The sequence below is a fragment of the Hyaloscypha bicolor genome (assembly GCF_002865645.1).
Source record: "Hyaloscypha bicolor E unplaced genomic scaffold K444scaffold_56, whole genome shotgun sequence".
Taxonomy (NCBI): Eukaryota; Fungi; Ascomycota; class Leotiomycetes; order Helotiales; family Hyaloscyphaceae; genus Hyaloscypha; species Hyaloscypha bicolor.
The window spans coordinates 309,086-426,192 of record NW_020194558.1 but is presented as its reverse complement, the minus strand read 5'-3'; the positions used below and the strand labels follow the sequence as shown (position 1 = coordinate 426,192).

The window sequence follows — 117,107 nt, the reverse complement described above, 5'->3', positions numbered from 1 at the left end:
TAAAATAATAAAAAATTATAATTTTATTTCTAGAAATTGTTTTATAAGCTAAATAAGCTTTATTATTAATTTATTAATAATATATAATACTATAATATAAATATAAAATATTACTTATATAAAATTAATAAAATTATTATTATTTTATAAAAGAAATTACAAATTATAGTATTAATATATAATTCCTAAATCTATTAAGCCTAAAGAGATCTAGTTTACTAATTAAATTACTTATAGAATATAAGAATATATAATTATATTTTATATTATATAATTATAGATATAATTCTTAAAGAAATAATTATATTAATACTAGAAACTTTCTAAAAAACGCGAAAAATAATACTTTTCTTTAATCCGGTCTAGTATTAGATTTCCTAAATACTTTATATATTTATATTATTTCTAAGATTTTAATTATATATTAAAGGCTATAGCCTTTTATATATAATTTTCTTTCTTATAATATTTTCTTATCTTATATATTTATTTCCCGTTCTATTTATATTTAATTTATTTCTCTATATCTAATTATATAGTATTTATATTAATTAGGTATTTAAAAACATTTATTAGTTTTAATTTTATTATAAAATTAATAGAATTCGATTTTCTCTTAATTTATTTAACTTCTATAATCTCTTATTATTTATATATCTAATAAAGATATATTATATTAATTATTAAATACTTTTCTCGAATAGTTTTTAATTTAATAAAGTATTTATATAATAATTTTAAATTTATATAAATTACTAGTAATAGTTTTATTTCTAGTATTCTATTAATAATAGATTTAACTAAAATGATTATATTAAAGCTATAAGCTATATTATAGAATTCCGAAACTAGAAAACTTCTAGTAATTCTCTTATATTTAATAGAGAACTAGTAAATAATATTAGTATATCTAATTCTATTTACTAAAACTAGAATATATCCGATTTAGAAAAAGAAATCTCTATTATTTATAAAAATAATTAAATATAAGAACTCTTTTACTAGTTTTATAAATCTTAATTCTTTAATAATATTTTTAATTTACTATTAAATATATTTATTAAATATCTTTATATTAGTTTCCGAAAGTTTAATAACTTAAATAATAATTAATAAATTATATAAAGCTTCTAATTAATAGACTAATATAATATATACTTTTCTAGTATATTAAGTAATATATTAGTTTTTAATAAAAAGATTTTAATAAATAATACTTCTATTATTTATAATAGTAATATTTTTTATAGAAATAATTCGGAGGTTTTTATACTAGTATTTTTATATAAGAGTAATTCTAGTAGTATTTATATAAATAATATCTCTATTAAATTTGAGATTATAATTAAAAGTAAAGTATTTATATTTCTTAGCCAAATACTTAGTTTTTTAAAGCTTTATTTACTTTGTTTTTATAAAATTATTAGTTCTAATAAATAAGATATTATTAGTTTAAAAGCTAATAATTCCGAAGAATTATTTATTATAGAAAAGGCAGGAGTTATAAGTTAACTATTTTATAGAAAGCTTATTAATATAATAGAAATAGTAAGTTTTAAACTAGTAATTTCTAGCTTCTAATATATTATATAGTAGTTTTATAATTTTTAGAATAGAATTATTCTTTAAATTTAGCTTTTTAGTAAACTTATAAAATAAGATTATTAATTAAATATAAGCTTATAAAATATTATATAAATATAACTTTATAGTATTTATTATTATAATAATAATATTAAAAATAATTCTCTAGCTAATATATTAAATAATAAGTAATTATATTAATATTATATATTTCTTATTATTATTATAAGCTTAAATAACTAGTTTTAACTTTTTAAATTCTCTTTTTATATTTTTATTCTTAATCTTATTAATAAACTAAAAGTTAAAAATATATATTTCTTTTAATATTTGAAACTTGAAAATAACTTTAAATATATTTTTTTCTAGAAAACTAGTAATTTCAATATAGCAAGAGTTCTTATATAAGTTATTATCTTATAAGAATACTATAAAATCCGAATTCTTATAAGAATATCTTTTATTATACTTTAGTAAAATAGCAGGAATAATAAAAGAAATTATATTTATATTACTTTTAGCTTTATTATAGAATTCGAAAATAGCTTTAGGTTCGCGGCTATTAATAATAATTTTAATATCTTTTATATAAAAGGGCTTTATAAAAATTAAATAGAAAATAGTATTATTATATAATAAAGCTAGTATATAATTCTTTCTATTAATAGCTACTAGCTTATATAGCCTATTTCAATTATTAGATTAATTAATATTTCTTTTATATTATATAAAAATATCCGAATTTAAAAGAAATTTATAAATATTAATAATTTAATATTTAGTTTAAAGCTTCTAAATTTCTATTATTGCCTTTTTAAATACTACTAATTATTATAATATAATTAATAATAGAATATTATATTCGATTATTTGAAATAAAATACTATAAACTAAAAGAATTAAAATAATACTATTAGATTTAATAGAATTATTAATAGCCTTAAAAGCTATTTGAAATATAATATCTTTATTAATTTTATTAATTTTAGCTATAATAATATTTTATAATTCTAATAGAATTATAAGTATTTATAGAAATAATTTTAACTTTAATTTCTATAGTATTTATAAATTAAATAAACTTTTTATTAGTAAACTACTTTCTGGTATTTATTAGAATCTAATTAGAAGAATCTAAATAAGTATTAAGTTAATACTATTTTAAGATATTTCAAATATATAATATACTAATATTTTAAAGCTATTAGCCGGCTTAATATTAAATACTTTTATTAATAATATAAAATATGAATTTATTAGAAATATAGAAAATATTAATAATAATAAAATAATTAAAGCTAATATTATTTCTTAGATTAAACTTGAATTATTCTAGTAATTATTCGAATTTCTAATATTATTTATAGTATTTTATAAAATATTTAAAGGCTTTTATATTAATATTATAGCTTACTTATTCTAATATATTTCGAAGTTTACTAATAAATAAATAACCAAAATAGAAATATAGATATTATAATTCGACTTTTATAAAAAAGCAGAAATTATAAATAAAGAATTCGAAAATAAAGCTTTATAATATAGTATTTTAAAACAGAAAAAAATATCTAAAATATTATATTATAAATATAAAGCATTTAGTAAAAATATTAAAATTATTAGTAAAATTATTAAAATAGATTCCTAGCTTATTTATATTAGCTAAACTAAATAAAAATAAAGTCTTTATAAATATAATATAGAATTATATTTACCTAATTAGTATTTTTACTATTATAAATCTAATAAAGAATATAAATCCGATATTAAACTAAATATTAATTTGATTTTTAATAGTTTTATTAAATTAAATACTATTATTAGTATATTATAAAGCTTGGAATTAGTTAAAACTAGTAATTAAGAATCTAGAAGTTCTAGTATTAATTATAATTCTATAAAAGTAATAAGTATTATATTTTAATATACTATTAATTATAAATATCTAGATATCTTTTATTTATTTAATAGATTCTAAAATATAATTTTTATTTATTATTTAATATATAAAGAAAAGAGAAATAAAATTATCTATAAAGATATTAATTATAAGAATAATAGAAATAGAAATAATAGAAGTAGCTAAAAAGCTTTTAATAGAAATAAAATAGAAATCTAAATAATATTTCTTTCTTTTATTTATTTCTACTAATAAAGCTTTAAAAACATTATTTACTAATTTGTTTTTATTCTTTTTATTATTCTTTTCTTTTTTAAATTTAGTAATATATTATATATAAGTATTATTAAAGTCTTTATTAAAGTTATAAGTATTTCGAGATTTAAATTAGTAAATATTTCTATTCTTAAATCGAGTTTTTTTAGTTTTTTATTTCTCTAATATATATTTCTATAAATAGTATTCGGGTTTCTTATATATAAAATACGATTTCAGAAATAATTATTATAATTATAAGACTTGAAATAGTTATTATAGGTTCCGAAATTATAATTAAATCCGTATTAATAATTTCTAAATAAATAAGAGCTTAAAGAATTTTAAAAATAGTATTATTAATTAGTAAAATAGGTTTTAGTATTAATTTATTATTTCTTTTTATAAGTAATAATAGATAATTAGAACTTATTAATAAGCTAGCCAAATTTATTAGAAAGATTCGAAATTATATATTAGTATACTAGTAAGCTTTAATAAAAAGTAATAATTTCATTATATAGAAATTCGGTATTTTATAAAATAAAAGTAAAGTTATATTATAATTTATTTAAATTATTAATTAGTATTTAAATAAGCTTAAATATTGTTTTTTTTAGAGTTCTTTATTATTATAATTACTAAAATAATAGTATTTTATTTATCTAAATTTTAATAATAGAAACCGAGATTTTTAAAAAAGCTATAAATATTTATATAAGGCTTTTTATATATATAACTCGAAAGCTAGTTATTATAAAAATAGTCTTATATTAGTTCTTTTAATATAATAGGAAAAGCTCTTATTAATACTTTTTCTAGAAGCTTTATATATTAGTAAATATTAAGGAAAATAATAAATTTATAATTAAAACTATTATTAGTTCTATTATATTTTTATATTTCGAAATATATTTTTATTATTTTTCTAATAAGCTTTCTAGTAATAATAGTAGATATTAATTAATAGAAATTCGGATTTAGTAATAATACTAGTAATAATAAAAATAAAAATACCAAATAGCCTTATTTTAAAAGAAATAAATAAATAGTTTAATTTCTTAATTAAAAGTATCTAGTTTTATCTAGAATAAAATAAACTAATATAATAAGTTCCTAAAAAAGATTTATTCTAATTAGATTATTATTAATAATATTAGCTTTATTTTATATGCTTTTTATCTTTTTTTAGATAAGATTAATAAATAATTATATAATAGTAAAGTTTTTATAATTTTATTTAATATAAATATTATTATATTAAAACTAGATTTAAAGATTTTATATAAGTATATAGTTAATTAGACTATATATTATAGTATTAAAGTTTTTGAAATTATTCTAGAATAAATTCTATAGATTATTATTACTTTTTTTATATAAGATATATTAATATATTTTAGTAATTAAATATTTCTAAAAATTAGTCTTTATTATAATTACTAGATTAATACTATTCTCTTATTAGTATTTATACTAAACCGAGTTTAGGTTTTTTCTAATATATATATATAATTTATAATAAAAGGAATTCAAAGATAAAGTAGTTTATAATAGGTTTATAGAAAGAATTTAATAATAAAAATATTTAAATATTTAGATATCTGATTTAAATACTAGATTTAAATATTTAATTAAAATACTAGATATCTAATTCAAATACCTAATTAAGATACTAGATATCTGATTTAAATATTAGATATCTCAGATATCTAGAAATATTAAGAATATTAAACTAAATATTTCATTTTTAAATATTTCATTTTTAAATATTTCATTTTTAAATATTTCATTTTTAAATATTTTATTTTTAAATATTTCATTTATAATAAGAAATTTAGAAAATAAAATATTATAATTCCGGGAATATATAAAGTTTAAAAAACTCGATTTAATAGAAAAATTAAAGTTATAGTTAAAGAGCTTTAAGAATATATATAGAATATATATTTCGGAAAAAGAATTCTATAAATACGAGTATTATATAAATAAAAAGAATAGTTTCTAAAAAAAAAATAGTCTTAAAACTAAAAGAAGTTAGTTTTAAAAAATAATAGAAATTAAATAAATATATAATCAAATAACTAACTATTTATTAATTAGTAAAAGCTAGATATCTTTTTTATAGACTATTAAATACTTTTATAAAATTAATAAATAGTTTCTCTTTTTAATATAGAATAAACTAGATTTGTTTTAGGCTACTAAATACTTTTAGAACTAATCTAAAATTTTCTCTAATTTATATATATAAACTAATTAGTATTAATTTACTAGTAATATATAATATTATTATATAAATATAAAATATTATTTATATAAGATTAATAAAGTTATTATTATTTTAAAATAGGAATTATAAATTATAATATTAATATATAATTCCTAAATCTATTAAGCCTAAAGAAATCTAGTTTATTAGTTAAATTACTTATAAAATATAATATTATATAATTATATTTTATATCTTATATTTTATTATTTATATCTTATATTTCATATCTCGTAATTATATATATAATTCCTAAAGAAATAGTTATATTAATATTTATATTAATAAAAGTATAATTATTAGCTCTAGTATTAATAAGGGAAAAAGATTTAATTCTTAATTTATTTATATTAATAATATAGAATATTATAAGAATATTTTCTTTTATTAGATAAATTAATTTAATTTTTATTAAATTTATATTATAAATTCCTAAAATAAAAACTTTTTTAAGAAATACTTGTTTTCTAGTTTTATATTAAAATTAAAGCTTAAATTCTTCGAATATTTTACTAGAATAGAAACTAGATATTTTAATAAAATAGAAATTGAATCTAATTTAATTCTAGAAAAAGCTATTTTAGTTTTCTTATTATATCTAATTAGATAATACTTAATATAATAGCCAAATTTATTATAGTAATAATATTTAATAATTAAAAAAATCTTTAGTTTTTATAAAATATTACTTATATTTATAAAAAGATATATATTTAATAAAAGTAATTAATATAAGTTTCTTGGGTTTTTTTTAAAAAAATGTATTTTTTAGAAATATAAAAAAATATAATATTAAAAATAAACTTAACTAAAATAGCTTTTATTTTCTTATATTTTTTAGTTTTCTTATATATAGCCTTAATCTATTAATTATTAGTAATATATATATATATGTATAAATTCCTTAAGCTTTAATAAAAACTTTTTATTTAATTTATATTTAATATCTTAAAAATTAATATTATCTTTTATAAATAGTTATATAAAAAAAAGAATAAAACTTCTAAAATATTTAACTAAAATATATTTAAAACTTACTAAAATTATAAGAAATATTTTATATTTTATTAGAATTAAAATATAGCTTTTTTAGGTAAAAGTATAATTCTAAGAGCTAATAATATTAATTTAAATTATTTTCATTTATATAAAAGTTAATTAGGGCAAGAGTATTATTTATAAATTTATTAGAAATATAAATAATTTTGAAATTCTTTAAAAAAAAGATTAATATTTCTTTATAGTTTATTCTTAATTTAAATTAGCTAATTATTAAAAATAGTACGATTTCTAATAAAGAGAATTAAATCTAAAAACTTAATAACTTTAATATTTCTAAAAGAAATATAAAATATAGGGAATTCAAAATAGAAATAAATAGAAAATTTTTTAGAATTCTTTAAAAGAGATTTGAAATAGCTAGAATTATAGAAATAATAAAAGCAAATAAAATAGAAATAGCTAAAGCTATTATAAGCTAATTTATTATAGCTATATAATATTTAATATTATTCTCGAGTTTAATATTATAGAATTTAATATTTTTAAAAAGGCCTTAATATTTTTATAATTTATTTTATATAAAATAGCTTTTTTAAGATTTTCCCGATAATTAGTAATAATTAAATTAATATCTAAGAATAAATAATTAGTTTTCTTGGCCTATTTATATAACTCTTTAATAATAATAAGCTAATTAATATATAAAAGCTTTTTTTTTAATAAATTTATCTAAAAAAAACTTCTAGAAATATTAGTAAAGTATTTAATTCGAGAAAAGTTACTTATAAAATAATCTAAATTAATATTATTTCGCATTATATAATATTTTAAGAAATTAATTTATTATACTTCTTCTTTATTATATTTTTTCTAATAGTTTTATTACTAGTATATATATAGGATTTATAAAATTATAAAATAGAATTTAAAAGTAATAATTAGATTATTAGCCTATAAGTATTTATTATTCTAGAACTTAATTAAAAAATAGTATTTATTTAAGGTTTTTTAATTTTCGGGTTTTTAAAAAAGTTTTTAATATATTATTAGTATATATTTATAAAAATATAAAAATATGATTTTTTTAAGAATTCTAAAGCTTTTTATATTTATTATTCTAAAATTTATTATTTGTAATTCTAAGGTTTTATTATTTTAATAATATTTATATTTCTAATAATATTAAATTAGTTTATTTAAAATTCTCTATAAGATTAAAGAAAATAAGCTTTAAATACTATTATAAATATAATATTTAGGACTTGAAAAGTAAAATAAAAAGTCTTTTATAAAAATAATTTAAAGCTAAAAAAAAGAAAACTAGAATATAAAAGGTTATAAAAAAATATATATATCTTATAATATATTAGTCCTAAAAGAATTTAGTTTTCTAAATATCTCTAGTATATTTCAAATATATTTCTCTAATAAAGTAATTATATTATATATATCTAGAATATATTTAGTATTTAGTTAGATATTTCAGATATTAGATATTTGGGAATTATAATTATATATTAAAACTTATATTAAATCTTTTATATTTCTATAAATTTAATATATATTAGTAATATAATTAAAAATTAATAATATAATTATTTTTTTAGAATACTAATTTTCGGAATTTTAATAAAAATTAAAGAAAAATATTTTATAGTTTATATAGAATTTATATTATAATTAATAAATAAAATTCTCTAATTTTTATATTATATATATATAATAAAAAATAATAGAAATATTATATATTTTATCTTATTAGTAATTCTTTTAAAATACTATTATTTTAAGAAATTAATTAATTATATACTAATTATATACTTATTTATATATATAATAATTATTTCCTTTTTATTAGTTTTAATCTAATTATATTACTAAAGCTATTATTATAAAATAAAGAGAAATCGAATAATAGTCTAATAAAATCAAGCTTTCTAGCTAGCTATTCTATTTATATATTATTAAATTTACTAATTTACTTCTTTTTATATTTAGAAGAAACTAGCCTAAAATCTATTTTATTTATATAAAAGAGCTTTATTCTATAATTAATTTTCTTCTATTTCTTTTATTTTTTTATTAACTTTTAGTAATAAGCCTTAAAACTAGTTTTATTATAATTAATAAATAATAGTTCTTTTTTATAATTAAAAAGCTTTCCTAAATTATATAAAGCTTTTTTCCTATAAATATGCCTTTTATATAAGAGCTTACTAGTAATATACTTTATAATATATATATTAATTTCTCTAATTTAATAATTTAAATAGATATTATTATCTATTTTATTTATAATAAAAAAAAACTTTCTATAATAAGTAATTTAATATATAATTAAGTTCTTAGAAATAATTCTATACTTTTATATATGCTTTTTATTATCTTTATTTAGTTTATTATATTATTCCTAAAATATTATTTTTTCTTTTATAAACTCTCTTTCTATAATTAGCCCTATTCTAAATAGCTTAGATTTAGTTAACTTTTAATATATTTTCTAGAATTTCTCGAAATTAAATATAAGAATATATTTCTTATTATTTTTTATAAGAATAAAATAATTATTAAGATATTAATTTATATATATATTATATATTATATAATTTATAAATATAAAAAGATTCTAGAAAGGTTTTAATATTAGAAGAATTTAGAAAAGTAAAATCTCGATTTATTTATTTATTATAAAATTAGCCTATATTATTATATAAATTTATAGCTAATTAATAAATCTTCTTTTAATTAAAATTAAGCTAGTTTCTTATATATATACTATATGGTTTTATATTCTAAAAGGCCTGCTTTAATAAAAGTACTAATAATTATTTTATATTTAAATATTCTTTTCTATATTATCTAGTATATTATTAAAAAATCGAGCTTAATATAAATAATATTACTATATTAGATTTTATTATAAATACTAATTTAATACTAGTACTTAAAGAATTAAAAGAGGCTAATATTAAATAGTTAAAAGAAATATATATTATATAGTAATAGTTAAAAAAAATTAATTTTATAGAACTTATTTAAAATATAAAAGCTATAATTATTTATTAGTATAGCTATTTCTTTAGAAGTCACGTATATAGTTACGGGATACGAGATACGGGATATGGTTATATAACTTTGTATTCTATTAGTAACTTGACTAGTAGACTAGATCTCTTTAGACTTAGTAGATTTAGGAATTGTATATTAATATTATAATACTATAATTTTTACTTCTAAATAATAATAACTTTACTAACTATATATAAATAGTATTTTACGACTTATATAATAGTACTATATATTACTAGTAAACCGATACTAATTAGTTAGTACTTATAGATTAGAGGAAGACCTAGCTAGTTAGAAAAGCATTCGATAGCCTAAAACAAGTAGTTTATTCCTAGTTAAAAGAGGGAATTACTATTAACTCCGGAAAAGTATTCGGTAGCCTAAGAAAAAGATACTTGCTCTTACTAATTAATAAGCAATTAGCTATTTGACTATTTATTTATCTATTTAATTTCTATTATTTTTTAAAACTAATTTCTTTTGGCCCTAAGATTACCTTCTTAGAAACTATCTTTTCTACTTATATAATACCTATATCTACGGGATTTTCTCTCCGGAATATATACCTTATATATACCCTTGAAGCTCTTTAACTACTACTTTAATTTTACTATTAAATCGAGTTCTTTAAGCTTTAGACTCTCCCGGAATTATAATATTTCATTTCCTAAATTTCTTATTATAGATAAAATATTTAAGAGTAAAATATTTATTTTAATATCTTACTAGGTATCTGGTATCTAAACCAGGTATCTGATATCTTAACTAGGTATCTGAACTGGGTATCTGGTATCTGAATCAGGTATCTGAATCAGGTATCTAGATATCTTTACTACTGAACCCTTTCTATAAACCTATTACGAACTACCTTACTTTTAAATACCTCTTACTATAAACCATATATATATACTGGGGAGAAACTGAACTTGGTTTAGTATAGATAATAAAAAGAAGAAGAAGCTAATTAAGAAATAAGAGAATGGGATTAATACTAATAATATTATAAAGGCAGATTTTCGGGAATATCTAAATATTAAGCTATATTAGTATATCTTATATAGAACTTTTAATAAAAACCTATAGGATTTATTTAAGAATAACTTTAAGGACTTTAGTAATATAATCTTTGGTTAATATAGCTATACTAAACTATAAATTCTTTGAAAATACCTTTAGTATAATAGTATCTATATTAAATAGAATCATATATACCTTATTATAATATAGTTCCTATTTGATATTATTTAGGAGGAAATAATATATATTTGGTATAAAGCTAATATTATTAAAGATAGCCTAATTAGAATGGGTTTTTTAAAAGAATCTATTATATTGGTTTATCTTATTCTAAAGAGAACTAGACGGAAGGGAACCAAGTATTCTCGGTTAATTAGTTAGTCGAATTAAGGTATTTATTTATCTTTTTTAAATTAAGGCTATTTATTACTTTTATCTTTATTATTACTATTAGATTTATTATATCTAAAGAATACCTAGTTAATTCCTACTATTATTACTAGGAAGCTTGTAGGGAAAGTAGTAAAGATATATACCGAAATATAGAAATATAATAGAATTAATAGAGTTTTGACTAAAAACTCGTTATTTTCCTAGATATTTATTAATATATAAAGCTTTTCCTATTATATTAAAGGAACTAGTATAAGACTACTTCTATAATAACTAGCTCTCTTAATATATATATAAAGAAGCCTATATAAATATTTATAGTTTCTTTAAAGGCCCCGGTTATTATTATTAAAATTTAGATAAATGAAATATTATTACCTTAGTAATTATAATAGTAAAAGACTCTAAAAAGATAATATTCGAGCTTATTTAAATACTAATTAATAACCTGTATAAATTATAATATGGCTTTACTTCTGCCTTATAAACTATTAAATTCCTATATAATAAGATTATTACTTTTTATTAAGGCTTACTAGTATACTAATATATAGTCTCGAATTCTCCTAATAATCTCGACTAGCTTATTAATAAGCTCTAATTATTTATTACTACTTATAAAAAGAAATAATAGATTAATATCTAGATTCTTTTTACTAATTAAAAATATTATTCTTAAAATCTTTTAAATTACTATTTGTCCGGAAATTATTAATATAGACCTAGCCATAACTTTGGAACTTATAATAATTACTTTAAGCCCCGTAATTATAATAATTATATTCCGAAATTATATTTTATATATAAAAGACCCGAATACTGCTTATAGAAATATATATTAGAGGAATAAGAGGCTAAGAAGGCTCGATTTAAGGGTAGAAACCTTTACTAATTTAGATTCCGAAATACCTTTAATTTTGATAAATGCTTTAATAGTACTTATATATAGTATATTGCCGAATTTGAAAGAGAAAAGGATAACGAGAATAGTAAGAATAAACTAGTAGGTAATGTTTTTAAAGCCTTACTAGTAGAAATAGATAAAAGAAAGAAATATTACTCTAATTCCTACTTTATTTCTATTAAGGGCTTCCTAGCCGCTCCTATAGCTCCCGCTTTTACTATTCTTATAACTAATACTTTTATAAATAACCTTATATCTCTTTTCCTTATATACTAGATAATAGGCGAAAATCATACCTTAAAGCCTATTAAATAGATAGAAGATATTTAGATATTTATAGTTAATAATATATTAAGATATAATACTTATTATTTTTATAAAGTTATAATTAATACCGGAGCTTTTAGATTCTCAATTACTAGTTCTAACTAATTCCAAGCTTTATAGCAAACTAATAATAGTATTAAACTTAATAAAACTACTAAAGGTCAAATTAATATCTAGTTTAATATCGGATCTATATTCTCTATTAGATCTATAATAGTAAGAATACTAATTTCGGATATATTTATAATTAATAATATATTAAGATATAATACTTACTATTTTTATAGAGTTATAATTAATACCAGAGCCTCTAGATTCTTAACTACTAGTTTTGACTAATTTCAAGCTTTATAGTAGACTAATAATAGTATTAAACTTAATAAAACTACTAAAGATTAAATTAATATCTAGTTTAGTATCGGATTTATATCTTTTATTAGATCTATAATAGTAAGAATACTAATTAGGCAAATATAATTCTATATTATACTTATAAAGACTCTATTCCTATTTAGCTTAGCTAATATAGATAAGCTAGAGGTCTATTTTAATAATCTTACTAATTATCTTATTACTTTTAATAGATGTTTTATATTTGTAGTATAATATTTTAGATATTTTTTCTTACTTTAAAATACTATTCTATAAAGCTTTATTTCCGAATTCTTTACTTATAACTCTTGCTTTTTTATAGAAGTCGAATTATAATATTTATATTACTATTTTAATTATTTATTTATTAGTAAGCTCCGAAATATACTAGAATAAGCAGGCTATAATATTAATATAGAAGCCCTTAAATATCTTATAAAGTACTATAAGTAATACTAGAAATTTGGATAATTACCGGAATAATTCAAGTTTAATTTAAGAAATAATATTAGCTTTAATTACTTTATTATTATTAATATTTTCTATATTTCTGGTAAGCTTATATTCTATATTATTAATAAAGGCACTTGATATTAAGCCGGCTAATAGCTTCTAAATATTAGTATATTATATATTTGAAATACCCTAAAGTAATATTAGATTAATATCTATTTAGGTTCTCCTAATTAGATTATAATAGATACCGGAAAGTAGTTTACTAGTAAGAAGTTTATTTAGCTTGTAAATACTATAGGAACTAAGGTCAAAATTATTTCTATAAAAGCTTATAATTTTATTAGGATTATAAAATACTATTATAGCCCGATTTAATATACTTATCTTATTATTATAGCTAAAATTAATAGAATTAATAAGGATATTATATTTTAAATAGCTTTTAAGGCCATTAATAATTTTACTAGACCTAATAGTATTATCCTAATTCTCTTGGTTTATAGTACTTTACCTTAAATAACTAAATATAATACCTTATTACTAACTATATTATAGTAATTAGTAGTACTTAAGAAGGTAATAGTAGAAATTTAGAAGCTTTGAGCTAGATACCAGATTATAAATGCCCTAAATACCCGAAATAATCCTAGTATTACTAATATTTATAAACTTCTCTTAAATTCGGATATTCTTATATAATATAAAGGAAATACTAGTTAACCTAGTAATTAGAATGAATTATATAAGTTAGTAGCTATTAATAAAGAGAACTATATACTAGCTCTATTATATAATAATACTATTTTCTATTTAATCTCTATAAAGCCCTTTTATATAGGGGATATTAAGGTTATTACTAATAGCCCCGAACTTGAACCTATTTCCGAACTTTATAGTAATATTAAAAGTAATACAAGTATAATTTCTTTTACTATTTCTGCTATTTTACTAAAGTATAGTAGAGGATATTCTTATAAGAACTCGGATATTATAGTATTTCTATAGGATAATGACTTATATAAGGACTTCTATTAAGTTAAAGTTACTAGTTTCCTAGAAAAGAGTATATTTAAGGTTATTTCTAGATCTTAGATACTAAAAGAGATATATATTTTTAATTTCCGGTTTGTTAATAAGATTAAGAATAAGAGTATAAAGAGAGAGTTTAAGAAGTTAAGACTAGTTATCTAAGCTTATAATAATAATAAGAAATATATAGTATTAATATAATTACTTATTATTTAATATATTAGCCAGAGAATTATCCTTAGTATTACTACTATAATAATAGATATTATAGAACTATATTTATATAATATCTCGCAAGCTTATATTTAATTAATAACCCTACTTAACTATAATTTTTATATTAACCTATCTCGAGAGCTTATTAGAAAGCTAAATCTAAATAATAATTTGGTTCTAAAAGTTATAAAACTATTATATAGTATACTAGAAGCCGGGAACTACTAGTTTAAGACTTATTATTCCTATTATATTAATGAGCTTTTTATGAAATAGTTAACTTATAATTCTTGCTTTTTTTATAGTAAATAATTCTTCGGAATTATTAGTCTTTAAACTAATAATATTCTATTTATCGGAACTAATAATTTTATAAAAGTAGAATAATTAAAGCTCTATAAGGCTAAGTTCTTGGCTAAGAAGTATAAATGCCTTACTATTAACTATAATCTCAAGTTTAATAGAGGTATTATTTATATAGATATTACTGGAATTACCCTTATATAGGAATACTAGTATAAAAATCTCCGAACTATTTCTATAAAGAATACTACTATTATAAGTAATAGGGATACTATTTATTAAGATCTCTTTATTAATAACTAATATATTATCTAATATACTAGAGAAGTATATATTATATTAATCTATTAACTAGAAGCTTTATATAATCTATTAATTACTACTTAAGCTATTAAATTCTCGGAAACTAATATAAAGATACTTAATAAGTATATTTAATAATAAATTGAGAATATTACTAGAGGACTGAGATTTATAAAGCTAGTAAAAAAGTTCTTATATTTAATTATTTTTACGAATGCTTTATTTATAAATAATAGAGATCTCTTCTCCCAAATCGGATATATTCTAGTTCTAGTAAATAGAACTGGATATACTAATATTATTTACTAGTTCTCTACTAAATACAAGAAAGTTATTAGAAGTATCTTAGCTTTAGAACTTTATAGTATGGCTTACGGTTTTGATATAGGCGCTTTAGTTAAATCTATAATTAATAAAGTACTAGAAATAGAACTACTATTAGTAGTTTATACGGATTCGAAGTTATTATATAAATGTCTTATTAAATTAGGAACTACTTATAAAAAGTATTTAATAATTAATATAATATGCTTCTACTAGGTATATAAATAACGAGAGATTATAGAAATCAAATAAATTAAGGGAGAATCGAATCCTGCCGATTTTATAATAAAATTAAAGCTAATAAATGCCCTCAAGTACCTAATTAATATAAATACTATATAATTAGATATAGAGAAATGAGTCAAATACGGATAGAATAGAAAATGGATATATAGAATGAGAGGATATTATAGGAGTAGAAGTTATATATAAAAGGTTGTGGTCTTTAATATATAACTAAAACCCTTAGAAGCAATATGGATATATAAAACGTTTGGGAATCTGGTACTAGGCCGGATTAGAGAATTTGTATATAATTAGAAAGAGATATTGTTTTTTGTGTTTTTTAGAGAGTTTCTAGTATTAGTATAGCTATTTCTTTAGGAGTTATATATATAGTTATAGGATACGGGATACGGGATATAGTTATATAACCTTGCGTCCTATTAGTAACTCGACTAGTAAACTAGACCCTTTTAGGCTTAGTAGATTTAGGGATCATATATTAATATTATAATATTATAATTCTTACTTCTAAATAATAATAATTTTACTAACTATATATAAATAGTATTCTATAACTTATATAATAGTACTATATATTACTAGTAAACCAATACTATTAAATATTAATATTTTCTACTTGCCTTATATATATTTATATATCTAATTATAGAAATACTTAATATATTTCAGGCTAAAAATATTATTTATATATTTAGTTAAGTTTATAGTAAATATTATTTTAGTATTAAGATTATTATTAAAGTATTTCTCTAATAAAATCTCTTCTTTTAAAATTAGAAATAATATAATTACTTTATTATTAGTAAATATAGTTTTAATTATAATAAGTAATTTTCGATTATCTAGATCTATTAAATAAATAGCTTTTATATTAAGATATATAATAATAATCTTTCTATTTAAAATACTAATATAAAAGCTAGTTTTATTTATATTTTATATATTTTTAAAGCAAATTTTATATTTCTCTAATATTTTATAATATTCCTAAAAATGCTTTTTTAGATTCTTATTTTAATATATTACTTTTTACTTTTATACTAGTATTTTTATATAAAGAGTTTTAAATTATAATTTATTTTATTTAAACTATTATTATATCCAGAAGTAATTCATTTAATAAATAAATATATTCTTTTCAAGAATCTTATTAGCTACTATCTAAACTGTTTTAAGATTAGTTCTATAGCCTAAATAAACTAGGAAATTAATAAACTACTTTAGGCTCTTTTCCTAATTAGAAATAAGTATTTTATTAAGGCTTCCTTTAGTATTTTATAATAATTAGCTAGTAAAACGCGCTTTCTAAAGATATAATAGAACTCTAAATTAATATATAATTATAGATTTTTTTAATATATGAGTTCCTGGTATAGAAATTAAAGGCCTGGGCTATTCTTTTTTCTTTTTCTGAATTAAATTTGGCTATAATATTAATATTTAATTAATTAAAATTAATATAATAATAATAAAAATAACTATATTATTAATTTTTAATTATATTATTAATATATACTAAACTCGCAGGAATATAGAAGCTTTAGTATAAGTTTTAATATATAATTAATAGATATTTAAATAATTATAAAGAAAATAATTTTTTATAAAAAAATAGTTTTTATAAATTAATTAAATAATTAATTATTTAATAGTTAATAAAAAGTAATATCTTTTCTTTTTATAAAATTAAATTATAAATGAAAATAATAATTATTTCTTTTTTTAATAATATTAAATACTTTTTCTTTTTTTTATAAAACTAAATTATAAATAAAAATAATTAATAGTTATTTTCTTTTTAATATAAAATAATAGCTTTATTTCTAAGAAATTAAATTTTAAATAAATATAGTTTATTTTTTATTATTATTTAATTTATATATATAAATTAATTAGTATTAATTTATTAAAAATATATAATATTATTATATAATTATAAAATATAATTTATATAAATTAATAAAGTAATTAATATTTCGAAATAAGAATTATAATATTATAATATTAATATATAATTCTTAAATTTACTAAGCTTAATAAGAACTAGCTACTAATTAAGTTATTTATAAAATATAAAATTATAAAATTATATTCTATATTTTATATTCTATTATTTATATTTCATTTTTTAAATTTTATAATTATATATATAATTTCTAAAGAAATAGTTATATTAATAATTAATTGTATTTATAAATATTATTTTATAATTTATTTATTTTAAGTACTTATTATTAGTTTACTAGTAATATATAGTATTATTATATAGTCGTAAAATACTATTTATATAAGGTTAGTAAAGTTATTATTATTTAGAAGTAAGAATTATAGTATTATAGTATTAATATGTAATCCCTAAATCTGCTAAGCCTAAAGGGAACTAGTCTACCGGTCAAGTCGCGCCTGTAATATAAGCTTATATAACTAGTTATATAACCAGGAATTCGTAATATAGCTATTCTAATACTTATATATTATTTTATTATTATATATTTTATATTAATACTTTTATTAATATTTGGCTTTTATATATTAAATATATTTTTTCTTTAAATTTATTTTAATATAATATTAAATTAAAATTAAATAATTAAAAATTATTAATTATATAACTTATATTTAATATTAAAAAAGTTTTATTTTTAAATTTTTTAAATTTTTTTTAAAAAAAATTATAATAGAAATATAAAATAAAAAGTAATATATAAAAAAATAATAAGCTTTTATAAAGTGAAATTATAATATATAAATAAAATATAAAATTAGAAACTAGAAATTTATTTATTTTTAAGAATAAAAAAGAAAAAATATTATTATAAAATAATATTATAATAGTAATAAAGAACTTGAATTGAACTAAAGGCTATTTGCCAGGCTAAATGGAAGCACTAGCTATATACTAAGTCACGTGCAGTGGCATTACGTGACTGGTGCCACGTAACAAAAGAGGAGTAATATAAGCGGACTGCCAAATATCCGAAGGTTACACGACAGAACCACGTGACCAGGGGGAAATCCCCACCATACTTTTATTGAGGCTTATTTCAATTATCTAGCCTAATATATTAGGTTCACTCATTTCTTAAACCCAAAAGCCAACGAAGAATACGTAACCCTCCAACTCCTCTTCCCTCTCAATCTCAACCAAAACCCAAGTATAAATCCCGGCTTTAATCGAACCAGAAATCCCACAAACAACCTAATTCAACGGGTTCGTGCACTTTCTCACCCACAACGCCGGGGAGGGGATGGGAACGCGCCATGCCTTCGAAAAGAGCAGTATCCACGCCACGCCGGCTCGTTCCCCGCCATTCCATCCAAGTTCCTTCGTTCGAAATTTCTTCCAGTCCACGACTCGGTTCCTAGGCTCGTTCGATTCGATTTAAACCACTCTAGGACGAAGAAGTAACAACACCCCCAATCGTGAACACCCCAACCCACCACTAACCTTCTCCCCTTCCTTGGAACCCAAGCCCCCTCCCCCCCCTTCTTAAGTCCTAAAGCGAGGTGCTGCGCTGTGCGATAAATACCCCGAGCACGACAGCTCTCCCTACTCACCCCGGTGAGGTGAGAGGACAAGTTCCAACCCCCGTCACTTTAGAAGATAGAGAACCGCGAGCGACGAACTCACAGTATGATAACCCTGATGACCATCTCACATCCCACGCACAAGAAACTAGTAATCTCGAATTAGGTGATTTCATTCTCTACTCTATTTTACACCCCGCCTCTCATCTCCTCCCCTCCCTTCCCCTCCCGCAACCCCAACCCCTCCTCCAACAACAACAACAACAGTAGACGAGCAAAAAAAAAACCCCCCCCGGCTGAAAATTCAGCGCAAGCCGCCAACTCCCCCGCTCAATTCTCAAAGCGCAAAACACACCGGATATCATCCTTCTTGCATCAAACCCTCGCGGCACATTTGAAAAGCAAAAACCCCCCACGCAGCAGGAAAAAAGGGTGTGTAAGAGCAACATAGAATTCAAGAAACCGACAAAAAAACGCCAAAGGGGTATGCAAATGCCGCCATTCCCATGCTTCCCAGTCCGCCCCAGTTCGATGCAGCCTTTTTCCATGTTGTTTCGTAATTACGATTCGAGAAAGCGTCTTTCCTTTCTTTCTGTCCTGAAATATGATGAGGGTAACCCTTCCTTCATCGTCGACAGCCCTGTCCCCAAACTCGATCTGAATCCCGATCCCTTCTCGATCCCAAACCCATCACATCAGTCCGAGCAATGACACCGCTTTAATCTCCCCTTGGCCTGCGTTCGCTCAGGCAGGCAAATCCAACCCCTAGAATCGATTTCCGCCGTCCTGTCACGGCCGTTATCGATTGCAAAAAGCAAGTCCCGCAAAAAGCAACCAACTCGTACAATCCACCCAACCGTTGGGCAAAAAGCAAGCAAGGATGCATCACCCCCCCTTGTCGTCCGGGATCGGATCCCGGAATCCTCGCCTGATCCCTTCGAAAAAGCAAGTAAAACTACAAGTCATTTTTGGCAACAACCTGCATATGCCGCCTCATCGCTCAACTGTTCGGTACCGTGGCTCTGGTATCCTTCTTCCATGTTGTTTGAGGTTTTGATCTAGAGGTGCACGGCTGTGGCGTGGGGGGCTTTTTGTCTCTCGTTTCGATCCGGCTGAACTTCATGAAGTGAGACTTGCTCGGATTTGGAACGTTTTGCCTCGGCCGGCGCATCCATCTCGGTATCCCCTTTGACCTTCCCTATTCATCTCATCTCGTCTCCATCCTGACCCCCACCCATCTTGCAAAATATTGCGTCTCCCGGCAGAGAGCTCGGCTTCAGACCCTTCCAATCTTCAACATTTCCGACCCTTGCAGACCGTTCTCCGTCCTCGCACTCGTGGCTTTTTCATGTCCGTCGGGTCTTTTGCTTTCTGGCGATTTTTGCACCCATCCTGCACTCCACGGTCATGCTGATGAACAGTGCGGTGCCCTCGCTTCTTTCGCCACTCTGCTTGTTCGCAACGTTCGCAACGTTACACAAACCTACGCCCTAGCCACGTCCCGTTTCCATCCCGAAATTGCGGTCCACCAGTAGTCTCCTTCCCGGGACGATCCCTCCCAACCGGCATCGTCGAATTCTCGCCTCGGTCCGTGTGGCGCAGCACAGGCCTAATGCCAGGGTTTATCAAAGCATAAAGATTCCTGTCCGATTCAGCGCTTCCCGCGACCATGCCGCATAAAATGCAACTCCACCACCAAAACTCAAATCCTTCTTGCTCTCCCCTGCATCCCGTCGATAAATTCTAAAATTGGCAACAGTTGGATATCTGAAAATCTTGATTCCGGGGAAGTACCCGGACCAGCCGCCACGTACGGGGGAACCCCTTTGTATCGCATCGCATCGTCTAAGCAGAAAAGGCGAGGTACCGTAATGAGGAGGGAGCTTGCATGCGCGCTTAGGGGTGCATACGCAGCGCTGCAAGCATAGCCCCGTTAGCAAGCGATGCGCGCACAATGCGGTTAGGGAAGGTGAACCATTCTGTGGCGATTCTGGTTATTGCTGTCCTGAACCTGATTTTTGTCGCCCCTCTGAGACGCATCGATCTCCGTCTGGGTAAAGTCCTTTCCTGTGCCGGAATGAGATGGCCCACCAGGACCAGGACAAAACGAGGATGTCCACCGTAAAAATAGGTCAGAGGTGCCCCGATTCGGAACCGCCTGAATGCCGTTTGGATGTCGTGCAGGAACGCTGGGGCGTTTTGGGGTGCTCCTTGGTTTCATGCTTCAGCCGGACGACGTGCGATCCAGATGTGCCTATTTAGAAAAGTCGGTGGCGTCAGTCAAGGTAAATAAAAATAAACTTTTGAAAGACCTCGACGTCATCGAGGCAGAATTTTTGCATCTGCGAGGAAGACTGCAAAATGATAGGCGGAAGAACTTACATATTGCAGTAGGTGTGAAATTTCTTGGAGCAAATGTCCCGTTTTGCCTCTGCGACTAGGCGGTCCACGTCCTCTTTCGTCCAGTTGCTCATCCTCGTCATTGGGCCCAGGGTGAAGGCTTCCAGTCCTTGAGTAAGACCGAGATTATACCATCTTCCGATGTCTTTGAGATGAGGGTCATTTGGCCATGGATTCAGAGGCACTTTGATGACCTGCTCCTGAATCTCCACGAATCCCGTCCGTTCGAGCATTGCTTTCGTCTCCGTGTTGTATGCTATGGGGCGGTATGCCCGGGCCGTGGCCTCTATGAGGTATTGAGCCCAGCCAACTAGCGGAGAATTTACAGGAAGAGTATTGTCATCGCAGCGGGGGATGATATCGATTTCGACGTGCTCGAGCCATCCAAATCCAGGCTTGAGATGTCTAGGGAATGTCAGATTTGTAGAACTCCACGGAACAATTCACGCACCTGAAAATCTGCTGGTATATCCCTGGCCAGCTCTGTATGCTGCCGTTCAGCATTCGCATGTGTATCAAATCCCAAGAATCCAGCTCCATGCCGTGCCAGGGTGATTCGATATCTCGTTGTTGGAAGGTAATGTTGGGCGGGATTCTGCAAGATGTGTCAGATTTTGAAGATATTGCTGGAAACAGAGAACATACTGTCTTGGTTGAATCAAGGAGAGATCCACTCCCCAAACTTCTGCATTTTGATGCCAATATTTGCTACAACAAACCATCAGCATGCTGTTTCACTCTCTGTTCACTCTGCCACATCGAGGTGCATTTTGCTGCTTACTCCGCCATGTCAATCGCCCAAATTCCTGTGCCGGTTCCTAGATCTAATATTCGTGGCCCGCGGTCGTAATTCGGTATGAAGGGCGTCGAATGCAGAGCTCCTCGTCTCGCAACAGAAAAGAACTTGTGATAGATATCCATGCGATCCATCTCTTGCTGCGAAGAACCTCAAGGTTAGCCCAGCCCCTTCTGCTCGCAGCAAGACCATAAATTACCTCGTCCGTTGGGAACATGTATTTTCCTTTTCTAAATCCGCCATATTGCCTTCCGTTCTCCTCATAGTTCCCCAGGATCGCTGGTGTCATCGGCGCAGCCACTGGAGGTGGCGGGGCAGCGGGAGGCATTCTGGAAACAGCAGCGCACGGTCAGCATTGAAGACTCAATTAGAAGGCAATGACGAAATTGAAGCCTCCGCGAACCAAGTCGCGGGGAGAATGTCTGCGGGGACAAGACGGAGGAATGTGACAATGTCTTGCCGTGGAATGCAAGGAGAAGTGGGATGCGGCAGCCCGCCCCCTCTGCGAAAAGAATACTTGGAGCACGTACCCATTGTTCGCCATTGTCACCACCATCGAGCCAATTTTGTGTCTAATTTCTTGTCGCAAAAGCAGGATCTGGTCGCTAGAAACGTATCATAGGTCAGATATGGTTTGCCGATGTCGCTGCAGGTCAGAAGATTTGATTTTGCGTGTGCTGGGGCGTGGGACAACGGGTGTTGGGCTGTGAAGGAGGTATTATGTATGAGATGGCAGTGTACGTTTCTGTGCGAAATCGAGGAATTGAAGGATGGTTTTCTCGTAGGCCCTACTAACTGACGGCAGCCCTCTAGGCTCAGAATGGCGTTTTGACAGGAGGAACCAGCGCGTTCCACGCTTTCGAATCGCTGGTCCTGAGACGGCGAAAGGCACTGACTGACTGACGGCACCGTAGCACCAACTCGGTCCAGTGCTGGCGGCGGGAGGCTCGAGTTCTGGGAGCACCCGGGGCAGGAATTCTAGTAGCGGACTTCGCTGGCGTGACGTGGAGTTTATCAATGGGCTCTGAGAGTTTCTGATGGTGCTGGAGCCAAGTACGGTAGCTCGGCTGCTAGAGTTTTGGGACGACTCCCGGGCAGGGCGCTCCAAGGGAGTCCGGGGGGGCGTCTGAGGGAAGGCTGAAGAGGCAATGCAAGTCTGCGGTGTGCAACGCAGCAACGCCAACCAGATGTTGGTTGGCTTTGGCTTGGGGTTCGGCCGATTCGAGAGCTGGAGAGAGACCCGCGAAACATGCAAAAATGCAAATAATGCGGCGCGACGCGGGTAAAGGCGAGATCTGTTTCGAGGCCAGCGGGGATGGGGGCCAAATCTTATATCTCTGTATCAGGGGCCAGGCCGTGCAGGTTCTGGCTGCTGACTGCTGTTGCGAAGTTGTTCTGGCGCCTGCGGTGTCTGTTCGGCACACCACACCTCACCTCACCTCACCAGGGCTCCAGATACCGGGGATGCAGCGCCTTCTCGTGAAACCTCTCCCCCAGATTTTGTCCGATGTGGGATGATACTGCGTGCAAAATCCCAGTCTTGGCTTGCCAAACCTGTCCTGTCTGACGGGGTAATCACAAACACCGATTGCCAATCGCAACCCCCGTGTTTCGCGCCCAAACGAAAACCTGTGGGTAGGCTGGAGGTCGTGGCTGTGAAGAATGGGGGGGGGGGGGGGGGGGGGGGGGGGGGGGGGGGGGGGGGGGGGGGGGGGGGGGGGGGGGGGGGGGGGGGGGGGGTCTGGTCTGGTCTGAGGCAGGTGCAGGTGCAGGAGGGCGAGCGAGCGAGAGAAGAGAGGGGAGAGAGAAAAGAGCCGAGCAGCAGACACACGAGGTTTTATTCAAGGTACGAGAAGGCCGACGCAAGGTGAGAAAGGCGAGTGAGAGAGGAGGGGGGGTTGTGTGAAAAACTGGGGCCCGGGATGGGAGCACGATCGAGTTCCCAGTTCCCAGTTCCAGTAGCAGTACTGTACTAGTAACAGTAGCAGTACTGGGAGATCAGGACAGGATAGGACGGAAATCGTGGAAGGACAAGGGACGTGGATGGCCAGGACTGGGTGGGCGTTCGTGAGAGGTGCGAGGGCGTCGGTGTTTGGTGGAGGGGAGATCCTTCTCACGGCGAGACAGACTTCGGTCAGGAACAGAGGGGCAGCAGGAGCAGAGAGACAGACGGCAAGCAGGAGCAGAGCAAGGCGGCATCCAAAGCAACAATGAGAACGAGCACGATGACTTCCCTAGTAGAAACTGCGTGAAGGGCAGCGCCACCCCTCCAGATTGCCCTCCCCCGTGTCCACCGCGGCAAAGTCCTCCCTCAGCAGCACGTACAATACAAGTACTGTCTGTACGCCTCAAACCTCACTCCTTCACGCCTCGCACTTCACGCCTCACGCCTCACATTTTCCAACAAACTCGCCCCTCCCGCCAGCAAATAGCAGACGGGCCCAAGACTCTGGTTGGCACACCGTCCAAGACACTGCCGCTGACCCGCCCTGCAACTTCCTGCCTGCTCGTCACTCCTCCGTCCTCAGTCTTGGCCCTTGTAGCCCTCTGGTGTTCGGAAGATTGTATCACAGGGATCCCGAGTGGGTGGGCGGCAGGGGCAGCAGGGGCAGCCCCCCCCGCTCCACAGAAGCATCCCAGCCTCCCAGGCCCAACCCGGGCCCACCACCATTTGCTGGGCCCCAAGCCTCCTCCGCGGTGGGACCACGGGCGGTCGAGGTGCTGGGATGACCCCTCGGCCTGGTTGGAAGTGTGAGTGGACCGTGGGACGAGAGACAAAGAAAGGCACGGGCGAGCCAGTGAGTGGTGCGCGCGAGCAGCTGGTGCAGCATTACTGACTGACGCCTGCTATAGCCGCGCAAGGGAAATTATCTTCAACAGCTACTTCGGCCTTTCTCCTCATTGACAATTTAAAGGGGCATACATAGGGCAGGAGACGAGACGGCCCCGGCCCCGGCCAAGTGTTTCTCCATCCGTCCAGAGGAGAGCGAGGTCTCAGTTGGGAGGCGAAGGGGAAGGGGAAGGGGAAGGGGAAGGGGAAAGGGGGGTGAAGGGCAAGGCGTGCAAGGCAAAGAAGACACTTGCGGTGATGGAGACGATCAGCAATGCGGAGCGGACCTCTTATTCGTACTGTACATCCTCTGCTAACACAACATCCCCCCCATCCTATCACTCAAGGCCGTGTCGGCGGTACAGCCTCCCATGCAGTTAATATATTCCTCCTCACGCAGACACTCAGTCGCATCGGCGATACGGCTCCCAGCCTCCCACACCAACCGCATCGTCGAATGACCTCCCCTCCTCCAGCTGCAGCACAGCACCATCTCCACTTCTCGCCTCGCTGCTGTACAACACACCATATCCTCCTTGTCGGATTGCCCGGAAGCAGCAAGTGGCCTCCCCTCTGCACCACCTTGCCGATTCTCCAGAGTCTCTCAATCACGCATGGCTGCCTGTCTCACCTGCACCACTCACTGGCCGCCACCTTGCTCATCAGCGCGCGTTTCGACAGACTGCTGGATCCGCCAGTCTGGGTCGCTCCACCACTAGGTAAGACGCTTTCCCAAAGCCGGGTCGGATCTCAAGCCTGTTATTCGGTGGAGCTGCCCGCTCTGCATCAAGATCCCAGGCATCATCCCTCCTGAGTTTAGATTTTGTCCTTCCTGTTCAAGCTACTGACTGCGACTTCATGCTAAAGAGAACTCCTTTACACTTTTAGTCTTTTACGGAATGCCTCGAGAGGAAGCCACTCGGGAGTCAGGACGTCTGAGTCATGGGGGAACTGTCAGCCCGGGGTTCGATTTCGAGTTTCGATTGCGGATGCTGCGGGGACTTACCGTCACTGGCGTGCCCGAATTCTTACCCTCCTTTCCAGGAATTCGGGACAGCTGAACAACAAAATTTTCAATCCTACCCCCTCAAACCCTCCTAGGCATCAACGCTTTTGAGTTTTGGTTATTTGGCGTTGCGTCACTTGCGTTCCCTGCACACCCTCAGCCCGCAAATCCCAGCAACCTGCCACGCACACTCCACGAGCTCAATGCACCTCACACCTTCATCCAATCGCAGACCACACCACAACACCACTACCTCTCTGTGCGTTTGTGTGAACTCTGGTAACGGTAACCTCTAACTGGAATTCATTCGGTCCCTTTGCTTCGCCGTAAGAGTGCAGCACCTGACTAAACAGCTGACATATCAGGTCGTTCAGCCCGGTTTTCTCCTATCCCATCACAAGCAATGCAAGAGCAATATGGGATCACCGTTCCGAAGGCTATCTGCACTTCACTCCTCGACGTTACATCGCCCCCTCCCAAAATAATATACCTAACCTTCCAGCAATCTAACTTTACTTTAGAGCACTTTGCACATGTCGAACCAACAAAAGGCCGCATTCCAAGAATCGTCCAACCTGCAAGCCCAACACGAGTCAACTTGCGTTATTGGGCCGCCAACCACCACTGCTGTCACCAACATAACCTACACCATTCAAGCTCGGCAAGCCATTGATGGGAAAGACTGGCTCGTCTGTCTGGTGAACATATCGGAGGAGGAAGAAAACGCCTCGGAAGGAACGGTCTCATCACACCGACGACTACAGCGCATGTCTCATCTCCTCCGAGCGCGCGCGAGTTTCCTAGAACGATAGACATTGCTCTATGGTCCAATCTCCACGAGCCCGCCGCCGAGCCCGAAGCAGGAATTCCCAACGGCGAGTTGTGGGAAGGAGCCGTGCGTGCGGCGTTACACCAATGCACCGTGTGTTGGCTCCCTCCAATTCGATCCCCGGACCCGACGGAGCGGTACCGTAAGAAAAGAAAGGAAAAGGAGAGCCTAAAGCGATGCCGCCTACGGAGATTTGAGAAAGGTAGGGCCTTTTTTCCTTTTTCGAAGATCGGTCAAAGCCTCACTTCGCAAGCAGCTCGCAAGCCTGTGCGGTGTTGGTAATTAGACCGAAGTCAGGTACCGGTTTGTGAAGCGTGGAGGGGCGGCAGTGGTTGGGCTTGGAGGCTGCCCAAGGGAGATGCTGGCACGGGCGAATTCACATTTCTTTTCTTCCGCTAACCATCCCGCTGGGAATTTCTTCAGAGGCGGTGTAACAGCCCAGTCCGTACTGGAACTTGTAGAAGCCATTCCGAACAGATCCAAGCGTCCTTCCTTCGCCAGTCCCGTGATCTCTCTCCTCGCAAGAAAAAAAATTATTATCAGACCCGCCTCGCCCTAGCCGCTGAATTTGTCCCGTCCCCATAAAATAACACGCATCGCAGCCAGGGTGCGGCATTCGTCAGAAGCGGCCGTGCCAGCCTTGTCACGCTGCAGTTCTTTCTGTACGGAGGTACGGCTTTATTTAGGGGCGCGAGTCCAGTCCAGCTCGCAGGCAACATCCCTCGAGCCCTTGCTCGCCGCACCGCCCAGCCGACCCCTGCCCCTCACACCCCACCACGGCTTCCCGACACTCTGGAACGGCTGGCCTCGTTTCCAGGGGCTGGGTATCGTCGGCTCCCGCCTACTGTACTGTACTGTACAGTAGCGTCGCTGGGAATCCGGCCAATCACGCGAGCTGGTTGGAGAACGCTGCCACGACGACCACGGGTGCGAGCGAGGTCGGGGTTGCGTGTCTGAATAACACGGACGAGGAAATGGAGAGGAAGTGGGTGGGAAGGGATGTTTGGGGGATGCGGTGAAGAGAGGGACTACTGTAGGAGACGGGCTGGGAGGGATAGGGATGAGCGGTGACAAATGGACCATGCCTCGTGATACAGTATGCTATCTCCGGCTACCTTTTTGAGTTTTGGCTGTGCGAGGGAGGGGGGGGGGAGGGATCGGCGCTCCTAAACCGCGCCGTGGGTTCCGCACTCTGGGATTGATTGTCTGTCGCGTTGAGGTGCATTCATCGCATCTCGTGAGTCTTTCTTTCACCTTACAGTTTGGTTTTAGTCGGGCTTCGGTCCGACCATCCAGTTCGTTTGCTGTTGTGGATTAAAGGGGGTTTCACACTACACTCTGAGTTGAAGGGATAATCTCTGTCTGCGCAAGAAATTTTGCGAGTGCCGAGAGGTCCATCATATTTATGACGACCGCGACGTTATCTATCTTTGTTAGGGTTTGACGGCATGTCAAGTCGGCACTCAGTTTTCTACGGCTAATGCGGAGGTCCTCCTCCTGACTTACGATTCCATCTCAAATCTTTCGATGTTCCCAGCGAGTGCCGCGAGACGAGAGTCCCACAACAAAGCACAGATCTCCATCGATAGTTCGAGCGAACACAAGTTTCTCTCTATTTGATCGTCCGTCTTCAGTTCCGATACAATGGATCTGGGACTTTCTCCCTTAACACAAGCTCAAAAGTCAAGTCTGGCAAGTCACCGATCATGAATGCCGAGAACTAGAACTCCGGGCAAGAAATTTGCTCTTCTCATTTAGTTCGTGATTGAGGGATACAAACTGTCGATCAGATGCTTTTATATTCGGCAACCTACAGAGCCGATCTAGATCAAGTATTACCAGATCTATAGTATCACGAAGGACAGGAGTCACGATGCTACATCCCAGGGTTCTGGTCGCCGGGCTCGGGGTTAGGTAGGTTGCTGTGACGAAACACGAGGATTGAAAAATGGATCATGCTGTGTTTGTGTTTGTGTTTGTGGGAGGGAGCCGAGGATGTGGATTTGGGAATGAGGTCGTGGACTCTACAGGGAGACAGATGTACAAATTCGTGTGACGGGTTGTGTCATTGTGTTATTAAAGTTGTGTTTGGAAAGGTACAACATCTAACAGGACTCTAGATATAGTACTGTCAAAGCAGTTGGAGGACCTTCAGGGCCTGGATTGGCAGAACCTAGTGTCATTGTCATGCTCCTTCACATCAAAAAAGAAGTATCACGTGATAGCATTAGACCTATTAAAACGGGGCGCTTTAGGCGATTTCAACACCCTAACCTAACAGGGAGAACAGTCGCTCTTATTAACTTCTCATAATATCCACTTCATTCCCTTCAAACTATCGCCACCTCTCCGTCTGCCAAAGAAGCGGTCAAACTCAACCCTCCGTCAGCCATCGGAGCACCCCTGAAGCAGGCAACCCTCCCCCTCCAAACTCCCAATCTCACGGACAATTCTCAGCTCCGACCCATCCACGTACATAATCGCGTTCCATCTTCTTACCCCTACCCAATCCACAGACCTGGGTCGTCCGAGGTCACTCGTCCACTACTCAATGAATCCTGATTCGACCTGACATCACATGCACACTTCCCCTCACCTGCCTGCATCCCCAGCAGCCCTTGCCCGTCCACACAACCCCTCGTCCTCTCATGCAGCACATAACGCTCTGCGCCCGCCACTTCACCAATCTCTCCACTTGCCAGAAGGGGCGGTGTTCTAGAAGCGACAAGGAGGTCTGTGCAGAGAGGGGGAGGGGCAATTGCAGCTCCCCTCTCTGTCCATTCGCGCACTCGCAATCCAGCACAGCGAATCAGAGCACGAATCAGAGGCGATGGGAGCCATTACTCGCATTGTGCACCCCAGGGCTCAAGCGTGTGGCTGTCCTGTCGTTCGACGCCCGTGGATTTGATTCGAGCCGGGGATCCGAGGGAGTGGCTCGATGCTCGACCCCCTCTTCCTCTCAACGTTCCTCGGTCAAGGTTCACACGTACACACCGCATCTCAAGCGTCGAGATAGCCGATAGGTACTCGTTTGATGTGAATGCTTGCATAGCATAGCATAGCATCGCAGCTGGAGACGAAAAGGGGTCTGGGACCGGAACAGTCTGTCACATTCACAAATTGAGTGTTGCTGGTTTGCATGTGCCGAACAATAATGCGCTGAAGAATTGATTAATGAACCAGAGGAGGGAAGCTTGCACAGCTCTCCACCTTCAGCGGGCCACGCGAACATGCCCTTCCGTACCGAGACACCCGGCCCGAAGCGGACGCAGTCAGAATTAAGCTCTTTCTTTCGAAATTTTTCCAACGTCCCGGGGAACGCAAAAGCGTCAGCAAGAAGAACAGCCGTCATCCCCAACCCTCCCTCACACGAAGTACCGGTTTGGGGAAGCATCTTTCCGGTACTTGGAAGCATGGCCAGGGGGGTTGCGTCGTGACTTGTCATATTTGTGAATTTGAGCAAACCGAGTGGGATTCTATTCGGCCCGCGTGCGCGTGCTTGCTTGGGAACGACAGCTGGGATATGAGAGAATGCTCCGAATGGACGGCCAGCTGCATCGTGGAATGTGCCAGCTCGCATTTGGCCCCCAGCTCCCCTCTTCCTTCCCGAATCCAGTTTCAAAGATCAACCAGCACATTGTTTCCTTCCTTGCACTAATGCCTTTCCAAGACCTCTCTTGCTTCAGAATGCCTCTCAATTTTCTGCGGGTTTTTATTGCGATTTTCTATTAGGGTACTGTGGTTGTCGTTTGATTGCCTTTCTTTCCTCCAGCAGCCCCGTGGGATAACACGAGGCCGAGCCCCTCACCACTCACTCTCCCTGCAATCCTCAACCTTGGAGCCGGACTCTCCGAGAGCATGGCCTGGGTTCCCAATCTCCGCTCAACCACCCCATCCACCCTCACTTTAATTCCTCTCTTGTGTAACCCCCACGCGCCACTTGAACAATCAACCGATTTTTATCTTCTCAAAATCATGCCCTAGTTACAGACGTTTTCATTACCCCGCTCTCCGCCTGGAGCCTTCGATGCGGAGGTACTGCCGTCCGTAGTTCCATCTCTTCATGCGCCCCTTTCTTGCTCAATATCATTTGGCTTGAAGTTCAAAAGCGCATCTTACGAGAATCCTTCCCCTTTAATCATCATCGCTCAGGGGGATGCCCATAAGCCAAATTCCAGTTCGGAGGCTCGGTCTCGTTTTCGGCGCTGCTACGCCACTTTGAAGGATGCATTTTGCGATAAAAAAATCCTGTACTCTCCCCTCCCCTTCCTAAATAAAACGTAGCGCGGGGAAGAGGAATGGCAAAGCCGCTCATCGCGGACAGAACCCTGATACTGCATCTATCCCAGCTCGAGCCTGTCTGCTTAAGATGTCACCTCGGGGAATACAAAGACAGAGTTCAGCCCCTTGAATCAGATTAGAAAGTAAAGTGAGCGGAAACCTTTCTCACTCGCCAATTTACGACCTCCTATTCCCCCTCCTTCTTTCTAGGGGTGGCATACGTAAGGATGTCGAGTGATCAATATTATTAAACTAAATGTATTGCCCTTTTAATTAATATGTGTTATATTATGTAGGTCCGTGGCATATTCTCACTAAATGGATAAACCCGAAATTTAAGTAAAGAAATGAATTAAAATCTATATATACGTCGAGGTTTTTTTGCATAAGTCGAGTTATTCTTTTTAACATATCCTTAAATTTGCATTACACCTCATATAAAGTTGGTTTAAATATAAAAAAACAGTATGTTTTAGTTTTACGTAACTTTTTTCAATTTTGGCCATCCCTATATCTTTCTTTCTCATCAAGTAGATTTGGTATCACAGAAAGATCTTTCTAGGATATGGCATTTGCACATCCCGCATTCTCATAGCTGGAAAAAACGACGTTGGACGGGGAATGAGTTGTTTCCGTTCCAAGATATTTCCATCATAATTACAATGGCACGCATGAGGACTTGCAGTCGGGCATAACACGCGACCTATCCAATAAAGAAAGCATCTTCAGGAATCGCCCCTCACCACTTGTTATCGTTGCCTCACACACTCTCTCTCTCCTTCTCTCGAGAATTATTCTATAACAACCCAGGATGGAAAGCACCAGGACCAGAGCATCGGGACCCGCTATTATCACATCACCTCGCTCCACTATCCGTCTCATATCTATGTGTCGAGCGAGCCAAGTACCAGTACTTCACCATCGGTCCCCATCAGTTACTCTTTCTTCCCATTAGCCCCCTCAGTCGACTATCACTCCTCTCATTGGCCCCCTCAACTCTCTATCTCCCTCTTCCGCTCCTTCTTTCTAATCCAATCTCCCTCACCATCAACATTTCTTGCCAATCAACCTTAATTTCTTGTTCCTTAGCCAGTATATCAAAAAAGTATTCAAGGTATTCAAGGTATTCAAGGTATTCAAGGTATTCATGAATATTCATGAATATCTTGAATAGAATATAAGTAGCGTAATTCTCAAAAAATTAGAGTACAGTAGAATATATATTCATGAATATTCATGAAAACTAGTGATTACTAGTCAAGTGACGTCACGTAACCATAGAAAATCAAGGTTTACTTAATAATTATTAAATAACTAAGGAGCCTATTAGTAGCTCAAGTTAAACTAAGCTAAGATTTATCTCGCTAAGTACTAAATTTCTATAATAATAAACTAATTATCTTCCTTGGACTCATGTGTTTTAGTTCGCTTACCAAGCCTCGCTGTCACCTAATTGGATGGCGAGGTGGCGCTAGAGCGGGAGCGGGCGGAAGCTTTACCTAATATAGCTAGCTGCTCACGTGCAAACTGCGTATAAAATCACGTGCGTACTACTCAAAGTATTCATGAATATTCATGAATACCTTGATTAGAATATGAATATAATATGAGTAGCGGGTAAATTTTAATAAAGAGAATAGAGTAGTGGCCACTACTCTATTCTATTCTATTCATTTGACCACACTGTCCTTAGCCGCTTTCTGTTCATATCTCAGTCCCGCCTTGTCCTATCACTGTATCATATCAGCCCGAGCGAGGGAAGTTGCGAGGATGTTCAAGTACCGATGTCCTCCCATTTCTTGATCCTGATGTCCGCCACATCCATGTACAGTCCGAGTGCAGGAGATAGTTCTATCTCTCCGAGAGAAAGGGAAGGGAAGGGAAGGAGCCTCCGTGCACTTTTCGTTTCGAGTTGAAAGGAATGGAATAGACCTATCGGGTTTGCCCCGTCGGGTATGTGGGAAGAGCGAGGATGATGGGGAGAAGGCGGGACGGGCCGGATGTAAATTAAATTGTGGGGCGTGGTATCGACGTCTTTGATCGACTGCGCCGTGCTCCAACCGAGGATGGAGGCAGCTAGGGGCTGTGAACGAGTGAGCTTGTTTAGATGTGACATACGGATGTAGCGTCAAGTGAAGCCTCTGAAATGAAGCAAAAGTCAAGTGGTATGCTGCATGTGTGTGTGTTAGTGCTACTTTATCCATATTATTGTCATCACTCTTCTGGTATCAGAATTGGGTCTTGTTGCCACGATACCCAACACCTCCCGTAAGTTGACACCCCTGAGCCAAATGGAAGAGAGATATCTCCCATTGGCATCAGCAGGGCGTTCAATAAGAGCGATTCGCTATCTCGATTCCAGGGCAAGCGTGTATTTCCTCATGAAAATGGTTTTGTTGGTATCTGCTACTGGTCTTTGGTATCACAGAGGGGTTGGCAGGAATCAAAAGCAGGCAATTCCATGGGTTTGTTGCTTGTGTGTACAGTGGAACTTTTTAGAAGGAACGAAAAACTGGGAACACTCGGGGTTATGTTACGAAATGGGAAATTGTGAGTCTTAGTTGCACCTTCACACACAGAGACAACAATTCTAGCATACCATTGGGGAAGGCGTACGAATCCAAGATGGCTGGGAAATTACCAGAGCAGAATTATTCTTCCACCTTCACCGAGATATAGTCATGCCCTGCTTAGATCCTTGAAAGACCAACTCATAGAGATCAGCTTCTTCTTGTGTATTGCGAGCAGTGTGATGCTCAATGACGTTTTTGTGTTCGTACTCGGTCGTCGAGTTCACTATCAATCACCTTCTGTTGTCAAATTTGGTCGGTGAACAGCGTAACGGAGAAGTACTAAAAGGGGGCATCATGAGTCGCCGTGACCACTCTGTTTCATCGTGATTCAGACGCAGGCGCTCTTGAGGTTTTCGTGCATGAACGTGGATTAACTTGTTACTATTCGAGTAATGCTGTGTCATACATAGTGGACAGATGTATAGTAATTACCCTTTCCTTGGTCAAGGGTAACTTGCAAGATGACGCGGGCTAACCGGCCTCGGCGAAGGTCCGGGGCTCGGAGAAAGGCTCACGTTATTCCTCGCAACCTCCAACTTTACCGCCCTCATTGACACGTCCGCATTCCCACCATCGAGCCGAAGTCCCACAAAACCCCTGTGTTCTCCCTTCTGGAAACGGGATGCAAAAACTCTGCTCTTGGATGAGCTGGTGATTAGGAGCTTCATATGGACCAAGTGGCCACAGCCAACTGCGACGTGGAGAAGTTCGGAAATCAGTGCGTCTGACTCTTCTCTCCGCGTGTTGCCTTCGAACCATGTGACTGCGTCGATTACGCAAAACAGGATTGTCGCTTGTAATTGAGCAATGAGGGGCTCAAAGAGTGCGAGAGTCGCGTTGTAATTGCCTTGGTCTAGCGCTGCCCTCCACTCTGCGTCTAGGAACGTAAAGTCAAAGTCTTGGAGGCAGAGGAGCTGGCCGATGAGAACTCTGGCGATGCCTCTTCCGCCGCTCACAGGGTCCTGGGGATTGTTGTGTAAGCCACAAAAGAAGTGGATGGCAGCTACATGCGAATGACCAGATAGGTCATCTAGCAAGACGGTGCAGGCAAGGCTCATTGGTGAGCAACGCAACATCTCCTGGCCGTCTAGTACTCCTTCGACAAAGATGGCATCGGATGCCGCGGTGGATAAGAATTCTCGGACTCGACCGTTCCTGAACATCCTCAAAACATGTGCTGGCGCGTGACTCAGACCTTGACCAGTCCGGAGCATGCTTTCTTTTTCTTCGGTACATGTGGTGATGCAGCGGTCTGGATCGACGTTGATGATCTTCCAAAGGAACCATTTCATGGCAAGTCCGGATGGCGCCTCTGATGGTGTCAGACTGCGCACATGCTGGAGGCCAAGTTGGAAGTTCTCCACTCGCAGACGGGTCATCTGGGACGTCCGCTCTTCGGCTTCTCGTTGCCCTACATGTCTCAACTTCTTGATCTCGTGTTGGACAAGCATAACTTACACTCAGCGTTTGATAGCACACCGCGCAGCATTTCTCGAATATTCAGCAGGATATCACCCTGAGTTTCCACAGTGTCATTAACTCTGCGCATTTGGAGGTCCATTCGACGTCCGTGATCCTGTATGTCTTTGGCAGCGTGGCGAATTTCAATAGTCGCAGTTGCCGTTTCTGCAATCTTGGTCATAGTCAGGGCTTCAACTCGCTTGTTGAACTGCTTTTGCTTTTGATCGTAATGCAAACATCGTTCATCCACACTCGCTGGTCGGTCCCCGCCGAACCCATACTTGAACTTTGCCACTGAACATTGTTAGCACTCTATCAGGATTAGATTATTCAAACTTGCATGGGGATTCATGAACCAATGAGTTGATACAAGCTTCGATCATCCTCAACATGGCCACATATAGGGCTTCAGCTTTATTGCGCAGCTCTTTGTCTTCGCAATAGTGCCTTAAACTCTGTGCCGAGTCGGCGACCACGTCAAGGAAGTTCCTCAAAGATTGCCATATTCGTTCTCGCTGAACACTCCGTCGAGCCGTTGCCTGATCACGTTAATACTGGTAGCAAGCTCTTATTGCTTTGGGGCTTACGCGGAGCAGCAGATTTACACCCCCGGACATAAGGGCAAAGCTACTGTCTCTTGGAAGGAGACCAGCCCACGCGTGCAATGCAGAACTGTGATCGCCAAATGTGCGGCTCAGTCTGCGAGCAGGGTGGCTTCCCAGCCGTTCATAGCGTTTTTCAGCCTCGTCGACCAACGCCGTCAATTCTTCCCAACTGTGGCACTCTATAATGCTACTCGCGACTGAGGACTCTCTTCCTTCTGCTTCTAGGATTTTACGGTACTCTCGCATCGCTAGGGCGAAGTCGGTTCTGGGACACTGTCAATATTCATGCTTCGCATTGTCACTTCAACCTTACTCGGCAGAATTGGCATCCTCCTGTGTAGCGTGTTGCTTCTCGTCTGTATCCATAGGTTGATGGAAGTCTTGGTCCACGTTTGACATGAAATGATCCACCCAGTGCCCATGGTTCGGCACTCGTTGCGAGTTTGTCACGTCCACCATCGTGCCTATGGCATCTATGAACGAGGGGCGAAGAAGTTTGTGGAAAAGAATGGTGCCTGTCGTAAAGGACCGCGCTCAACACTTCATCACAGCGCAGATCTTGCTTAACGGTGTTAACAAAATCAAGCAACGCATATATAATGACACTATTGAGGGCCCTTGGCTAGGAGATGTAGAAGAGTGGAGGCAAGTTCCTTGAATGGCGGCTTTGAGGGGCCGGGTCGCCGGCGTGGTCTCTGCCCCGATCCCCGAGCCACGTTAGCGGGGTTGGCATGCCATGGTAAGCAGCCAAAATTCCAATAACAGGCAGAAATGTAAGACGAACGGTTGGGGGATTGGGCGTATCTGCACCTCGCTATGGCGATCATCGAATAGCTGGGCTATAGTGAGGCGGACGGAGTGGTGGGACCAACCAATCATGGGAAGGAGCTGCAAAGTCCTGATTAGTCAACCACCGCGCTGAAGGGCCGGGCCGCCCACTCGCCTGAAAGACGACCAATACCTTCCTCCTACTCCCAATTTCGTCCAACGTTGGAATCCTTCCTTCCCGATGGCTTACAGTTAGTTTGACAATGGGGTGGCAGCGGCCACAGCAGTCGGGCGTTTCACCCCCCCCCTTCTCGTGCGGGGAACCGCGGACGGGGAGGTTCGCATCACAACCATTGGGTCTGCACCGGTTGCCTCGTGAGTTGCCTTTTCGTGATGGCTGCAACCAACAAGACGAGGCTGCGGATAGAAAACTGGTGCTGTTATTGCAGCATACGGCGTCCCTGGAATCCACGGACGGTGCGTCTCCCATAAAACCACAAGTTACCGCTGCAGACATCTTTGCTACGGGGCCTAGCTTCTCTCATTTCAACCTGCCCGGAGCAGCTACACACTCGGCTACAGGACTACCTTTGTTGTCTACTTGCAACTAGCAGTCATCATGTCGACTAGTAGCAAACGGACGTCCCCTTCGACCCTGGACGACGACCCGAGCCTAAAAGCTGAGACCTCGCGGTCGGCGAAGCAGGCCAAGCTAGAAACGTCACTGGACGTCCACGAGACCCGATTCGCCCAAGAGGATGAAGATACAAATCTACACGCAGAGACAGACCATCTAAATCGTCGTGGTAGTCTCGCTACGTCGAGTGGCGATGCCGATTTTGCTACCGTCCTCCATTTCATGAAGGCGAAGATCATAGATCTCGAGGCGAAACTTTCGCAAATGCAGGGTCAAGCCACTGCTGCTGGCGAATCTGCTCCCGCTTCCTTCCTCAACGGAGATGGAAACCAATTCGACAACGCAACGGGAGAGGAGTTTCGCCAGCCAGCCCCAGAAGAAGCCAAACGCAAGCCAGCGATAGCTATGCTCAATCGAGTCCAGTGGGTCCCATTCAAGAACGCCTACCCGGATGAAGTCCCCTACGCGATTGAAGTATTGATGGTATTGAAAACTACCCCTCAGTGATATTCAATCACCTGACAGACCAAGGCTGACACTTGTCAGGGACCGGCGAAGTTCTACTGGCAGCGACGTGCCGAAGAACGCGAGATGAAGGATCGCATAGAAGAGGCAAAAATATATGACGCCGCCATCAAACATCAGGAGGTGGTAAGGGATAAGCAGAAAGAGGTAGCAAAAGCGAAAGTGAAAGTTGCAAACGGCAACGCCGCTGAACCGAGTCGAAAGGAGATGCCGGAGCGTATTCGCATCAACTCCCAGCCTGTCCTCGCCATCCTTGCAGACATCGCCAGCGAAAAATGGACCAGTGGACCCAAGGTCATGCTGCGACCCTACAAATTTCTCGTTGCCTACGAAGACGAGATTCGGGAACGGTTCGAATTTCTTACGAAACTATGGGCAAAACGTCCGAAGCCGGAAGATGTTACCATGTCCGCGAGTGCCGTAACCACGTATGAACCGGAAACCCTCGAAGACGACCTTGGCCTCTATGAGGGCAGCTTATACCAGGGCCGACAGTCGGACACGTCGTCTCTCCTGAGTCAAGAGCGGCGTGCACAACGTAGAGTGGATCTGACAACTACGTATGATGCGTTTCAAGACCTTGCATGTCTCATTGAATTCATGGACGACGATCTTATGCCCGTCCAAAGACGATACGTCTTCCCCGGCACGTATCCCAAGATCCATTTCCGCGATTTGTGGTACCTGTATCAGCCAGGCGAGTGGGTGACATTGGACGAGCGGAGAGGCAGGCGATTCAGTTCGGATGCCGGCCCCGAGGATGACAAACCGTCAAGTCAACCCGGGAATCTTGGTGAGCGTGTGGCCGGGTTTTGGAGGGTGAGAAAGACAGTGGGGGGACGACCGAGGCTCAGCCCGCCGAATAAGGATGAGCGCAATCGGGCTCCTGCGAGTGAGGTCACTCCACTGACCGTCCGTTGCTACCGCATTGATTATGACGGCGATGGCTTTGGGCCCATCTGGGTTGACTTTGACTTTCAGCCATGGGAGGGCGAAAAGTTGATCGAGCAACTGGAGATCGTCCCAGTTCGACTGTTGAAGAAAGCGAGAGAGAAGCGCGATCTTTATATCAAGCGTGGCAAGCAATTCATGGAATTGACCGTCCCACAGCACAGGATTCATTCAGGGCCTCTGCTTGACTTTCACCCATCTGGCCGTCTGTTCGAGCACGTCACTCCCGGACAGCGCGACGTGTACGGCTCTGTGATTGTCGACTTCAAGGAAACAGCACGCACGAATCCCAAGATGGTGATGAAGTTGGGATTCGAATCCAGCATCGGTCTTTGGGATCTAGATCTTTGTTTGACAGAAGATTATCCACTCTATGTATGGGAGGACAGAAAGGGGGGAAGATGGAAAGAGGCCATGGACGAAATATACGACGATTCACATATCGATGAGCATTTGAAGCACAAGCAGATTCGGCTGGACCCATTCCTGTCTCGATATGAAAATCTAAGGCAAGGCGAGACCGTCGATGGGAGCGAGTTTGAGAACGATGAATATTGTTTGTTGCCCAACAGAGTGTGCGCATACATCCTTCAACGTCGTCGATTCGCTATACTCAAACTGAACTGTCTACGCCCTCAAGGACCGGACGCTCACAACTGGGATGACTTGTTCCTTACTCGGGACAACAAAGAAACAGTCAAGGCGCAAACCATGTCTCATTTTCGCAACAAGCGTCTGCGGGCCGCTCATCCAGAGATCCAATTCGACCTCAACCAGGAGAAAGGCCTCGGGCTGATCATTCTGCTCCACGGCGTGCCAGGTGTAGGTATGTTAACCGCTTTGAAACTTCATCAAGCCCACAACCATATCTTGCATCGCTGACCTATCGCAGGTAAGACCTCCACAGCAGAATGTGTTGCTCAATTGCTGGGCAAACCCCTTTTCCCCATAACATGTGGAGACCTTGGAACGAGCGCAGAACAGGTCGAAACGCAACTGTACGAAATCTTCGGCAAAGCCGAGAAGTGGGACTGCGTCCTGCTGCTTGATGAAGCAGATGTTTTCCTTGCCTCACGCGGAAAGAACGATCTAAAGCGGAATGCAGTCGTATCAGGTAACTTAACCCTTCCCTTCGCCAGTCACAAAGTGTACCGTGCTCAAATGCCCTTTAGTGTTCTTGCGCATCCTCGAGCTCTACACTGGCATCCTGTTCCTGACTACAAATCGCATTGGGGTTCTGGATGAAGCTTTCATGTCCAGGATCCACACGCAGCTGTACTATCCACCTCTTGAGCTTGAGCAGTCGATGAAGATCTGGGCCACCAATCTCAGAAAGCTCGGGAAGCGTAAGCGTGGCACATTGCAGATCGATGAAGACCAGATCTTGAAATTCGCAAGGAACCACTTCGCCCAGAACGACGGCAGGGCGACTCGTTGGAACGGACGACAGATCCGCAATGCTTGCCAGGCAGCCGCCGCATTGACCGAGCATGAGGCTTTCGACGGGTGCACGAACGATGGCATCCATACGCCTGACCCTTCTATTATCCAAGAAATTGCGAGACTCGAGGTCCGCCATTTCAGCAAGGTGGATAAAGCGATGAGAGAATTCCACGAATATATGACTAGTGTTTGCGGCGAGGATTTCTCGGGCGGGGCGAAAATGAGGATGGAGAGAGACGACGATTATAAGATGAAAGGGGAGAGAGACGATGATTATGACCCGCGGGACAGGAGGTATCAGGACCACCGCTTTGTTGGCCACGACCCGGCGCCGGCGCCGCGGTCCCCGAAACCTGATACATATGGCCCGGAGGAGGGGTTAGGGTTGTCAAGCTATGGGGGAGGCGGAGGATATGGAGGCCCGCCGAGAGGTGGAGGGGGAGTGTTTAGTCCGCACGATCGCGATCAGCGTTCGAGGCCGCGGTTTGGATCTGGAACATTCCCACGGGAACAGGACCGGGACCGGGACCGGCAGTATTTTCCATGACGAGAGCAGGATTGCGGAGCGCTGGTAGTTAATGTTGCAACAATTAGGCAGGCGAAAAAAGGCGTAACGGGGCCAAGAATGTGTGAACAATAAGGATGTATCTGATTTTTATTTGGATTCAGTTTTGAGGGTGCCCGCGACGCTGTGGCATTTCTTTACTTCTGTCGTTTGTGGAGTTTGAGTTGAAAATTTCTTACCGAGGACTTGTTGAAGGAATAAAAAGTGTATTTTGCGCTGCGTCGTGTATTACACAAAGACTTTGGGGGCAGTGTCATCTCTATCCTGCGACCTTCCCCTGCCTCTTCCCTCACTCAGGGACTTCCCTTCCTCCAATGGAGGCGTAGCTATCCGAGTATCGATTCGTTGAAAAAATCGGGTAAAGCCCCCCCTCTCTCTGAGAGGTTGAAGCCGAGCCTCATTTACCAGCATCCTATGCACAAGGACAAAATTGTCCACTAACAGGCTTTTGGATCTCAGCACCACACTCTTGACAGGCTTTCGAAACCGCAATACTGGGATAAGATCCCGTCTCTCTAACGATATATTGGGACACTCTCTCCACACGAAGGAACGTACAGCCGTGCCTAATCACAAAAGACCCAGATAATGGTGGGATGCTTCATGATCGCTTCCAAGGCAAGTATCCATCATCGGAAGCTCTTTAGAGACACAAGGCTGCCACGAAGTCGGACTTACGTCTGCCTCTACGATGAGGTGATTTTGCTTCCCTCGTAGCTGGTAAATCAATATCTCCCCAAACTTGAGGCACTATCTCCATCTACCTCGGCTTTTGCACGAGAGCTAACCTCTTGTTTCTCTATTAGCTCAGGCAGCTTCTATATGAACTCAAGCAACGCCACGATATATACCCCAGCGGACGGGGCACAATACACAAGTTGTTCGACTACAACAGGCTCGGTCATTGTAGGATTAGCAGCAGCAGGTTGAATCAGCATTGGTGGCTCTTCGGTGATTGCAAGCAATTTAATTGTTGCAAATGCGACGGCCTTGACCAGTTTTTCGTCCTCCACCATTGGCACGATCGCGGGGACCTTCACACTCGACAGCTTGAAAATCCTCTCCGCATTGCAATTCGATGTCCTCGAAAGTCTGAGGAAGATTGTGTGATTACTGATTCAGGTCTGCCAAGCTTAGGCATGGCAACCTTTCCCCACGGGGCAATCAAGGCCTCCCAGATTTCAATCTCGAATATTTTTCTCAACTCTCTGGATGGCTTTGCAGCAGGTGCCACTGCATGTGTGGGAATAAACAATAACCCTCATCTAACTAGTGCCAATTCTCACTGTAGCCAGTGTGTCAAGTTTGATTATCTTAGCTGCGAACGGCCAATCGACTGTGTTTTCGTTCTCAAACTTGATTTAGGTGGCGAATATTACGGTCTAGGATTGCTCTCAGCTAGAGGCAATAAAATCGCGATTTTTAGACGGTGGACAGCTAAAGCGGTGCTTTTCAATGCCCCAAGTCGAAGCTGGACGTTACCCTGGAATTGGGGTGAGGGAGACAAATTTATATGTCCGAGGACTTTCGACACATTGGATTAGAGGAGACTTGGAAAGTACCAAAATACTAAGGGAACATTGAAAAGGGAAGTATTTGATGTGTCAGCTTCACTTGGGATGTTGAAGGTGCAAGATCGGGGAGGGGTGAGGGTGAGTAAGTCTAAAGTAAGATTTGAAAGTGTGTGACGTTCATTAACGCACTAATTGCGCTGCCTGCGGTAGAGTAGAAGATAGAAATTGTACAGCACTTCGTGCACGCTCAGATGATAGCTCCTCTACTCCATACCTCCCATCTCCACATCCTCCTCTCTCTTCTTCCTCTGCCCCAGAAATTTCTCCAACTCACTTCTCAGCTTAATGTTAAACGTCATAGCAACATCAACTTCCACATCCTTCAGTTGCTTGCCAGCCTCCTGCCCCAACATCCTTGCAAGCTTCCTAACATCACGGTTCTCAGCTGACAAATCTTGCTGCCATGCAAACACAAAGTTTAATGCCGCCTCTGCAAACGCCGCGATCTCCTTCATCTCAATTTCCTGCAACTCGAGCTTGAAACATGGGTATGGATCATTGTTGGGGTCGACAGGCTCTGCTGTCTTGCGTGGGAGGAGTGCCTCTAGAATGCCCATGGTAAGACCTCTCTTGAAGAGAACTCCTTGGTCGATGGAGACGTTTCCGATGCGCATCATCCTGTCCAGAACTTTTGCCAAATACTTTGCGTAGAGGCGAGCGAATATCTCGAAAGGGATTTGAAGAAAGCGCATCTTGAGCGTAGCGAATGCTAGACCTCCATCGTTGATGTGTTCGGTTTCGGAGAGCATTGAAGGGTTCTATGTCACGGTCAAATCAGCGAGGCTCAGAGTAGAGAATAGATGGTAACCAACCTCAATGAAGCCAATTTCATGGGGGAGAAGAGAGTATAGCTTTGTTTCCAAGTTAGTTAAAGAATATTCTTCTATGCGATTCGAATTAGTCTAGACACCTACAGCCTGCTTGCGGGAACCACGGAAGAGGTCCATTGCCTTCTCGTCGGTCTCCATCTTCTGCGACAGTCAATTAGTTTTAGGGGAGAGCCATTTTATTCTCGAGATCACCTACAAGAACTTCCTCTAACACAGTGGATGCGAGAGCATGACGAGCCTCCTTCTTCGTCTTATACTCCCGAGCGCCAGTGGTGATGTAGCTGATATCCCACCACTCCTGCATCTGCTTTACTCTGCTGCCATATCGGATTCCGCTTTCGTATCTTGTCTTTACGATAGGATGAGCAGAAGTGACCTCGAATTCTTCGAAGCCTGGGTATGGCATATCGAGGTGGAGGCAGAAGTTGCTGATCTTCTCGAAGACATGGGACATAGAGTCGGCCATCTTGGGATAATAGTAGCTGTGGAAAGTTCTAACGAGTAGAGGTACAATGAGACAAGGACGGAGACTCCGACGGAGGAGGTTGCGAGGTGAGGGGTCGGGCGATGTTGTGGTGATGGTAGTGGTTGGTCGCGTTTCCTTTTTTGAGATTCCAATTTCGTGAAGTAGAGTCACCGCGCCGGAAATTTTGGACTAAAGTCCGGCAAACCAATATTAATTCACTTTATACCAAATTCCCAAAGGGGAAAATACCGAATACTGTCGAGATGGCTTGGATGCTCTACTAAATATTCCCGCAAGTGTTTGAAACATTGACAGGACTTTTATCCGTGCTATGTTCGAGCCATATTTACACTTTCTGATTGCTATATCGGAATTTTGGTCTTCTCAATTTCTAAGCTGTGATGCACAGCCCAGATCACAGCACAGACCCACGTTTCTCTCTCTCGAAGTTGATACCTAGGCCTTGCTGTAGCAGCTGGCTACTTGTAGGTAGGGTTAGATATTCAGAGCGGATGCAATTAAGGAAACGGTTGGTCCTCTATGATAGTTTTATTCTTTCTTCTTGACAACTGTTATCATATAATAAATTTCGCATGTTACACGAGGAAGCTCTGTTTCGAGGTATCCTGGAAGTGCATAGGGGTCCAACCTTTTGTAATAACATTAAAATTCCCTACACTCCGCGTATAGTTGGACTGAAGCTCAATTAAGGTGGAATTTGAACAGTGTGTTGTTGTTTATGAGAGGAAAGGGGTAGCTTCGCTAAGCGAGGCATAAAAACAATTAGCCGAAGTTGTAAACCCCTAGACTATCAACATCAACAGAATCAAAAAAAGATGCAAAAGAGAGAAAGAAAAATCCGAGGCCGACGGCAATGGCTGAAGTATCCTTGAGACGTGGAGAATAGACTTTGAGGTACGGAAAAACGAAATTCAAAAAGAGGGACCACCCCACGAACTTGTATCTTCAGACAATAGCCGAGGGCCCTCGTCGTCGGAACCAAACTTACGTCTGGGAGTTCGCTTGTTGGTGATCTGCACGAAAAATCCTTATTTAATATTATTAAACCCACCGCAAAATTGCAAGCACGTGCCTTGCACCAATTTTGGACTCCATCCTTCAACGACGCCATTCGCACCGTTTTCTCCACACTCTATCGGGCGAATATCTCGACAGCGTCCATTCCACAACTTGATGCCGCCAAGAAAGTCTACGGGAATTACAGACAATACAGAGCAAAGTTTGATCTATTTAGAGACAATTGTTGTGCGATTCTCGGCCAATATCAGACCAAGCACCGGACCAGGGAGGTGAGCACCTTGATCCCTACAGCATCTTCTGTCGGAGCGCATTCTTTAACACCATTTCGTAGCAGCACTGCAGTCCCTGGAATCCAATAGAGATACTAAAGCTAAGTAAGTCACGTTTTGTTTCCATCGACGGGAGTCTGAGGGACTGATTCGTTGAATTGGGATAATTGTACAGCACCACAACCCTAAGCCGCGACCGTCAAAACAATATTGCAAAGTAACGCAGAGTCAAAACAGAATCGCAGGGACCGAGAGGGCGACACAGGGATTTGCTGCAATGGGAAGACATAAGTTGAATAAGGCCTTTTCCTCGGGAATGGCCATCCACGAAACACGCAGCAAAGAGACAAAAGGCGATTTGCATCTCCTCTCTCGTCCAAACCTTGTCCTCGGCCAATCGAATGAACGAAGGAACACACCCGATAAAAGAAGCATGTTCAAGTGATGGAAGACATTTTGATGGCGGGATAGGAAAACAAGGGTTGAGAGAAGCTGGGAAATATCAGGGATCCACGTCATTCCCATCTGTTCCCTTCACGACACCATAAATGCCTTCTCTTGCTTGCTACACAGAAACAAGACCAAATTCGCAACATCTCGCTCTTTCCCAATGGCAAAGCGTCCGTTATCCCTGAATATATTAGTCAGTCGTGGATACTCCCAGCAAACACCCGAACGAAAGAGGGAGACTACCTGTGTTGGGCTATGCTGATATATGATATTTCAGAAGCGTTTTTTTCTCGAAATCAACAACGTCATCTCTAGTGCTGTAGTAATTATATGTGGAGTTCGTTAGACAGGTGGGAGTCTCGACGTGAAAGCTGAATACTGTTTGAGATCACTATATTGCACCCACGCCCTTCTATTTGAATTGCCCGGCCAGGGCTTTTATAACTTCACTCTGAGCATCTGCATGACACTTACCACCTCTCTCATGAGTCCCTTGCCAATGTCCGTCTCTCCAAGAACGTCAATGAGGAAACCAATGTCGTCTCTCAAGCAAGCTCCTTTCGCATACTCAATCACCTCCTCCCTTGATGGAGATGAACCTTTACCGTAATGGAAGAACTGAAAGTGTGAACCATTGCTAAACCTTGTAGTCTTATGCGCGGGGATGTTATCCACACCGAGGACGTTAGCATTGCTGCTCAGCAGCTCGCGAAATATCGCTGCTCCTATTAGTGGCGCGGCTAAGGCGAGGATGGCAACTGCACTCCCCGTTAGCTATGTTCTAATTATATTGCTGAAAATTTCAAAATCTTTGCTGGCGAGGTTGAGGGGGTGGCCGCCGATGTAGTTTATCTTGACTAAATGGTTGGAAGGATTTGTTGGCAATCTACAATGAGGAGAGTACGGAACAGCTTCGTCTGATATACCAGAATAAAATTTGATACGAAAGGTGAGATAGACTTGTCTGTGGAATTATGGCACTCTTTATGCAAAGTGCCCTTCGTACGGAGCGGTAGATAAAGTTTGCGGGCTTACGGAGGCTAGTGAGTAAGGGACGAAGATCACTTCCCCGCCAGTTTAGGTCATTCTTTCCTCCGACCGTCAAGACGCTAAAAGCTGCAAGTCGAGACCCTATACGTTACATTATTGTTGACTTATTCATGCCAGCTTTCTTATAGATATAGAAGTGGCATTGCCGCTCATTAGTATTGAAGAGAACCTTAGACCCTTCCCACTGCTATCGAGTATCTATGAAAAGGCCTTCAAAGTTTGGTCCCACAAGACTACCCAAATAGGGATTCGAAAAAATCATGAACTTCTACCAGTAACGCAGCGGCTGTGCGAGTCCGAGATGCCAGGACTAGCAGCCTGATACAAGTCATCCCTGGCCGAATCCCGTGACGTCCACAGCGGCACTTCGTCGACCAAGAGACGTCTGAAATGACAACAGAAATCAGCTTGACAGCAACCGACAGGATGGCAACAGATCAGATGATCAAAAAGTAGGCGGGCCTTGAGCCTTCTAGTACTAGGATGAAGTTACACGAGCTAATCCGCTTCCATACCCGCAGAGGATAGAGATCGATTCGAACTTTTCGTGTTTTTCGCGAGCATGCCTGGCTTTGAGTGCTCCTTTGATGAGCTTTGATGAAGAATTGCGAGAAGGTTATGGTTTATGTAAATACTTCACCTGAACAGAGAACAACCAGAAGCTTCGGTTGCGTGGAGGATTCTTGGTTGACTGGGGCGTAATACTTGCTTTGGCAGCCTTGTTCCAACGAGTCGGGATCTGATCTTGCATGGTCTGATAGGATATCATTCCTCTTTCTGTTCATTTTGGCTACAGCTTTGGTGTCTCCGATAACGGCCTGTGGACAATAAGCCTTCTCCGTTGCTCCGACTTGGTTGATGCGGTACCTTCTGGCCTGCCGCCTGCGACGTGACCTTTCTTTTGCTCACTCTCGAGGCCAGAAAATTGGAATCGGAGCCCAGAGAGATAGCCGAGAGACTATGATCAAGTGGTGTCACATCAGTACTATTATTTGGTGCGTAGGAATCGAGAAACGATTGAAAGTATTTGTTGATCACATCAGAGCTAGATGCACCTTCTTCAAGGAGGCGGACACGAACATGATTATCACTGTTGCGGAGGACTTGGGAAAGTATTTGGTGAAGAACTTGGAGGTGTTGATTTTTGGGCTGTGAGAGAATTTGTAGAGTGCATGAATAAAGCTAACAGGCAGTGGATCACCGAGAGAAAGAAGGAAAGGGGGGAATGAAGGATTTGGCTTGAGTGTTGGATATGTGAAGTTACGCGAAATTTGTTGAAAGTTGCCAAGCTTACGGGCCTAAGGTAAGGCAACTAGAGGGCTAGGAGACTAGTGAGAGACTAGTGGATTTTGTACTTATTAAGGGGCTTCCCAGCCATCGATAAGCAGTGAATCAAGGCTTCCAGCCACCGCATTCCAACAAAAATCTAAGGGGATGTTGATGCCGGGAGTAAATATTGCTTGGTATAATTTGTATTATACATTGCACGAATCCTCCAGCACGGAACAGGAAGTGACAGGGAATGTGAATTTATCCTAGCTTCCCAACTCCGCCTCAGCTGTCTTCATGTATCAGCTTCAGCCTCGATAGCGCAGCATGTTTATTCTCCGGAGTCGATCTGGTCCACGACATTATGTCCACTGTAGTCTGCCCAATCGCGGCAAGTTTGAGCCATGGTCGAGGGAATCTGTCGATGAGTGATATCTTGAGGGCGTTCCTACGACTGATTAGCTCGTTACGACACTTGATATACTCTTGGAATAACGAACAATTATGTTGATGTACAACCCATCGCTAACATGCCAAGCAACATGGCAATGGAAAGGCCAGACTCCGGGATTATCAGCAACAAACTCTAGGACAATATAACTCGCCCCGCCAGCGGGATCATATGGATTTCCCACATCAAGGAGCTGAGTATCCCGTCTCTGTGGATTCTCATGCCGCGTTACAGTTCCATCCCATTTACCTGTGCCTTGGGCCACCACCCAAAAGTTATGGCCGTGAAGATGCATCGGGTGAGAGAGAGGGTCGATGGTGCGAACGACTAGGCGGATGGACTTGTTTTCTTTGAAGTCGTACACGTTCCATTGGGGATCATCTGGATAAGAGGTATTCCCTTGTTTGGCAAGAAGAAGCAGAGGATGGCTAAGAAGATTTGTCAACTTTGGGGACTCATTACTTCAAAGGAAACTTTGACTGACTCGTAATTTGCCCGGAAAGACTGATTATTCATCATCCATACCATAGCACCCGTCGCATTTGTTCCGAATGATATGTCGATGTCCTGGGTAAAAGCTGGTTCTTTGGGAGGACTCTGGCGGAACAGGGGCTCGGTGAGAGTGATTGCATCATTGGTGCAATTCTTGATTTCATATGATGTTCTCGTAGACTGGGGCGTCAAGGAAGTATCTGCATCCTCATAGTAGATCGCAGCAAGCGCGGTAGGCTGGTTGGTATGGCTGCAGTTCGTGCTGATCTCAGACCGCATCCAAAAGGAATCGCTGGGATTGCCGATTGCTTTGACCAGGATATCCGAGCGCTGTCCAACTCCAAGAGTAACAACGTTGGTGTCATACGGACGGATTGGGACAAAGTCGTTGGCAATAATTGTCAGGGTGTGATTGTCAATGGTGAACTTTTGGAGACCTTCGGCTCCTGCGTTGATCAGTCTCAGGCGGTAAGTCTTTCCTGATGTGAACTTGAACTTCGAAAGACCGGCATTAGGAAAGCAAGTTGCACCATTGAGAGCGAGAGAACAATCAAAGTTCATCTTTCCGTTGATGAGATTGTTATCTGACGGCGTGACCGTCGATTGACCAGTGATATTTTGGACAATTTCGTAGTATGTGGTGTGGAAGTGGTCGCTCTTTGAGAATTAGTACGGCATTGTCCTCCGAAGCTTCAACTCACAAGAATAACGGGACCTAGGTCATAGTCGTACTTAGCATGTGCTGGTCCGTATATAACCATTGGACCCAATAACCCATCAGCATATTGAGCACTGTAATGCGAATGATACCAGCTTGTTCCGTAGACATCAGCCTTGAAGGAATAGGTGAAAGTTCTATTCGGTGCTATAGGGCACTGGGAGACTGTTGAAATTATTAATTGATACGTGCATGTGAGTCCTGAAGTTCAACTGACCGGAAGGTACGCCATCGAACCAAGGTGTCTCTTTTTGAAGCAAACCGTGCCAGTGGAGAGAAGTGCCTTCTTCCCGGTACAATAGGTTATTGTGTACTGTCACCTTTGGAAGAGGTTAAGAAATGTTTATAATCTAAAGCAGATTTACCATACTTGGATAGTGTCTCCCCAATTTGCTTCAATCATCGGCCCAGGGTATTGTCCGTTGATAAGCATCATGCTTCTGTTGACCCCATCAGGTGAAAGGTAGCCGCGAGATATTTCCCAATCATAAGATCTAATGACCCCCGTGTTGGGGGTGTCTCCCCATGGGCTGGATCCTCCAGCAGTTGCTCGACCCCAAGGGTAATCATGAGGTAATGGCTAGATCTGATGAGTCCGTTTTCATTCTAAAAAGGAAAATATAAGTACATTGTTTGTCAGAAATTGTGGGAGCGTAGGAGCATCTAAAGTGCCTAGCAGAGATGGCCCTGTTCGGAGAAGATGTACGTTAGTCGACCTTAAAGTTGTCGTCTATTAGATTTGCTTACCATTTGTCAAAATCTGCGAAAGATTGGCAATAAGGACAGTTGAACTAATAATAGAAGAAATAAAAGCCATTGCGCTGAGCAGTTTTTAGAAACCTGGGGGGGGCAAGAATTCAGATGGAAACATCTAGCAAAACTAATGAAAGATATGGAAATTCTCTTGAGTATTATATTAAATCAGTTGCAATATATTTCTTTGATATGGTCCGCCCCCCCGGTTTTGAGTCGGAAATTACCTCACAGTTGCTCCGAACAGTCAGCAACTTCCTTAAAGCGACAGCCAAGAAGTAGAAAGGTGTCGTATTCGTGAAAATTTCCGGTTTGGGCAGAAATTAGTGAGAGAAGGAAAAGGGGGCAGCATACAAGTCACATGTTGTCAGCACTTGTTCGCGAAATCTTCCCGATGGGGATAGGCGAGGAGGCGAACGTTATGTTGCTCACGGCCGTATCTCCACCACATAGCCAGCCGCATGTTCAGCTCTATATGCCGTCTTCTCGGACATGCTCAGTACGGATTATTCAATCCCCGATTTGTTGGAAGTGCTTTCGGTACACTATGTCTGAGCCCGGGCTGGCTGATTCAGCGTAATTTTATCTTGAAATGCCTATCAGGCGCTGGAAAATCGAGGGGCAAGAAGAGTGAGTCTAAAACCACAGTTTCGGCGATAATTCCTGCGGCGACGGGCCGTCCCAAATTGCTTCGTATGGTGTATGATAAGTAAGATCGTAAGATCAAAGAAGACACCACATCCCGAACCTTCCACACGATTGGCCTTTGTCACATCACATCTAGCAACCTGTGGCGGAGTTAAAAAGTCTCAGCACACTGGAATAGTTCAGCTCCTTGAGCAAATGTAGCGCATGCCATATGAGCCTGGGTTTCGAGAACTCAACATTTCCGTGGTATGGCAGCGAATCTCACAGAATTCCGAACCGGACCATTTTCAATTTCAATCTTGCAATTCTTTCGAAGCGGTACGAGGTCTACCTTGCTCATAGCACAAGTGGAATAGCATCCAGCATCTACAAATTACCTTCCACATCTGCGTAATTGATGTCTCTGACCGGATAGGCACCAAGCGCCAAAGCAAACTCCGCCAGCGTGTCTTTACCACCCCAATACTCTGTGACAATCGCGCGTGTGAGATCCAATCCGTTCAACAAAGCACCACTTGTCCATAATTTTCCGTCCCTAGCCCAGCGCTTCTCGACCCATTTGACTCCAGGAGCAGCCTGGCGGAGACCTTCCAAGAATGGTCGTGGTCCAGTGGCAGTTCTCCCTTCAAGCAAACCTGCTTGCATGGCTGACAAGAATCCTCCGCAAATGGTGATGAAGGCCTCACATTCATTGAAGCTTTTTCTAATGAAATCAAGCTCTGCCTCGTTGAGGGTGTACTTGGAGTCATGTGCGCCCATGAGGACTATGTCCAAAGATGGGCAGGTAGCGAAGCTGTCCTGTTGTCATTAGATTAGTTTTCCATTCTAAAATCTGCAAATAGAATAGGAACCCTTGCCGTTACGTTGATAAGTCCGCCAGCCGTTAGGTGTGCTGGTTCCCCCGTTTCATTGACCCAATGAAATTCAATGTCGAGAGCTTGAGCTCGGAGGTTATCAGGCAACACGGTTTCTGGGAAATTGTGCACAAATTTCGTAGAAATGGCGTTGAAAACATCAATTGGCGCTACATCCAGAATTTCAGTCTCCCTTCCATTTGAATTAGTGGCAAATTTGTTTAAGTGATAGACAGAGCCGAGACTTACGCATTAACAAGTATGACACCAGCCCGAATGGCACGGTGGGGCTTGGAGAGGTTGATTTGATCAGACATGTTGGTTTGAGAGAGGGTAGTAGGGTCGATGAATCTTGCAATACTTATTGTGGACAAACATGCTGCAACTTATACTCTCCCTTCGACAGCATTGGATAATTAGGGGGGCGGGAGAATACTGCGGCCGGCTCTCATCCCACGCGAGCCTCCGGGACGAATACACGTGAAGGAACGCATATACGCTACTTACCATCCGATCTACATCCATCTCAATTAATAACTCCTTCACTAGATCTAAGCCTACAAGAAGTCCAGCCTCATGGATTGAAGCACTCGCTTATCGGCTCGGATATTCGGTGGATATCCGGATACAACGAGCGGAGTGAGCATATCAGCGAAGCATGAGCCGGCCTGAACGAAGTCCGGAATACGGGAGATGAGTTTAAACATTGGGATCCCGGTGGCTGGAAGCGAATACGATAGTAGCGCAGTGATTTGCAAAACAAGGACTTCCCACCATCACACACAGGGGTTGGCACCGGAGGTTGAACAACTGCTAGCAATACACTCTGACATGGTCGATAGTGGATACAAAAGTGCAACCAGATGTGGAGCAGAATTGGGCCATATTGAAGCACACCATAGCATTGATGACGTTAACCTCTCTGCACGCCTACTCTCATATCCGCTAGCCACCTTTACAATACTCTCCAGGGCCATGTGGTAAGTCACCACAGGCAAACTAAGATAGCAACTCTGTCTCCTTTCGGGATTAAGGCCATTTTTCCATGAGTAGGGGGCTGTTCGTTTTGGCTCTGAAGCCATAACCAAGTGTCTGCAACTGTCTCCTTCACCGGCCTGGTATGAAGTCCCCAGCAAAAGCTTTCTCGACATCGTAGCCAAAAATCAAACCATGCTCTGGAACCGGAGGAAGCTAGTAAGGTAGCTCAGTCTACGGCTCGATGCTAGCGTCAAGAATACCTTTCGGTTCCTACCATACCAGTTCAGGATTCCCGCCCCCAAGGATGTTTGCGGTTTCTAGCAGCTCAAAGTAGTTGTGCATGAGGCTTGCCTACAATGTTGTATACCCCTCCTAAGTGCTCTTCAGCTCCGTCAACGATGACCGCAGCGAGGTCCCGTGCATCAATGTATTGTAGTCCATTGTCCTTTGGGCCAGGAGCGAGAGTCTTTCCCCCGCCGTCCCAACCACCAAGGGAGACGGCCAACGATTCCTTCGTATGGGTCAATAATAAGTCCCGGACGAGTAAGCAGAATTGGGACTTTGGAACTTTCTGCTTCCAGCTCCCTTCCACCTTTGTCTGCCCTTATTGGTTGTTAGCCGCGGTAGGGTCGACGACAGGCGGCTCTTCAGTTAGCGTGGGTTGCACTTGACTTCCATAATAGACATGGATAGAAGAGATGTACATGTAGTGGGATATCCAGTGCCGGAACGGCAGTTCGAACTGCAACCTGGTCGGCACTCCACGTATCAAGGGCGCTGTCGAACGTCAAGCCGTCTAACCTTTTATAACCGTCAGAAGCGAGACGGTCGCTAACAATAGCCTTGGCCCCTTCCAGTGTTGTCTGGTGGTACGATTGAAAGTGGTTACCTCGTTACTTCGTGGCCTCGGGCGATGGCTTCCATAGCTGCAGCCCAACCCACGAAGTTCGTGCCGCCGAGAATAAAAATGCGCATCGTGCTTTGTCGACATTATTTGCTTATTAACTATCCAAAAATGAAATGACTTCGAGTGAATTTAAGCATTCCCAAACGCAGCCGCGTGCATGGCCGAAAATGGGGGGTATATTGTACCGGAATGAAGTGTTGAAGGGAACTCTAAGAGGAGTGGCGGGATTTCCGAACCGAGACGAGGCTTCCTATATTAAGAGCATAGAGAAGGAAAAATTTTGCTTGTCAAACCACCACATTTTCTCTATTTCGTAGCTTCAATCTTAATTTCCACAAGCGTAGCCAACAGTCTTCTCCAAACCTCCGTGCTCTCGGGGTCCGCAGTTCCCATCGTAAGTGTTGCCCGATTTCCAAGAAGGATCACCCCAGCCTTAGCCCGCGTCAACGCAACATTCATCCTTCGGAGATCCTTCAGAAAACCAATCTCGTAGTGGACATTACATCGAACAGTTACAAAGACAACGATGTCTGCTTCACGGCCCTGAAAGCCATCAATGCTCGAGACTTCTACGTTAGCAAAGTGTGAGAGTTTCGATTCCAACAGCTCCACTTGACGGCTATAAGGTGTCAATACAGCAATGAGTTGCTGTTCCAGTGTTGCTGTTGCTCGCGGCTGTGATTCAGTGGCAGTAAGTGCGTTGTCTGTTGTGAGCAGTCTGCAAACTTCATGGCAGAGATTAGCCTGCCCTTCGTTGGTTTTGGATTTGCGTCCGAAGTCCTCCGTTGTCGAGCATTCCACAAACACCATCCTTGCCTGGTTCTCACCGCAGGTAGTCTTTTTCGCCTTTCCTAAGTTCATGATAGATGGCCAAGGGAACTTGGATACAGGAAGCTGCCGGCGAGTGATAGGAATGCCAGTACGGAGCTTGCTTTCATAAAACTCATCTGAACTGAACCTGCAAATAGACTCGTGCATGCGGTACTGGGTATCTAACATGACTTTTTGGAGAGTGGGTTCGGGTGAGGAGACCTTTTCGGGATGAATCACGCGTGACTGTTGCTGCCTGTACAGCCTTTCAAAGAGAGAAATATCATATTGCTGAAGGACAGCATGTTGTTGGACGGTGGCACCAAGCTGGACATGGTCACCGACTAGGATTGCTTTCTTACAGCCCTTGACGAGAGGAACAAGAGATGCAGGTTCGGTTTGCTGGGAGGCTTCGTCGATGATAACGGTGTCGAAGGGTTCTGAGCGGAGAAGTCCAAGACCAGCTCCAACGCAGGTTGTAAAGATGAGACGGCACTTCTTGATCTGGTCCCGGGCTTTGTTCATAGCAGAATGAGTAGCATAAATCTCCATGCCAGCCATTGCGTCGCAGGTATACCTCTTTAAATCTTCCGCGACTTTTCGAACCTGAATGCATATTAGAACGGTATATGCGGTGGGATAAGATTAGAACTCACATCGGTCGAGACACGAAGGGCGATCGGTTCCGCAGTGCCGAGCATGCCTCCTGATATTACGTTTGCCAAGTACTTCCTCATGACGTTATCCACAGCGTTGTGAGTTGGCGCCGTTACAAGGATTCGCCCATTTGCAGGAGATGCTTGAAGTTGTTTGATGATCTCCACAATCGTGTACGTCTTGCCAGTACCAGGTGGACCCCACAAACAAGTCAATGGATATGAAAGAGATGCTGCAACGGCTGCATTCTGGCTGGAATTGAGGCTTCCAATGCTAACATGCCTTGTTGGCCAGGAAATAGATCCACTCGAAATGCCGTCTTGCATTCCAAAGATCTGGTCCGAGATGCGGCAGGAATCTTGCTGCGTGGCAAGGGTGTGAACCGCGTCGAACATGGTCTTTGAAGTCACGAAGGAGCCACAGTTTTGAAGTTCCCAGGAACACTTCTCAACATAGGGTGGTATGGGATGAAAGCAGCGGAATTTTACCAAGCCTGGCTGAGATGACTCGACCAATCCATCTATTGAGCATATCCGTGCTGTAACAGAGTTGGTTGGAGGGGTTGCTGTTGTCAAACGCACATGATCCGCAGTCGCCAGCGTTCCCATTGGTGCATCAATCCTAAGTCGGCTCTCAACTACTGCGAAACCCTCCGAGTTACCATGACTAAACTTCAACTCTAGCAGATCTTTTTTTGGGACTTGGGGTTGCGCTGCCTCATCAATGTGATCCAGAGCTATTCCTAGAATACTCCTGACGAAATGTTGTACCAGTTTTGGGTCTCCAGGAAGAACCCGACCACTCTCCGGCTCGAGGCATTCCAGAAGGAGGTCAAGAGCTATGTCTACAGAGCGAACCACCAGAGATATGAGCTCAACCAAACGAGCAAAGTCAGTCATGGACATGTTTTGGATCTGAGACATCACTCTTTTGAAGGGTTCCACCACGAATTCTTGCATCTCGTTCGCGGAGAGGATGTGAGCTTGCAGAATGCTTGATCCTCCTCTCTCCAGCAGATCACATACGTCTCGAGGCAGCGTGGCCCAGTGACCGACCCTGGCAAAGGCCACTGACAAAAAGGGCGCATCTCTGAGGAAGTCTAGCATCCGCTGCACAACGATCGGGCTGCCGGTAGAATCGGACACGCTTTCACCGCTCTGCGGCAGGAGGTGTTTGAAGCATTGCAAAAGTATGCCCCTTTCGCCCCTTTCCAAAAGCCAGCTAAAGACATGGCGATATTGCTCTTCAGACTTCATGGCTTCAAATGTAGAAAAATTCTTCTCTTTCGCGATCTGGACAAGATATTCAGGCTCTTCGGACCAATTCACTTCGCTCAGCTTCGGGACGCTGTATTCTCTTGCATTTCTCTCAAACAGGGGTATTACCTCATTTGTGTCAATGTATTGAAGCCAGAGATCTAAGTTCTGCATCGATCTGACGTCTCTGTTGCTGATGATGTAGATTTCCTAAAAGTTGTGTCAGCAAGCGAGCGACCACCTCATCAGCTTCCATAATTGCTTACAGCACCCAGAATCCCGTTCCTATTGACTCGCCCGATATGTTTCTGCAGGACTTTGCTGAATTTATCCAGAGCAATGCTAGCCCTGCAGTCAAAATTCAGCCCGCTGTCGATTGTGGCCTGTCGCCCTCTTCTCCAGCCACCTGTAGTCTCCTGACTTCGATAGCCACTGTCATCCGAGCCGCCTTTGACGATATATACCCACGAATTTTGCCGCGCTTTTTCAAATAATTGAAAGACATTGCCGTCGCAGTACAGACGATAATCCATCTTAGTCGGGACGGCGAACCGGTGCGTCGTCTCATCCCCTCGAGAGTGTGGAAAAGCAAAGAGACGGACCCGGTCATCAACCTGAGACTCTTGGCCTCGATTAATCTTTTGTGGCACATAGATTGCCAAGGTCAGGCGTTCATCCACACGAACAACGATAAGCTTGCGGTGGAACAGTTCAAGTGTCCTCGCAACTGTGTCGAGGAAAACGGCCAACCGATCTCGAGTGGAATCGTAAATGCATTTCCATCTCAGGCCAGGATAACCGAGCTTAAATGGGCGCAATTCGGCATCTTGGATGAGGTTGGACTGACAGAGAGCATTGAGGATAAGGCTGGGAGCTTCAGCTGATGGTAGCAGTTGGGTCAACGTCCAGATCTTCTCTTCAGCAGTTAGCAGATTAACGTTGAAAAGATGCACAAAATCCATGAGGGCAAAATTGTTCATCTGACACCATCGATATGTCAACTTGATCAGCTCAAACTCAGACATAGCCATGTCGTCACGACTTAGTAGGAGCTCCATTGCATCGAAGTTGTATCCATCGTAGCTGAGAATGCTGTCTTGACGAGCCTGAATGAAAGCTTTTGCGGCCTCATGTAGTGTATCGAGAATAAATGGAGGAACATCTGAAGGAGGCTGATCAGGACTTTCTAGTTGGACCGGAACCTTGATACGATTGCCATCCACGCACATGGAAAACAGGCGGTTGAGCTGCTGGCACTCCTTACTCATGGGGCCTTTCAACCTTGCCCAGTCTAGGAAGAGGTTCTTAACTCGGCCCAGCGAGGCATTTGTATATCTGGCAAAGAACACCAGTCGATCGTCGTCGGTTATTGGATTAAACATGACCGGTTCTTTGGCGCCAGGATATTCTGCCGGTTGTGAGAGCTTGTCTGGTATCAAATCGATATCCCAACAAACGAAAACTATCAATACGAATGTTAATGACTTCAAAGTCCAAGAAGATGATGTCATAACAGAAACTTACAGGTATCACCATCTAAATCGCCGCCCGACATCAAGTCGGCGGCAGGCCTCTTCCCTTGGGTTGGGAAAACAATGCAGTCAACAAGATGCGCCAGCTCATCTCTCGCCACAACCTTGAACTTTTGCAGATCTCCCGGGTGTAGGCATGGGTTTCTCGTGACCAATACCTCACTGCCATGTAGGGCTCGGGGCTGTCCATCACCATCCATCGTAATTTTGAGGGCGCACTCGCCCTCCTTCAGGACTCCCCAAGCATCACAAATCCCGAAGAGCAATCTCGACTTAGGAATCAAGATCCGGCATCTTTGCTCATCCCTCTTATTGAGCATCTTGTCATACTCTGCATTGACGAGTTTGGTTATGGTGGGCTGGACTGACTCGATCGAATCCATCAATACCTTCTCTGCAAGAGGAAGATTGTTCATATAGGTCAGGAAACGGAAACCATTACGGGAATCGTGAGCAGCACTGGCAAGGAATTGCAAATGCTCTGCTTGTTTATGGAGAAGAACGCTTTCTTTGATTCCAAGAGCATGTAGAAGGAGGACTACCTCATCGTTCAAGTGACCAAATCCGTACGGCTAGACCAAGGGTGGCAAGTCAAATCATAAACCGCAATTTTGACAGTAAAGAAGGGGCGTGGGGGAGGAGTCAGAATAATTCTGTAAAATTACCTTCGAGTAGTCAACGATGGAGAAGGAGCAATCACTCCCTCCGCTAAACTTCTTCATTGACTTCCTAAACTTTACCAGAGTTTCGCCTTTCATTGTCGGATCAAGCATAACTACTCCTTTGTACCCTCGATATCTAATTTGGAACACAGAAGGTGTGTAACGAATATTTCTGAATGCGATCTTCACCTTTCGAGCAAGCTCGCAGGCAAGATGGGGGGAGATTAAGCCGCAGCCGTCGGTGAAGATGTAGTCGTTTGTCTCAATATCGGGGATGTCTTGACAGCGATTAGGGTCTATAACGGCGGCCATCTGAGCGACAGAAAATAGAAGCCCAATTCGTTTGGCCTTCTTTGCCACTGTCTTCATCTTGGCGAAATCACCAAGGCTCTCGACCTTTCGTGAAATTTCGGACTTCGGTGTAGCATATAGGAAGCATGTTCTGGATTTCAACTGGCTATTGCTATGGCCATAAAAGTTGTAGTGGACATCGTTCAGCGTGATTCCAGATCGAAGGAGCTTGACAATGTAGTCCGCAGACTCTCGAGCAGCTGCTGGCTGCGTGTCGGAATTGTTCCTGCCATCGGTTGCTGTCTGATTCGGGACTCGCAGACGAAAGTCTGCAAATGAGACGATAACGAAGCGATCAAGAGGATCTGCAGAGATAGCTCGATTTAGGGAGGTTGCCTGCAGTCTGAGCTCGATTTGCTGCTTGATAGCGTTCGATACTACAGCGACGGATTTAATCAACTGTTGGGGATTGATAGTAGATGGGCGAGGGAGGTTTGGAACAAGGTAGGACCAATCGCGGTCCTCAAGCTGGATGGGATTCTGCAGCACATGTCGGAATGCTCTAATATTGGTTTGCGACATGGCGATGTGTGATGATAAAGAGAGGATAGAGGACGGGGGACGGCGGTGATATCTGTGAAGATCCTGTCATGCACGTGACTCAAGGTTACACTGCATCGTCAGCGAGTGGGCCATCCTTTCCTGCTTTTTCTAGTATCGGGTAAACCTCTATTCCGTCGAGCTTGCCTTCCATTCCTGAAAATACCAGCATGCTACGTAGATGCAGTTAATGCGTTACTGAAAGCAAAAAAGATGACTCCGCACAGCAAGCCTCGGAATATCTACATCGTTGGGGCGCAGTGCACGGGCAAGACTACCCTGATCAAAGCTCTCCAAGACCACTTCAAAAACACCGAGGATTTCGGCGGATATCCATTTTCTCGTCCCAAAACCATTACGGAAGTCGCAAGGACTGTTCTGAAACAACACAACTTCACTGCTGACGATATCACGTCCTCGCCTGCTCGCTCTTTGGCCTTACAGCAACTCATTTTACAAGCTCAAGTTGCTACTGAGCGTGATATATCAGCACAAAATGATTGGTTTATCTCTGATCGTTCAGGAGCAGATCCTATTGTTTATGCTCGAAAGTACGTTAATGAAGACGCGGCAAGTGACCTGATTCGGTCAGCTGGGTGGTTGGAGCTACGGGATAGGATGAGAAACTCGGTGGTTGTTGTATGTGAGGCGGGGGCTGACTGGCTGACGGATGATGGTGTGAGATTGATGCCAAAAGATAGGGCAGAGTGGATTAGATTTCATCAGTTATTTTGCAGCTGTCTTGACGATTGGGGTCTGAATTATGAAGTATTGCCGTATGAGGTCAGTAACCTTCATGAGAGGGTCACCTTTGTGCTAGAAAGGTGGGAACAAGCTTATAAAAAGGGTTAATTGGAAGGGGGTGATGTGATTCTGGGGCATTGTTAAGGAGAAGAAGAAATGGCTATACTTTATAAATCTGGGTGGTTTAAAAAGTATGCACACAAACTCACGAAAACGACTCGTACACACTTGCTGTTAAACAATCCAACCATTCTCTTCTCGCAACGGTAAGCCCGCTCGCGATATTAAGAATGCAAAGCCCATTATGAAAAGGTAGCGCCACCAAGAATTATTGAAAACATACGTCTGCTGCCGGCTGGACGAGGGTGGCATGTGATCTTCAACCCAAGAACCAGGGACCTGAAGTCTTCTCTCGGTTCTTGATGGCTTTCCTACCCAAGACCGTATTCTTGAGCGGCTGTGTCGTCGAGCAGCCTGTCTTGCCCACCGCGCCTGCAGTATCTTCATCTTGGAAAGGTAATTTCTGCCGCATTCTTTTGTACCCAAGGTAAGTCCACCTCCAAGGTCTTTATGCACTTCCAAGTAGATAAATGGCCAGTTCAGTTGGAAGTCCCTACTAGACCAGTGGAATAGATCCCCAAACGAGGAAAACTCGGACAATGCTAGGTGGGCCGGACTTTCGGGGCCGTAAAACCACTCCCATCGAATTCGGTGCTGTCTCGGACTTTCCATCTCTTCAAATATTAATCGTCGTGGAATTTCCTCATCCGGCGTGCGCTGAAGCCATGTTGGGTAGACCCGGTGTACAAATCCAGAAGGGTGTAGATATCTCTCTCTCATGACATAGATTTCGACATCAACACCGACGGAAGACAGGAGAGACAACCACGCTTGTGCTACGAGACCGGAGTCAACTTGATACGTGATGCTCATAAGCAGAGTATCAAGTGGTGTGCCCATCTCGGGGACCGAGGGAGATAGAGCTACACCAGCATGGAGCAATTTCCGTAGCGATGAACCCCAACTTTCGGGAGGGGAGCTGATTTTGTCAATAAACGGATTTGCAAAGGTATGTGCAATCGCGTGGATAGCTAGATTCCCGCATTGAAGGATATCATTCTCGAACTCTTCTTGGTTCAAGAGCCACAAATGGCCACTGCTGGTTCCGTAATACCCAGTTAAGAAATTGATTCCGTGGCGGTCCACATCCATTAGATCACTCTGTCCCCGCATCACTAAACTCCTAATCGTGTCGACGAAAGCCTCGGAGTCTGTCAGTCGAGTGCGAAAGTTCATCCACAGTAGTGGGGTTCTGGTTCGTAAATGTTAACTAAATGCATGAACCCTTTTGAGAGAGCTTACCGGCCAAAGACGAACTCAGTCTTGCTCGCATCAAGGCCACATTCCAGGAGGAATCTCACAAGAGTCGCGTTGGTCCCTTGTGCTGCATACTGCTAAACATTTAGCCATCCGTAGTGCTTGATGAGGAAAGCTACCAACATGAAGAAGGGTTCTCCCATTTGGGTCTCTGACAAAAGGGGAAACAGTCCCTTGAGCGAACTGGGACTGGACACTCGAAATATCTCCCCAAAAGCATAGCTCAAAGATTGGGGTATCAAAATCGGCGATCGGATCAATTTGAAGACTTTGTGATATTGAGTAGTATGATTGTTTGACGCAGAAGCTGATGTAGCAGCCAAAGATTAGAGAGGATACAGTGAGTACAGCCTTTTTGATGCTTAATGCATTTTTGCCTACTGTTCTCTGTGCGTCGTGCCTAGTTTCTTTTTGGGTGTAGAGTGCGTCGAATAGACAGCTGCCAAATTGAATCGAACATGATTTTACACTGCGAGAGGTCTTCATGCGTCTTGGGAAACCTCGGGAGGATATTTCGTTGGGGCTGGCAAGGCATGGATGAGACGATATTTTGTGTGGACTCTCAGTCCAATAGAGAAGTGATGGTGGTGGTGCAGCATTCGCCGCCATCTCGAGGCTAGTGAGGCTATTTCCGTAAGCATAAATATATCAGTACATGTACCGCAAGGTGGACATACTTAAGAACCATCAAGTTCATTGTCATCGCTATCGAGAGAAACTGGGTTGCCTGGTCGAGTTGCGATCCATATTTCTCTATCTCCTTCTTTTTGACTACAATCATGAATGACTCCCAATGTCTAGATATTTTTCCTGAACCCCTTGTCTTCTGTTCGGCCGCGTTGACATATACCTAAAGCTAGAATAACTCATCCTTGCAGGCATCCAAGGATGCAAGGAGTGACCGTGGCGCAGGAGGGGCTCCGATCTGTGCTTCCTGGATTTTGCTAACCATTTGGACGTCTTGTAAAATGTCTGCCAGCTGCGACAAAGCTGTGGCGAGCCTTCGTATCTCGCCAGGTGCTCCAGCTACATCTGTGAAGAATGCTCGCAGGTTCTGCGTGGCATTTATTAGCTGTACGGCCAAAGATAAGATAGCAATATAGCTCGAGGTTGCGCTTAGCCCGTCCATATTAGCATTAGCCACTTAGTAGCGGTGTGATTGAGGTCTTCGAATAGAACATAGGACGAAAGTGGATTGAAATCGGCTTCCGCAAGGTTAAGTTACGATGAGAGTCGACTTCCAGGTGAGGGATCATTTTCACACGTCATTTGTGCGAAGCGAATTATGAGACATACTGCAAGGCGCACTCCAAGTGGCATTTTACAACATGCAGCTGCAACCGTAAACCCACACGGTGAGCGAATCGGGACCGCCAGCCTCAGCCATTCACAAGCGAGCACCCGAGACCTGAACATTGAGCAGAACATTAGAGGGAGGTACTTTGATTACAAATAAGTGGGTATAGAATCGCATCCTTAACCAATTGGGTGCCGGTTGAAAATACTACGTGGTGTATCAAGGGAAGCTTTAGCGAGAATGAAAAAGGGGGGGGGCTGCTTTGAAAGTCACGTGCCTGGAGTTTCGAAGCACCCCAGTTCTACCTCTACGTTGTACCACCTACAAACCGAGCGGTCGATTCTCCAGTTTCTCAACATAAAATAGTGATAGCTTGAGGCTATTCAGAACACTCAGCCGCAATTTGGATACCTCAAGAGAGAACACGAGCCACTTTCTCTGATCACCAGTGATGTACACCTCGGAAATAATATATATCACATTCTACTCCTTGCTTTAGATTCTTCAGAATTGTCTGCTGGCCCTGACCAAAGTTGAAGGAGTCGGCTTATTTCCTTCCGATAAATAGTAGTAGAAGCATTTTCTTCAATGTGATAAAGATAAACATTCCGGTTACGCTCACGGAAGACTTGGAAAGTATTTGGTGATAAACTTGGAGCTATTTGAGTCTCGAGCTACGAGGGCTCTGTGGAGTTCATGGGTAAGGGCAATGGGGGCTTGGTCAAATGTCGGCTTCGGGAATGTAAGCTGATTAATTATTTTTTGCGGTATATTCATAGTTAGTTTTAGGGGACCATAATGGAAGAAAAAGAATTCGTAACGAGATGTGAAAAAAGAATGACAACGAGTAGTTTTTATTGTCATTTTGATAATAATTTCCATAGAATACTTGCAAGAGCAGTCAGACACCGAGCAGATATTGAGGAGCGAGTTGAGGATGCTGCACTTGCAAGCTACAAATCTTCCAGCATGTCCAGAAGTGAAAGTGAACACGACCGCACACATGTATAAGAGCCTCCTATTGTCTTTCCATCCTACCTTTGCCAACCAACTCGGAAGAGGAACTTTTATACCCATGCTGATGCTGAAGCAAAGTTTCTCACGTCTCTACATGCCACCTCAACCATCGGCCTGCATATTGGCCTAATGAGGACTGAAGTTGCCGCGGTAAACTATTACCCAATAAGAATTGATATGAACAGTTCTCAACTTCCATCTTCTAACTGACAACAGCTTCCCATTACGCTCTCTTTCGCTGGGCTATAAACGCCTTGCCGGACCATCCCACCTTCCAAGTTGCGATGGAGATGAAGCGCAAGGGAGAGCAGTATCCAAGCTTCCTTCAAAAGTTTGGAAGCTAGCACAAATTCTCCGACTTTGGGAGTTATCGAGCTTTGGGCTTGCGGCACAACATGAGAGTAGCAGCGGGACGCTGAAGAGGGGGATGGGGAATCGAAAGACGGAATGAGAAGGAAGAATGATAGCAGATTGTTGTTGTCATTCTGTGACAGATGACCTGTAAACGTCCAGAGTTGGTATTGAGGAAGGACCTGAAAACAAAAATTGTTGGAGCCTGGATTTCACTTGCAGGGAAAAAGCGTGGGGTTGGTTTGTGAAATTAGAGAAATGGACACTTGTCTTTCCAGATTCCCTGAAATGGGCAAACGGAGCGAATTTGCTGCGTACTCAACCAACTTGCGAGAAGAGCTTTTGTACCCACGTTCCATAATATTTACGCATGTAATTCATAAAGTTCCACCTCATCGACTTTTAAATGCCCAATCAACATCCTTTATCGCGTACAAACACGTCAAGGCAGACTATTATCCAGCAAACTCCTCACCCCCACCAAACCCTGCAACCCCCGCACTCCACCATCATCCTTCAACGTAAACCTCACGTCCTTCACCCCACCACTTGGCAACAGCAAAAACCCAATACTCTCAAAATTTCCCAACACACCAGCTTAGAGATCAAGCCAGACCCACGCTGCAAACGCTTTCTTCGCCTCGACCATAAACACCACTTTCTCTTCATCCCAAGTCATTCTAGCCCGGGATCAGAAATGGTGACGGTGTGTAACTAAGATGTTGCGAAGATGGGTGAATGTGTGAAGTTTGTGTTTCATTGGTGAGGGGGGGAAGACCGGTGGCTGTGATATTCACTTTGAGGAACGGAGGATGCGAGAGGGTAAGGTAGGTCGTTCATGGTGGTTTACAAAACTTTTGCGGTATTCAACGCCCCGGCGGTGAAAGTGACGGCGGGGAGAGGAGAGGAGAGGAGAGTCCCGTTGGAACCATACCATGCGAAGGTCGCCGTCCCCTCCACTTTGCTCCAAAGATCAGAGGTCACATCCGCCGTAAGATCGCCCGTCGTGTCGTTGAGATAGCTCGCGGTGATGATCGGTTGGTAAATATCTTTAGCAACGTAGTGCAGCACTTTCCCCTTCCGTCACACCCAATGCCTGCCCACGTGGGAGCTTTGCCATATGCCCTCGAGCTGCCAATACAGACTCGCCAACTGCCTTTCCGGAAACCCAGATCCTCGACGATAATAAGTGATTTGGGTGCGATAGAAGTCTGCTTGGAAGATCCGCGTTGTCCGACACCAGGATGAGAAGTTCGCTACAGGGTCGGAGTGGTGTGGGATGGGGTAGTACTGTTCTATAGCGAGCGTCATCTCCACCACTCCGGTGGTAGTGGTGAGGAAATTCGAGGTGTTGAGACCGCCGGGCTGGTAATAGTGGTTTCTTAGGACGATGGTGTTGCTGTTGAAATACAGATCAGCGGGGTCTGGAGCTTGTCGCCAGGTTTGAAGAAAGGGCATGTGCTTAACTCGGTACCTTTCCTGCCACTCCTTGAAACCTCTCATTTCCAGGGCTTGTAAGAGTCCATTTTGCTTCGCTGAGGTTGAGAACTTTGGCCGCTGTGGTGGAGGTGAGAAAAGCGGCGGTCGAGAGCGGAAGAGGAGGGGGTTTCATCGTGCATGGGGAGAGCGGGGCAAGTATGAGGTCAGGAGTGCCAGCGGCTCTCGAATGGAGGAGGATATCCTCACCACGGCACCTCTTGGAGGATTTATATCTGTAAAGACTAAATAGAGTTTCTAGACCCGTTGATCTTCCACATCAAATCGACACGGTCTCGGTGTCAAGCTCTCAGGCGCAGGGACGGCGTCATGCAATCTTTCACCGCATGGGGAAGTCTGAGAAGTAGTTTCCATCTCAACGTCGTCCAGTGATACGTTACGTTGAAACCCGAATCAAAGGATGGACGTCAAGTTGTGAGCGAGGAGCCGGATCCCCATTGGAATGGGGTGGATGGATGACGGCTGGGTCCGGCTGAGAGAAGATCTTTGCCGTTATTGGCTGAAATATGCACAATCTAAGCCTCAGATGGAGTTGAAAATGGGATGGTTTGAAGCTTTGAGGGGGAAGTGGGAGGATGTTCCTGGATGCTTGAATTAGTTAGAGGGAAGTTGAATGAGGGACTGATGAAGAGAGAGGTGAGAATTTTGAGGCGAAACTGTGGCTGGTGCAATTCACGTGAGGAATTCATGAAGCTCCTAATATCAGTTTGGTTTTGGTGCGAGGTTCCTTTAAGTTGGACTTGGGCTGGATGGCATGGAGCAGCCGAAGAATCCAGCTCCTGATCGTCCTTCCGTTGTGGCATTTGGTTGGGGGAGCTGCCCTCTCTCGATCCGGCTCAATCCTAAGCAGAGGCCAGGGCAAAGTACCAAGGCCAGATCTTTCTAAGCAGAACAAGTGTAATCCGTCATGATGCTGTTTATTGTTGTGATGTACAGACATACAAAGAAAATTTGTCACAGGATATGTGCAATAAAACGTCAAAATCCCTTGATCCCGGTTCTCTTCACGACCGATTCAAGATCATTCACGTCCTGCCCCTCATCCTTGTCCCCTTTACGACTTCCCACCAATCTATCGTCTTCCAGTTCTATTCCATTCACAGCTCAGTGGTGAGCACCAGTATCGCCTCGGTAACCAATAAGCTTAAATCTGCCAATCATCTCTCCAACGGTAAAGAAACCTAACATCTCAGCACCAACCACAGCTCCGGCGACAATTTGACTTGTATTGAGATTTCGGATCTGGTTGAGGACGCCGGACGGGGTGGCATTGGCTGAGGAAGGGAAGAGGGCGGCTGGGTTTCGTACGCTCTTGACGGCGCGTTGGAAATATGCCTGGAACGTTGAGACGGGTCTATTCTCATGTATCAGTCTCCAACCTTTTATCTGAGTTTCAGGAATCAAACTTACGGAGGAGTCATGCTCTGCCCCTTGAAGACAAGCCTGGAAAGCTCCAGTCCAACCCGCGCATAGTAGATAGTCGGCGGGATTTGTCCTGTAACCGCAGAATCAGCCATTGAGCTCCCAAACTTTCTCCGCGCATTCAAATTGCACTTTTAAACAGGATACTTACGCTCAATAAACGCAATCAACCGTCCAGTCCGTCCTCCAATCTTCCCGAGAGCATTCCCAACACCTTTGGCCGCACCACTGATAGCCGGACCAGCCGCGGAAGTGACCCTCGACAGGCCCTCCGAAGCTTTACTCTTGTACTCGGTTGCTTTTTCGGAAGCTTTCGAGGCGGTATCCCTTGCGGCCTCTGTGGCTTTCGAAGCTGTCGATTCGAATCTTGCAGTGGTTCGTCCGATTGGGAGCTGGGTGGTGCGCCGTAGGACGCGCGACGCGGCGAAGGACATGATTGAGGAGGAATATGCGCCCGAGAGACTCAAGGAAATGCTTCTCGAGGTTCGAGAGGGAGTGGTGGCCGTACAATGGATTGGGAGGGAATCGCGCCAGAAAATTGTAAGGTTTTCGGAAGAAAGAGGAAAAGATGGTTCTTACGTAAGCGAGGTTTGATTGGTTGGGATTTTGGGCTTTCTCTAGCACAGGATTCACTAGGAAGAAGCTTCGTAAAATCAGTGAAAACCACGGTCGGATTCACGGTTATTCTACATGCTATGTTCGCCTCTACAACGCTTCTCCTGTGGAATCTCTCAATCTTCACTCTTTATCTGCACCTTGATCGCCCCAGTCTCTGGATTGGCAGCTGTCTCGAATGCCTTCACTGCATCCTCGAGCTGGAACCGATGGGTCACCAGCTTCTTCATATCGATGATTCCGCTCTGCACAAGTCGGATAGCTCGTGGCCAGGTATTGCAGTATCTATACTGAAATTGTAGGTCGATTTCGCGAACACTTAGTCTCATGAATGGCATGGTCATCTCGTTCTTCCCGACTCCAATGACGAATACCTTCCCTCCGAACTTCACGGCCCAGATTGCAGCAGCTACACTGCTCTCGACCCCAGTACACTCGATTGCGATGGCAGGCTCGATGCCTCCGAATGCAGCTACGATCGACTTTGCGGACTCCTCTGCTGATACTCGCTCGACTTTGAAAGTGGTGACGGATGGGCATAGATTCTTGGCAAATTCCAACCTTCCTTCGTCGATATCGGTGATGACAAGTGGACAGGCTCCAGCAGCCTGGCAGCACAAGAGAGTGATGAGACCAATTGGGCCAGCGCCGCAAATGAGGACTGGATCTCCAAGCCTGACACCAGCTCGTTGCATAGCTGCCAAGGAAACGCTCAATGGCTCCAAACATGCTCCATCTTCGAAAGACATGTCGCCAATCTTATGGCACCAGATAGCAGGGTGGTTGACATATCTGCGAAGGAGACCGGGATAAGGCGGGGTGGAGAGGAACTCGACTTTCTCGCAACCGTTGTATCGTCCCGTGAGGCATGGCTCGCATTCGTTGCAGATGATGTTGGGTTCAATGGCGACTCGATCCCCCACTTTGAGAGTCTCGACAGAAGGGTGGACGGCCAGAATAACACCTGCAGATTCGTGACCGAGGATATGTGTGTCCCTCACAATCATAGGGCCAATGCAGCCTGCATGCCAGAAGTGAACATCGGAACTGATATGAAGTTAGCGAAGCTCTATGAAGACCTCTTGCTACTGACCCGCAGATCCCGGTACTCTTGATCCCAACTGTCACCTCTCCGGGCTTCAGACTGTCGCCCTTCTCAATGTTCTCAACAGACGGCGACGCCTCCGCCACCCACAGGTCGTGCTCCGGGTTCGTGAACACTCCAATATTGGCCTTTGAAGGTTTCTCCATAGCAGCTCTTGGGATTTCTGTTGCAGAAGGAGCCATGGTTGCTTCTGTTCTTATCTCTCTTTCCTGTCCGCAGGGTGAATTGACAACGCACGCTCAACGTGTGGCCGTTGTGTATCGTGTCAACTGACCTGTGTCAACCGTGGGATGCGAATACGGAGTGCAGTGTGCAGCTATTATGGATCATCTGCCGCTCCAATTCCAGGAGCAAAAGCAATCCGGTACCAGACGGGACCATTTATATGAGCTCTAATTACTCTCCACGAATCAAAGTTAATGTATCCCGAAGCTTTTCCACGACTTTTTGTGGTGGGGGTCTTTATGAGTCGGGGCAGCAATCGCCGACGAAGTAGCTGATCCGCCAACATGCGCACCAATGGGGAATCGAAGGGGAAACAGCGCCTCGAACTTTTTCATCGCACATCCAGCCCCACTGGGGTGCTAGAAGTGTTTACACGTGATATAAATTCCCACACTTCTTCGCTGCTTTGTCAGTTGTGTTCACTCGTCCAAAACTGCTGCTGACAAAATTGCGTCATGAGGGGCCTCCCCGATACCGCCCCGCTTTCGACTGAAGTGGGGTTGAGCCAACGGCGAACGCCTCCTCCATCTGGGGGATATACATTTATCCCTTCTCTGCCAAGCTCTATCGGAGTCTCTTTCAAGTGAAAGGGCTCTCTTCTTCATTCTATACCTCAATTGAGTTTTTAATGTTCGCTGCAAACAAGCTTTCTCGAATTCGTTCCCTCCAACAACCGATTAGACACATCACTATGCCTCCCATTCCTCCAACTCCGATCAAGCTCGCCATCCTCGACGACTACCAAAACATGGCCACACCACACTTCGAAAATTTAAAACCCACATTCTCCATCACCGTCTTCGGCGACACTCTCCTCCCTTACAACCACCCTTCCACCCCTCCAGAAGTTAAACGACAACTCGTCGACCGCTTCAAACCCTTCACCGTCATCTCCTCCATGCGCGAACGCACTCCTTTCCCGCGCGATCTCTTAGAGCAACTACCCAACCTCAAACTCCTCCTCACTACGGGAGTCCGAAATGCAGGCATCGACATGGTTGCAGCGAAGGAGCTCGGCATCCACGTGACCGGTGCTCCTGGGAAAGGGCGCTCTACCTCAGCTGCGGCAAAGAAGAAGAGAGGCCCTGATTCAACGACCCAGCATGCGGTCGCTCTTATCCTTGGCATTGCGCGCGGTATTGCGAGCGACGACAAGGGAGTCAAGGAAGGAGGGTGGCAGACGGACCTCGCGACCGGGTTGTCCGGGAAGAATTTCTCTACCCTCGGACTTGGACGGCTTGGGGGCAATGTTGCGAAGATCATGTATCAGAGTTTTGGAATGCGGATCTTGGCTTGGAGCTCGAGTCTTACGCAAGATGCTGCTGACGAAAAGGCGAAGTCGTTGGGATTGCCGGTCGAGGATGAGGATGGGAAAGTCTTCAAGGTTGTTTCGAAAGAGGAGTTGTTTAAAGAGGCAGATGTGTTAAGCGTGCATTACGTGCTTTCCGACCGCTCAAGGGGAGTCGTCGGTGCTGCCGACTTGGCGTTGTTGAAACCGAGCGCGCTGTTCGTTAATACGTCGAGAGGGCCATTAGTGGATAATAACGCACTACTGGAGGTGCTGGAGAAAGGGACCATTAGAGGGGCAGCGGTGGATGTCTTTGAGATTGAGCCGTTGCCCAAAGATTCGTGGTGGAGGAGTGAGAAGTGGGGAACGGAGGGGAGGAGTAAAGTGCTGTTGAGTCCGCATATGGGGTACGTGGAGGGCGAGACGATGGGGGCTTGGTATGAGGAACAGGTTGAGATTGTCGAGCGGTGGCACGAGGGGAAAGAACTTCTGAATGTACTGGCGTAGGGGTTGTAGGCGACGACAAAGATACAATGGAATCTGTTTCAAGCTGTGCTTGCTTGGTGTTTCGCCCTTTAATTGTTGTTTGACTACTTGATGCTTCAGCACTTTTCGAATCCGCAGCTTGCGTTCATTCCTTGCAATCCATTGCCGCTGTTCCCCATTGCCGCGACTACGCCATCTTAATTGCGTTGCATAGTTGGAGATGTCCGTTTTCGTAATACTTTGTACTTATAGAAAAAAGCCTAAAAAGAATTACTATATGTCACGAGCACAAGATCTAGGGCCTGGAAGGCGTGGTTAGACTGTCTCTATTTCGACGATTCAAAGCTAAAGAGAGAAGAGGATCTCGAAGGACTCGGATCTAAATAATCGCGAGCTACGCACGGGCCCACGTGCTAGCTTAAGCTCGGGATCACGTGCAACAATCAGGTAACTATAGATGCCTCTCTCAGATGCCAGATGCCTCTCTAGCTCTAGTCTAACCCCTACTAGTACCATATATCGTAATAACCATAACATTACCCCCCCCTCGAAGTAAGCTCGTCCCCGAGCTTCGAAAGTCCCTATTGAATTTCCAAGTCGCAGGTCACATGTCAAAGGCCAGGGCCTTTTGCACGTGACTTTAAAGGATTTCCGTCCGTATTATACGGTTCCGGTAATATATTATTCTTGGTATAGTCTAACTAATAGGGGAGATTCTAGGGCAATCCTGGCTATTCGGGGTTCTTGTTATGGAAGCTCTAAAGAGCTAGGATACTATTACTTAATAAGGAAACAGGATACTATTCCGGATCTGGGTCCTATTCTTTCTACTAGACTCGGTACTTTAGCTTCCCATAAAGTAGTTTTACTACTTATATCTCTTGAACTTTATACTTTATTTCTCCGTCTTATAGTTCTAATAGTAAAGGCTCCGGATTTGCTTATCCGGGAAAAGGGTTATCTAGGTCTTTATATAACTTCTTTATATAAAATACCGGATATATTCTTATTAATTCCGGAAGCTTAAGCCTAAAGAAATATCTTACTTATTTCAGGATTTCATATAGTTCTTCTATTTAGTAAGCCAGCTTATAGCTCGGATAATTATTTTTCTAGTACTTAGTAGTAATTTATATCTTATTTCTTACTTTAAAATTTACTAGTTAGTAATATTTATTAGCTTAAGTAATATAATATTCTTATACTTATATTATATTCTCCTATATCTTTTACTATAATTTATAGAGCCATATTACTAGGGCTTTTGCCTCTTATTTATTTAATTCTTTTTTCGGAATACCTAATTATACTTAGATTTCCTAGTTAAATAATATCTGCGGTTTATAATTCTTTTCTATAAGAAACGGAAATTGGCCTATAATCTTATAAACTAGAGCTATTTACTAGTAATTAATTATTACTACTTATTTGTCCTAATTATCCTAGTAGTAATTTATATAGGAATATAGCTATTAGTTAAAGTACTAGTTAATAATTTCTATCTAACTATTAGTTTGGGAATAATTAATAGTTAATAACTTGAGCTTTATACTAATATATTTATAGAACTTGTTCTAGAAATCTAATATAAACTAGGGACCTTAATTAGATACTATAGTTTCTAGGATACTAATTTAATAAACTATATAAGTAAAGAATAAAAGTACTAATTCTTTAGCTATTACTATATCTCGAATAGAAATTATAATAGGATACTTATCTAGATAATTAATAAAAATTACTACTATATTATACTTATTTCTATTTTCTAGGTATTTCTTAAAATTTACTAATATATATTACTAGAAATAGTTAGGAACTAGTAATAGATATAAGAGCCCTAGTTTCTTATTTCTAGAAATATGAAATTATTAGTAAATATAGTAATTATTCTTATAGTAATTAATATCTATACCTTAGCCTAGCTAGTAATAGTAGGCCTAAAGAAGCTATTAAAGCTTGGTTTATTCTAGGTATCTTATTAGAAATTATATATATATCTCTTAAATAAGAGTAGTATATAAGAATATTTTAAATATTATTATATTATTAGATATAAATAATTTATTATATTATAAGAAGAGGCCTTCTTATAATATTTAAGTGCCTTTCTTTTTATTTCTTGCCTTATCTTATAGTTTTTCTAGCTTTAGTAATTCTCGGTTCTTATTTAATAACTTATTTACTAACTAGATACTATTATATTAGGTTTTTTCCTGAGCCGGGCTTATTAAGGTCTTAATTAGGACTAACTAGAAATCCTATATAATATTATTATTAATCTTTTATTATAAGAGGAAAATTTGGGTTTAATAGGCTATTATTATCTTATTCTAGATAATTATATTCTTATATTTCTTATTTAAGGCATTCGCTTATTTATTTAACTTATTTACCTAATATATAAACTTAAAATAATAATAAGAAAGATATTTTATCTAGTAAGCTTATCTTATTAAGAGCTTCTTTATAATTATAAAATATTTGAAAGCTCGGTAATTTGAGTAAATTATAAAAAATACTTCTTATAAGCCTTCTAGTTTTACTTATTATTTAGTTAAGAAAAGAATAATAGTAAGTATTTCTTTATTATAGATATTATAGTTCAGTTCTACTAATTATATAGTCTTAGAGAAAAATACTACTGGGTACTAGAGTCTTATCTAGGGATTTTATTATAAGAAAATACCGGTTATAACTCTATTTAATATATTTATTTTAATTATAATAGAGAGATTCGAATTATAGTAATATAGAATTAGTACTAAGAGTATAGCTTACTTTAGCTTAGTAAAACTTTCTTAATACTAATCTATTTATTTAAACGGAACTTCTTTATATATTAGAGCTATTAAAGGCTTTATTATATAATTATATTTCGTAATAAAATACTAATAAAAGTTATAAAAATTTAGAAAGCCTTATATTTCTTTAATTATCTTTAGTAATTACTAGTTCTTAATAATTATTATCTTATCTAGATTTATTTTAATATTTCTAGTAAAGATAATAAAGCCTAGATACTTTATATAAATAATCTTAAACTCTAATTTCTTAATATTTGCTTAGAAGCTAGTATTTTATAATTATTAAAGAATCTTTTATATATAGTCTTTATATTCTAGGGAATTATCTAAGTAAATTAGAATATTATCTAAATAAGCTATATAAAAGATATTAAGGTAATTAAAGAAAATATTATTTATATATCTCTAATATATAATAAGGCTATTAGTTAGGCCTTTCTAAAGAACTTTATATTTATAGGCCCTATATCTTATATAAAATATTATAAGTTCTTCTAATTTTGAATCTATTTAAATCTAATAAAATACTTACTAAATATCTAGCTTTATATAGATCTTAGTTTAAGCTAGCTATATAAAAGTCTTATAAATAAGGAAAAAAGAATAATAATTCTTTTATATTAAGTTATTTAGCTTATAATAATTAATATAAAATTAGAGAGCTTTATTAGCCTTCTTTATAAAAAGAATTAGAAATATAAAAGAGAACTAGCTTGGCTTAATAAAGCCTTATTAGAGGTTCTTTTTAAGGAAATACTTGATTTTCTATAGCTTATAAATTAACTATTAATAAAGCAGGAAATATCCTAGGCTTTCTGGATCTTTAGAATTATTAACCTAAATCTTATAATTATATAATTAATACGGGAATAAGATTTTTTTTAATTTTTTTAAGAAAATATCTATAAAATTCTTAAACTTCTTTAGTAAAACTCTTATTAGCTACTATAGTTCTATTTCTCCTAGCTATTATTTGCCCGAAATAAACTTATTCTCTTATTATAATTCTAGCTCTTTATTAATCTCGAAAAATAATATTATAAAAAAAAAGTTCTTTTTTTTTATAGATTTATCTAGAAAATGACTAGTAAGATACCTATAATATTAATTATAGGCCTTAATTAGCTCTTATGGCTTTTCTTTAAATAATATAGTTTTAATATTCCTGTTTCTAGCTTAAGAGAAATCTTTATATTCCCTAAGACTACTTGTATTTCTCTATAATATTAAGCTTAATTCTTTTATTATATATAGCTTTCTGAGCCCAGGTTAGGAAAAGAATAAAAGAGTTTTCTTTTTATAAACTAAGATCTCTAGAATTTATTTATAGCTATAGCTTTATTTCTTTTATTTATATTTTCTTAATACTAGTTATTTTTTCCAGGTTCTAAGTTCTTATATATAATAGTTAGAACCTTATCCTAATTCTTTTTTCTAGGCTAATTATCTGGCTAGATTAATCTTTTATTCTTATAATTAATTAGGATACTAGTACTTATAAATTATTATTATTCCAAAATCATATTATATTTTCCTAGTTCTATAATTAGTATAGGTACTAGAACTTTTCATTTATTAATTAAAAGTATAAGCTTAATATAATAAGTAATAAATATAGCTTACTTATTATTAAATTCTCTTATATTATAGGATAATACTAATTAAATAGGCTTAATATCTAGAAATTATTTAATTATTCTTATAAACTTGAAATTAATAAAAATATATTTATTTACTTTAGTATTAATAAGAAAAGAAGTCTTAATACCTAATCTATTATTACTAATTATATAAGGAAATATAAATGCTTTATTTCCTAGTAATTAGCTCAAATTAATTTCTGTTATATTTATATAATATAGCCCTAAAAAGGAAACTTCCTTTAGGGATTCTTATTTCCCTGTTTTATATTCTTAGATAGCTTATTTATAGTAAGTATTACTAGCTTAGCTATTAAGACTTGCTTTATATACTTGGTCTTAGGCTCTAGATAGCTTTTAAATATATAACTAAATCTATTATAGTTATAGTATTTAAAATCTAAGAATCCGGGCTTTAGGATAATAGGCTTATCTATTACTAGAGTCTTAGAAGCAGGCTTTATATAAGGGGCGCCTCCTGAATTTGGCTTATTTATATCTTTATTAGCTTTCTTAAATACCTAATTTTTCTTTTTATAATAAGCTCGGATTTATTAGTTATTTATAATATAATATTATATAAACTTTATAGTATAAATAGCCGGGTTATTATAGTATATAGCTATGGCCTCTTAAAGCTTCTAAGTAAGCTTATTATTTAGGTTATTCTTAAGGTTCTATAAATTAATATTTTTATTTATTATATATTTCAGGAATAAAATATAGAATTCTTAAAAAATCTGGCTTTTCTTTATAAATAGCTTCTTAAAGGCTTACCGAGTATTATATTTCTTATTTAAGTTACTATATAGCTTCTCTAGATAGGTATATAATTCTCTAATAGTCTCGTATATATATTAACTATTCTAGTTTAGGTAAGGAGAGATTAGTATAAGAATATAGCTACCTATATAGCTAGAAATATAAATAATCTTAAGGTTCTTTATCTAGTAAGTATTAGAATTACTATAGAGCTTATTCTTAATCTAAACTAACTAATTATTAAATATAATACTATCTTTAGTTATATCTTTAAAAATAGGAAAGTTAGGGAATTTAACTAAATATTTATTTTCTAGAATAGGAGAACTAGTTATTTCTATAGGCTATATAATAAGCTTTTTAATAATAGCTTTATTCTTTTATAGAGCTTGCTTGGTTTCTCTTAGCTAATTATAATAATTCTCGCTATAGGCAAGAATATTATATATCTTTATATAAGGCTCCTAATATAGCAGGGTGCTATATAAGTAGTTAAGGTAAAGAGGTGGAATATAAGATAAAGTATGGAGTGAAGCGTGGAGGTATAATTGATTTCAAGAACTGGTTCTCAGTAATAAACTAATTAATGCCCATTTCCAAAGCTCGTATACCTCTATATATAGAATCTAGTATTCCGCTGGATATACGGAAGTACTAGTCCCAATTTGGGAGTGCGATCCCACATGAGCACTAGCCTAATTAGGCTACTAAATCCAGCTGGATACTTGCTATTAATATATGTATTATACTTTAGAATTAGCTTAATAATTTCCTTATATAAGCCTCTAGGCTTTGAAGTAATTCTTAGAAATCTGCCTTTAATAGGGCAGGTCTCTTTTCTTCCTTGGCTTTCTAAAAGAAAATATCTCTCCTATTATAAGTATTAATAGGATATTTGAACTCTTTAGGAAACTTAATAAGAGACTCTGGTTTATTTTCTGGTAGTATACTAGTAGTATCTTATACTATAGCTCCTTCTAACTTACCTAGTTATTCTAGGACTTGCTTTCTTATAGGTCTTCGTTTAGTAATAAAATTACTAGCCTATTTACTTACCTAGCTAGTTCAGGGCTTTCTTGCCTAGTTATTCTAGGGCTTTCTTTTATTCTAATATTAGTTAACTAGTACAGGAGTAGCTATAATATATTATATTTATACTTATTAAAAACTAATTAGATAGGTATTATTTGAATCCTTTATAGAATTAAGAAATAGGTAAGCTTTAAATTATATTATAAGTATAAGATCTAGGGCCTAGAAAATATAATTAGATTATCTCTATTTTAATAATTTAAAGCTAAAAAAAGAAGAGGATCTTAAAGAAGCCTCGAATCTAAATAATTACAAGCTATATACGGGCCTATATATTAGCTTAAGCTCGGGGTTACATATAATAATTAGGTAATTATAAATGCCTTACTTAGATACTAGATATCTTTCTTAGATACCAGATGCCTCTCTAGCTCTAGTCTAACTTCTACTAGTATTATATATTATAATAATTATTTTATTATTAAATGAATTAATCTTACTTTAAATATCTTTATTATTAGTTATTTTATAAGAAGTATTAAATTAGTTTATTTATAAACTATAATTCTTTAAAATAATAATTTTAATTATAGCTTCTAATATAATTATAATTAAGCTTATAAAAATAATAAAAACTATAGAAATGGTTTTTATTAATTAATTAATAATAGAAATATAAACTAAAAAATAATTTTCGAAGAAATAATTAATAAGCTTTTAAATACTTTATATAATATACTAATTAGAAAGCTTATTAATATAAAGCCGGGCTTATAATTAATATATATAAAGATTATAAAATAAAGAATTAATTAAACTAGCTAAAAAAAAAATTTAATAAAATATAAAGCTTTATAAAATAAATATATAAATCCTAATTAAATAAAGTAATTATATTAGCCCCAAATTAGTATTTCTTATTATAATATATTCTTATTTATAAAGATTTGCTTTTAGTTTCTTAATAAAATCATATATAGGTTTTTTATAATATAAAAAACATAAATTATATTATATAAGTTTAATATATATTTTGAATTAAAGAATTAAAATATATAATATATTAAATGTTTTAATTTAATTAATTTATTATATAACTTTAAAACTTAAGAAATAAAACTAAAACTAAAATAAGATTCGAGCTAACTATTATAATTATTATATATATATTATTTAGTTATAAGGCCTTTTTAAACTTTTTTTCTTTTTTAACTTTTATATTCTAATTCTTAAATATATATTTATAAGAATTTATATATTTAAAACTTTATTTAATTTCTTTTTTTATTATTTAAATATTTAATTTATATTTATTCTAATTTCTTTTAAGCCTTTTAAATTTATTAGCTTTTAAGGCTTTAGGTTATTATATAATATTTAAAAAAGCTCTTTTTTCTTTTCTTTTTTTAACTTAAAATTTAAATAATATAAGCTTTTTTTAAAATCCTTAATTTATATAATAGTAGGAATAAAGTAATGAAACGAGGCTTAAAGATTAATGATTTCTTATATCTTGAGAATTTAAAGCTAAGGAGGAAGGAGTGAGGTGTGGTAGTAGATAAGTAGGTATAGCCAAGACTACTAAAACGCCGAGCTTTAGAAGCGAGCTTGATTTGAACTATAGCTTGAAACCTTAGCTAAAACCAATTCCTTTAGCTAAAACCAATTCCTTTAGCTAAAACCAATTATATAATACTAGCTATTATAATTTATTAAAATATTATAATACTTATAATAATAAAGCTAAAGTAATTAAAACAAATATAAAGATTTTTATTTCTTGTTTTATATAATATAAAACTAAAGTATAAGATATATAATAATAAGCTAATATATAAATAATTAAAATAAATAAGCTATAAAATAATACTTATAAGTATAATTAATTTTAAGAAGTAATTCTAATAAAAAACTAATTAATATCCTTTTCTAAAACTATAAGTATTTTCTAATATATTTCCTAGTATTTAGCCAAGTATATAAAATTCTTTATTTAATTAAGAAATTTAATTTTATATAATTTATATAATTCTAATATAAGTATTATTTAAAATAAAAAACCAGATTTATAATATTTAATATTTATTTATATATTATTATATATATCTATTATATATAGAGAAAAAAAAATAAAAATAAAAATAAAAATAAAAAAAAAATATAAATAAAGAAAAATAAAAAAATAAAATATAATAAAATAAAAATAATAAAAATAATAAAAAGAAAAGAAGTACTAGTTAAAATAACTAAAATACTAATTAAATAAGCAAAAATAGTTAAATAATAACTTATTTCATATAATATTAGCTAGTTCTCTTATTTCTTTATTTAATAAAATATAGTTTATATTAGTAAAAAGGCCTGGCTTAAAATAAAAAGGCAAGAAATAATTAATAAGTTTTTAAATAAAGATATAATTTTATAATCTAAGCTAGGCTTTTTTACTAATATAAATTATATTTTATTAAATAAAGAAATAATACTTATATTCTAAAAGAATTATTTAATAAATATAATAAGATTACCTTAAAACTTATATTATTAATTAAATAGTAATTAGAATAATATTACTTATTAAAATAAGTAAAAATACTAAAAGTATTAATATTATATATTTGCTTTATTTATAAAGCCAAATGTGAGTCTCGAGATTTTAGTAATAAAAAAAAGTAAGTTTTTGACTTTAATTTTACTATATCGACTTAATAGTAAGATTCTAATATATGGTAAAGAGGGGTACGTGGGGACCTAATAATATAATAATAAACTCGAGGGCTCAAGACACGATATGTCGAGAGAATGGAAGAAGCAGAGGAAGAGAAAGCTATATATATGAAGGGATGCATAGCCGATTGCACGTGCACAGTCCATGTGACCGTCTTCTGAATCCCCACTATAATAGTTTACTTGAAGTTTTAATGCTATAATAAATGTGAACAGCAAGAAACTTCCAGATATAAAGGCCTCATATTCCAAATAATCAAACGCCGTCGCATATAACAAATCAAGCCTTCGTTTGCCTTTTTTGGCCTGTCCGTTGTTGCCCATCTCTCCTCTATCCCGGTTTAATGCACTCTCATTAACCGTCCCGGCATTTGAAACAGTGAACCTCGCATATTTGCTGCTGCTGGAATCAGCCCGATTGTGTGTTTCGTTGTGATAAAAGGTGGAGTCGAAGGAACATGAGGCAGTATTAATATGATGATCAAAATAGGGCGGGAGATTCTGGAAGGGATAGGTCGACGAGCAAGCACTTACCATTTGCCTCTAGAGGAGATGTATATGTACGGTCCTCGCAATTCTTTCTTAGGTTATGGGTTTCATTAGATTGGGTTGACATCAGGGGCTGACTTCAAGTTGGAAACTGATAAGTGGCGACTATCTTGCGGTGCCACATGATGTTATAAAATATTTAAGAATTATGTAAGAGATCTGCAGTTATTGAGAATGTAGGGATTGATGGATGTTTTCTCATCTTCGAGAAAGAAAGGCTTGCCGTTTTGTGCTTTTGGATCAACCTTCGCGGCACATCTGAGAGAGAAGAGGGCAGTAACAGTAACTAATAAGCAGGACCTCGGATCACACTTGTTGCCCAATAGTGCCATTCCGGTAGGAAGCCCACACAGCTAGTTTCACACCGAAGACAGGGGATTGACTTCAAAGCACGGTGCATAAACTTCAAGCCGCGTGACTACATGGAATCCAGTCGGGTTTTTCACCGAATTGCCGATATTGGTCAAACCCTTTAGTTCACCCCATCGTACTGATAAAGACGGCGAGATAACGGGTAGATATCTGTTGGGCTGCGGCTGCGGCCAGCTTTGCACTGGATGTGCATTCCTAAGCGAGTAAATCCAGCAAATCAGAGAGCCAGAATCCGGGTTTGAGCCTTCTGATTTGCTGCCATTTTGCGTGCACAATCGATCATGAAGTGTAAACCTAGCCGCGGCCCAGCAGATAGGCTGATCGCGGAGGTGCTGCCTGGCAGAATTCTGATTCTCTTGACTGGGTGTTTTTCACCGAACTAATGCTATTAGGTCCCCTCCGATGTCGCGGAGTAATGGCGCAGTATCGTGGCTGAAGATCTAGCTCACCGGAATCACTCCATTGGATGGATTTTCCAAGATCGGGGCAGGGCTCACAAGGCTCTCCACAAGCTGTGGAACATTCATCAGCAACAAGGGTCCAATGAGGTAGCCTGATGACCAGAAACGGCATAATTACTTATTTGTCAAAGGTTTCCCTTCTCTACATTTTGAAGTCTTCACTCATTTCAACGCAGTCTCTGGCCGCAAGGCTGGCAGCCGGACCGCCCCTGCTATTGTTATAACTCCGCGCTTCTTTCTTCGCCAGTGGTCCATCGAAAATGGCACCAGCCTCTTCCCACGATTCCCACAATGACTTGAACCATTTCGACAACTCCTTCGACGACTTGTTTAATTTCGAAGCAGCCACTGATGGTGGCATTGGCCCCACGGAATGGGCATGTTCCGTCCCTCATGCAGCCAGTTCCTTGGAAACCTCTTTCATACCGAGGACAACACAGGTCGAGGATGTCTCCATGCGCCTAAACGACCATCACCTAACACATTGTGACCAAGGGTATCTCGACGATGGCGACCTTTTGGAAGCCTCAGAGGGAACTTCGTACAATCCTGGGGGCTCCTTCGACTCATGGAGCAACTCTCATATGAATTCAAATCCCCTTGGCGACGACTTCCCAGGCAACTATGACCAGGATTCTTCAGAGCAGCTTCAGAACTATACTTTCAACCCAACCGGCCCTGCTCCGCGCCCCCGCGACAGCAACTTTCCTGGATTTGGGAACGCGATATCTGTTCTTGAGTACAATATTCCCGAAGACTTCTCAATTCGAACTCCACAGACTACTGGCTCTTCCCCCTCCCCAGTTTCTCAAACTCCAGTTCCCTCTCTTGACCGGGAGGCTATTGCTCAGAGACATGTTTTCATTCCCTTGACAGAGGGTCAGGATAGGCCACGACTCATGTCGACTTACCCCAGTATTGCAATAAGAGGCATTTATGCTGTTGGAACCAATAGCAACTCTGCTCAGGAGACGAACTCGCAATATACCAAAGCCCTGTATACCTGCCTCGATCTTCTTGAAGAACCTTCATTACATGTTAGACTAGACTCTCATGGGCCCATCGCCAACGCCGATTTGTACGCCGACCACCCCAACACGACTCCCCCGGTGGAAAATATACCGCTACCTTCAAATCTCGTTGCCACTTCCTGCTTTGACAATGGCCATTCCACTACGAGCCAGCTCCCACAAACTCTGCAAACAGGTTCTGGCTGTTCCGGAATTAGGGGGAAGGGCGTTGGTAGCACCGGACTGACGAACCCGAGCTACTCCAAGCGCCGACAAAATCTGCCAATCCGTCCCGCACCCGAAAAGTCACACCCCAAGGTGAAACACCTTGCCCGTATACAGCATGTCTTCGGACCCGAGGAGGCGATGCCAAGGCGGGGTGATAGGAGCAAGCTTACTAGTAAAGGGAAGAAAAACGCAAAGGAAGTTCGGCAAAATGGTGGCTCATGTGTCGTGTGTATGATGAAAAAGCAGACGGTAATTGATCCGCTAGATTCAAGCAATTACGTCCTTGCTAACTGATCGATAGTGTGACATAAAAGAAATATGCGACTCGTGTCAAGGGATAGCATTGGCAAAGGATCCCCAGCTAGTAGCAAAACACATCTGCATTCGCGGCGGCATACTGGTTTTCCGCCAAAGTTTTATTGGTCTGTGAAGCATACCTAGTCTAATGCATGGCAGGGCTAACGTTTCCCCACTAGACTTTTATGATACGAAGAACAGGCTCGGCTTGTTACTAAGAACACTCCGGGGTCCTTGCCGCACAATTGTGATCGGGGGCCGCGTAACAACCAATGGCACAGAAAGTGTCATTTTCCCGAAAAAAGTACCACTTATTGTCCAGGTACGAGAATACCAGGGTTCCTACCCTAATATGATTTGGTCAGACGGCTCCATGAGGTCGACAGTTGCGTCCTACGCAATTGATGCCAGCACCTTGCCAAGTGCTTCAAATCTTGACCAATGGAAAAGAAATCTCCTTTCTGAATGTTTCGAGCTGCCTGAGCTTCCAAATTTTCGACTGCCCATAATGGACGAGTTCCTTCTTACATATCTGAATACCCAGCCGGTTCTAGCATATGTTAGCTTGTCCTCTCAAAGATTGCAAAGATCGGCGGGCTGACAAAAATACAGCACCACCTCGTGGACTTAACAATTCGTCTAGTGAACCTCAGCACCTGGTTATTCGAAGCCCACCCAGTAACACCCTTTGATAATGTCAATAACCCAAGGTCGCCCGTCTTCAATATCCATGATGACCGAATCCAAAGACGATTGTCTGAGGTTGCACGATCTCAACTCTTGCTAATCGCCGCAAAGGATTTCGAAGCCACAGAACAACAAATCCTCTCTATAATTGACGCCGCAATGAGACCCTTTAGATGCAATTCCCAAGATGCCCTTATTTTGGGAATTTGTCTACGGCGCATCTCACTACTGTATAGATTTTCGTTCAAGCGATTCCCACGCGTCAACAACGGCAGGTTACTACCTTTCTTCGACCATCAGCGCTGAAACTGGCAAGAAACTGGGACTAACTATATTACAGCGAAAGTGATCCGAAAGAGGGAAAAGCCCAAGGCCATGTATGAGGCTCTTGGTACTGCTTACAGCCTCGTATACTGCGGGAATAAAAATCCCTTTTCTATAAAGTGGCGGGCGCAGGACCATGTCGGCGCTTTAGGGAATAACATAGAGTTATTTGATCTCTTTCTTGAGGTTGTCGAAGCTGATAAGCAATATTGTAAGCAAAACCCTTCCGATTTTAGAGGGATGACGGCTAAGCAACATCACCAAAGGCCAAGATAATCGGGATGATGAGGATGACGCGCATTTCAACAAACTCTTCTTGGAGAGGAAAGAAGGAGGTGGTCCACGGAAGTGGAGTTGAGATGGAGAGGGAGGAGTGAATATGTGCCTTTAGAATTCCGATATGTGAAGCGATTCGCGGCGTTATTACTGTAATGTATTAGAGTTTATATTCGAGTACCATTCGCAACGACTTCTATACGATCACTATTTAAACAGTGACAGCCCAAGGACAAAAACTAAATACTAAATACTTACAGCGAGATTTCCTCACTTGACGAGCCGCTCGGAGCCGGGCACGGCACCGGATTTCACTTGTATTACTCGTTACTTTACTCGCAATACTTTAAAAGCGCGATACTTTTTTTTCATATATATTTTTACAAAAGCAAACCTATTTAGAAAATCAAGATGAAAACTTCAAATGCATTGCAATATATTTCCTAGATTTTTTTATCTTTATATATAGCTAATTTATTTAAGAATTAATTATATTAAATTAATTAATTAATCTATTATATAATTAAAATGCCTTATAAATATATCTGACAAGTTTAACTTAGTTTAGATAATATAAGTAAAAGCTTAATAAGTTTAAGAATTTAATATATGTAGCTTAAAGCATTTAAGGTCTATATATATAACTTATTTATTATTATTTATATAACCTTTATTTAATAATTTACTTAGTAGTTATTAAATAATTCTAACTGCTGAATGTATTGGCGTAGGGGTCGCTGGGCAATTGGTCTTGGGGGGTGACTGGTCTACATCACTCGCCCAGGCGGAGACCAGTCACCCAGCAAGGACCAGTTGCAGGTGAGACTAGTCACCCCGAGTAGAGATCTCACCAGATGAGACATCAATCGGATAAGACCACTCGCACACGTAAAGGTCGCCAAGTGAATCCAGCTACAGTACTAGCCAACGGATAATAGACAATTTCTTGGGCCCCACCAAAACAGCTATGTTGCCGATTCTGCGACGAAATACCACAGCGCCAACAACGCGTGCGCTTCCCTAATAAGTAGGCTTTATATTAAACTATATAAGGTTAAATTTTCTTACGATTCCAAGTAAGCTAGAAATAAGAGGCTCTTTTCTAATTAATTCGTGAACTGCAGCAACCTGGATCCAAGTGAGAATTAAGCGAATTTTAGGCACTAGGCCAGAACATCGTGCTTACCCCCTCGTAATTTTACGACCACGCTTTCCTAGGTTTTTTATAATCTATAGGACTAAGGGTAATAATCTAATCAAGGATTGCACTTGGACATTTTAATAGTAAAATAGCCAGAATGTGGTTAGTTGTGAAAGTGTTCCACCCGAGTTTTGGCGTAAAAAAGAGGTTTCGCTTAACATGAGTTGGTGGGGACTGTAAGTAGTAGAGAGTAGTCGTACGCAAAGCCTGAAGAAGACAATGTTAGAATAAGTAGTCCGAGAAGGACTTGCGCCAAAATCGGTGGCTTTGTCTTTCATTTCAGGGATTCTGAATTAGGCACGCGCAATATAGTATAAAAGGCGCATCAAGTTCACCTCATAGGGCATAAGTTCTCGATCTCAGTTATTATTCGTTTTGACTTTGGTCCGTCTCTAGTTATTACTAAGTGTTAGCAGATAAATCATGTCCTCGTCGCCACCGCAATTTTGAGCTAGATATTTCCCAGGCTAGGAGAGGCTGTGTACAGTCGATAGCGAAATCGGCTTCCGCCTTACTTGTCGTACCTCCTATTTAGTACCCTAGGTGGTTCGTGAAAGAGACTCGTTCAAGTATTTTGCATAGTAAATTTGTGTAGGAGGTACCTCTGGCTCTCTGTGCTGGAGTCCAGCGAGGAACGCCCTTTTGAGTAGTAGCCAAGTCGCTTTCGTGGCCAAGTTGCTTTCACGAGCCACCTAGGGTACTAAGCAAGAGGAACGAACGGGTAAACACTTCAAATATTTTGCTGAGCCACAATTCCAGGCGCTTATACATACATTAGCCTGGTTATGGCTAGGTAGGTCGACCGTTTCAGCCACTAGCCTGCACAATTAACAAGGAACCTCAGAGAGACGAATACTTTAGAAGGTATGTGTTGCTTTCTCCCATAATAGAGCGTAGGGATATAGACATTATAAGTCACTAAGGGTAATCTTTACAGAGAACACCCCTCTTTATAAAGTGATGTCTGGTAGCAAAAAAACTGGGTTACAAATTGGTATTCTATTACAGTATCCAGATTTCGCCGGGCTTTCAGCTAAGGTAATTCCTTTAGCCATTTTTTCATTTCCTAAAAGGAACAGAATTTGATAAAGTAATAAATGTAATCTGACCAGATATATCTCGGAAGACAAAAACATTCCCTTGAAAAGCTAACAGCTTCCTATAATTGGGAGGGAGCCAAAGGAGGTCCTCTCCGCCTTGAGTTATCCAATTTCCCCTTCGAAATGGGGTTTGTAGGGGTGGAGGAGCAGGTGCAAATATACCAGCCGAGTCAGATTGGACATATGATAATGCTCTATAATACCGATCGAAGAGGTATACACCTTCGCTGGAGGTAAAAAGCTCAACAAGCGGATCGAACTGTAGGGTCTGAAGAGCTACCCCAGTTACTGCATTCCAAAACCGCAACGTGCCGTCCGTAAATGCTGACGCCATTATATTGCCATCTGGTGAGAAGGCCATGGCCTTGACATAGCCTGTACTGTCCTCAAACGTCTGCAAGGACGCCCCCGTCGCCGTATCCCAGAGCTCGATCCCGCGTTCGCGTGCCGCCACTACCACCTTGCTGTCCGGCGAGAAGGACACGGAGCAGATGAAATCTGGATCGGACGGCGTTTGCGAGACCAGCGTTTGCGAGGCCGCCCCCGTCGTTGCATCCCAGAGCCGGACCACGTAGGCCTCCGCCGATGCCACCATCTTGCTATCCGGAGAGAAAGCAACGTTATAGACCGAGTCCGTATGGTCCTTAAATGTATGCAAGGCTGCACCCGTCGCTGCATCCCAAAGCCGGACCGTTCTGTCATCTGATGCCGACGCTATTATCTTGCCGTCCGGCGAGAACGTCACGGCCCTGACAGAGCTTGTGTGGCCCTCAAGTGTCTGCAGAGCTACGCCCGTCGCCGCATCCCAGAGCCGGATTGTAAAGTCGGCTGATCCTGACGTCACCAACTTACCGTCTGGCGAGAAAGCCAAGGCACTAACAAAATTGTCCTTGGGGTGCCAAGTCTCGCACGTCGCTACGTTCCAAAGCTGGACCCCACCGAATCGTAATGTGGACGCTACTCTCTTGCCATCTGGCGAGAAGGCCACGGCGCTGACCGGGTCTCTTCTCTCGAGGGTCTGCAGCGTCGCTCCTGTGGCTGTGTCCCACAACCTGACCGTCTTATTTAGCGATGGAAACGCCACTATCTTACTGTCTGGAGAGAAGGCCAGCGTTGACCTTCTAATGCCTGTAAAGCCTCTACAGCCTCTATAGCCTTTAAGGGTCTGCAAAATTGCGCCCGTCGCAACGTCCCAGAGCCGGACCGTGCCGCCCTCGTCGCTCTCTTCATTGCCCCCTACTGCCGATGCCACTATTTTACCGTCCGGCGAGAAGGCTTCGACATCACCAAAGCCTCTGCCTATAAGGATCTTAAAGGTTTGTAATATTGCGCCCGTCGCTGTGTCCCAAAGCTGGACCGTGCCGCCCTCGTCGCCCTCTTCGTCGCCCTCTGGCGCCAATACCGCTAGTTTACCGTCCGGCGAGAAGGCTACGGCCCTGACTGAGCCTTTAATCTCAAGCGTCTGTAGCGCCGCTCCCGTGGCCGCGTTCCACAACCTGACCGTCGCCTCCGATGCCGACGCCAGCTGTTTGCCGTCCGGAGAGAAGGCGACGAACTTGACATTGCCCGAATGGCCCTCAAGTGTCTGTAGTAAGGAACCCCAATTCTTTTGTACATCGGGTAATCTTTGGACCCAGCAAGGCATCTGACCTTTAAACTGCTTCCTTACTCGACTATTTGCCGGTGCAAAAATGAGCGCACTACAGTATATCTGGAGAGGAGCCTGCTCGATTCCGACCAGGCTGTATAGTACAAATCGCTTTATATCATGAATAAACGCGTATAAACTGGGGCAATCCATCCTCTGAACGATAGATTAGTTGCATATCTTGTGATATACTCGAGTAGGCTTACTAGAGCGATGGAGTCCAAGGAAGTAATCGCGAGAATCCCTTCAGAAATATTCCCCATCCAGCACAGCGCCTCAAGCCAGTGAAGGACATGAACCTGGAGGAACTGATGGACGTGGTCGTTATCGTGGAGCTGAGCACCACTATTTTGAAGATGTTGAATCCAGTAGAGACATGCGTAACTGACCTCCGGAGGAAGACACTGCTCTATTTGACATTTCTCAATACTAGTAACACGTGTACCAGGGAGAGTAACACCGCATATATCTCTTTTGAGAGAAGTCGACATTAGTTGAATACAGTGAATAGCCAGTGTCTGATGTGCTGGTTTTTCGTTTACCCAAAAGTTTAAATCTCTGCATCTGTTCTTGTTGAGCAGAAAGTCGCGGAATGAAGGATGATGTAGATGGAGCGGGCGGTGGTTATTCGGAATATCTAGAATGGCATGGAGATCCTTTAGTAACCGGTCCACCCTCTGTTTCGAGGTCGCGAGTAGCCTACTCAAAGAGTTAACCGGAAGGGGAGAGAGTAAGGTTACGACACTTCCAAGGATGTTTCTTAGCATACTGCAAAACCTTTCTTTGTCTTGCTGGCTAAAGTTTGCTTGAATGGAACTCTGCAAAACAGTGATATAGATCTCGTTAAGGTGTTCTTCTGGTGTCGCAGCATCGGAGGCACCCTTAAGAAGCGCGAGTAGTCTTTCATCGGCAAATAGCCCTTTGCGAATAAACCGGCAGGCAGTTGCCGCCCAGATAAACAGGCCACTTGCATTTTGGACTAGAGTCTTGATGGCTTCTGCACCTGGCCAGCCAGCGTCCAGAGAATCTTCCTCACTAATGAGCCTAAGGTTGTACTCTAGGAAAACTGTTATGTCGTGGTCGACAATGGACTGCAATATATTGTGGAGAACGAAGTCGTGGTGCTCGGTCTCAGACATTTGATAGAAGCCGTGTCGGATTGGAATTTCAGGCCTGCTTGTCATAAACATTCGCAGCCTCACCCTCTTTAGAGATCGAGCCTCGGCTAACAGTTGCAGAATTATTCGGATATTGCCACCATCGTCACATTCGTCAAGCGCATCGATTACCAGAATATACGAGGTACGGCAGCTATTACCGTCAAGCTTCGAAAGCGGGCCGAGGACGAGCAGCTGCCACTGGTCGCGGAGAGAGCGGTTTGCAATGTCGCTATACTCTGTCACGGCGTCGGATATGCACCGACGTAAAGTGGGTATATTTTTTGCAAGCTGTGCGGCGATGCTTGTGACGAACTTCCCTGCATGACTAACGTCTCCACCACCTCGGGAGAAGAAGAAGCTGGCCCCGAGAGTTTTTTGGTCAGAGTATCTACGGGCAATCGTACAGGCAATCGTGGACTTTCCCGTTCCAGCTAGGCCATTCAGCCAGAAGATACACCGCTCATCTCCTCCATCGGCCCAGATATATATATCCCGAAGAAGCTCGAGGCGGGTATTAGGGAGGCAAGAGGGCGAATGCTGCTTCGCATAGGAATTGAATGGCGCCTCAATAGCGTAAGGAAGACGATCGAGTTCTGAGTTACCGGTTAGCGCTAGCCTTGATTACTATGCTAGATATTAAACGGAAGTCGGATGCTTACCTTTTGAAGGTTTATCGATCTCCTCCTGGAGCCGGGTTAAAGCATTATCCTCCCCTTCGCCATAGATAAGCGGTATATGGACATCGAATATACCTAGTAGCGAGTATGCCTTATCTTCTTTACGCATAGTCTGGCGATTTTTCCCCCATTGTAATCGCTCATCAACTCCGAACTGTGATAGAGGGGCTCCTTGAAGCGCTGAAACAGCAATTCCAGTTATCTCGTGAACTTGTCGCTCAAGAGTTCTCTTATCGCCAAGTCGCTTGCCTTCTTGGGAGAAGAATTCAACCGAACTTGGGGCAATAAGCTCTTGAAGGGTCCAACCCCGTGTAAACCATCTGCTTGCCAGAAAAGCCGGTTCCCAAGTAAACTCGGAGAGTTGACTACTTGCTTTCCGCTTAGTTATTGAGACATCTGATAAATAAACGTAGCATTTAGCTGCATTGCGGTACCAGCGAAACATGGAGTTGATGGCCTCTGCGAGCTCAGTACTGTTCGATTTGTCGATGCAACACGTGTCTACCAAAAAGTATTGCAAGCCGTCGCGTTTGGCCTGTTGTCCGCAGAACCGGATCTTGCCATAGCCAGCCTTGCTCTTCCCAGTGCCATCTATCATGTCTTTGAAAGTGACCTCCTCTGTATCCACTCCCCATGTGTGCGAAAGTATGGCGTACCGGGAAACGTGGTCGCCGAAGTCATTCGTTAGGCTGAACTCGCCATTGTTGTTGCATTCTAGAAAACGCATTATTCGAACCGGATTTGCGAGAATTTCAGGAAAGGAGTTCTCAGTGAATACTTGTCGCTGAGTTGGCACGCATGCGAAGTTATTTGTTGAGTTGGGAGTTGGGGTTCGGTTCAGGCCGCACTCATCGACTCAGCTGAACGACAGCCTCGCCAGCCTCGTCTTGTCCAAGGGCTCGCTTGCGAGAAAACCCAAGCGATCCGAGCCATCAACTAGCATCAAGTATCCTGACCCACTTCTCAACAAAGTGGCAATTCGCTCGATACGCGATGTTATGAGATTATTCACCTCTGCGAATTCTTTTCGAAGTATTTCGTGATCACAATGGTTCCACGCCATCCCTCACTATCGTTGCTTTCACCTTTTGCGTGCCACCTCCCCTGGCAATGTGCCACCTCGGTCGAGACACGAGATCCTCGACATCTATCCCGCTGACTTCTACCAAAGCCCGTCCAAGATACATATCCATCTCCGAACCTACAATGACTCCAAGGCCCATGGAATGAGCCTGGGAACAGCGCTGTCAAAGTTCGCAAAGCCCGGCAAACTTCTCTTGCCCATTCCGCAATCCAAGATACACAAAATCAACGACGCCCAGCAATATCATTTCAAACGAATCGACACCGGGTCCTTTATTTATCATATCAATCCGTGGGGGAACAACGTCACAAACGTTCGATTTGTTTCCGAATCGGGATAACGCTCTCATTTTCGAAGAGTATGTAGCGGAAATATGGCTGCTATTGCTAAAACGGATACGGGTTGAGCTACGAATACACAGGGAAGGACCGAAGGATACCAAGAGGTTTGAGAAGATGCTCAGAAGAAACATACACCTTAGCCCTGATGTTATTCTTGCTGCTATGCCGAAGCTGTCTAGCAGCAGCATCGATCCGTACACGAATCACGAAAAGGTTTCTTGGGTTATGAATGGTGCAGTCCAGCAGCCGATAGGTCTCCATATGGTCAAGCCGTTCAGCAAGATTAGGGGATTCCACAAACAAATGGGAGAGGTCTTGAGAGCGGTGATGGAGCTTGAAGGCAATGTTCTGCACGGTACAGAACGGGAGCATGCCGGGATACCGTCTGAGCTTGAGGGTGATGAAGTGCAGTGCAAGGAACAGGACCAAGCAGGTATGCCGCCCGAAGGGGGGAGCACACCACATCCCACCACACCCTCCCTCAATCCTTTCACCGGAAGAGCAAGAGCTGAAAGGCTACAAGGAACTGGAAGAGTTGACTAGCATAAGACCGCCTCCTTGATAGGATAATTAAAACATCTACGCGCCATCTGGAGCTGCATGGTGAGGAGCGGCACCCTGAATACTCCAATGCTGGAATACCACGAGATGTTGGATCCTGGATTCAGCAAACAAGCGGAAGGAAGCTAGGGGGGATCATCTCCGAGAGCTGGTAGCTTGCCTTACTTGAAATATGTCAGGCTTCTCCCCCAAATTTGAGGAATTAAAAAAGAGCTCTCCGCACTATCCTCTAACAGTTTTTAGTGATTTTGCTGTGGTGCTTCCGTTGTTGCTGTTGCAGTTTGTTGCTTGCCTCGATTTCTTTTGTGGCTTTGATGAATCGCACGTTGAATCTATGACAACTCTACCCATCGGCCCCCCTGTTGGTTGTGCGGAGGAAATTCACCCTTGAGAATGAAATTTCTTTGAAAGCGCTTCGTCATCCCCTTTTTGCAACCCCTTAACCTGCAGAGAACATGATGGGCTCGTAAACCTCTTGTGAGAAGTGTCCAGCCATGAAAATCTTCCACAACTTTGTGTTCATTGTTGGCAAATCGCGGTTCTAGAACCCACTATCTCCTCCCCTTTCCCTTAAATCTAATGGTACTTAAGAGCGCTGCCCCAACCCTCCAAAATGAAAACTTGCTGCACCGAGGATGAGCACGTTCAATTCCATCACAACTGCCATGGCATTCCAGATTGGAACCGGAGTGTACATGCAGGCAGCCCTTGATGAGGCAAGTGTGGTTGCTTCCCCAACTTGCAACCTGCTAACGACTGGTAGAGCCTACCAGACCCTAGTGACAAAGACAAGACCGTTGTCCACCAATTCAGCGAGATAAGACCTCCTCTCTTGACCGAATTGATACACGTATGAAATCCTGAGATCCGCTCGATGCCCCGAGACTCTTTGGTTATCAGCGCGAAGAGCCGCCTTTAGCTACTTCGGATTCCGTCCTGTTCGATCACGAACCAAGGAGCAACTGGCTAAGTCGGGCTTACGCCCAGGCACGAGATATTACTTGAACAGTATTTTGACAAGTTAGAAGGCGACGTTCACATTGTGGCACACAACGACAAGCGTGAGACCCTTGCAAGTCACATTGTTAAAGCCGAGAGCACCGCTTTGCTAGCGCAAGAAATTCTTCTCGATGTCATCGGATGGTTTTTCTTCACAGTTCAGTAATGGATACATGGGTTGGCGGTAGGTGAGGCCGCGAAGAAGATCAAGGCAAAGTTCCTGACTGGTCAGGTTGTGGTAAGTCGCGTTGAGGATTTGCTGGGATGACCTTACTGACTTGAATTTCGACAGGCTCGAGTAGAACGCACAGCGGTGATCAACAAATTCGATGACGAGGAAAGGAGTGAGACCTGGAGAAGAGAGGCGTTCTATGGTCTCAGATTACTGCAAACGGGTGAGTAAGTAGCCAAGATGGGCAAGATGTGCAGACAAAACATGCTTGAGGGCTGGCTTTCATCGGTTACCCAAGAGGCTGTGGCGGGTATGTTTCTGGGGGCTGCTGATACTACGAACTTCGCAAAGTCCAAAGAGCCGGATATCAAGTGGTTGGAAGAGGATCTGAGCGTCTCGACATATCTCGCACGGACCATTGCAATTCTTCCCGGTTTCGTCGAAGCCTCCTATTAGACCTTCCTGGCTGCTCTCAAGAGAGAAAATTCTTTGACAGGTCTCCAGGTTGACATCGAAGATAAGGTGGTGGCAGAACTGGTTCGTTGTCTTGAAACTTGTTGCAGTTGAGAATGCCTGCTAACTCCTGTACAGCTTCGGTCACGCACAACTACCTTGAAATCTACCAAGACAAGGGAATTCCGCTTGCCAAAGTATCGGAGAATGGTCCCACTATCACCAATCCCGAGCAGCGCGCCGGACAGTCGTCAAACAGTGTGATGAATGCATTAAGCGGGCTTTCGGGTTTCCAAAAGGTGCGATATCGAGGTGGGTTTATCAGATCCCTCTTCAAAGGCGAGAGGGATGTCTGGGATGGAGCGGCTCCAACTCAAGTAGCAGAAGTAGACCTCAACGATATGTACCAGGCAAGTTAATTTTCCCCTTCTCTTATTTTCTTCACCTCCTGGTTTCCAAGCAGCAATGAAATACACCCCTCAAGATCAAGACGTTCACATCTACATCAAGTCCGTCAAAGAGATGGTTGCTTACTCTCTTGCCAATGACCCAATCGACGACTTCTTCCACAAGGGTTACTTTGCAAGTTCCAGAGATGCGCTTCTCAAGAGTGTTAGAGACCGCACACAAGACTTGGCGGACGATATGCGTATTTGGGGAGCCTACCGGGAGGTCGAGGATAAGGCAAAGAGAGATTTTGCGGCTATGATCGGCAATAGTGGAGGCGATGCAACTTCTGGAGATGGTGCTGCTGGCGAGGTACATAAGTTGCGGAGGCTGTAGAACAGCTTGCTGCAGCCAGTGACAGCGGGGATGTTGGACACTGTTGAGTCCTTCAAGGATTTGGGGGTTGACATCACCCAGCTCAACTGAATACATTTTGTTGTTCCTGCCAAGGGGGCTTCACTCAAGGTCAGCAAGTTATAGCTATTAAGTGCATGCGTCGTCTTTGCCTAGAGAGGGCTGCTTCTCCAGGAATGCCTATGTTACGAGGGTTAACCATACCCTGTTCTCAAACTCGAGGATAAATGATAACATTGTACTGCAGGCCTTGGAACATTGTGAGGCCCAGTGGAAGATTTTGTACCTGGCTCCTTTCTCTTGGATCATGCTTCCCAGCAGCAAAAGCACAGAAGCTTGTAGCATATACAGTGATCGAGTCTCTTTCCTACATGCAGCATGCAATCATCTTTGTTTCTTTCCACCTCTATTCAAGCCTTTGTCTTCAAACAAGGAAAGCGTCCTAGTTCATTATTGTTGGATACGACAAGCCTACCGAAATACCTTCAACACATTATCTCTGGACATCCTGTGTCTCTGGTACAGGCGTGTTATGGCACTGCTCAACTCCTAATTGTGCAGTCTTCACACCCTTCGTCAAGTCATCACCTCCTTCGCTGCCTCAACTTCAATGTCCCAGGCTATGTGCATGAGGAACAGGGACACTTTCCCGTCCGAAAAGAAGCATTGCTCTAATCTGTAGTCTGATCTAAATATACTCCTTGCTGACTCCCATTTGTCCTGTTGGGTCGAAAACCTGACTCTTACGTCAACTTCTAAAGACTCACGCAAAGCCACTTCAAAGAGTTTGTCAAGGTGAACCTCAAAAGGAAACAGATCTCCTGCAGCAAGCTTAATTTGACAGAACGATAAAGAAGTGTCTAGATTATTTCAAATATCCGATTTTTTTTGCTCGATATCTTCTCCTGAGTCTTTGATCGTCGAATAACGGCGATCAAGCATTAGGATGCACCACGTCGGCCTTCTTAACAAGCCGAAACGAACTATCTGGCTCTATCCAGAGCTGTGAGGAATTCAACCCTTTCGGCTTACATTGCCAGAGTTCACTCCATGCTCAGAGCGGACAGCGCTCTGCGCTCAGTGCACCGCAGGCGACATCATCTCGCAGCGAGCTAGATTTGAAAGCTTAACAATTTCCTAAATCTTTCAAACACCAAATTCGCACTCGATATCCTGACAAAGCATCCACCATGGAACGCGCCGAGGACGAACTCGAACGCATCATGTATCGAGGAGCTCCTCCTAGGAAGCGAGTCCGCGAAGCTGTAAGCAGCTCGAGCAGCTCGAGCAGCACAAGCAACACAAGCGATGATGAGAGCGAACCCGGTTTCCTCATCCCAGATGAACCACCACCTCCATCCCCGAAGCCTCTCCTCGCAACGATGTCTTCGGGCAAGCAAGTCGTCGTTCCTCGCCCGAACCTTCCTATCGCCCTCCAAGACGTCATTGAGTTCCTGCACCACTTCAAGATTTTTGTACGCGTCTCTTCCCCCCTTTTCCCACAGATCGCGCTAACAAACCACAACAGAAAGGTCTTATCTCCGGAGATTTTAATAGATCCCAAGGCGCCATGCTTGCCGTTCTCACAAAATGGAACTCGGTTTACAGCATCGCCCAAGATCCTCACATGGAGTCCGCCGAAGCAATAGGAGAGAAAGCCGGTAGCAACCTCGCCCTTCGTTGCATCATCACCAAACAGGAACGCCTCCTCAGACCTCTCTACGACTATTTCAACAATCTCGACCTTCAGGCAGAAAAGAACTTGAGAGACATGACGGCAAAGGACATGGACGAGTATGCCGAGTATGGCCCTATTTCATGGTATCATATGCAGGCTATGCAGCGCCGCTTTGCATGCTCTGCCAAGGACGGCATCGTCCAGATCTCACGAAAGGAGCAAGCAAAGCGCGAGGAGGAAAAGCAGGCCGCGAAGCTTCTGGCAGAGATTGAGGCAACGAAGGCGATCGAGAATCGTGGGGGTATTGTGTTTGGCTCTGGTGGTGGCGCGCGTGGTGGATTTGACTTCAATATGGAGGTTCAAGTGACCGACGAGTTCACCTTCAAGCCATACGAGGGAGGCGATCTGGGGGAGGTTGAATTCGATCTCGATGGTACTCCTTGAATGTTGAGCTCGGAGACGGTACAACGGTCCTTCGATATTCCGATACCAGGTAGTAAGATCACTTCCTACCTCTCTTGCCCTTGCTTGAGAAATACTCTTGTTCTCTTTCATGAATAAAATGAACACGCATCGAGACCCGTTTTCTTTCGCTTTTAATATGTGAATACAGTGAATTCACCTTTTCAATTTTTGCGTCTGATATCACGTCCCATCTTGCTCTTCAAAATTCCTTTATATTTTCTTCAGCCACGCTTATTGCAAATACAGCAAATACAGAATCATAATGCCCAAACGGGTCCACGACGTTGACGAATGGCTTGCGATTATGTACAAGCTGGTAAGATCCCTTTCTCCTTTCCTCTATCTACAGCACGCTCATTATTGCAGGGCTTCATCGACCCCTCGGTCGCACCTCCACACGAATCCACATCCTTCTCCGACGAATATTGTATGGCCGAAATCTTTGCCGCCTGGCTTGGTGAAATACGCAATTCAAGAACTGCAACCGAGAACGGTAAAGAAGTAGGACGGATGATTGCAGAGCGAGCTTTACATAAAGGGATGAAGTTGAGGGATGTTGCAAAATGCGTAACGAAGGCCGGAGAATTCTATTTGGAACTGGTGGATCAGCTTGAGGAGAGGATGGGAGGCGGCGAGGGCTCGGAGGGGAAGGGGAAGAAGGTGACAGAGGATTGGAGTCATGAAATGCAGGTGGCAAGGCTGATGATGACTTTCTTTACAACTGCTTCTTTGGAGGTGGAGAGAATGCATCGAATGGAAAAGAGGAAACAATAAAGTTGCCGAGATTAGAGAAGTTTCTTGGAGGTACAGAGTTGATTCCGCATAGGGGATAAAGGCAGAGCTCACAGGGAGACAAGTCACAACAACCTTTCGCCAAGGAAATCCTCCGTCAAACCTTCACTCCCAAATACAACTACCTAATCCATCAGCTGGTGTTTAGCATAATATGGACATTGTCATGACACCCACTCCTGCCGTAATTGCATAACTATGGATCACTTCAAGAAGGGAGGGTGGGCTTCCACACAGAAGACCACTGCATGTGAGAATGAATTTTTGCTGTGAACCAAGACAAAACTTCGGACGTTTTACTTTGTCTTTTCTGAAGGGCGCTCAGGGATTTTCACTCTTTCCTTGCATTGCAGATCCCTCTTAGCTCCCCCTCAAGTGTGTCTTTTGATCCCCCGAGGTTAAGTCTCAGAACCACGTATAATGAAACGAACTAGGTCAAACCCGGATAATTTTACACACCTCTACTTGCGGGAAAACTTGTCTTTTAGACCATCGCGGCCAGGGGAATGAAACCGAGGGTTATCATTCAGTGGCATTTCTCGTGCAAGATGGTCATGTGTGGACAGTGGGGTCTGAGGTCGAGTATAATCTCGGGACTCAATTAAGAAGAGTAGAAACTCGCTCTCGAGGATTGTGAGGCCACGTACCACGGAATCTAAAATAGGTTCCAGATCACCGATGCACCAGGTTTCAATTTGAATAGTAAGTCGTTCTTTATCGCGAATAAAGTGCAGGTTAGACGGAAAGACTCCCTAAATCAGATGGTGTTAATGTTTTACGTCTTGCGGGGCTGCATTTGATGGCGATCGGCGATATGATAGTGTCCAGTTCTTGCAAGAATGGGTCGTTATTCAAGCTAAGGTTCTTCCTGGTGGTACAGTAGCTCCACCTGTGCATTATTTGTTATGATCTATTGACTCAGAGGTTTTGACTCGTTAGCTTGCTGCAACGGTTCATGTAATCTTACAACCTTCTTGGAGCAACCTTCTTGGACTTGCATTGTTTTATCCGCGTTGGGTAATATCCCAAACATGTGTGTTTTACGACGACCTATTTTTGAATCGAGTCGAGAGTAATCTCAATGGAGTACTAATTTGGATATTTATAAACTCTCATTTCTCGAGTGCTCTCACATCTTCATGTTAGTCGAAAGGACATCTGCATGTCTCCCAACACAATATAGTTAAACCCGTCGAGCAACAGCGAGAATATGCTCCGAAGCCCCAAGGGCACAAGGATCACTAGCAAACGGCAATGCGACCTCCACCCAAGCTTGAAACCCATCCTCACCCAGACAGTTTAAGCCAGTCGCGGACGCAAACCCAAGAAAGCTCTCACACGCCACAAGTCTCTCAACACTTAACTCAAGGATTCCTCGCAAGAGGTCCCGTATTTCTGTCGGATGTGTATGATGTGAGAAGCAGTCTTTTCTCCTATCATATTTCCCATTCTCCAAATACTCATTATAAAACTCAGTTTCGCGAGCAAGCCGCCCGGGATCCCGCCGCGCCACATCTCTCAAGTGGCCGAACCTTGTAATGAACGAGGCGAAGACCATCCCATTCGGTTTCGTCAGAGCAGCGCAAGCAGAGAGCGCAGCAATACGCTCCTCGCGCCCCAGGAGGTGATAAAGCGGTCCGAGTAGCAACACTACGTCAAATTTGTCATCTTGTGAGAAGACTGACTCTCGCAACTTTGATGCATCAGCGCAGATAATTGCTTCAAAGCTTAGTTTGCGGCTTTTGCGTTTTCTGCCGCGAGCTCGAGTTCGCCTTGAGAGATATCACTCAAGGTCACTTTGTGACCCAATTTGGCCAACTCCATGGCTGGCAATAAAAATCAGTGTTTGGATGACGAGGCTATCAAGGGCTGGCTTGTAGTTGGTTTTACCGACCGTACCGCCCCGTGCCTCCACCTATGTCCGCAATTCGAAGAAAGTTGCCTTTCGGCAGTGCGTCTAGAATCGTCCTCATAGTAACCGCAAACTCGAGCTTCCCGTCAACCAGGCGATTATTTTCTATTTCCGCGTTTCTGTTGTAAAAGCCTGCGACAATAGTGGTGTTCGACATGATGAACCCGCCGTTTGAAGTCGAATTTTACAGTGCCTATTAGCGTCGCTCTGGATTCGTCAATAACGCAGTGGTGGAGTGGATAGCTCTATTATATAAGCGTTGATTCCTTTCTGTAAAGCACTATCGGGGTTAAGAGTTTGGCCGCGATCGAACTTATTTATGGCTTTGCGATGAGGTATTTTTCTGCTTCAAAATAGCGCTCATAATTTTGGGATCATCACATCGGAGCAAGAGCCTTAGCGGACCCGAGGATCTGCCGGGCGAGGGCCTTGCTATTCCGCTCGGGGTTACAATACAGTTTACATCAATCGAGATCCGGGTCATCGCAAGATATAAAGCCCCAATAATTACGAGGAAAAGCGAGCACAGGAAGTTAAATGGCCATATAAGTCTACCCCGTTATATACCCTTTTTTATCTGTTATGTTAATGGGGTTATGGATAGTAAGAAGACTAATAGTCATTAGGACCAGGACACAAGTTTGCTTATACTACGGTAAATTCCAAAAATGGACCTTAAAGACTTATCAGGCCATAAGTTGTTCTTTCCATGGGATAGAGGCTCTACGTACCAATGATATGTATACTTACATAAATCTTATAATTTTGGATGTCGAAGATACAGACTTGGGCAAAGATAGAAAGGGAGATTATCTATGGGGTTTAATGGAGAATACCCAACCTAGCTAAATCTAACTGGATGAATACCTTACGATTCTGGCATCGATACCTATCGCTACCGGAAATTAAGGAATTTTTGCCAAGCCTGGTTTTGTGCGGGATCTGGGAATAGTAGCGGTTGTCGAATATCTTTCTCTATATCTGAGATTGCCATATTAACACCAAGAAGGCATTGTTTTTGAGCGTAATCAATGAGAGGCTGAAGAGGGCGAATCGCAGTGGGATGTTGTCTCGGTCGTTGGGTCGTGGCTTGCTGCTTTCAAACATCAACCTCGAAGCGACCCAATTCTGAACGACTATCAAAGCAACATCCTAAGAAGCTTGGTAACACTGTAATTGATGCGCTCCTGGCGAGAGGTCGATGAACAGTGGGAGACGAAGAAGAATGGGGTTCATCGTCATCGAGATACCTTATCTTTGCTATCACGTGCCACTGGTCCTTGCTGAGCCAGCTTCAACTTCGCTTCCAGCCCCTTTTACCCCCTTACCAAGCGAGAATGCTAACTAAGGTCTAAACGGTTAGATAAGCACATGCGCAGCAACTGACTATCCACTTTTTGAGCACCTACTTGAATTTAATAATGCCCTTAGTCAAATCGAGGAATCTTACGTGAGAGACATTTTGCAAACCCTTTTAGCCTGAGATGCGTTAACGGATTTGCTAGTCATGCTGTCCTTCCGAACCTCGACAGTAGCACCATCAAATTGGCTTTCTTCTTGCGATGACTCAGCTCAAGGCAAGTAGTATAGTGAATGCGGGTATACGACTCACAAGGCTCCCAAAATTCTGACTCAAGACACCCTGCAGGCCATCGCTTGTGTAGTACTTAAACACCCGTCTTTGGAACTCTACATCCATAGGAAATTCTAAATTTCTAGTTCTTACAATATGTTAATGTCGACCTCAGTATTTAGGCTCTAGGCCTTTTCCTGGTGCTTTCCTTTGGAAATGTAGCACAAACATCGAAGTATCCCGGACTCGGGAAGTCTTTTACAATAGGGATTGTAAATTTCCAACATTAAACTTGATTCGTTCACCCAAATACTAACGTATATCTTTTAAAGTTGCTTTACGAAGGTTAGGAGCCACTCGAAGTAATAGGCCTCTACGAAATCCTCATAAATATATGCGCCACCCCTATTTAAGTACCAAACATATCCAAACTCCACTAACACAATGATCAAAATTTATCCTACTTCTATAACATAACCCTCGTCCTAATCTCCAATTCCGTCAGCCCAGTCACCACGCAACCTATTATGGCGCCCTACTCGCTACTAGTAGTTCACAACCATATATTGCCACTATTAATAACGGCAACACACGCATATTGCACTGCTCTTAAACTCGATATTCTCCTCGTTTTAAGACGCGTGGGGCTAGATATTCACGCGACAGCGAATAATACTACCCTCGAACAGTTTGTTAAAAGTCGTTATCACGAGCTATAGTATCGCGTGAGCGTCTGCACGGGTGCAAGAGTTCTAGCGGGCTCAGGGGTGCTAAATGGCAAGCGCACAACTACGAATAAATCCACTTGGCCATATGTTATTACTCAGGGTACGAATATAACTTGGGTTCCGAGCGCACGTTGGACACAGGATGGGAATGTGTGGACCAGTTTAGGGGTTTCTGCTGGTTTGTCCCCCCCACCCCCGTTCTCTTTCTTTCCGTTTGTGAAAAACTGTGATTGGTGAGTGGGAGTAAAGGTGTTGATGAAAATGGAATAGGGATGGACATGACTTATGCATTTATAAAGTTCCTGTATGGCAATGAGACGGCAGATCAGGTTATGGGCATTATTGAGTATGCACCGTATACTAATCCAATTGGGAACCGTTTTCTGTTGTATATAAGGTGAGTTTTAGCTGATATCGGCAAGTGAATAGATGGTACTAACGCATAGATCAAAATAGATTCCAGGCGCGAATATGAGCATGGATTTGCAGGATTGTGCTGGACCAGTTCGGGTTAATATTTCTCCTGATGCTTGGAAGGTTGGTAAACTTTCGCTGCATCTCTAAGGTAACTTGGCGCGCCCGAATGCCCAGCTTGTGCTTGGGCGTATTCATCAGGCGCTTCAAGCGACACTTAAAGACCACATTCACTTAATCATGCCCATGCTTCGGAAGACTTGGTTGGCATCCTCGGCTCCACAAAGAGATATCCACTTCAGCCTTACGAAGGTTCCGACGTAAGTAAAGAGGATGTAAGGTTTAAGGCCTGTAAAAGCTGGAAACATAGATGGGATTAAGAGGAAGAAAGGCACAAATCTCGCATTGTTGCTGCGGAAGACGATCTAGCCGCATGTTGAGCGCGTTAAGAGAGAAGAAATGGCATTGCAATTCGGTGTATGACTTTATCTCTACTCTATCCATCATAATATTCTCCCTTAACTAAAGGTCTAACTTCATCTCTCGTGCCCCAACCCGCACGCCTAACAGCCCCTTCCTTCCCATACGGCTCCTTTAACTCCCCAAACATCAATTCCAAGTCCTCCAACACCATGGGGATGTTATCCGGTCCACCAAGTGAGCTGCCCCTCGCGGCGATATCCAACGCAATACTTCCCCTCGTAGTTTGTATTGTCTGCAAGAATCCGTTCGAAGCCCCAACGCTATTTTCGTACAGTGAGGCCAGTCCAATACTCACAAAGGCCAAGGCGAGAAGTAAGCACACTGCGTATGGTACGACCATGTTGTAACGTTGTTCGCCGGCAAAGCTGTATGTGTTTACGTAGTTTCTGGTTACAACGTCTGTGGATGTATCCCACAGCCGGAGGCTGAAGGTCGAGAGAGTGATATTGTGGAGCATGGAATTGAGGCTGTCTTCAGTGATGTCGAATCTCACTCCGGCTAGACCGCCGTCATCGAGGTATTGGACAAGTGAGGATTCAAGGACGATGGTGTCGTTGACCTCTTGGTCGTATTCACCTAGATACGTCCCATTAGTTAGACATGCCCGGGGATATAATAGCGGGGTGCATAGGAGAGTACGAACTATATCTCCCAACGTCTCCACTCATGGCTTGCACCATTGACTGATAGATAGCCCATATATTGAGATTCTCGATGGCAGCTGAATCCTTATCATCAGGCAGGGCGGGCTGAGGGTTGGTATAGTTGCGGGGTGTTCCGGGTACGAGAAGAGTCGTAGAGTTGATGGGTTGCGAATTGTTGACTTGGAAGTCGAGGATCGGAGTACCAGACGTATATGTGACATTGACAAAGTAATCCGCTCTTCTCAGGAAGCAGCTTATGTATTTCTCTGGATCGAATTCGTGTTGCAGATCAACCTCCTCATAATAGTGGATCTCGAAATCGAAGTTCTCCTGGACGAGAGTTCCGGCGGCTCGGTAGTCGCCTCCTTGGACGGAATAGTCGGCGTAGATGGCCGAAAGAGAAAGGTTCTGGTAAGTTACGTTGCTGCATTGCAGAGTTGGGCCTTGGAATGTAAGTCCGTATGTGCAGTTCTGGCCACAGGGAGATAGCGCTGCTATGTATGAACCCGCCATTATTGATCTATATGCCACACGGACAACTTCTTGGCGTGGAGTGCTAGTTCCATGTCAGTCAGTGATGTTGCGACTTCGAAAAAACAATATTTGAACACATACACCAATTGAATTCCAGATCCATTGTGAAAGGCCAGGTTGTCGGTGAGTTTGGATGTCGGGATGAAAGTTGGAACCTGCTTATTAGTTTCTAGTTGACGCTGCTCCTTCAATACGACAGAAAGCGCTCCTGGTGGGAATACTGTCGCAATTGGGATGCAAAAGCAGAATATAGCAAATCCCCATTCAAATCTTGCATTCCATAAAACTTCAAAGTGTAGTAGTTTGAGAGGTGATTGGAGGAGGGAGAGCAATGAGTCGATCGTGGAAACCTTCATTGCTTTTAACCGAAACAAGGACCATAGACGTTGAATGAAGGAGATGGACAACGATGCGCTAAGCATAGATCGAAAACTTAGGGCGAAAGCAATGGAAATTGCTGACACGTAAGACTGTCGAAGAAAACCGTCGATTGGTACCGCTTGGCCATTTAAACTCCATGCAAAGATAAAATGTCCAATTGCGAGGAGTAGAGCTAAGAATTAGGGTGAGTCAAGCTCCACAGAGGTTAAAGATGTCTTACCTGTGAGATAAAAGGTACAAATGTATACTGGCGTCTTCCATCCTATCTTCCAGGTGCTCGTGCCTCCAACCGGCGGATACGGGGAAGGATTTGATAGCAATTGAGTCATTGCTGTTAAAGGATTGATTTCATCTGGATTGATGTTCTTTGCTTCCTTGCGAAGCCCCGTCGCCGAATTTGAACTTGGCATGGTGATGTGATGGTAACCGGATTATAATTCAGAGAGGGAGAAGGATCCATGAGTGGAGATAAAGACAGGGACGAAATGGGGACGATCGGATGTGCAGATTAAACGGTATTTCGGGGCAAAAGAGTTTTCGAAATTGCGTCAAGATCGACCCAAAGGGTCTACTTTCAAATCCTGCCATCGAAAAAAATCTCCGCTTCCGAGCGGTTAGTACTGGCGATACCTAAATAACTTACATCTTATGTCAGCCCTGACCCTTTCGGAACGCGGGGGCTGGAAAACAGGGGATCATCCATGCAGGCCCACCTTAGTGCTTATATTTCAGTTGCAGAACGTATTTCCAACCAATTATTTGTAGGGAAACCTGGAATTTAAAACGGGCGGTGAAAAGCCTCCGAATTCCGACCTGTAAGGGGGAGAGTTGTTGGGGGCCGTAAGGCTGACCCTGAAACAGTAGCTTGTACTCCGCCACCCTCAGGGCCGAGCTGTTCGCCAATCATTTTCAGGGTCTTCCTGCGCCAGAACCAAGGCATAAACCATAATGAGGCACAGCTATCTAAATAAAGAAACCTCACTAGTACTCTGTCCTATTAACGAATCAGGACAATTCTAGTCACAGATTCGAGAAATATGTCGAAATTCACGATAAATCACGATACCTCGGTTCTGGAGCTACTTCTGATATTCCGCTGGTTATAAGACTCTTTTTTTCGGTGGGACCTTATCCTTCCACGTTTCCTACCCCTGGATGGCAGTATGCGTGCTCCGACTCTGGTTATACCGATTCTAAGATCAGCTTAGAGTGGCTTAAGCGTATATTGATCCCGAAACCAAAGAACGAGCTAACAAGAGACGACGCGTCTTGATCTGCGACGGCTTTGGAATGCACAAGACCCTCGAAATCTTAAAGTTCTGTTTCGACAACAATATTCTTTTATGTCGTCTCCCTTCTCATACCTCCCACAAGCTCCAGCTTGTGATGTAGTACCGTTTGCTCCGCTCAAGGCAGCTTATCGTGACTAGTTTAATCGACTCGAGCAAGGAGGTATAAATACGATCAGCAAGGAGCACTTCACCTCTCTATGTAGCCTTGCAAGGAAAATAGCGTTCACGCTAATGAATATCAAGGCCGGTTTCGCTATAAGCGGTCTGTTCCTATTTAATCCAGATAGGGTACTCAAAAGTATGCCCGTCCCCCCGGTTAAACTAGCCATTCCAAGAGCTATTAAGGTAAAGGCAGGGTCTTATTGGCAAGACGTAGAACCGTAAACGCCTATGACGCTAGTGTCAGCAGAGGCTTTCATGTCGCTACAAGATCTAATCATCCAACGGGACGCTCTTACGCTAGATGAAACGAGCAGACAAAACCTAGCGAGGCACTTACAGAAATGTACTAAAGCTTTCCAGAAGTCCTTTACCAAGAGTGTCCTGTAAGAGGATCGAATTCAATTCCTGACCACAATTAACAACGAAGCCAAGGTTCGACGATTGACGTAGTCGTTAGTGCTAGGAAAGGCGAAGGTTATGAGCTTTAAAGAACTTGAGGAAGCACGAGCGAAGCGTGTCGCAAAAGATATTACTAAAGAAGCCAAAGGTAAGGGCAAACGTGGTCGGAAGCGCAAAAGTGCCACGCCAGAGGCAGAGGAAGTACTAATTACTTCCAACTTGCTCCCTCACATAAACGATCCGTATTTTAACATTCATAAAATAATTACAAAATTGATCATAAAAGGCCGAATAATTAAAGCACGTCCGTAATTTGTTAATCGTGATAATCGTAAATAGTAGACCTAAAAGAGCGTCAAGTAAGCTCGTATATTGCAACGACTTCATACTTGTAAATGAATAATTATACTTATTGAAAACCCAATACTAATCCATATAGTACGTAATGAGCTACTTCTTTATATATAATACGAAGCTTAGTGAAACGTTAAAGCTAATAGTTTTATAAAGGTCCTATATCTTCTCTATTTATATTTTATTATTTAGAACGTCTGCCTTTTAACTTTACAAGTAGCTACTTATTATACTTATAATAAGATATTATACTTCTCGATTAAGCCTCGTAAATGCTTTTGATTCCTTCCCGGGTCTAATATTATAACTTGTATAATAAAGTAGGTTCGGTAATATCTTAATAAAATGCTTTTAATAGATTTATAATAATTCCGCCTTATTAAAGGAACCTCGGCTTATAGTTTCGTATCTCGTTAAGTAAGTCAAAATTTGTCTCTACTTCTTATTTGCATCCGGATATACTATTCTTATATTATTTACTCGAAATATATACTCTTCTTTATTCCGTTCGGAATTAGTAATAAAGATAATTATATAATATCCGTTAATATCCTTTATATATATACTTATACTTTAATTAATAAGGAATTAGACGGTTTTAAGACGTCCTTATAAGATAACCTCTATTAATATAGTTCTATTATAATAGTTCCTTTAATTAATAAAGACTTCCTTCTACTTTAACTATTTAATAATATCTAATCTAATATTATTAGCTGCGGTATAAAGAATTCCGTTATTTCCTTTATTATTAGTAATATTTATATATGAGTCTTTAGGATATTAGTAAAAAAGAGCTTTGAGTTATTTCATATTATTTAGAAAGTAAGCTAAAAGATAATAGTTATAACGAAAGGATTAGTCGTTTATAAAATCTCTCTAGCTATTATTGAGTTCTTTGAAATTGTAACGGCGGGATCGAGGCAATGGTACAAAGGCTCAAAGATCCAGGAAAATCCCATGTATTGAGAATACTAAGCTAAAGAGAAGAAGGAGAGAGAGAGAAGGAAAGGGAATAAAAGAAGGGAAGTCTAGCTAAAACTACTGAAACGCCGGCTAGCTAGGTGAAACCAGTCATGTGATAGCCACCCCTATATGGCCCCCAGCCAGCGCCGTTACAGAAATCAGATAATTTCATATTATTTAGAGAGTCTATAATTACGAGTTTGTCTTTTGCAGTAACCTTATTATTCTTATCTAGTCGGCTCGAGTTCCGGTATTCATTGAGTAGACGCTGGGGTTAAGAGCTTAGTGAAAGAGGATTATAGAGCTGGCCTTAGTGGGTCATAGTATAGACTATGCTTTCTTCTTTGTCTAACGCCTAGCTAAAAGGGACAGTGAAGTCGGACTCTTGGTCGAGGTACAGGATTCGATAGGAACTGCCACGAGATATATGGTAATTAGTAGTCTTCTGCATGTCTCTTGGGAGCTCCCCGACCCCATTCTCATGGGGACTGAGGCAGAAGGGGCACTTGACTTGGAGAGTTCTCGTAGACTAACAAAGCACCAACGCTGTTGGAAGTGCTTCCATAATCGGTATGATTTGCGCGCGTTGGACGGGGTGGACGTATAAGCCGATGTTTTGGTTGACTTATCGAGTGTCAGCAATGGGTCTATGTAATAAACACGTGCTCTGGTGCAGTTCTGCCACCATCTGAGCTGCTGTTAACGTCTTCGCCTTTGTTACGGGATCGTCCAAAGAACTCCTCAGTTGATTCCTTTTTAGGCATTAATAATATTGAAATAGTAACTTGCATGGAATAGTAGATAAAAGGTAATTGATAAAACGAATTTTATAAAAGATTTAGGAATTCGAACAAATAATGAGATTAAAGAAGAGAGGTATTCATATTAAAATAAGTATAGAGCAGGAAGGAATTTATAAAGGGAAAAGAACTACTTCCCTTAGGGATATCTATGTTAATCCAACTTATATCATAGGTGTAACGGCAGGAACAAAGCGATGGAACGAGGCACAAAGATCAATGATTCCAATGTCTTGAGAATTTAAAGCTAAGGAGGGAAGTGAGGTGTGGCAGTGGATAAGTAGGTATGGCCAAGACCACTGAAAGCCGAGCTTTGGAATCCGAGCTTAGTTTAAACCATAGCTTGGAACCTTAGCTTAAACCAACTCCTTCGGCTGAAACTACGTCCGTATTAACCATGTGATACCAGCCGTCACAATAGGCAAAGCATTAAGTATATTTTTGGAAAGTGTCCACTTTGGGTTTCTTAGGAACTTGTTTGAGCTCCTTGAGCATCCCCTTAAAACTTGACAAAAGTGATGTGAGAGAACAGAGGTCACATCAAGTAAGATTGGTTAAAAAGCAAGAAGTCAAAACACGTGACGATATAGTAAATCTTGCTTAGGATGCTCAGGCCTGCTCAGTTGAGCTGGTCAGGGTGCTCAGGTGAGTTGCTCAGGGTGCTCATGCAACTCAGGTGAGTTGACTGAGCCGAGGGTGATTAGTGTGACGGCGGGATCAATGCAATGGTCGAAGGCTCAAAGTTCAAAGAATCTCATGTATTAGAAAATGCTAAGCTGTAGAACAAAGTAAAGAGAATGCCTCGACCTTTAGTATTATTCCGCCCAAGTAATTCCGGCTTAGCTTCGTTTTGTGCCTGTTTCTGATATCCTGTCCTTGGTAGATCATGCCCTTACGCCAGCTGTCACAATTAGGCCTGAGCAAGAGCGGCAAGCTTACTAACCGAAAGCAAAGTCTAAGAGAGAGAAAATTAATTGACAATACCCTTGGACCCAGGGTTAATTTTTTCTTTCGCTGGTTCCGTTTTAGTCTGCGGACGTGAGCAACTGCTGCTTTGACCTGACCTGACCTGAGAGTGAGCATAACGGAGCAGACCGTGAGCATGCCTGAGCAGAGCCTGAGTAGCAAGCTTGGCAATGATTGGCAATGTCGCCAATCCAGCTTTAGGTTGTTTATCGTTCGGCCAATCTCAATTGTGTGATGACTAAGATCGGGCCAGGGGGAGGTATCATGCCACCAGGAGCCAGATATCGGGAATCGAACCCAACCTACTAGATCACTCGTACCCTTTATTTTAATTTAACGGCTGGCCAAGTATAGGTCTCGACTCTATATAGTAGGGAGAAGTCGTATACTCGGTCTGCCATACCTTATATTACCTTAATTTCTAGTATTCCTTTTCTGATTCTAACTCTGTTTCCCATTCTACGTCTCTATCCGGTTCCAGACGGTTAATCCCGTCCGCCTCAGGTTCAGGGTCTTCCTCTCCTGTACTCGGGATTCTCTATAGGAACCTCGGCCCGCAGATAATACTCAGTTATAGCAGGGATTCTCTCTATCTCTTTTTAAACTCGGTCGGGTTTATTTCCCGGTCTTAATATCTCTCTAGTATATAAGCTATCCGGTCTACTAGGGCCTGGTTCTTAATTACTTCTCTATAGTTACTTCTAGCTATACCTGGTTCCTATAACCTATAGTTAGATATAAAGAAGTATAATAGGAAGTTCTTCCAAATATATTATATTATAGTTTAGTAGAGAACCTTTTACTTTCTGTTTTTAGGATTTTTTATTCGGAATAGGCTAAAAGCTATAAAGATAATAAGTTTATTAATTATTTTTAGGAAAATAAGCCTAGTTCCTTATTCTATATTTCCTAGATCTATTAGAATTAGGCCAAGCTTCTTCTAGACCGCTTTTATAACTATATATTCTAGCTATATATATTATATTATTAGATCTATCCTATAAATTAGGTATATTTAAAGCTTTTCTACTAGCTAGTTTAGGTCTTTTCTTATTCTTATTCTATTATATAAGAAATACTATATTAGATTACTTATTTTAGGAATCCTAAATTTAGTATTTACTACTTTCTATAGCTATTTCGGGCTTTTAATTATTTTAATTAGCCTTTATAATACTATAAATAGCTTTATAGTTCTATTACTAAAGTTAATATTCGAAAGTTTCTAATTTATTAATATCTTATATACTCTCGTAAATCCCCAGGTTTGGGGGCTTTCCTTTTCGTTCTATATTTTATATCTAAAGATAAAGCTTAATCGAGGTTAAGCCGGGCAAATCCAGTCCTATATTCTTATTCTCAAGAAGGCCTTTTATTTCTCGGGAAGGCTCTCTATAATTTTCTTAATACTTTTTTTAGTATTTAATCTTTATATTATTATAAGCCCTCCTGGAATTATCGGTTCTGCCTCTATAGAGTTCCAGATATTCCCTATTACTTTCTTATCTCTGGCCTATATCTCTCCCTATATATCTAATTCCTATACTCTAGGTCCCAAACCTGTTATTCGGGCAACTTACGGATAGTACCAGAAATATATATTTAGTATATTATAGATATCCTTTAGTTCTCTCGCAATAGCAGTTACGGCAGAAGCTATAAGCTCCCTCTACCGGCCCCAGATAAAGGCAAATTTATAGGGTATAATCGGTTTAGGGTATAGTTACTGGATCCAGGGCATATTAATTGCTTCGTAGATCAGTTGCGAGGCTATCTTTGCTTGGGCCTCTTTAATAATTAGCTCTTTGGCAATTTGGGCCCATACTAGCCAAGGCATTTGTATTGCCCTTGCCACTGCGGCTACAGCTGACGCCGTTACTACAGTATTTAGGTCAAAGCAGCCCAGGCCCCCGTCCTCTTTTGGGAGGCCAATATCGCCAATCGATAACAATCAATGACATTACTGTAAGCTACTAATGCTAGCGATTGAGAATCGATTTTAAGCGAGCTAGCCCCTATTAGGGCCCTATAATTGTAGTGGCTTCCAGGGCACCTTCTACTTTAATTATAAATAACTCTATAACTACTGAATAGATTAAGATACCTTCAGTTATATAATTATTCTAATTAACTCTCACTTTTTGATAATATATCCCGCTAAGGGTTTAGACTTAATTTAGTCCTGATGCGGCAATATCAAGTTGAGACTCTCAACTTGAGAGGAGTAGGAGAGTTTTCGTGAGGCTCGCTTAACTCCCCGAGGCCTCGCTTGGGCCCTCGATGTACTTCCTATACAAATTTACTAGGAAAGATACTTAGGCAGAACGATTCCCTATCGATAGCAATCGATTCTTCTCGGATGGTTAGATTGCGCTATCGACAGGGAATTGATTGGTCAAGAATCGTTGCCAAGCCTGCTGAGCAGAGCCTGAGCATCCTGAGCACCACAATGTAGAACCTCTCCTATCTGCCCCAGCTATAGTTACCTTGCCCAATGCTGCTTGGGAATCCATTTCTGCTCCGTTACCTGGTTCCTGCCAGAGCAGTTTTGGGTCCCTCTTATCAAATAGCACGTGCCTGAGTGATTCAGCCCGCATTCTTCACGTGATGCCCTCACTCCACGGGGACCGTTAACCCCTCCATGCCCACAAATCGAATCTCCGGCCAAAGAACTACCTTTCGCTCATCGTTCATAGTGAGAAGCACCGGCATCTCTAGCAGAACCTGCCCTGATTCGTTACCGCTGGTTCCTGGTCTTGGTCTAGACTTTGAGTTGCATTGAGGGCAACTATTCGCAGCTGCTCTCCTCCGACAAGGATAATGGTTGGGATGCGTCCCGGGAGCGAGGTGTTTGGAATACTAATCCCTGGGCCTACTCTAATAGGTGCGGATGGAATATGGGCTAGGCAGGAAGCGTGTGAGAGCCGCAGACTCATTTTCACAGTTATAAGCATATATATTTAATCTACTTTCTTAGCCTCGGAGTGTAGTCTCAGATTCATTGTCAGTCTCGACCTTCCCCGCACATGGTTTGTGCGTTGGTTCCCAGATTACTGCCTCGGGATTGATAGCCCAACTCTTCCCCTTCTCGTTGAGGCTGGGCTGCCTGGATTTCATTCGGGCGTCATGTTAGTTGAATCGACAGTGAAATGGAGTGGACATTGAAATCGTTATGAAATCTACGAAGTTTTGACTTTTCCATTGCGTTTGTTGCTTATTGAAGTATCCAGAAGTCAGCACGTAGAAGTGTAATTACTTATCTTAATCTCTCAAAATTCGAACGACTGAATTAGTGGGGAACACGTACTGGCACACTTCGTCAACGCGGTTTGCATTTCAAGTTTCTTCCACTTGAAAATCTTTAGCATCTCAAGTGAAGTAAGACCCGGGAATGGAAAAGGTCTGGCTGAGCAACCTGATCGCTCTTGTGCATCTCATTCTTTGGCTCGATATTACCTGACATCTAGAATTGCAGGCTATGGCACTGTGTTCGGCCCCGCTTCGCACAGACTCACGTAAGTTGGTACTGAATATCGTGATATCGAACTCCAGCGTTCAATATTTGATATTAAACGCCAGTATCGATATAATTTAGATCTGTTTCGCAAGATACAAATACTCAATAATTATTACAATTACAAAGGTTTTAACTTTATCTCCGCTAGCGTTTTTAGCCTCTAACTTTCAATTATATTAATCTCTTATATCTTTTCTAAAAATTAGTATTTACTTCTTATAATTATAGTATCTTAAAAAATAAATCAATTTTATTACTAAGTAAAAAAGTAATTAATAGAATAATTAAGTCTTATAATACTTATTATTAAATAAGTTAATACTAGATATATATTAAGAGAATCGCAAAATATAAAACTTTAAAAAAAATTATATCCGGAAGAAACTTATAAAAGTAATAAAAGCTAGTATTTAAATACTTAGTTCTTTTTTTAATATAACTTTTATAAAGTTATATAAGAAATAACTAATATTTATTACTAATATATATAAAAATACAAAATACTATTAATTATAATATTTAAGAATTATAAAATAAAGCCTTTTAATATAAGAAGTAAAGTAAATAAAACTAAAAAAAAAAGTAATAAAATTAAGAAATATTATTATAACTTATTTAAAATAAATAAATATATATACTTTTATAATAAAATAACTAATAAGGCTCTTATTTTATTATTATATCTTTTAGCTTATTTACTTATATAATAAAGTTATTTCATATAAATAATATAATTATATATATTATAGTTATTATAATATATGATACTAGTAGAGGTTAGACTAGAGCTAGCGAGGCATCTGTAGTTACCTGATTATTGCATGTAACTCCGAGCTTAAGCTAGTACGTGGGCCCGTATATAGCTCGCGATTATTTAGATCCGAGGCTCCTTTGAGATCCTCTTCTCTCTTTAGCTTTAAATTATTAAAATAGAGATAGTCTAACCACGCTTTCTAGGCCCTAGATCTTGTACTCGTAATATAATTCAAAGCTCACCTACTTCTCAATCCTATAGAGGATTTAAATAATATTTACCTAATCAGTTTTTAACAAGGGCAGATGTAATATATTATAGCTACTCCCGTACCGGTTAACTAATATTAGAATAAAAGAAAGCCCTAGAATAACTAGGCAAGAAAGCCCTAGACCGGCCAGGTAAGTAAATAGGCTAGTAATCTTATTACTAAATAAAGACCTATAAGAAAGCAAGTTCTAGAATAACTAGGCAAGCCAGAAGAAGCTATAGTATAAGACACTACTAGTATACTACTAGAAGGTAGACTAGAGCCTCTTATTAAGTCTCTTAAGAGATCCGAATATCCTATTAATACTTATAATAGAAGAGATACTCTTTTTTAGAGAATTAAAGAAGAAGAAGAACCTGTTCTATTAAAAGCAGACTTCTAAGAATTACTCTAAAGCCCAGAGGCTTTATACGAGAAGATAATTAAGCTAATTCTAAAGATATATAATATTCTTGCCTATAGCAAGAATTATTATAATTAGCTAAAAGAAACTAAGCAAGCCCTATAAAAGAATAAAGCCATTATTAAGAAGCTTATTATATAGCCTATAGAAATAACCGGTTTCCTTATTTTAGAAAGTAGATATTTAGTTAAACTCCCTAATTCTCTTATTTTTAAAGATATAACTAAGAATAGTATTACTTTTAATAATTAATTAGTTTAGATTAAGAATAAGCTTTATAATAATTCTAATACTTATTAGATAAATATAATATATATAGGGTTATATATAACTTAAGGGTATATAATAAACCTCGGATATTACGGGTATTAATTAGGGAGATTAGTAGCCCTTTAATATCTTAACTAACTACTATTTATATTATATATATTAGGCTTATAAATTACTAATTATATATATATTATTAGGGCCTCCTATTTAGAGAAGGCTTCTCTAAATCTTATAAGAGAAATAGAGATTAGTTCTATACTAAATTTAATACTATAGTTTTATAATATACTAATTTATTTTATTATTTTATTATTTACTAATAAATATTTTATAATAAAGAATCTCAAGATTATTTATATTTCCGGCTATATAGATAGCTATACTCTTATACTAATTTCCTCTTACCTAAATTAGGATAATTAATATATATATAAGACTATTAGAGAATTATATACTTATCTAGAAAAGCTATATAGTAACCTAAATAAGAAATATAATACTTAGTAAGCCTTTAAGAAACTATTTATAAAAAAGAGCTAGATCTTTTAGGAATTCTATACTTTATTTCTAAAATATATAATAAATAGAAATATTAATTTATAGGACCTCAAGAATAACCTAAATAATAAGCTTACCTAAAAGCTTTAAGAGGCTATAGCTATATACTATAATAATCCGGTTATTTATATTATAAATAACTAGTAAATTTAAGCTTATTATAAAAAAAAAGACTAGGTATCTAAAAAAGCTAATAAAAATATAAATAAGCCAAGTTTAGAAAACGCCCTTTATATAAAGCCTGCTTTCAAAACTCTAGTAATAAATAAGCCTATTATTTCGAATCCCGAATTCTTAGATTTCAAGTATTATAACTATAATAGATTTAGTTATATATCTAGAAGTTATCTAAAGCCTAAAACCAAGTATATAAAGCAAGTTTTAATAGCTAAGCTAATAATACTTACTATAAATAAGCTATTTAAGAATATAGAATAAGGAAATAAGAACTCCTAAAAAAAATCTTCTTTTTAGGGCTATATTATATAGATATAGTAAAAGTTAATTTAAGCTAGTTACTAGGAAATAAAGTATTTATACTTCCTTATATAATTAGTAATAATAAATTAGATATTAAGACTTTTTCTCTTATTAATACCGGAATAAATAAATATACTTTTATTAATTTCAAGTTTATAAAAATAATTAAATAATTTCTAGATATTAAGCCTATTTAATTAGTATTATCCTATAATATAAAAAAGTTTAATAATAAATAGGCCGTATCTATTACTTATTATATTAAGCTTATATTCTTAATTAATAAATGAAAAGTTCTAGTACTTATACTAGTTATAAGACTAGAAGAATATAATATAATTTTAGGATAATAGTAATTTATAAATACTAGTATTCTAATTAATTATAAGAATAGAAAATTAATCTAGCTAAATAATTAGCCTAGAAAAAAGAATTAGAATAAGGTTCTAATTATTATATATAAGAACTTAAAACCTGAAAAAAGTAACTAGTATTAAGAAAATATAAATAGAAGAAACAAAGTTATAGCTATAAATAAGTTCTAGAAACCTTAGCTTATAAAGAGAAAACTCTCTTATTCTTTTCCTAAACCAGGCTCAGAAAGCCATATATAATAAAGAAATTAAGCTTAATACTATAAAGAAATATAGGTAATTTTAGGAAATATAGAGATTTCTCCTAAGCTAGAAATAGAGATATTAAAATTATACTATCTAAAAAAAAAGCTATAAGAGCTAGTTAAGGCCTATAGTTAATATTATAAATATCTCGCCGGCCGCTTTCTAGATAAACTTATAAAAGAAAAAGAACTTTTTCTTTATAATATTATTTTTCGAGATTAATAAAAAGCTAGAATTATAATAAGAGAATAAGTTTATTTCAGGCAAATAATAGCCAGGAGAAACGGAGCTATAATAGCTAGTAAGAGTCTTACTAGAGGAATTTAAGGATTTTATAGATATTTTCTTAAAAAAAGTATTAAATATCTTATTCCTATATTAATTATATAACTATAAGATTTAGATTAATAATTCTAAAAGCCTAGAAAGCCTAGAATATTTCCCGCTTTATTAATAATTAACTTATAAGCTATAAGAGATTAAGCGTTTTCTCGAAAAGAACCTCTAATAAGGCTTTATTAAGTCAAGCTAGTTCCCTTTTATATTTCCTATTCTCTTTATAACAAAAACTAATAGAGCTCTCTAATTCTATATTAACTATTATAAGCTAAATAATTTAATATAAAAGAATTATTATTCTTTTTCTCTTATTTATAAAACTCTTATATAGCTAGCTTAAGCTAAGGTTTATATAAAGCTAGATATTTAATAAGCGTTTTATTAGATTTAAATAGATCCAGAATTAGAAGAACTTATAATATTTCATATAAGATATAAGGCCTATAAATATAAAGTTCTTTAGGAAGGCCTAACTAATAGCCCTATTATATATTAGAAATATATAAATAATATCCTTTTTAATTATCTTAATATCTTTTATATAACTTATTTAGATAATATTCTAATTTACTTATATAATTCCCTAAAATATAAAAACTATATATAAAAGATTCTTTAGTAATTATAAGATACTAGCCTCTAAGTAAATATTAAGAAATTAGAATTTAAGATTATTTATATAAAGTACCTAGGCTTTATTATTTCTATTAGAGATATTAAAGTAAATCTAGATAAGATAGTAATTATTAAGAACTAGTAATTACTAAAGATAATTAAAGAAATATAAGGCTTTCTGGGTTTTTATAACTTTTATTAGTACTTTATTACGGAATA

At 40.2% G+C, this 117,107-nt stretch overlaps 20 protein-coding genes across 20 annotated transcripts; 8 read left to right on the top strand and 12 right to left on the bottom strand.

The window, feature by feature from the left end:
• Positions 1 to 19,532: 19,532 nt before the first annotated feature.
• Positions 19,533 to 20,214, bottom strand: K444DRAFT_364690 (uncharacterized protein). The gene is made up of 2 exons (XM_024872217.1): positions 19,742 to 20,214; positions 19,533 to 19,707 (listed from the first exon to the last, which is right to left on the bottom strand). Exons 1-2 carry the CDS (start codon positions 20,046 to 20,048, stop codon positions 19,685 to 19,687), a joined length of 330 nt encoding a protein of 109 aa, XP_024738057.1. The 5' UTR covers positions 20,049 to 20,214; the 3' UTR covers positions 19,533 to 19,684.
• A 627-nt stretch (positions 20,215 to 20,841) lies between these two features.
• On the bottom strand, positions 20,842 to 21,943 carry K444DRAFT_364641 (uncharacterized protein). Its single transcript, XM_024872216.1, has 3 exons — positions 21,885 to 21,943; positions 21,476 to 21,770; positions 20,842 to 21,416 (listed from the first exon to the last, which is right to left on the bottom strand). Exons 2-3 carry the CDS (start codon positions 21,719 to 21,721, stop codon positions 21,126 to 21,128), a joined length of 537 nt encoding a protein of 178 aa, XP_024738056.1. The 5' UTR covers positions 21,722 to 21,770; positions 21,885 to 21,943; the 3' UTR covers positions 20,842 to 21,125.
• Positions 21,718 to 22,985, bottom strand: K444DRAFT_526265 (methyltransferase LaeA; the record flags this gene model as incomplete). The annotated part of the gene is made up of 6 exons (XM_024874528.1): positions 21,718 to 21,754; positions 21,883 to 22,305; positions 22,352 to 22,495; positions 22,546 to 22,608; positions 22,682 to 22,836; positions 22,896 to 22,985. The coding sequence occupies 6 exons, from the start codon at positions 22,983 to 22,985 to the stop codon at positions 21,718 to 21,720; spliced, it is 912 nt and encodes a 303-aa protein (XP_024738055.1).
• An 11,587-nt stretch (positions 22,986 to 34,572) lies between these two features.
• Positions 34,573 to 37,069, bottom strand: K444DRAFT_662318 (uncharacterized protein). The gene is made up of 5 exons (XM_024886692.1): positions 36,595 to 37,069; positions 36,264 to 36,546; positions 36,017 to 36,215; positions 35,674 to 35,970; positions 34,573 to 35,626 (listed from the first exon to the last, which is right to left on the bottom strand). The coding sequence occupies exons 1-5, from the start codon at positions 36,738 to 36,740 to the stop codon at positions 34,659 to 34,661; spliced, it is 1,893 nt and encodes a 630-aa protein (XP_024738054.1). The 5' UTR covers positions 36,741 to 37,069; the 3' UTR covers positions 34,573 to 34,658.
• A 187-nt stretch (positions 37,070 to 37,256) lies between these two features.
• K444DRAFT_587115 (uncharacterized protein) lies at positions 37,257 to 41,575 on the top strand. Its single transcript, XM_024878010.1, has 4 exons — positions 37,257 to 38,169; positions 38,233 to 39,988; positions 40,055 to 40,276; positions 40,335 to 41,575. The coding sequence occupies exons 1-4, from the start codon at positions 37,669 to 37,671 to the stop codon at positions 41,150 to 41,152; spliced, it is 3,297 nt and encodes a 1,098-aa protein (XP_024738053.1). The 5' UTR covers positions 37,257 to 37,668; the 3' UTR covers positions 41,153 to 41,575.
• Positions 41,576 to 42,947: 1,372 nt separating this feature from the next.
• Positions 42,948 to 44,040, bottom strand: K444DRAFT_628236 (uncharacterized protein; the record flags this gene model as incomplete). Its single annotated transcript, XM_024882894.1, has 3 exons — positions 42,948 to 43,502; positions 43,659 to 43,715; positions 43,771 to 44,040. The coding sequence occupies 3 exons, from the start codon at positions 44,038 to 44,040 to the stop codon at positions 42,948 to 42,950; spliced, it is 882 nt and encodes a 293-aa protein (XP_024738052.1).
• Positions 44,041 to 48,335: 4,295 nt separating this feature from the next.
• On the bottom strand, positions 48,336 to 50,597 carry K444DRAFT_719204 (multicopper oxidase; the record flags this gene model as incomplete). The annotated part of the gene is made up of 8 exons (XM_024888449.1): positions 48,336 to 48,567; positions 48,620 to 48,998; positions 49,055 to 49,719; positions 49,764 to 49,945; positions 49,998 to 50,100; positions 50,151 to 50,360; positions 50,409 to 50,467; positions 50,528 to 50,597. 8 exons carry the CDS (start codon positions 50,595 to 50,597, stop codon positions 48,451 to 48,453), a joined length of 1,785 nt encoding a protein of 594 aa, XP_024738051.1. The 3' UTR covers positions 48,336 to 48,450.
• Positions 50,598 to 51,547: 950 nt separating this feature from the next.
• On the bottom strand, positions 51,548 to 52,352 carry K444DRAFT_527091 (class I glutamine amidotransferase-like protein; the record flags this gene model as incomplete). Its single annotated transcript, XM_024874606.1, has 3 exons — positions 51,548 to 51,979; positions 52,033 to 52,228; positions 52,285 to 52,352. The coding sequence occupies 3 exons, from the start codon at positions 52,350 to 52,352 to the stop codon at positions 51,548 to 51,550; spliced, it is 696 nt and encodes a 231-aa protein (XP_024738050.1).
• A 7,512-nt stretch (positions 52,353 to 59,864) lies between these two features.
• On the top strand, positions 59,865 to 60,708 carry K444DRAFT_611415 (uncharacterized protein). The gene has a single exon (XM_024879938.1). The coding sequence runs from the start codon at positions 59,942 to 59,944 to the stop codon at positions 60,578 to 60,580; it is 639 nt and encodes a 212-aa protein (XP_024738049.1). The 5' UTR covers positions 59,865 to 59,941; the 3' UTR covers positions 60,581 to 60,708.
• Positions 60,709 to 62,524: 1,816 nt separating this feature from the next.
• On the bottom strand, positions 62,525 to 63,054 carry K444DRAFT_364334 (uncharacterized protein). The gene has a single exon (XM_024872215.1). It carries the CDS (start codon positions 62,976 to 62,978, stop codon positions 62,706 to 62,708), a length of 273 nt encoding a protein of 90 aa, XP_024738048.1. The 5' UTR covers positions 62,979 to 63,054; the 3' UTR covers positions 62,525 to 62,705.
• A 4,061-nt stretch (positions 63,055 to 67,115) lies between these two features.
• On the bottom strand, positions 67,116 to 69,335 carry K444DRAFT_628230 (L-arabinitol 4-dehydrogenase; the record flags this gene model as incomplete). Its single annotated transcript, XM_024882893.1, has 6 exons — positions 67,116 to 67,365; positions 67,422 to 67,506; positions 67,585 to 67,907; positions 68,013 to 68,050; positions 68,189 to 69,095; positions 69,142 to 69,335. 6 exons carry the CDS (start codon positions 69,333 to 69,335, stop codon positions 67,116 to 67,118), a joined length of 1,797 nt encoding a protein of 598 aa, XP_024738047.1.
• Positions 69,336 to 69,909: 574 nt separating this feature from the next.
• K444DRAFT_611412 (uncharacterized protein) lies at positions 69,910 to 71,419 on the top strand. Its single transcript, XM_024879937.1, has one exon. The coding sequence runs from the start codon at positions 70,070 to 70,072 to the stop codon at positions 71,171 to 71,173; it is 1,104 nt and encodes a 367-aa protein (XP_024738046.1). The 5' UTR covers positions 69,910 to 70,069; the 3' UTR covers positions 71,174 to 71,419.
• A 10,250-nt stretch (positions 71,420 to 81,669) lies between these two features.
• On the top strand, positions 81,670 to 84,515 carry K444DRAFT_364271 (uncharacterized protein). Its single transcript, XM_024872214.1, has 6 exons — positions 81,670 to 82,986; positions 83,039 to 83,159; positions 83,214 to 83,593; positions 83,647 to 83,992; positions 84,062 to 84,256; positions 84,312 to 84,515. The coding sequence occupies exons 1-6, from the start codon at positions 81,760 to 81,762 to the stop codon at positions 84,401 to 84,403; spliced, it is 2,361 nt and encodes a 786-aa protein (XP_024738045.1). The 5' UTR covers positions 81,670 to 81,759; the 3' UTR covers positions 84,404 to 84,515.
• Positions 84,516 to 86,464: 1,949 nt separating this feature from the next.
• Positions 86,465 to 90,814, bottom strand: K444DRAFT_559027 (uncharacterized protein). The gene is made up of 3 exons (XM_024876855.1): positions 90,090 to 90,814; positions 88,477 to 90,023; positions 86,465 to 88,426 (listed from the first exon to the last, which is right to left on the bottom strand). Exons 1-3 carry the CDS (start codon positions 90,703 to 90,705, stop codon positions 86,582 to 86,584), a joined length of 4,008 nt encoding a protein of 1,335 aa, XP_024738044.1. The 5' UTR covers positions 90,706 to 90,814; the 3' UTR covers positions 86,465 to 86,581.
• Positions 90,815 to 91,456: 642 nt separating this feature from the next.
• On the top strand, positions 91,457 to 92,488 carry K444DRAFT_364206 (uncharacterized protein). Its single transcript, XM_024872213.1, has 2 exons — positions 91,457 to 91,965; positions 92,082 to 92,488. Exons 1-2 carry the CDS (start codon positions 91,647 to 91,649, stop codon positions 92,246 to 92,248), a joined length of 486 nt encoding a protein of 161 aa, XP_024738043.1. The 5' UTR covers positions 91,457 to 91,646; the 3' UTR covers positions 92,249 to 92,488.
• K444DRAFT_611409 (uncharacterized protein) lies at positions 91,938 to 92,652 on the top strand. Its single transcript, XM_024879936.1, has 2 exons — positions 91,938 to 91,965; positions 92,082 to 92,652. Exon 2 carries the CDS (start codon positions 92,266 to 92,268, stop codon positions 92,482 to 92,484), a length of 219 nt encoding a protein of 72 aa, XP_024738042.1. The 5' UTR covers positions 91,938 to 91,965; positions 92,082 to 92,265; the 3' UTR covers positions 92,485 to 92,652.
• A 54-nt stretch (positions 92,653 to 92,706) lies between these two features.
• K444DRAFT_628226 (uncharacterized protein) lies at positions 92,707 to 94,500 on the top strand (the record flags this gene model as incomplete). Its single annotated transcript, XM_024882892.1, has 8 exons — positions 92,707 to 92,784; positions 92,857 to 92,943; positions 93,103 to 93,154; positions 93,281 to 93,330; positions 93,385 to 93,491; positions 93,522 to 93,574; positions 93,856 to 94,029; positions 94,202 to 94,500. 8 exons carry the CDS (start codon positions 92,707 to 92,709, stop codon positions 94,498 to 94,500), a joined length of 900 nt encoding a protein of 299 aa, XP_024738041.1.
• A 1,208-nt stretch (positions 94,501 to 95,708) lies between these two features.
• Positions 95,709 to 96,640, top strand: K444DRAFT_662309 (uncharacterized protein; the record flags this gene model as incomplete). Its single annotated transcript, XM_024886691.1, has 2 exons — positions 95,709 to 95,993; positions 96,047 to 96,640. 2 exons carry the CDS (start codon positions 95,709 to 95,711, stop codon positions 96,638 to 96,640), a joined length of 879 nt encoding a protein of 292 aa, XP_024738040.1.
• A 1,996-nt stretch (positions 96,641 to 98,636) lies between these two features.
• Positions 98,637 to 99,522, bottom strand: K444DRAFT_642335 (S-adenosyl-L-methionine-dependent methyltransferase; the record flags this gene model as incomplete). Its single annotated transcript, XM_024884726.1, has 3 exons — positions 98,637 to 99,172; positions 99,241 to 99,279; positions 99,348 to 99,522. The coding sequence occupies 3 exons, from the start codon at positions 99,520 to 99,522 to the stop codon at positions 98,637 to 98,639; spliced, it is 750 nt and encodes a 249-aa protein (XP_024738039.1).
• Positions 99,523 to 102,520: 2,998 nt separating this feature from the next.
• K444DRAFT_587095 (uncharacterized protein) lies at positions 102,521 to 104,701 on the bottom strand. Its single transcript, XM_024878009.1, has 4 exons — positions 104,343 to 104,701; positions 103,823 to 104,294; positions 103,207 to 103,763; positions 102,521 to 103,139 (listed from the first exon to the last, which is right to left on the bottom strand). The coding sequence occupies exons 1-4, from the start codon at positions 104,530 to 104,532 to the stop codon at positions 102,577 to 102,579; spliced, it is 1,782 nt and encodes a 593-aa protein (XP_024738038.1). The 5' UTR covers positions 104,533 to 104,701; the 3' UTR covers positions 102,521 to 102,576.
• Between the last annotated feature and the right edge of the window lie 12,406 nt (positions 104,702 to 117,107).

Bases quoted from the DNA above. Each gene is read 5' to 3' on its own strand.
- K444DRAFT_611412 (XM_024879937.1), top strand. From the start codon at position 70,070: ATGCCTCCCATTCCTCCAACTCCGATCAAGCTCGCCATCCTCGACGAC.
- K444DRAFT_611409 (XM_024879936.1), top strand. From the start codon at position 92,266: ATGTCAGGCTTCTCCCCCAAATTTGAGGAATTAAAAAAGAGCTCTCCG.
- K444DRAFT_587115 (XM_024878010.1), top strand. From the start codon at position 37,669: ATGTCGACTAGTAGCAAACGGACGTCCCCTTCGACCCTGGACGACGAC. The intron at 38,170-38,232 runs GTATTGAAAACT...GACACTTGTCAG, and splicing joins ACGCGATTGAAGTATTGATG to GGACCGGCGAAGTTCTACTG. The intron at 39,989-40,054 runs GTATGTTAACCG...GACCTATCGCAG, and splicing joins CCACGGCGTGCCAGGTGTAG to GTAAGACCTCCACAGCAGAA.
- K444DRAFT_364641 (XM_024872216.1), bottom strand. From the start codon at position 21,721: ATGAAACCAAGGAGCACCCCAAAACGCCCCAGCGTTCCTGCACGACAT. The intron at 21,417-21,475 runs GTTCACCTTCCC...CTATGCTTGCAG, and splicing joins ACCAGAATCGCCACAGAATG to CGCTGCGTATGCACCCCTAA.
- K444DRAFT_364271 (XM_024872214.1), top strand. From the start codon at position 81,760: ATGGCACCAGCCTCTTCCCACGATTCCCACAATGACTTGAACCATTTC. The intron at 82,987-83,038 runs GTAATTGATCCG...ACTGATCGATAG, and splicing joins GTATGATGAAAAAGCAGACG to TGTGACATAAAAGAAATATG. The intron at 83,594-83,646 runs GTTAGCTTGTCC...ACAAAAATACAG, and splicing joins CCCAGCCGGTTCTAGCATAT to CACCACCTCGTGGACTTAAC.
- K444DRAFT_662318 (XM_024886692.1), bottom strand. From the start codon at position 36,740: ATGGTGGACGTGACAAACTCGCAACGAGTGCCGAACCATGGGCACTGG. The intron at 35,971-36,016 runs GCAAGTTTGAAT...AACAATGTTCAG, and splicing joins ATTGGTTCATGAATCCCCAT to TGGCAAAGTTCAAGTATGGG. The intron at 35,627-35,673 runs GTAAGTTATGCT...TGAGACATGTAG, and splicing joins TGTGCTATCAAACGCTGAGT to GGCAACGAGAAGCCGAAGAG.
- K444DRAFT_559027 (XM_024876855.1), bottom strand. From the start codon at position 90,705: ATGATAGATGGCACTGGGAAGAGCAAGGCTGGCTATGGCAAGATCCGG. The intron at 90,024-90,089 runs GTAAGCATCCGA...CCGGTAACTCAG, and splicing joins GATCGATAAACCTTCAAAAG to AACTCGATCGTCTTCCTTAC. The intron at 88,427-88,476 runs GTAAGCCTACTC...TCTATCGTTCAG, and splicing joins CCTTGGACTCCATCGCTCTA to AGGATGGATTGCCCCAGTTT.
- K444DRAFT_611415 (XM_024879938.1), top strand. From the start codon at position 59,942: ATGACTCCGCACAGCAAGCCTCGGAATATCTACATCGTTGGGGCGCAG.
- K444DRAFT_364206 (XM_024872213.1), top strand. From the start codon at position 91,647: ATGCTCAGAAGAAACATACACCTTAGCCCTGATGTTATTCTTGCTGCT. The intron at 91,966-92,081 runs GTATGCCGCCCG...GACTAGCATAAG, and splicing joins CAAGGAACAGGACCAAGCAG to ACCGCCTCCTTGATAGGATA.
- K444DRAFT_587095 (XM_024878009.1), bottom strand. From the start codon at position 104,532: ATGCCAAGTTCAAATTCGGCGACGGGGCTTCGCAAGGAAGCAAAGAAC. The intron at 104,295-104,342 runs GTAAGACATCTT...CCTAATTCTTAG, and splicing joins TTGTACCTTTTATCTCACAG to CTCTACTCCTCGCAATTGGA. The intron at 103,764-103,822 runs GTATGTGTTCAA...ACATGGAACTAG, and splicing joins GGATCTGGAATTCAATTGGT to CACTCCACGCCAAGAAGTTG.
- K444DRAFT_364690 (XM_024872217.1), bottom strand. From the start codon at position 20,048: ATGGAAAAAGGCTGCATCGAACTGGGGCGGACTGGGAAGCATGGGAAT. The intron at 19,708-19,741 runs GTTGGGGTTGCG...GGAGGGGAGGAG, and splicing joins TTGTTGTTGTTGGAGGAGGG to ATGAGAGGCGGGGTGTAAAA.
- K444DRAFT_364334 (XM_024872215.1), bottom strand. From the start codon at position 62,978: ATGGACGGGCTAAGCGCAACCTCGAGCTATATTGCTATCTTATCTTTG.